Raw genomic sequence first — 144,179 nt, forward strand, 5'->3', positions numbered from 1 at the left:
TGTTCTTGTATTTGAAGATTTGAAGATCTGGACTTGACAGCAATAATAAGTCAATCTTTTTATAAATCACAAGAGAGTATTGTCCTAATTTTTTACAGACACAGCAGCTTGGCCGATCCATTGACACAATGCAAAGAAAGCCAAACAGCCGACTTTATTGGTATTTAGGGAGACTCCTCAGTTCATTCAAAGCTCAAAGGCACAAAGAGTAACTGAATTGTGTTTGATACAAAAACTGATATGACACATTTTGTTAGAGTTACTCTGCTCATGGGTGTTTTCAACATCACCGTCAACTCATATTGGTGTCTGAAATGGATCACATCCAGAAACTAAAGTCTGATTCGTGGAGCAAATACAAATTGAGCATAAAGCCTGCAGTGTGTAGGTATGCTGTATTGCCTTGCTGTCTTTGCAGGTTCAATTCCCAGATCCAGGTTCCCATCAGCCTCCTCTCAAGATATCCAATGAAAAGGTATTCTGTTATGTATTGAAATGTTATAGTATCGCATCAAATAATCAGCCCATGTGTTGAGAAAAACAGGACTTGCAAAACTAGAATGAAAGTAAACCCACAACAAAATTCAATTAACCAGTAAGATCTTCAAGTTAACAGCTCTGATTGTAAATATTATTGTGTCAAACCTCCAATCTGTTATACCGTCAGGTTTCTAGGCAGGATCAAGCTGAAAAACAGCAGATTAATGCCAGTTTTCTTGAGTTCTCCAGTGCAAATGGCACAATATAAGATTAGTCTCCTTGGCGAAGAAAAATGAGGTTAAATCACCTTGAAACAAGATCTTAAGACATAGCTGAATTTGTGCAATCCAGCCTTTTAACTGCCTGGATAAAGATATAAGGTGTGCACAGACTGAGCAGCTTTCTTATTAAAGGAAGGAAGGGAAGCACCAATGGCAATCGACTAGCAGCAACTGGAGATGGCGGGCTCTCATCCATCACTCTGCATGTTTGCGGACGCCATATGAAAACACAAACAAGCAATCAATTGTTTTGTGCACAGCTTGGGGCCTCCTAATAGAGCACATTTATCTGACGCCGCGGTGGTAGCCCCAGCAATACTTTAATTTGTGAGACATTATGTTGAGTTAATGCCTACCAGGTTGCCGTTCAACCGGGGGGACCTGGCACATTTGGCAGCGCTGTAAAGCCTGCATCGTACTGTATTGTACTGGGACACTGTGATGTAAATGATCTCACCCGCTGTATCTTTAATGGGTTGTGAAATGAATTTATGTGGGAATATTTGCAGCGGAATATTGCATTGTATCACAGCGTAATTAGAACCGCAATGTTCGTATGGAGGCTTCAGCATGGCGGACGGTTCTGTGTTTGTCCTTCGACCGCCGCTGTGATTGGACGGAGAGGGTCTGGCAGAGGGAGAGAGAGAAGGAGAGAGAGAGAGAAGGAGAGAGGAAGAGAGAGAGAAAGGGAGAGAGAGAGGAAGATGAAGCCAGGCTTTCTAATAATGATGCACCCTCAGGCCTAATGTGCTCTCTCACTCTTTCTCTCTCTCTCTCTCTCTCTCTCTCTCTCTCTCTCTTCCTCAATCCAGCCTCCTCGTTCTCTTTTTTTCTAAGCTCTAGCAAGCACACAAAAACTTCATTCTTTCATTTTCCACAGCACTCACAAGTGTATTGCATGTTATACCAAAAAAACGTGTTCCATGCTGTATAAGCCTGATATTCACACGGTTCAATTTCACATTAAATATCATTATCCCATCCTCACACAGCATTCAGGGTCTGAACAGATTATTTTGTTCAACCTACTTCCTTTGACATCCAGTATTAATGTTGAATGATTGTATAAGAGGATGTATCTGATCTAGAACATAACCAGTGATGTTTCTATATGACGAACCTGATGTATAGAGACTAACTTCTCCCTTTTGTATTTATGTCACTGTTTGATAGTAACATATGCATTTTACACAGCAGTTTAGCTTGATTGTTATGCTACTATTTCTGAATCTCTGCACTTTACAAATACAGAATGGATCTTGTCTTTGTTCTGTTTGTAATGGCAAACAAAATATTGAATGGAATTGTTCTTAAATCCGAAACATAAGAGGACAATGTTGAGGTTTTTCTCGTTTTTAATTGACTACTACATCTACTTCATATATGCTGTTGGTTTACTTTAAACAATAACTCTCCACTGTGCTGATTGAACCTATAGTGGTGTTTGCTGCATTACCAAAGAGCCATCTTTTCTTTTCCCTCATCCCACCTTTTCTCTGGACATTGGATCCTCTCGTGGCATAATAATTCTGTTGTTTTTTTGGACATAATCTGGTGTAAATGTAAATTTAGATAACTATATAACCTTGTTAATCCTTAAAGACAAATCCATGAATTAATCCTGCATTCCTGGATTGTTCCATCACGTTCATTGACTCAGTCTTCTCATGATGTTGCAGCATGAATATAATATTTCTACTAATTTAGTTTTTTAAGAGCCTTGGGAGGATGTCATCAGTCAGATGACAACCAGTAATAACCAAAACACACACTTAAGCCATAATCAGAAAAACATTCATTTATGCTCTTTCCCTCTCTTGGGATATGATGAAATCTGCTGGAACCCAAAACAACTATTAACAGACTCAACACTTATATGAAAGGCTCAAACAAGCAATAAAATAGGATAATTATTATCACAATATGTCATATTTAAGGATTAAATGAACAACACATCTGGGTAGGAATTGGTTTAATGTAAGATGAATATACACAGAATGTGATGCTGATGAGTTTATATGAAAACTAAGACGTGAATTTACAGAAAACACGTCCAAAGTGGCACCATTCTTATGTTTGGTGAGCAGGATAGAGTGACTTTATTGATTGTATGCCAGGCTGCTACTATTGCTTATTATGAAGAGAAATGAGTGGGTTTGTATTTTGGTGGCAGCTGCAAGAAAGCCCCCCCCCTCTCTCTCTCCCTCTCTCCAGCATCGCCCCGGGCCTCTCTCCTGTCCTCTGCCCGGGGTTGGGGAGGCTGTGCTCGGCCCCTGACAGGCGGCTGGTGGCTCCTCACATGCGGCGGAGGAAATTAAATTACGGCTCCATGTTGCCCGCTTTGTAAACAAGACAAAAGCCAATGATACGGCCAATTACACTTAGATGCGATGCATGTGTACGACGGGTTCCCACTGCAGCCGGTCGGAGCCTGTAACATCTTGCAGGGTAAACACGAATAGAGGCGCCATAACGATTTTCAAAATAAAATGGAGCGTTTAGGACATTGTAAACGTAAATGCACATGAAAATATGCTCTGATTTGCTCCTAGATAGTGAATAAAAGCAGTATTCTCTCATGGTGAAAATTATTAAATCAAAATCCCTCCTCATCTATACCAACCGGTGTAGCAAACATAACACACTGATCCCTCACTATAAGCCTGAAATAGCCGACATGTCCTGCGTGACTTCGTGCCACTGGATGATCTCAGCTTGTGGCTCCTGCAGACAAAAACATGAATGCATATTAAAATACACAAAAGTATGAAAAATGCATTAATTGGTTGTTGCAAAGTATTGATTTGGAAAATTGTCTGAAAATTGTTATAACTGAATTTGAATCCGTAGTAATAATAATAATAATAATAACAAAATGTTAGTATTTTCTGTGCAGCATGTGGATTCCCCTCCTCCACCCCAAATCAAATCCTCAACAAACTCAGCCTTTACTGTCTCACAATAAACCCCCTCAGAAAATCAGAGTAAATAAAATAGATGGTCTTTATCAAAGTAAATTAGATTCACCTAAATAGTTCACCGGAGGGGCAGAGCAGTTCCTGTAATTCACTTTAAGGTTCACCAACTTACTCAATAAAGCCCAGCTAGGAATCTAACTGATGTCTAATCGATAGGTTTATCTGAGGCAAACAGCTGGGAAGAGCAAAATGAATCGGTTTGCATTTAAAAGTGCAGGAAAGGATAAACTGGAGAAATCTGACGTGGATGTAATGAAATGGGAGGTTTTATTTTACCTTTGTGTGTCGATTTTCTGCACTCACAAGACAAACACATTCACCATAATACAAATAATAATAACATTGATCATAATAATAATAATGTTTTTTTTTACCTGAAATTTCTAGGTCTTGACATCCCTCCATCCTCCCCATCCTGCTTTTCAGCGGATTTTATCTCTCTTTTTTCACTGTTTTCACCCCCTTACCCTTCCTCTCCTCCTCCCTCCCTCCCTCCTCCTCTCCCCCTCCTTTCCTCTCCTCTCCTCCTCTCCACTCCGTCCAGTTCCGAGTCGTCTGATCCGGGCAGGAGGCGCCAGGTTTTCCCCTGAGGGAGGCGAAGAGTCAAGGACTGAACCCTCCAAATGCAGAATAATGTAATTCTACCCTCTCAGTAAGAGGGGTTCACGTGTGCAATATGGTTCTCTGGGGTTTGGAGCAGGTTTTCACACTCAGTCAAAACGGTTCTCCAGCAGGCTGCAGAGAGATTCTACACACACTCGCAACAAAAAAGGTTCCACACGCAGTATCAGAACGCCACGATGATGGTTCTCAATCTGCTGCTGGCTCCAACGTTTGATTCACCAAATGCAATTAATTGAATCTATAGGGACAACCTGCAGAGTACAGGTGAGACAGCGTGCAAAACCTATGAACATCACGATATGATCTCATTCAGTGGTTCTAACACTGGGATCAGTGTCATGATTGCTCTTCAATCCACAATGGAAATGTAAGGAAACAAATTTAAATAAAATAATTGATGAAGAATGAGGTGCTTGCTGTTTAGAACCCTTTAATACCGCAGTACATGTTGGTTCCATTAACCCTTTCTTTCACTATCAGTCACTTCAATCACCAACAGACCTCCTTCCACCTCAGAGAACCCTGTTTGTTCAGGGCGTATCTGCTCTGAAAGTCAACCTAATCGCAGCAGCAGCGCGCCAAGCAAGACCGAGGAGGAGGAAGAGGAGGAGGAGGATGACAGCCTCCGTCACACTAATCTCTGACATCCTTGATTGGCGCGGCAGTTTTTCCTCAGGTCTGGGATCATTTCAGCTGTCAACTTAAATGCGTCCGTTATCGGACAATTTAGCAGCAGCTAGACATCCATTATCGGACGCGTCTGCTGTCTGCCGGGCCACTTGCGCGTTTTAAACGCTAAGTTTGGACAAATATTCTACACAAACAACCAGCTGACAGCATGTAAACCAGTATAAGCTTGTGTGGGCCTTTTTTGTAAATAGCCCAACTTCAAATATAACAGCATTACGTCAGTTTCATCAGCTGGTGGTTTGTCCGGACCTCCGTTCTTGGCAATAAATGCTTTTTGTAGTAAAAACGTAAATATATTCATATTGTGACTAAATGAGATCCAATTAGGAAATATTCATGTGTTGTGACGTCAAATGTGAAGAGTCTAATAATATTACAGAAACATGTCCACCACCAAAGACTGATATGCAGAATAAGAATAAGAATTATGAAGGTTATTCTATTTATAAAAACAGAAAACATTTCATGCCAATTTTATCAATTCAGAAAAGTATGTTCTTATTGTGCAGGTAATAATAAATGTGCCAGTGCTTTGTTGACAAGGATTATTATGAATATTGTGATCATTGTTGATTCTATGATATTAGTATCGTTAGCAGTATAGCTCATAGTAGATCTATCTATTCATAATATTTATTGCGTAGCGTTCATAATATTTATTTAACCCAATCATAACTTATTTTTTACTCATAACCGATCAGAATGAATCATAAATCAGGGACTCATACTATTGCTAATTAATAAATAAATAATGTCTACTTATTTAGTCCTAGTTTGCTGTGTTCTGATTGGCTGAGGCGCCTCTTGTTGTGCGCGTGCACCTGTGCGCTTTAGCTAGCTTGTTAATTGGCCTTAGCTACTAGCGCCTCGACATGCATTTACTAACAGAACTGTCCTGATACCTGTGGTAAAGTAACAGTTGTGATTTATTTTCTTTCTGTTTCAATTTGTTTGTTCTTGTGGCTCATTGTTTAGCTGTGCGTAGTTCTCCGCGGTCGTATTTTTGGTGTTTTCAGGTGTTTAATTCGGCGTGGAGGCCTCTCGCCCCCGCATGAAAGCGGGAACAAAACGGAACCGGTGGGTCACTAATATGTAACGGGGAGCCAACTGTGACAGATTCCCTTTGTCTCCGCTCTGCTGCTACTTTATTACCCAGACGAGCAGCATGGCCTGGAGATAACGATTCATCACGCACAGCCGGCAACCATAGACAACGCCTCCGGGCAGAGAGAGAGAGAGAGAGAGAGGGGTTATAGAATGAGAGAGAGAAAGAGAGGATTGGAGAAAGAGGGAGAGAGGGGGAAGCTAAAGAGAGGGAAAGAGAGAGAGAGAGAATGAGAGAGATAGGGGAAAGCGAGAGAGGGAAAGAGAGAGAGGATTAGAGAAAGGGAGAGAGGGAGACAGGAAGGAGAGGGAGAGAGACGGGGTTGGAGAATGAGAGCGAGGGAGAGAGGGGTAGAGAATGAGAGCGAGAGAGAGAGACGAGAGAGAAAGAGAGGGAGAGATGAAAGAGAGAGAGGGAGAGCAATTCATGTACTCTAATTGCAAATGGGGTTTCATTGTACTAATAAATTTGTTGATTGCAATATTGCTCTGAATCTTGTCACCGTTGCTTAAAAACCTATAGATGATTAGATGTAACGCATAACAAGCATTGTTTTAGTCTTTGTTTAATACGTAAGAAGCTTTATTAAAATAAGAAAAAATCATTGAAATGCTTGTATGTTTGTGGAGCTGTAGCTCATTAGATTAAAATTGAATGATCCCTGTGGGGAGATAGTGTCATAGCAGGCAGAGGAGCGGGTGTATAGGTGCAGGAGTACGCGCGCGCGCACACACACAGACACACACAGACACACACACACACACACACACACACAAACACACACACACACACACACACACTAGGAAGAAGCTTTTCACTGTAAGAGAATATATGGAAACAGGACCTTTTATTAAGAATGATCTGAAAATGGAGCATCTCTGTCTCTGTCTCTCTCTCAGCAGCTTATCCATCAGGAGATGAAAGACATGCGAGATGTTTCAATGACGTTTTGACAGATGGGTTCTGTCTAATGGTGGAAAGGAGATATTTGCAAACACATCAAATAGAAAGAACACTTTTGAGAGCTTTTTTTTTCCAATGAAAACGTGTGCTTCATTTTTTGTTTTAATGAAAAGGGTTTCATGTGAGTCATTTTCTTCTTTTCTAATTGAGGATAATGCTGAATATGAGCAGTGAAAGTATAAACACGCTGACAGCTGTTTGCACATATAAAGGTGAAAGGTTGCAGATTACAGCCTCAAAACTGAATTATATGATCAGAAATCAGACAGCCTTCATAAAAAATATATTTTCTAATATTTATGCTTCATTATAAGTGCAGCTCGTGGGGACTAATTATGTTGAAGAGCCTAAAGTTGAGGATAATGAAACGAGACACTGCTTGATAAGCTCAGTCTGTCAGCTCCAATAAGCACAACTGTATTACTGCTGATGATTAGAGCTTTAAACCAATTACAGGTTTAGCATTTGCATCATCTTTGAATTGGATTTGTGTGCTGCATCAACCAAAGCACCTCATTCAGACTCACATACACCCTCCTTAAACACGAGATATTACACTGAAATCTAGGTAATTATTAGAGATATATTAATATTTGGGGTTTGGGCAAATGTACATCTATATTTATCAATATTTAATATCAAGAGAAGTAGAAATGTGGAAAACACTCAATAGGAATCAACTTTAATCCAGAAATACTGAGTGACTTGTTTTGGCCTTTTGAGCCCCACATGTGTGTGTATGGTTAAATATGCAAACAATAATATGAATTTAAAAAAATAACAATAGTATAATGAGCTGTTTTTGACAATACATTTAAATTGAAAGTATTTTGCATCTAAGCTCAGAATTATAAATTGCTGTCATATTAACGTTCTATATGTTTGCACAGAACAGCTTGAATAAGAGATGAATTTAATTTCAGTGTTATGAGAGATTAATGTTTGGATTTGTACCTCTACAATCACAGAACCTCAAACTACACCAACACAGATACAGACATATAGACTCAGTATCTGGCTCTCTGCTTCACTGTGAGCATTTGATGTTGTCAGACACTGAAACAGTTCGGGAATTTACCAGTTAATATGTTGAAGTTAAGTGTAAAAATCAACACGATGGTTATTAATGACCAATAAAGGCCACACACAAGATTTTATTATTTCAAATCTCGTCCAATTTCAGTCTCAAAAAGTAAAGTGAGACCTAGAAAAAGCAAAACCATTACAGCATAAATATAAACCTAAGTGTGCAGTGATTTATATGTGAATTATAACAGCATAATTATACTGTTTATTATCAGTATCTTCTTTAACCATTCATGTATCACAGCTTTAGTCAATGATTACTGCTGCTTTAGCCCAACTGCACTTCAACTACCTCAGTATATGTACATATATACACCTTGTATATCTTTAATTTTATAGCCAGCTTTAATGATTTCTGGTGATCTTATCTAAAAGTAGTTTATATGTCGAGTCAGCTGTTTGAATGGACAAGCAGCTCTGCATTTAAACTCAAATCCCCTCTCACACACTGCGCCTCTCTTACACTGCCCGGGCTGTCACAATAACAACAAGAGCTTATTATTTCCATCCAGATAAGTATCATTTCAAACGCATTCTTTGCTAAATCGGGCGCCTTAAGTCTCCTGTGTGTATTTCTGCAGATTCCTGACATGAAATTTGGCTTTATGGCGCACAGACAGGCATCATAAGACACCAGCAGCCAGCAGAGATGGCATTATATTTGCTATAAATCTTTTCGGATTTGCATAAATGACCAATTACCATGTCAATAAGCAGATCTGAGGCTCGGTGCGTCTTCATATTCATTTCATAAATACAAACAGGCCTAATAGCAGGATACACTCGCGCTGTTCGCTCTCATGCACCGTTATTGATATGCCTTTGAATTCACACAATTGATTTTTATGCTTCCCTCTAGCCACCTTGTGCAGTGGAGAGATATCTTTATTCGCACGGAAAGTGAAATAAGTGCGTAATAAAACGGTGATATATTAAATTCGTTTTTCCCCGTGTCGCGCTTTTATTATGAGCCATTTTTCATCTTTATTGAATTGAGACCCCGGCGATCGCGCGTCGTCGCTCCGGGCGGAGAAAGGTTAAATAATTTGTGCAAATCAGGGACAGCGAGTCTCACACGTGGATCCATGACTCCACCTGTTATGAATGTGTTTAATTATCTATCTATCTATCTATCTATCTATCTATCTATCTATCTATCTATCTATCTATCTATCTATCTATCTATCTATCTATCTATCCTTCTATCTATCTATCTATCTATCTATCTATCTATCTATCTATCTATCTATCTATCTATCTATCTATCTATCTGTTTTACTTGGCTCCTGGGTATTCCTCTCGTTTCCTGCTCAGGTCTAATAACGCTTAGTGTTGCTTTTATACATTTCATTACTTTGTGATAATGTACATTGGAATAGGCCAATCAGCGCCTTTAAAGCGGGCCTACTCTGCACATTTCCCGTCAATAATAGCGGATTTATGGCTTCATGATGCGCCACAGTCTTGCATCAGCACATAAACCCGCTCCAACGTCTGATACAGAGGTTCTCCAGGCCTGTATTGTGTTTTTAAAGCTCGTATATATGAGCAGTAGCTTCATTTCATTCCGTATCTGCGCCGCAGTGAAGACGCTGCGCCATCGGTGGAGAGTGGGACAACTATATGTGGTAAAACGGGGGGTCTTTGGGTGAGTTCCAGCAGGTCCAGGGCGCATATGGGTTAGACTGTTGGTTATATTGGCGCTGTCGCTTCATTTAAAGTGAGACTTTGAGCAGACATTGAACGCATCTCGCTTTCCCTCACTGCCTCCAAATCGCAGCTCTTACCTGTTGTATTAATAATTGTCAAGTTCTGTAGCGAATCACGTCCAACAGCAGAAACCAGGGACTCCTGGAACCAAGGTTTAGCTTCATGAGACACCGGAATCAAATAGAAGCTTCTCATGGGGCCTCACATGAATGCAATGGGAACTCTTAAACCTATAGCGTCACATTATACTACAAAGGCAATACGCTGCAAACATACATAAATAAACTCTGACACAGGCGTCAGCAAAACACAAACTACCTCCAGTTTGTGTTGATACTATTTTGCAATGTATATTATAGTGATTTCGGCGTGTATAGAAATATAGGAAACGCTGACTATCGCCTTAAATTTCGCCATATAAGCATGATCGTGACACAGTTTTCAACAAAACATAATATTTTAAAGGTAGGATTCGTTGAACGGCTGTTGTGGTTGATTAAAATAATGTGTCAGAAAAGTGTTAATAATTTTATTTTGCGGCCATATTGTAGAGTGAAGGCTGATTGGCGTAAATAAAGAGTTTTTGATTTTCTGTTATAGCTGTCTCACTTCATTTATGTATTTCACAAATTAAAAATTCTCTTGTAAATTCTTATAAGATCGTATAGTAGTAGCATTAAACCTCTTCATCTGGGCCATCGGATCATAAATAAGCTCCGAAACCTCCAATTTAATACATTTAAAAAGCTGCATAAAAAAGTGCTGCGGCTTCTTTAAGAGATTCAAGCAAAACAACTGCCCTAGGAGGGAGGGCGCGAGGGAGGGAGGAGAGGAGGAGAGGAGGGGAGGGGGGCTTGGCTGGATGACCGAATGGCAGCTCTTACGCAGAGGGTTGTCTCACCTGCTGAAACGCGCTTCACCATCCAGCACTTACACACACACATACACACACATACACACAGAGAGAGCGAGCCATCTTTCGCTCTCACCTCCAATTAATATCCACACGCGCAAGGTCAACACTTCATTTTCCTCCTCGTTGTTTGATTTTTTTGTTTTTTTTTGTTTTTTCTTTCTTTCTTTTGCGTAGTCGAGCTTGGGTATCCCGTCGTGCCCTCTGCGCATGGAGCGTCTCCGCGAGAGTAGGCGAACAAAAGCGCATCAAGCCTCTCCAGAGAACTCCTCTCCCCAAAACAGCACGGATGCCTCTCTGTAAGTAATCAGGATCATCGGGATTCTCTTGTTGTAAGGCTGCCTTGTGTCAGGTTCACCGGGAAAGAGGAGGTTTGAACGATGGATACCATTTCTCTTAGCCCGACGGATAGGCTTTTAATTTAGGGAACACCCGATCCCACTGCTGGACTAAGAGAATGGGAAGATTTTGGACAGCTCTGTACGCGTTGGTTTCCGGGGAGTAGATCGGGCCTGTGTCGATGCTTGAACGCCAAAGCAGTTCCGTACTGCAGCTTACAAACATTTCATCTCCCAAGGCGTGAATTATTATTTTACGATAAAGTCTGCTCATCGATCAAACTGACAACCGCATCCAACGACGTCAACTATGGAGCACACCGGGATCGAGGAGGTGAGCCAGACGCACCAGCAGCAGCATGAACCCATCAGCTTCGGGATCGACCAGATCCTTAACAGCTCGGATCAGTCCAGCGGCTGTATGCTGCCCAACCGGACCGGCGATCCGGATTACGCGCTGGCCCCAAACGTCTACGCCAATGGCTACAACAGCGTCTACAACCCGGCGTGTTCCATGGCGGCGGCGGCGGGTCTGGCTGGTTCCTACAACGTCAACATGAACATGAACGTCAGCATGAACATGAACATGAATGTTAACGTGAACTCGGGCGGCGCCGGCGGGGTGATCCGGGTGCCGGCGCACAGACCCATGCCGCCGCCGCCTCCCGCAGCCGCCGCCGCGCCTCATCCGCCCCCTTCGACGCATCCGCCGGGTATCGGCCCCGGAATCCCATCGGTACCCGGGATGGGCATGGGGAACGCGAACTTCACCTTCCCCTGGATGGAGAGCAGTAGGAGGTTTGCAAAGGACAGACTAACAGGTAAGAACATAGTTTGCATGTGATCTGCAGACCCCGCTGAGGCTTCAGAGGTCCCATACCTGCTACCCCAAACACCTCACCCCACTATAGACCAGACTCAAATCAAGTCAAGTCAAATGTTGCTTTAATTAACAAGTGTGAAGGGATTTTCTGATGTTCGTGGTACAGTAAGTCCAGAGTGTATAGGCCTGAAGTGGAGCTGCTTGCATGTTTGTTGACATGTATAAGGAACCGTGTGCACACACAGAGTCAATGTTATGAAGGTGGAAGGGCAGCCTGATGAACGAGGGGAGAAATTGACATGGACACGCTGATGAATCAGTATTGGACCATCACTCTCCATTTACAGCGCGTGACGGATAACAACCTTCATTTTTTTTCATGAGGATGAATGAGTTTTATTCTGCAGCCCACTGACAAAACATGAAGATGACTCATAATAATTATAATGATAGTTATAAGGATATACAGCCATCATTATTATTATTATTATTATTATTATTATTATTATTATTATTATTATTATTATTATTACATTGGAAGTAATTCCTATTCTATTTTTTGCATAAAATATCTTTATTAATTGCCTAAATAACATAAAAGCCTGACTCAATAAGAAAATAATAGTTTAATTGTTCTGATTGCGTCACTTTTATTGGACTTGTGATGTGTTGGGGACAGTCCAGATATTAATCTCATATGTCTAATGTGAATTCATGTCTGCCCCTGTTCTTGTTGAGATTTGAGAATAGCAAAACCAAGTTATTTGCTGGAGGTATTTTGCTACTTTAATTAGTGAATAATTGGGTCAAAAATGATAATGAGAAAATGAGAAACATGTAATAGAAACATCAGAATGAAGTAATGAGGGTGTATAACGATTTCCTCGATGGTTTTCTATGTACTGTAACAGGCATTCAGTCACACACACACACACACACACACACACACACACACACACACACACACACACACACTGTTAGAACATTTATATGCATTTATATGAACATTTATATGCACTCAAGCAATCCTCATGTTTTATTAGTATAGCAACATGCATCTGCTACGTTCAAGTTCCACATTTCTCTGCATCTTTACTGTAAATCCACCCACAAATTTAAAAAGATGCGTGGACGTCAACCAGAGGACAGTGAGATATAAACACACACACACACACACACACACACACACACACACACACACACACACACACACAGTGGTTTCATGAACATTTCTGGGAACCAATAACCCAGATGATACTTAAGTGACTAAAAATGGCACAAAAAAAGGAAAAATATATACATTTTATTCAACAACTCATGCCCTTAAATTCATTATGTGTATCCTTAACAATGACATCATACATTTAATCTATACTCCGTTTAACCAACCCTGAATGCTGATTTTTGAATATATGATGAATATCGTTTAAATTCCCCATTTCACAGCCAAAAATTAATAATGTTTGAAAGTATTTCATCACCCCTGAACCTGTTATAATATATTGTCAATCACATCGATGGATCAATATCCCGACAGACCCATTCTGATGTATCAATACTCGTAAGAGAAGAAGGTGAATTACACAAGTTAATGTTTCACACTCATCCACAACACATAATAAATAAATCAGATGTGTGTTTTCCTATCTCAGCCTGAATTTAGCTCGATTATACAACGCATTTAACGTAATATCGCGCTAATTCACAGAATGGACTCATTTTGCAGATTGCGGTGTAAACCTTTTAAACGCACTGCAGAAAAGGGCGCTGATTGGCTATTATCCACAGACATCAATCAACGGTACGAATATTTGGAACGAATTTGAGGGAATTATTTAGGGATAAGTGTCCTTTTATTTCACTGATCGATATGTACTGTAAACATGATTTATTCATATCGGGGGAGGGTTAGATATGATTGGTGTGTGTGTGTGTGTGTGTGTGTTGGTCTTTTTTTTTCTCACATGACCTCATCGTTATGAAGATGAAAATGAAGAACATCATGGATTTGCGCCTTACCCCCCCACCCCCCCTCCCGCCCCCCGCCCCCCCGCATTAAATATTGACTCTTCTTCGGTTCTTTCTGGCTGATGCATTATTAAATAGAGGGGGGCGATATGTCAGCTGCAAACAGATCCAGTGTAAATAGGCTTATCAATTTTACTCATAGGCACCGAGGGCCTCTCGTTTAATTTCTCTCAGCTTTGTGTCGCTGTAATTATTTCGCAGCCTATATCTTTCCACTGTATTGATCAGAGAGAGAGAGAGAGTCAAAACACACACACACACACACACACACACACACACTTACAGACACATAGCCTGTTTCCTACAAATGGCCATAAATCAAATGTTTCCCTCTTCACTCTTTCTTCTTCTGTCTCTCTTTGTAACCGGAGCAGAGAAACATCCCTCATGCACGTTTTTTTTTTGTTTCAGTTATTGCAGACATTTCATCTAAACCAAAACATTCTCATTTTCCCATTTTCCCCACACTGCGATTCCTTCATAAATCACAACAAATGGCATCAGTCTGAGGGAAGGTGCTCCAGTCGGTTCTGTTAATGGAGTAAATGAGACAGTGTCTGTGTGTGTGTGTGTGTGTGTGTGTGTGTGTGTGTGTGTGTGTGTGTGTGTATGTGTTGATGGTGATCATGCCCCCTCTGTGTTTACATGGAGCCTTCATCACTCTGCACAGGCGTTTGCTTCATTTACGATCATTTATTTCAGTGTGATTTTGAAAGAAATAATGTAATCAGCGACAGATTTGACTGATCGGCTCAGCAGATAACAAACAACTCATTATTAAATAATGATTTTATACACGTAATTATTGATAACGTGTATTGTAATGTAATTAAAGGAAATTGCAATTATTGTAAGGCGTAATTCCAAACACCATAATAATATAATAATAATAGTATCAATAAAAGGAAAATAATAAGAATCAATAAATCAAACAAACTTTTTTTTTTTGAATTAACAAAAATATTTATATTTTCCTCAAAATATTTTTTTCTTCATTTTAGTGGCAGTAGCGCAAGAAAACAAATCATATTTTATTTGTCATTTCCGTGACCTTCCTGTATGTGTGTGTGTGTGTAAGGCGCGTGATTCCCGCCGTGACACAACGCAGTGTCTCCGCTTTTTCCTCCCGTATTGCGTAATAAATAGCAATATATGTTCATGTTATATTTCAATATCCCCTTTAGAAACCTTCACGGATGTATTTATTAGATTGCTCCAAAGGTAATATCCGCAGTGGGGAAGGGAGGCGCTGTCACAGAGAAGTGTTATTAAGTATAAGTGGTTTTATTATGGGAAACATATTCTCCACGGTAGCATTTTATTTTTTGATATGCTTATGCTAAATTGTATTACCGAGCAGCAGATTTAGTATATCTCAGCCTTTGCACACACACGTTATTTTGCAGTGTTTTCTTCTCTTTCTTCACAATTTGACTTGGTAGTTTTCACTCAGTGTGACTCCAGCTGTTTTCCTTGCTTATCTTCGATTATTCCTATTTATTGTAAAAAGGGAAAGACATATTTTGATTGAATGGGTTAAGTGACAGAAATCTGATATATATTTTTCATAATTATCCTGGAAGTATGTGATTATGATCGTAAAATGACGTCACAGTGATGTTTATTAAGATTTATTATGTGTCTCTGGTGACCTATATAAGCACAATGTGTTTACTGTATTATTGTTATTATGAGTATCTCTAATTTCTGATATATACAATACAAGAGAAGATCAGAGTTCTTTAAAGAAAATCAAATTAATACAATTATTCCCAGAATTTTGCAAAAAATATCAACCTGTTGAGGTGAGAGAAAATTCAAATCTTGACTTTTTCCACAAAATTTTAATGTCATTAAATTTGTAAAATGATATTTGACTTCATACTCAGCATTTTGCACTTTTAACCCCTCTCAGAATTCCAAAACAAATCCCAAATGTGTTTCACGGCAGTATTCCTGTAACATTATAAAGCCATACTGTGCAGGCATAGGTACACTTTAAGATTACAGGCTAAAGCCCTGCGAAAATTGGGATAATATGAATAATCCTGGGATTTGATTTAGGCCCACATAGGTTCAAACACTATACAGACTTCCTCCTATCATTTACAATCTTAATAATAATAGTCAAAGATAAATCTAAAGGCGTGTGTGATTCCTGAGTGGTTATAGGTTTACATCCTCACTTAGATATTAAATGTTGACTGCTGCAGTATCCAGAGTATCACTGTATCATATTGGATCAGTATTTTTCCCGCTGTATGATGAAGCTTCCATGAAGTTGCCAGCTCCACGTGTCCGCCTCCTCCTCTTCCTCTTCCTCCTCCTACTCCTCTTCCTCGTCTCTTTGCCTCTGAGCGTGCTTGGATGTGCCTGGTTCATTAGTTAGCCCACAGATGGCCTGAAATAGCCATCTAATGCAACATTATTTAGCCAGACCTGCTGCTGGCAGCAACAACAGGCCTGCTGGCTCTCAGCATGTGACCCGGACGCGGCAGATAGTTTTGGGCAACGAGGCGCCAAGCGAACAGATCCACAGAAACCTTTCAACATGGACAGAAATATCACAACTACTTCGAGTCTCAGTGATATATAGCAAGATATTGATATTATTTATTTATTTATTTATTACTTTTCATTTAAAGAATAAGAATCGATGAATAAATGACAGAATGTAATAAAAAACACTTTAAATTATAAATTCTTGATTGATGAAAACAAATCTAACAATTTAAATGAAATTCATCGACAAAATAACACAATTAAGAACAAAGAAAAAAAATATTTATTTTCCTCTTAGAAAATTATAAATTTTTAATCTCTGTTCTGGAAATAAATTCCGGGTTATAAAGATATTATTCCAGAATTTCTTTCAATATTTTCGAGAATATATTCGAGGAACATCTGTATGCTTCTTTAGATTGAATCCTCACATTTCTAAACTCTGCTTGGAGATTAAAAGCCTTGGAAGAAATGTCACGATATTTGCAAGGAAGAAAATTCATATAATATAATAAATTATTGATTGGAGAAAAATCTAGATTTCCTACTTTGATTCAGGAAATGTCTGAAAGAAGAATGGCAAAAATATCTGTAATGTTCTCTTGAATCATCCATTTGCAGTTCTGCGAAGTTAACATGAATAAATAAATACCTTTTAATTTAGTGATACGATATTTTGTTGAAATAGATATAGAAACATTTTAGTAATGAGGTTACTAAACCCATATTTAAATCCTATACATGCACTGTAAATCATTGCAGGAATATTAGAAAGATTAAAATCCAAAAACCCTCGCAGTTTATAGTTCTTGAAACTGAATATACAGCATCACTGAGCCACTATACCATAAAATATAATGATAGTATTACAGGGATACCAGAGGAGATTAAAATAATAATAATAAACACAATATCAAGTACATGAGAGGATGTAAGTCTCCGCTGGGATCTGACAGGGAGATTAGCTGAGTGAGTTTTCATTTCAGACACTAAATCTGTGTTGCTAATTTGCACTCAGGTAATGTTAACTTTATGTGACCTACAGTAATTGCACATTGCAGCTATTCATCTTTACTTTACACATCGTTTGCTTGTGCACGCCTCAATTTGCCACTGGTGTTCAGCACTGTCAGGGGACGCCAGCACGTCCCTGGAAATGACTGCACAGTGCATAATAGCTTCATGTTCCATTTTCTATCCAAATTGTCATCGTCGGTGTGGCAAATGAATTTCCAGGTCGCTCAGACTGGAAGTGCTGCAGCTCTCAGTGCCCTCGGGGGGGACACCTATGCAGATGTTTTCATATTCATTTTGGCTCCTGGTGAGCTTTGTGACAAAATAACAAACAAATAAACAGCCTGTAAGACAGCGTGAAAACAGCATGCAGGGGAGGAATGACAGAAAGACAGAGAGAGGGAGAGGGAGAGAGAGAGAGTGAGAAAAAAGGGAGAAAGGGTTCTGCTGCCCCAAGAATGAGGAGGCAGCCCAGAGTGGATCTATGGCCAGAAACGATCCTGTTACATGTATCGATCTTCTGTTTACCCCCGGCTGACAAAATAGACAGGATTCATAGATATTTTATGATGCAGAAGATTAGTTGTTATTAATACCCAGATACAGTGATATGTGAAAGTGAAGCAGCAGCCACTGAGCTATAAGAAACACACAATCACAATGTAGGCAAATACAGTGACAGCATGCAATTTATATTTCTGAACACCGACCGGGCAAGAGCTCCTGAAATAACACAACAATGAATACACAGTATATCATGTGATTTTACAGACAACTAATAACCTCTAACTCATCATTCCATAGGCCTCCACCGCAAAACTGATGCTCATCCTTCATAGAGGTGACATCATCTTTTTCATAAGCTGCCACCAGGAGACATTTTAATAGTAAATATCTTTGAAATTGACCCTTTTGATGATAGCGAAAACAGCAACCCTTAAAATGACATAATGACAACAGAACTCAACTCACCATCGATGCAAACACACTCACAGCACACACTCTTTGTGAAAATGTGAAACTCAGCTATGCAAAATCTGACCACAGGTTTAAAATTACAAATTATTTCACCGTTTGTGTGCAGTTTATTGTTTACGTTTTTGTTGATTTTTCTGCTCTCTTCATTTCCATTTCAGAAGGAAATGTAATATTTTGTTATTGTTTTACTTGTGTGTATCTGATGGCTCTACTTCCTGTTTACTTACTGCACATTAAGACCTCATCATCATTCATCATAAGCTCATATGTTTGTACCTTGAATCTCTGTCTTATTTCGCTTGATGACATGAGTCTTTATCTCCATTTTGATTCACCTTCAATTGTCTCTTCCAAAAGCTCCAAATATGAGGCGCAGAACTTTCCCCTGTCTGTTGGATGAATGCTTTATATCTGTAATTCTGTTAAAGAAATTGGATTAATTAACACTAACACGCTTGAGTTCATTTTACTGCTTAAACTTTTGAATGCTGAACTTTGTGGACTTACTGTAATTGGAGTGTAGGATATAAATACATCTTCCAGTACTGCAGATTATCTCATTATAGAGCAAAACCTTTTCCAATGATACAGTAAATGATGTTACCATAGAGTCTCTGCAGCCTCCTTCATGTGATTAGCTTCTGTGCGTCGGAGCCCGGCCGGCTGCTGTGCTCCAGATGTGGGACCTTACTGTGTCTCCCTTTCCTTTAGGGGAGCAGGCAGAGGAGAGCCGAGCAGGAGAGGCCACAGTGGGGCCGGGGCCCGCCAGGTCCCTCTGTGCTCTCCCTAAGGGAGACATCGGCAGGGTCCCTGTCTGGAGCACTGTGGAGACTTTAGCCAAATGCTATTACCCCGAGCTCGCTCACCTGCGAGACGGCAATGGCCTCCTAGCAGACTATCCTTTTCCAAAGGGGGCTTGCCCAGGTGAGTCATCCTCGCTCCCTCCCTCCCCCTCCTCCCCCACCCCAGCACAACTGTGTCACAGCTGATTAGGGGAGAAAAACAAAGACACCAAATCAAACACCAACTGCACCACATGATGAAACTGATGTTGATTTGTTCAGATGTGTGAGATAATCAGTCTAATGTTGTGTTTAAGTACACCTGTAAGGACTCATTTATATGTTTTAATGTTCCAAATCGTGCTAAACTATAAGTCATTAAGATACAAGTAATCTAAATAATAGCCTTTAAATTGAAGTTGAATTGTTTAAATGAAGCCAAACAGACTTAGAACTACATTAGTATTATAATTTCACTTATTATAAATGACATAAAGTGTTTGTGCTGGTTAGTTTTCAATGTGTTTTAATGTTTCAAGCAATCATACATTTGCACACACTGGAATAAGTAATAAGTATTTTTCACTTGGTTACATAATATTTTGCATGTTTCCTGATAATGTTTGTCTTTTCCTGTTGAAACACAAGAGTAGGAATCTTGTTCTGAGCCAAGTCCGCTGAGGCCTGGATGTAATGATGTATTCCAGCTTTGAAAATGTCTCGGTGTGACTCTCTGACACTCATTTTCTGCAGTTTCCCAAAGCGGCTGGGGAATGGTAGTTGTAATTGCATTTATCTTCTTCAATTGGCAGCTTCTGGGTCTTTTCTTAGACTCCCCAAACACACAGGCTTTAGCGGAGTTAAGAAGAAAAACCCCCCACGATAAATGTATCTAACCAAGGACAGAGATATAAAATTGTTTTTCATGAGCAAATACAGACAAAACCTCGAGGGAAATAAGTTTATCCAAAACAAGCATCACTCCAATTTACGAATGGAAATAACTGATTATGATAACAACATTTATTCTGAATATTAGCCTTCCTGCTAATGCTAACCTCCCTCTCTCTCTCTCTCTCCATCTTTTCTGTTTGGTTCCAGCTGCTCTCTCGCCCTTCTCCGTGACCCGCCGCATCGGCCACCCGTACCAGAACCGGACCCCCCCCAAAAGGAAAAAACCCCGCACTTCTTTCAGCCGCGTGCAGATCTGCGAGCTGGAGAAACGCTTCCACCGGCAGAAGTACCTAGCATCCGCCGAGCGCGCCACTTTAGCCAAGGCCCTGAAGATGACAGACGCCCAAGTCAAGACCTGGTTCCAGAATAGACGGACAAAATGGCGGTAAGGTTGCACCTGGGTGGGTTTTGAATGAGTGAGTGCCTAGCAACAGAAAGAAAAAAATGCACTCAGGGATTTTATTCATCTATAAAAGTCACGTCAACGCTCAAAAAGAAGCTTCTTCCTGTTTTCCGGCGCTAAGTGAGATGCAGTGGCGCCATAAGTGGAAAATGCTTACGGACGTTTTACTTCAAATGCGAGTAAACGAGGCGGCGGCAAAGGCAGTGAAAGCGTGGTACAACACAACACCTATTCTGCTTAGCTTAGCGACCGGCCGAGGACAGTTCACTTGACCAAGCACATTTACTCAAGCCTCCTGAAAGGCTTTTTAGAAACATGCTGTCCAAAGCAATACTGAAACACTCACAAGAGGAATTGACTGCCGAGACAGACACACACACACACGCACACACACACACACACACACACACACACACACACACACACACACACACACACACATCACTTCATCCTAACGGCTGTTTACGGCCATTTGGAAGGTAATGAGAGGGAAATTAAATTATGGCGCTGATGCCTTCTTAAGAGGACAGTGGACGTAGTTGAAAGAATATTAACAGCTGAATTACCCTTTAAGGTTTGAACGTTTACATGATCCTAAGGCTTCTTTTTACATTTTAACAATATAAAATAGCTGTATTTGCACCTCAGTGGGTCATATTTACCATTGATTTTAGAGGATTTATCGAGAAAAGCCAGATCCTACTTACTTTAAAGCCTCAATCCTAACTAAAGACGCACCGTTCAGGACATTATGGCCGCTCCTCTCATTCTCTGTGATGAGTTGAATTAACAGACATACTTGCACATACATATGCTTGTGGATGCACAGACTCGCATATTCACACTTTGGAAGATAATAAAATAAAATAAATGAAGAAAGAAAGTTGAAAACAATTTTGAACCAGTTGGTCATTGATTAGAGCCCGTATACTTTAACTCAGGCCCAGCAAACGTTATAGACTATAGATAGACTAGACTTTAGACTATATAGTAGGAGCCTAAAGGCAGAAAGAGAGAGTTATGATAATCACAATACAAAAGTGGTTGTAGCCCAACAAACTGGGTCGAAAGCAGGTGACATCTGTGATAGTCTGGTTTGGTCCAGCACCATAATGATCTCTGGGCAGGGTTAGTAGGACTTTACTTACATATGGTGAGGATGTTATTCCGTTTACTAGGTGTTTGCCTCTGGCTTATTTGTTTCTGTGCACAAAGTATCAGTCTAAGCATCAATTTTACTCAGTTCTGGACCATATAAAGTCTAGCAAATAGTCTAAAATTGACAACCTGTGCCAGATTTATTGCAATCAGATTTAAAGAATCTGACATATTATGCTCCGTCTTGTTAAATTAAGGAATCTTATAAGGTTACTGCGTCTGGATTGGTAGTAATATCATCACATATCAACCAACTTTCATCAAAATCCATTCTTCGCCTTTTAGAGAAATTCCTGCTGACAAACACGCTAAAGTGAAACATATTCTGTTTTTCAGATCATCATAATTGAAAATCACAGCCTGTTTTACTGCTGTTTTATAGAACAATAAACATTTTAATACGCAATAATAGTGTGTTAACATACTGTGTGTTTCAATGAGTAATGGGTTGGAGAGACGCTTTTGTTTATATGTGGCTCATAGATTGTAACTTTAAAGAAACACATTTTTAAACACTAATTCTGCATGTATCACAGAGAACACGGCACTTTAGCTTGTAAGGATGAAACAGGAACAAAGCAGTAATAAATAAACATGCATTTTCTTAAAATAAACCCCAGTAAATTGCATAGAGGGCAGCGTGTCCGTGGTAACGAGGGAATTGGCTAACTGGTTTTTCTGATTTCCTCGTTTTGCTGAGATTTATGCCGTTTCCCTGTGGTGAGCACCTGATAGGGCGAGCATGAGGGATGTCTTTGCGTGACGGCTACGTTAGTAACAAGAGGATGATCGAATCAACAGCCAGCCAATCGGATTATGATAATGCTGTTAGCAATAATGTGTGGCTAATGGATGGAGGGCGGTGTGCATGAAAGAGTGTTTTAGTGGTGAGCTTCCGCTGATCATACATACCTGCCATGCACAGCTGTGTGTTCACTTTAAAAGACCACCATGTTTATGAGTCTTTATTCAGTACTATTAAGATATGATATCAGTAACACCAAGGTCATCAGGCTGTGTTGTTTGGTGATGAGAAAAGTTAAAAACTACACCAAACAAAAAAAGCACAAAATATGAGAAATTGTCCTAATTCCACCCAAATATCTATCAGGAGGAATTTGTACTTACTGACTTACTTTGTACTTACTTTGTACGATTTAGTTGAAAACAATTTTTCAACTGAATCTGCATCAACCTAAAACCCTGCAGACGTCCCAATCTGTAAGAATCTGATGTTTGACCTTTATGAGACTTACACTAGCTGGTCAAATAAAGCATGAACTTTGGATATGAATCAAATGTTTACTTATAAAGCATTCAGACTTTTGGGGGAATTATCAGCAACACAAACGTCCAGTCAGAAATGTATGCTACAGATGCTCAACCTATGAGCAACACTGCACACGAAGAAGCTAAATTTTGACTGACCTCCCACCTGGCTACTTTTAAAAGTGATACACTGCCTATTTTACACTTTGTGTTTTAGAGTAAATGTACTTGACATTAACTGACATTGTTTTAACGGGGGAGCATTTTGGACATATAAGCTCAGTATAGAATCCATAGAACAGCTACTCCACATTATAAGTATAAGTGAACGTTCTACCCTTAAACATTGGTCTTTACTAATTATTTTCAGGCATAGCTGCCCTTTAGTAAGTTCCTGGTGCCGTCTCACTTCAGGTGGTATAACAGTCACAATGGTGCCAAGAACATGAAGCAGCTGAGAGATAGTGGAGCTCTTCATGTAAGGCGTAGTAAGGAGAGGTAGAGCCCAAAGACTATCGATTGCAAAAGAATTAATGTCATTGTAGCATAACACAGTTGTATTTGGGAATGCGTTTATAGAGAGTGCTACAGACTACAGACCTGCTGAGTGAACACCAAAGAGCTCCAATACGGTTCAACTTACAAAAAACAATGTCAGTAACCTAGTTTGAAAGTAAAATTCCTGAGAAAAAAAGGCAAATATTTCAAATTATTCAATACCAAATTGTAGAAATGATCTAGAAAACTTCTTAGAGCTTCAAATTCCTTATCAGGTTGTTTAATTCCCAACATAAACACTGTCATGTATCATTGTCAGCAGATCCTGGCGTGTTTCAGGAAGACAGATGTGTTGATATCAGCACCTAGTGAGACGACAAACAGTGTGTGGGTGCGTGTTAACATATGCTGAGATTCAGAGAAACAAAAATGTGTTCATCAAACCACAAATCCTCACATTGTCTACAAGGTGAAAGTTTGGCCCCGAGGCAGTTAGTGTAAGTCTGTCCCTCTTCGTCCTCCTCCTCCTCAGTTAGTCACGTTCGCTCAACAGCAGCTGTCAGTCATCCTGATCAGCTGCCGTGTAGCTGGAAGCCATGGCAACTGGCACAGGTGTGAAGGAAACGTGCAGAGAATGGAGCTGAATAAGGAAATTATGTGTTTCTCTAATTTTGATCCTTCTTGTTATATTCTTTACATAAGGTCTTTGTTATTGTTGCCTTAACTTCCCCGTCCTGTGGCTGTGCTACAATTACTGTGGCACGCCAACCACACATCATAATACCTGCCTAAAGCCACAATCAGGGACATGACAGGACACAGACTCATAATGTGTCAGACTCACAAATTAATGATTGATTTGTAGTCATTTATCAATTCAATTTTCGAAATATTCCCTGCCGGTTTGAGTTTCAGTGTGAGAATGCATACGACAGTAAAGTGAATTCCTTTAGGTTGGGTGTTGTTGACATAAAACAGGCAGCTGGAATGCATCGCCTTGAGCTCTGGGAACCCGTGTGCCACAAAGATTCAGATTTTATACACTTAACTAAATAACAACCAGTGTTTTTTAATCATTTTATCAAAATACAGTTGATAAACTTTTCATTGATGAGAAAGCCCTGGTATGATTTATTCTAGTTTTTCATGTAGAACAAGATTGATCAATCATATATTTCTAAAGTTGCTACTTTAGTCAAGCTCCTCTACAGCTGAATCATGAATGTAGATCTCTAGTTTTGAGGTTCTTGTATTCTTATCTGTGTATGTTCATTTTGGCCTACTGCTCCACTACATTTACATGAACAATAATACTTTCATAATGATTAATTTTTGGTTCAACGGCACAATGAAGAGAATTTGCAGGCCATTCAACTGACTTCAAATACAAGTTTCATCATCTGTAAGAGTAAAAAGCTTTTTCTTCAGTCATTGAGTTAAACAAAATGTTAATTTTGATATTTTCCATTGTTTCATTACTTTTCTCCAAAATGTTAGATACAAGGTTGTTGGTTTCAATGTTTTGATGCCTCTGGTGTTGCATTAGTCATTTAGCAGGCATCATGCAATACTGCCTGTCTTACTGTTTTGAATTTGACTTGTAAGAAGAATTCTGAAGAAAGGAAAGGAAGCACTGCCTTTACACACCCATCCTGTGTATGAAAGAAGTTGCCTCACTGTGAAGCTAAGTGTTAAATGTGTCTCCTCTGTGCTGTGTGTCCCCTCAGGAGGCAGACTGCGGAGGAGAGAGAGGCTGAGAGGCAGCAGGCCAACCGGCTGATGCTGCAGCTTCAGCAGGAAGCTTTTCAGAAGACGTTGAGCCAGCCGCTACAGCCGGACCCACTCTGCCTGCACAACTCCTCCCTGTACGCGCTGCAGAACCTCCAGCCCTGGGCAGATGACAATAAGGTGACCTCCGTCACCTCTGTGGCATTTGTTGTGTGAGCATGTGTGTGTGTGTGTGTGTGTGTGTAGAGGACAGGGAGACAGAGAGAGAGTGGGAGGGATGGAGACAGAGGGAAGGAAGGAGCAGGGGATGAAATGTGTTAATCAAAGTGTCCTCAGTATGAATGGAGAAAAGGGAAGTGTGTCTTTCTTCAGTCTATTGTTGACATTATGACTATTATGGGATCTTCATAGATACAGGAAAATGATGCCTACTTTGGAAAAAATTTGAATGGACATTGTGTTTCCTCATTCATTGATCGTTACCAGCAGCGTGGTGGGGGAGCATGTGTAGCGACAGCTATCTGTTACTGCCCGGGCCCACAGAGTGCGGTACGGGACCAGCACAATGCACACACACACACACATACACACACACACACACACACACGTTTGGGCCTGCTCACATTGCCCAGTGCTGTTTGTGCGTATCCAAATTGAGCGATCAGTCTGCCAATGTTATCAGAAATATCTAAAGTCTGTCGAGTGATTTTCCTGCCTTACACAACATTTCCACTTTCCCTTCAGCTGGCGGTCTAAAAGAGAGGAGGGCACTTTATCCAGTGCCAGGAAACAAATGGACACCAACTATCAAGACTGCCCCCCCCCCCCCCCTCCCCTCTTGTCTCTGGGACCCTGACAAGGCGGCAGAGACTCTGACGCTAAGCCAAATGGCAAAAAAAGAGACCTCCTTTTTTCGCTTTTGACTTTGTACAATGTAGTAAATGCATGTTTCAAGCCTTTTCTGTGTGCACTTGGAAAAACCATTGAAGTCACCTGGCGTGGAGGCGGAGCTCCTCCTCACGCCGGCAGTCGATTGGCGGAATTCCTGATGGTGGATTCCTGATTATGGTCAATTTAAAGGTGTTTTATATTAAATGATATTGTGACTTTTTGAAAAGATGACAAATACGTCTTGCTTTTCTTGTTGTGTCCTGTGGATTCTTTCACACATTGACTGTTGTTGTTTCCATTTTGAAAACGTCATAGAGCAATAATGCTTTATGATTGTAGCCAGGTAGTTATCCTTGTGGGATTTAGATATGATTACACGTGAAAGTGTCAAAACCACCCAAAGGTAAGATACCATTGAAATGTATTGCAAAGACACTGCACTACCTTTTTCATCCGTAAAAACTGATGACTGCAGCTCCCGTGTGTGGATGCGAAGCAGGGCGTTGCTGAAAAAACAGCCAGCACACTCAGCAAAACCTTCCCAGGATGAAGAAAGGTTTGGAAAACCGATGCCAGCACAAATTTGGACAACAGAACGAGAGTGTGACGCAAAGTACAAGATGTCTTACTGCCATGTGAAGTATCAAATACCTGAAGGAAAACAAATGCAGCTCAGTGGAGTTCTGAGCACCATGAAATTCAAGATAGTCTCAAGATCTTGATTTATGATGATCTTAATTATATTTTTAATTGTATTCTTATTTGAACTGGATAATCAAGGTAACTAGTCTTGATTTGTCTCTGTAAAGTTTTTGGTAAGACTGAAAGTGGACTGAGTGGTTGACAATGTAAATTTCGAACACAAATCAGCTTGTGGGGGATTTTCTAGAAACAACTGTCAGTATACTTGAAACAACAAATAAGGCAGATTACTACACTCAAATCAAGAGAGTTAATTCTCGAACATTCTTGATTGTCATATGATCCATTATTGATTGAGTTCTTTGTAAAAGAAATGGCCAGATTTTCACACACCGTTTTGTATTCCTGTTTTCAGACCTTGTCTTTGCTGCAGTGTTTTCATATCCGCGCTGCATTGCTTCACGCCCCAGCAGAAGCCACATCTCCTCCTACAAGTAATTCTTTAAATACTTTAACTTTATCATCACATCTTTTTTTTTCTTTTTATAGCTCCTTCAAGCCAGAAGGATGAAACATGCACTTACTAAATATACTTTTGAGATAGTGCTACTGTACTGGAGTACTTGCATCATGGAATTCTTTCGTGTTTTCCTCTACAACCTTTCAGATGAATGGATGGTGGTGGTGTTATTAGTGTCTTTTGGTAAATGACACAATTGGAGGATTATTATTACATCTTTCAATAATTTCTGTTATTGTCTTTCTAAATATCCAAATTGGAGTTGTTATTTATTCCACCTTTGTATCTAAAAAAAAACACATGGTAACACATTGCATTTGTAATATTTATTTTTTAATATTTTTTAATTGTAATGCAGTGTTACTTCTGTGTTTGGTAGCTTCTACCGCAACCGAGCAAGGTGAGGTTAGTATTTAAATTTAAAGTTAATCCAAATATGATTTTTTGTGAAGCAACTTGCATTATAATGTCAATTGGAAAACAACAGAAGTAGGCACACATACAGTATAAATCAGAAATAAATGGCAGTTTTATTCATTACATAAACCTTTGTATTTTGGGACGTCAGTGTCAATGCCTTTTCTAACTGTTGTGAACCATGGTCACCTAGACACCAGACACCTGTAAACATCTGTTATCCTCACATCCAACGCTATCGTGTGAGTTCTTATCGGCGCAGTCAAAACAAAAACAGCTTATCTTCAGGTGCAGTAAACGCACCACGTCAGCCTTCAGCTTTAACACAGTTCACATGAAACGCAGTGCCTCCTCTCACACACAGGCACTGCATTTTAATGGATAAATATCTGTCATGCAAGTACACTTTGGAGGTACAGTCTGCTGTTCCACTAAACTTCTGGGGGAAATGTTGTACCTATTTCCACAAAATTTGACTGTACTTTAATGGATCATAAATAGATGTAAATTCGAGTTGCACTGTTGTTGATACCACCAAATGAAAAATTTAGCATCTTCACTTTGGGGGATTTCAATTGTAGATGCTTGTTAAAGGTACTTTCTCCCCTTCCTCTTATGGCAGAGCTACGTGATGTAAACATTGTGTACCTTTTTATGGGAATATCAACATAGCGTGTGCCTCTCTGAGCCTCCAGGATGTGGCACCAAGCAGTTTGATGATTTGGTTGGAAGCAGCTGTCTGCATCTTCAGCCACCCCCAACAACCCCTGTGCTCTCAGGAACAACACAGGCACTGTGTTTAGTCAGTTTTTAGGGCGTCTTGCCTGGTTGGGATCCTGTCAAGAACAGGCAGTTCTCCAGGTGACGCCTGCTCAACCCCCATTTCCTCCTCTCCCTGCTGCTTTCATCTCTCTGTCTCGGCTGCCATGAAGACATGACTTGGCCCGTTTGAGAAAAATTCCTCCCCATACTGTTTTGAAAACCGTGCATTGTGTTTTACTGCAGGTGCTTAAAGATTTTTTCTCCTCTCTTGTCATAGCTCTGTGTTTACCTCTCACCCCCCTTCTGTCGCCGCCAAAGATGACTGTCTTTATCCAACAAAATGTCACCACACAAGAAGAACAAGAGCAAGAGGCTGAACTTATATCAGACTTCCTATCAGCCTTTTTTTTGTTTCAACAGGGCTCCAAAATATGACACAGGGCAAAGTGCTGTTGTGCTCCCTGTCACGCTCTGTCCGCTCCTATCAGATGTTTCCATTTTTGTAAGACACTGTAAACATTTAAGATGCAGTCTGGCAGCTGTTATAGCTTCATCAGCTTCAAGGATTTGCACCGACAGAGTCAGCGACTCAGATCTGATACTATAGTGGTAAACACTGGCATAAATCTATTTGAATGAGTTCTTTCAATTGTTGAATTAGAGTTTGAATGAGTGTTTATACTCAGCTATGAGATGTTTTCATTTATTTAATCTCTGCAGTTTATTTAGTGTCACATAGATATGGCGGATATAAGGAGACGTATTCTTCTTCATTTCCATCTTGTAATATAGCTTCTATAAACTAAAGGCTGATGCAAATCCTGTCGTATCGCAGCATGTATAGAACATGCACTTTAATGCTTTGATTCTACCGTAATTAAGGCAATAAATAGATTTTTTAAAACATCTATACACTTCAGAGCTATTGAAATTGACACAAATAGCATGCTACTCTGAGTAACAGATCTAGATTATGTGATTGTAAATCAGTTGATTCAGGCATGTAAACATCTTTAGGGAGTGTGCCACTTCTGCCTGCACACTGGGAGAACAATGATATCTTATTGACTCTGTGCATGTGTAAGGCATAAATCACAGTAAGGAATATAATTTTATTATTATTTAGTACATGTAAACAGACAGTTTGCAGTTTGTGTATGCTGCAAGCTAATGCTTGATGCAGCCAACCAATCAGAACAGAGCAGACCGCCGACTTCCTGCCTTGTACGGCGATTAATGCCAAGGTGTGCGAAATGGATCAAACAGATGAAGTCTCACTTTAATGAGCCTATAATGAGGAGGGAAAAGGTCAGAGCCACATGCAGCAAATAGTTAATGTCAATGCCTCGCCACTATTTGTGTTGTGTTGTGATTCATTGAAGAATGAAAAGAATTTCAGACAAAAGACAACAAGTCAAATGTACTGAATGATGTTTATTTACAAAAAGTGATTTAACTGCTGGCTCCTGTTAAAAGTGGAAAATCCAGGAGAAACATGCCGCATCTAGAACCATGCGACGAGTGAAGGAATCTGTCTGTGATCTGACAGAATAATAGTCACGTCAGAGCGAGTCAACCTGCTGACAGGTCACGCTTTCATGATTCTCTCACACACTCGCATGCTTGCACGTAAAACGTACGTGCACGCCTGTGTGCTTACAAGAGTTCATGGATGGGTAAAAAGTGTACGTGCATGTTCTCACACAAAAATCAGGAATGTAGGGAGTTCAAAATGATGAATGAGCAAATTTAAGTTTTAACTTATGTTAGGATTTGAATACTACAGACACTGAACAGATACTTCATAAAGAACTGATTAAATTCATGTTCAACAACCTCATACAGCCGTGAGAAATGATCTGTATTCCTGTGCTGGCAGCCTGTGACACATTAAAGCCTGCTCAAGTTCTCAGACATGCGTGAAGAAAGGTCACTCCTTTTTGGAAATACCGGTATCTCAGTGACTCAACACAAGCGTGACGTGGGCCAGATACCTTCACTGTGAGATTCAGCTAGGAAGATGTTTCACAATTGAGCTATTTAGAGCTGACATGTATTACTACATGTGAGTTATTTACCTATCCTTGTAACCCTTTCACAGCTTTTTTCACCAATAATAGAAGACAACATTTTTTGTCCCACATATCTACATAGTATCTGCCCGGGCAAAGCTAAGTTTGGCTGACCCCGCTAGCTTGAATGAAAGCTGAGTTGAGTTGAATGTCAAGGGTTGCACACACTTTGCAACAGCTTAAATTTAATGGTAGTGATCTAATAATAAGAACGACACAGCACATGCAGTTAGTGGAAATAAGCTTTTACACCTCACCAGAGTCAGTGTCTACTGGGAGGGGATGAGGCTTCCAGCAGCAGGACTAAGGATAGTCATAACAGGATATAAAATAGGTTTTTGGATAAGCGTAAGACATAACCAATTGCTCAAAAAATAAGTGCAAGCACAGGGCAAGTTACAGATTATTGAGGTCTATAACTGTCAGCCAGTGGTAACATTCTTTACAGAAAAATTCTTGCAATATTTAGATTATCAAAAGCCAAAAAAGCACGATGTAAGGCAATGCACAAGTGCTATTAATCAGGATGACATACCATCAGAAATGTACACAAAGAAACCTCCTCAACACATTACATTTACATTACGATCATTTGGCAGACGCTTTTATCCAAAGCGACTTACATTACATTACATTACCACCCCTTGCAGAGGGGGGAGCAATTGAGGGTTCGGTGCCTTGCTCAGGGGCACCTCGGCAGGGGCTCAAACCGGCGACCCTCTGGTTCCCAAGTGGAAGCACTACCCACTGATCCACTGCCTCCACACAGACTCCTTCTGCTGAGTTGTGCATTTTCCTGTTAGATCTCTGTTAAATGGCAGGTGAACTATTTGCATCTTTTGTTCCTGAACTCAAATCCACCAAATTTTCATCTTGTTTCATTGCTTTTTGTAAAAACACAACATTGCACCTCTGGAGCTTGTATGCACTCCCCACATCTTCTTGGGTTTCTTGCCTGGATTGCTCCCAGTCCAAACACATGCATATTTGGTGAATTGGATACTCAAATTGTGCTGTAGTTGTGAACAACAGGGTGAATGACTTTGTCTCTGTATGACTGATGACCTCCTTAGGTTGTATGTTGCCTCTTACCCAGTGGATGCAGGGATAGGCTACATGACCCCACGACTGTGCACAGTATAAGAAGGTACAGAGAACTGAGCCTGCAGAGTTGCGTAGTGTGTAAAGCAGACCGAATCTACCATACTGCAGTGTAATCCTAAAACCTAAATCCATTTCTACAACTTGTTCAGGACTGACTGTCAGGAGTCTGACCTCTGACCCCTGACTGTGTGACCCCACACATTGACAGATATGCTACTGAAACTTGTGATTTTCTGTTTGAAGTTATCAGTGTTTGCTACCATTTTTGTTAGTCAGAAAAAAGTACAAGAAAACCAAATGTAATGTCATGTGCACAGTTAAAAGTATTGCAACTGCACCAACATGAACCATCTAATTTGTATCACAGCCTGACCTCAACTTTGAGAACAAATACTGTGTAGTCATGAATAAACCAAAAAGGAGAATGTATGTATGCACCCAAAGATGCCTTCAGAAATTGCCCAAAAGCAGTACATAGACAAATTATTCTACATAAAGCAGACAGTTTGCATAGTTTCGTAGTCGGTTCATTGTTTTCTTAATACTAACATATTCACGACTCTACATTTTATTATCAACATTTTTAACAGCCACAGAAGACTCTCACAGGATGTGTGAGCCCCAGGGCCGGACTTTTAATATCAGTGACCAAAGGCCTCTTTCATTTAGCCCAAACAACGCGTTTACTAGAGGACATGAGGGAGAATATCCTGATCTCAATGTAGAGCTGTGAAGCCAGCTGGGAACTCATTAAAATGCATGAAAATAGCAGCAAATTAATTGAGTTTGTATTTTGTCAGTAAATTCATACTATGAGCTTTCACAGAAGGGAAAAAAGGAATGAAAGTTCATTGAAATTCAGGGACAATTATATAACGTGTATTTACATATGTCAAGACTTCCTATGTTTTTTAATTTGTCTTGATTGGTAAGTTCTACACCTGACAAAAAGGAAGGCTTGATTGTTGAATCTCTGAGTCAGACATCACATTGCAAGAGTTGCAATATTTTTGTAATAGAATTTATTTGATATTTTTGCACATCAGTTGTATTTGATTTAGAGAGGTGATTATAACTTCTAAGTTTCTGAGGTACCCAGGGCTCTTTGAGTTATAGAAGATAGACATACAATGTAGCTGCACTCACATCTGCTGTTACCATGATGGCAACCCATGACTATGGCTTTGAAGTAGTTCTGCACCCACCCTGCTCATGTGATCTGGCCACCTCGGAACTTCACCTGTTCCCAAACATGTTAAAGTTTTTAGCTGGAAACCTATTTTGCCTCAGATTATCAGCCTTGTTATCACTTTTGTTTTTAATAATCCAGTGTCTTTTGGACTCTTTAAGTCTTACAAATACCTGCAAGAGCTCCTTAATATACACTGACTTAACCAAAGTAAACATTTCACTCCACACTCTAAATCCTTTAATTGGTGTTTCTTTTATTTGTATTTGCATGCTTGTTGTAGGTGAGTCATCTTTTTACGCAATAGTATTTCTTGAGTAGTTCTTACAGTCGAACTTGTGTTACTGGCTCAGAATTTAGAGGAAAGCTGATATAAAAATGAGTCAATCGACCGTTGTGGTCGCAGTAGGTCCAATCTACATTACGACACCTCTACCTAGTGGCCATTCATCGACACAACAGCCCAATGTGCTCTCCTCATTTGCCCTGCATCCATCTACAATCCCATTGGCCCAGAGAATGTTCAACACGCGCTTTACGCCATCCCATTGGCCCGCTGACATGTCCGTCACGCGAGTTTACGGAAGTTGTTACTACCCGCGTCAAAGATGGAGGACGACATCTCAAATTTAAGCAGACCTCAGATGTACTTGTTCGGTGAGCTCGTTTCTTTTGCCAAACTCCGAGTATCCGTTTGCAAAATCATTGTTATCGCCATGTTATCCCACACAGACGTGCACTTCAAACGTTTTAGCGACAGATAGCTTAATAACAAACGAACGCGCCTGCTCCCTCTCGCGCCAATTCAGCTCTTTTGTTAGCTAACAGCTAGCCGTGAACGACAGAACGCTACAGTTAGACTCAACCCCGATGTTGTGAGACTGTGTTGTGTTTGTTGGTATTATACAGAACAAAAACATACAGAAATACGAGTAACACGTTGCATGTGTCGCTTTCCACTTCAGGTTGCACACTGAAATCGGACAAAAGGGAGTTCAAAGTTGACATAGACGACGATGATACGGAACAACAACTGTCACTCAAAGCAGTAAGGAGGATGCTTCATAATGACCTTAAAGTGTACCACTGTTTAACCAGAATAAACGCAGGTTTCAGGCGCAAGGGTCATGTAGGTGAAGTCTTTCTAGCTGTTTGTGCATCTGTCCCTATATAACATTCCATCTAGCTGTCCACCTCACCCCATCCATCAATTGATTTATCTCTTTTTCACCATTTCCACTAAACAGATTGAATGACAGACAGACAGACAGACTTTCCGTACATTTCATTTGGACTTGTGTTTATGAAAATGTTGCAGCTATGTTAAAATGTCTTACTGTTGCGTATGACATTGTAAACCTTTCACTTTTAACTGACATTATCATTTCAGAGATTATGATAGAAAGCTGGAGTCTTATGTGCATGATCATAATATAAAACAAGTCTAACAATTTGTCTATCAATATAAGATTTAGTCCCATAGAGTAGATTTCAATGATCAACAGCAAATCTGAGGTGACGATACTGTCTACAACTGAATAAAGGAACGCATAAGAGACATAACGGGCCTATTTGATCAACCTAGTAAGGCTCCATCATACAGACTACAGTCTCTGGGGAGAAACTGTCTCGACAAACCTCTTTAGACAGAGGCATGTGGTTTATCAAATGAAACCTAGTGCATTAGGTCATTTCTTTAGAGGTGAAGGCATCGAGGGTACAGTTATCCTGTCGATGATCAGACTTGATGGGAGTGTTTGTGTGATGCATCCGCTGTGCCGCTGCTGCTGTAGGTGTGTCTGGGAGCTGAGGCTGAGGATAAGTTCCACATGGTGGAAGTCGAAGGCCTGACTTACGATGGAAAAACCACCAAAGTGCCACTGGTTGTGCTGAAGCCGTCTGTCCTGCCCTCGGTGAGTCAATGTGGCAGCGTTTTGCAAGGTTATGTTGGAGGGATGTTGAATGATTTATGAGATAAATGGAATCATGTTTCTCTCAGGATGTACAAATATATTATGCTTATTTTCGGAGACAAGGTCTGAAGAGATAGTAGCCAGTTGTTTTGTTGCTCTTTATCTATCTGAATAGTTTCTTGTGTTATCATAATGTAAAACTGCAATTAAAAATGATGCATTTACCAGTTTTTCTTGTTTTCCTTTGACCTAAACAGATGAGTTTAGGTGGATTTGAGATCACGCCTCCAGTTACTTTCCGTCTCCAGTCTGGCTCTGGACCTGTTCACATCAGTGGACAGCATTTTGTTAGTAAGTATTGGTACAACTGCTCTTACTGCTGCGGTTTCTATTTCTGCTACTGCACTTCTGCCATTATGATATGAGCATGAACTCACTGAACATAGAATCAGCACTAGTCATACCCAAAATATCATATATTTACCCTTTTCCCTCTGAAATCATGAAATAAGGATTTTTAAGTCAATTGTATCACAAATGCTATACTGTACTGAACATTGAACAAGGCCTCACTCAAAATAATGTACACTAGTGACCCCTAGTGGTAAAACATTACAAACAATGGCCAAATACTAAATATAATTGTGTTTATGACACACAGTGTTGCATTAGCAATGTTTCTCCTTTCCGGTGGTGAGTTTTAAGGAAAATATGACAGCGGAATAAATTTAATTTGTCTTTATTGCTAATGATTTTCTTTTCTTTTGCGATTAGATTTTCATCAGAGCAGTTACGCATCAGTAAATCATAAATTGGTTCCGAAATCACAACAGTTTAAATGATGTGTTGCTCTGTAGGCGTGAAGGATTCAGACGATGAAGAGGAGGAGAACAACTCGTCACCGGTGAAGCGGCCTGCAAGCCTGGCCCTGGGGAAGAAACCTGCACTGGTAGATGCATGTTGATTTCTTTCAGCTGCAGTGCAGTGCAACTCATGACACTCAATGTTTTTAACAATAACAAGTGCAAAATATACAAAACCTCTGAACGACACATCTTTTAGTTTGAAGTCACAGCGACATGTAGTGTAATGTGATGTTTTTTGTGGAGTGGTGTTAAATTAGTTTACTGCTCCACTGATGGGGAAACATAGGGGAACGCTGCTTGCTGTCACAGTGAGTTGTGAGGCCGAGGCTGAGTTGCCATCACAGCAAGAGCTTCTAACAATGTGCGAACACGTAATTATGAATCATTCCTTACAGAAAAAACTAAAGATGGATTCTGATGAGGACGATGACGACAGCGACGAGGATGATGATGAGTATGTTTTTCATGTTCGTATAATAATGTAAAAGTGAATTATGTAGCAGCTGTGTTGAAATAAGCACAGTTCGACTTTCTTTCTCATCATAACGTGCTACAAATCTGTAATATTGAGTTTAATAACCTGTGTCCAAAACTAATTTCTTTTTCATGTTTGTCTGCCTAACATGTTAAGAAATGACATTTATTATTCAAAATATTAGTAATGTAAATGACGCATTTCACACATATCTTATGTTGCATTTTCATGATTAATTTCACCGCTACTTTGCAGTGATGATGAAGATGAGGAGAGTGATGAAAATGATGTGAAGACGCCGAAGAATTCTATGAAAGATGCCAAAAAGGTCAGTCTGCTCTTTGCTGTGGGAAACATTAATATCGATGATGATATTTGATGACATCTACATATTGTATTTACGAAACACTGCAGTGCTAATTGTCAGGCATTTTGACACGAACACAGGTGAAACTGATTACATTAATGACGGCCTCGGGCACGTCTGACTCACGTTCCACCCACAATGCACTGTGCACTGATTGTACACAGTGTGGATAGGTGACACTAACTAATGCATTTACTGAGACTCAGTTACACAATATTTATTACTTTGACATCCACCTCAGCCGATTAAAGGTCTTCTCTCTTGCTTTGTCCACACAAAAACAAAAACAAACAAACAAAAAGTCTTCATACACTCACAGTTTCCCATTTCTCAGCCACTTAATCCAGTGAGACCTCTGTGATGATCCTGAAAAAGATCTGCTGTAGAGAAGCTGTTAGTACTATAAACACTTAATCTGGACCAAATGGGAAACGACTGCTAAATGGGACATGTGAGTGTATGAAGAGGTGCTGTGTAATGATAAGTGCTGCCGTCAAACCAAAACCTACACAGCTAAACACAAGCCGGTGACAGAAAGCCATTAACTCCACCTGCTTGAATACTTCTCATAATTGCAACTCGGATTACAATTGCAAAATGTGTGGCGGTAGCAGCAGCAGCAGAATTTTCTTTTTTCTAACAAATGGAGTGGCTGGTGTAAGGAGAGGTTTAAATGTGCCTGGCAACATTCTTTTCCTCAACCTACAGTTATTGAGTGTGACATAATCTTTTTTTCAGCTGTCTTGTTGAGCCTCTTTAGTACTATTAGTCCCCTTCATTGTCCACCAGGTGTCAGGGTAACCTAGGGCTCCTCGTGAGTTTAGCGTGTGAAAGTTTGTCCCCTGTGTTGCCGCAGCGTTGGAGCTCTGTGTCAGTCATTACGCGTCTCTTTTCATTTGTGCCGCGTCTCCTGAACGCACACAGGCTGCATGCGACTGAAACGTTTCGTCTCTCCAGGCCCTTCCCATTCCTGCACCCGCTGACCGTCCAGCCTTTTGTATGAGACGACATAGAACTTTTTCATCCTGTTGGCTCATGTACCCACCTGTTTTCCACGAGTAAAACACAGGGTCTGTGTGGCGTAATGATCGGATTTCTTCTCTGTAATCTGCTTGAATTCTCACCGTCTCTCCAGCATGAAGGCACTAGCAATAGGTTATGCTATACCTACCTACCTACCTACATCTATACATACATGAACGCTCACACAAATATGCAGATACGCTTAAGTACACATGTGTTAGCAGTGTGTACTCAATGAAAAGTAAAAGCATTGATAGTGAGGAATAGTCATTTCACTGCTGGGTGATCTATCTCCGGGGGATGTTCATGTTTTTCACATCAGCTGAAAATGAAACATAGGAAAGAAGGAAATAAAATGAAATGAAGTGAGGCAGAAGTAGGAGAGTTGGGCAGAGAGGCGAAAGAGAACAATCCTCAGTAAAGCACCTGTTCCTCACATTTGTACTAAAGTGCTTCAGTAAATGTACGCACACAAACTTCCACAGACACTTTCTCACACTCCCAACACGCTCCCCCGTTTTTCCTGTAACCGCTGCATATCTTTGTCCCTCTGTCATCTCACTGTTAATATGATTGCTGCTATTTTATCGTCTCTCGTGCCATTTCAGCTTTTGCACCTGGCCTTTCCCTTTGAACACTTGCTTTTGCGTGTTACCGCAATCACTTGCAAGTGTGTGGGTGCATGTGTGTATCTGCCTCATTTGTGCGGCAGTGTCTGTTTGTGATTTCTTCTCTTTTTTCTTTTTTTGTTGTAAGCGTGCTATCCAAGCGCAAACTGTGCCAGGGGGAAAGATCAAAGTGAGGCAGATGCACATACCTGCGACATGAGCGCCAATCTTTGCCTCAGGGTCAGATGACAGCTGAGCATTTCTGTCACCTGTTGATTTATTCTGTTGTCTTCTCTTCAAGCTCCTCCACCGCCCCCACTCCTCCCCTGCGTGACCTTAATCCCTTTCTTCACCCTTCTTCTCTTCTGCTCCATAGCAATCATCTCCTATTCTTTGTATTACAGACAGATGGGTGTGCGTTTGTTGTCAGTGTGTGTGATTGCTGAAACGGCTAGTCGGGAACATAATGGACTACAATTTTAAGAATTCATTACTCATTTTAGTCATTTGTCAGGTAAAAATATCACGTTTTTGCTAAATCGCTGTTTCTGATTGATGTAAAGTGTTTAAAGAGTTTTGTAACTTCTGACAAAATAAGTGTTAACGCGTCAACTTGAGCGTGAAGTTTTCACTGCTTTTGTTCACAATTTTGTCATTTTGGAGACTAAATCATAATCAGGTCATTCAGCTTGTGCAAACCCCACTGTAGACTCAGTTTACCATAGCTACCACAGAGGCACCTATCACACATTTACCTTTCTAACCAGGCACATGCTTCAGTTTTTAACTCCAGATTTCCACAACCAGCAATCAAAAAGTAAAAACAGCAAAAACATCAGCATTTGTAATTGAGTCTGTCTCTGCGTTTGGGCAATCGTCCTAGTTGGCCAATTAAATGTTTTGCACTCTTGCCTTTCAATGTGACCTGGCATACGAGAAGTCGCTCCCTTCAAAGAATAACTGGTGGTTATCTGTGTGGATATAAATCCAGGGTTGTAACTGAATCTACCTGTTCCCCTGAGCAGCAGCTCTTCCCCTCTAGTCACATTGGTACAATAATAAATCAGGAAAGAAACACACACTCACGCATCTTAAGTGTAGGAGGGATTTTTGTGTGTTGTTTTATATCGGACTTTTCGATTTACTGAACAGGTATGAGGCACAATATAGGATGAAGTGTCTTGGTGAGGACTTTCCATAATTTCTTATACAAATTGAGCTTGTCGGGCCAAGCAAAATGATTTCTCAACATCATTGAGACAATGATCCAAATGTTGGCATGAGAGCAGTTTGACTAAGAATTTGGCTTGAAGAACAGTAAACAATACCAATATACTGTATAATGAACAGCTTTCTTGTTTGGTATTTGAGAAGACGGCCTAGTTTAGCCAAAACCACGACAAATACTCCTCGGTGTATGAAGATTCTGAATCACAGAGATGCCACCTTGGAACAGCCTCCTGTCACCTGCCACTCAGGCACTGCTTTAGGAAATTGCAATGTGTAATTGCCTTGTACCAGTTATGTCAACACAAGCAATTACACTTCTTGCCCATTCCTAAGTGAATACCAGAGATTGCGAGGGAACGGTTTGGCGCTCGGGAAACGCAGCTACTTGCCTCGGCCTATTACAAGGTAATTACACAGGTGGCTGAGAGCCGTGGAAACCTGACGGGAAGGCTCGCAGTGAGGAGAAGAACAATGAGGGGTTATTGGGTGACTAAGTAACTGATCAGTGATTAAGTCAAGTACGGCTAGTGTTTCCTCTGATTTTTATGCTGTAGGGGTGCTCAGTGATGATTTCAGGTTTGTCTCTAAATCCTCCCTGATTGGGTTGCAGTATCAAATCTATTTACTTAAGATGCTTAATCAGAATAAACAGTTAAATCTTCACATTAGTGCTGTTTAACAAAGACATTATGCTGTCGGTGAGTGCAGAGATTTGTTCTTGCAGGTGCATCGTTTGCCTTTTGAGATTGTCTTAAAACAGAATGGAAGGGTCTGGTTGCACTTTGGTGAATTATAATGTGATTTACAAGCAATATAATTATGCGTAAAATGTCCTCGTGGGTTATAAATGTGCATTTGCTAACGTTGAATGCAGTATCTCATTTGTGAACTGGAGGTGTGGTAATCGGGAGGTTCATGTGTGGGTGCTCTCACATAATAATTTAATGTATCAAGGGGAAAAATCCAAAAGCCACGCGTGATGACCATCATTTAACCAATGTGTATATGGCAGATACAAACAGGATAGAGGGGACGGATTCATATTGTTAGCCCTTTTTAACAGATCTGTCTCCTCCCGGCTGTAACGCTGCCCTTTGAAACTACAGTGAAGTACCTGTCACCCCAAATTTGCATTTAATGTGATTCAGTGTTATGGGTTTTATTTATGTTCTTCGGTGTTGATTCATTGACCGGAGGCTTTTATTGTTTGACCTGTGTAAAGTGTTTGTTGCTTCAATTAAACAGATCAGTTGTGTAAATCAAAGCCCCACTTTTGTAATTGGTGAACAGATTGCCCCGTTCCAATGCAGATCTCAGTCTATTAAAGTTGGAACTCTCCTCAGCTTAGATTTATTTATCCATCTTTGTAAAAGAAAAACAACACAATGTTCAGAACTCTTGGTTGTGTTTGTTTTCTTATTCAGAACCCAGAATCTGCATTGAAGAAGCCCAACAAGAGTCCTGTGAAGCAAAACGGCCCTGCAGGAAAGTCAGCAGGCTCAGCGGTCAAACCACAGGCGAAGGTAGGTGGTAGACTATTTCACCTGCACAGCTTTGTTTACTTGGTACCCAAGTAAAACCTCCCGTGGTAAAAGTGGGACAACCATCATACTGTAGACTGCAGACCGAAACACTGAGTAAACTTCTCGGTCGAATCTAAAACAGCGTCTTAAAACCGGAGCTCCAGGCCTCAGCAGTGAGTCACAAGCGTTTCGGAGGGAGCATCGCAGACAGAGAGTTTCTTTGAGAGATGATATTGTGTTACGTGACGTTTAAAAAGGAAAAAAGAAAAGCTTCCACAGACAGAAGTCCAATTTAAAACATCGCTTCAGGAATGAGGTTCTTTGCCAGAGGGCGTGGACCTTTACAACAGCTTACAGTATGTGTGAAGTGTAAACCTCACGCAGCCCAGGGGCAAAACGCATCACACAGTCCTCGGCACGAACACACACACACACACACACACACACACACGATGAAACAGGAGTGATGGGAATAATTTGATCTCCATGGAAAATCATTTCTGTCCTGCCCAGTGCCTGAGAAGGTTTGGGGCATGTAGGACCATGGGTAAATCTGTTCACGCTCGCTGTTTAAAGACTCCTAATCTTACTATTCTACCACCAAAGAATGGGATAAACGCACGTTGCAATTAGCCCAAGCTGATAGGTAATTTCTCCAATGGAATGCCTTGGACGGCTGCCTCTCAAAACTCAAAAGCTTGAACTTTTAAGCAAACACGACTGACCTCTAAACAGGTTTCCCCGGGCAAGGTTTAAACCCGCGACCTCTTGGCCCGACCTTGCCGTCTTGAGTTGCAGCCAACCTTTGATGCCCTTAAGCCTGCAGCCTGCAGCACACACACACACACATACACACACACACACACACACTGATTTAATGATGTAAATGCAGTGAAAAGGGAAATTCTGCAGTGTTAATTGTATCAATTGAATGAAGTTGAGTAAATTTCACAAAACATGATGCTGTGATAAAATGAACTTGTACCGAGACACAGTTCAGATGAATGGGTTGTGTGCTGGCACGTTTTTTGATACAACACGGCTTTTGCTCAAAGGCACACTTTGTTTTGCTCCCAGCACGCACAAGCAAAGTGTAATATCTTTCATTGACATCCTGAAAGAGCGCTCGGTGAGTTTTGTCATGTTAAAGTCTAAGCCGCCGGATTGCCAAACACCTGAGGCGAGAAATCAATTCCCCCCCTGGGGGCCGTGTTCTCACTGTGTGGGAGAGTGCAGCTAATTCTGTAATGGCTGCTGTCCAGACATAACACAGTGGCTGTCGAAAACCTCCGGGGGATTAGCCAAGGGCAGCCGAAACCACCAACACCACCCCGCTTGTCAGAGATGGAAAGTAACTAAGTACAATTTGAGGACTTTACAAGTATTTCCAATTCTTACTCTACTGCATTGTAGTAGATTCCAGTACCGTTCCAGTTGTGAGTGTGTTTTGAACGCTATCACACGCACTTTAGCAAAGATAATCACTTAAACCAACGTGTGTTTGTATATTGTAGAAAGAGATAAAGAATTGACTTTGCAGGGCCGTGTTTATACGTGCAGCATGATAGATCCCTTATTTTGGGGAATTTGTTGTTTTTATTCCAAAAACTGCACATTTTGCTGATTGATGAATTGATATTTGTCAGACATGTTAACCTATCAGCACAGGAACCATCACTCACACCCAGTATGTTTACGTTTGATCTTTGAGTGCATTTTACCGCTAATGTTTACTTTGACTAAAGTATAATTTGGAAGCCAGGAGTTTGGCTTGTCGTTATATTGTTCATACTTTAATTTAAGTAAAGCAGTCGAGTGCTTCGCCCGCCTTTTCAGCCCAGATGAAGTACGGACCGCTACGGTTTCTTTCGCCACTTCTGCACAACAACTGTTCCCTCTCGACAACCTCTTTACACCCCTCACTTCCTGGACACACCTTCTCCCAATTGCTCTCATTACCCCGCGATTGATGTCTGGTGGAGCTCGCGCTTCCAGATGCCCCTAAGGAGCGAGGAAGCGGGCGTGGATGTGTGTTTTTTCTTTTTTCTCTCTCTCTTTCCTAAATGCAGGTGACTGGTCATTAGATCGCCTCGTCAGATCCGTTGCCAGTACCGAGTTTCTCACCTCTCACATCCCGGGCACATAGCTGCGCCTACTTGTGCAACAGACACGAGAATGAGCTAACTTGACTCGGTGCTGAAATAGCTTTATCTCGCAGCTGGTGTTTCCTGATTAATGGATCTGGAGCGATTGATAGCTCTGCGTAGACGTCACATTTGTAAACCTGTTAACGACTTTACTCCGGCCGATCCAAAAAGGTGTCTGTCAGGGCTTGACAATTTTTAGGTCACATAGTGATACGAGTGTGTGAAAATATAAACAATACCTCATCCAAGCTTTCCCTTCTGCTGCTCTAACAACTTTAGTGAGCACATTTGATGAGTTTTGCATATTTCCACTCAAATAGCAGGGTTAAACATGTACAACAGCAATGCAATAAGGCAAATCTTTTAGAATATTAAATGGCCACTTAACGTTGTGGCAGTGTGGTGTTGATTGAACTCTATGAGGAGGGTTTGAGCTGTACTTGGCGGTGTTGTATCGGACTGCTTTATTCTGAATAGCCTTTCTAATACCTGTAATACATAACGGAGCTATGCAGGTGAATCAGCACAACCCTGAGAGAAAGTGAACTTAATAAGCATTCACATTGGCAGGGTGTATTGTGTGGCCATTGTATTGTAAATGCTGTGGGCTTTATTGTAGATAAAGTAATAGGATTACAGTCATAGTTATCAGTGCGTTGACTTTTTCCTCTCGTTGGGCCCCGGAGCGCTCTCATTCCAATGAAGTGACAATTACTGTCCCTGGACCGACTCGGTGAGCAGAGGTGTCACAACCATGTGTTTGCCGCCGATCGGAGACGAGCGATTGCATCAAATGATAGCGTGCCAAGCGATTAAGTGTCATGTCCCGTGGCATCTGTAATCAGCGTCTGGCCCAGATGAAAAAGCTTGCCGGCGTTGTGTGTTTATCAGCTGTTTCAGGTCCACAGCTGTCCTTTGGAAGTGGAGAGCCGCCCCTAAATAATAAATACGTAGTGCGCTTGTCTGGCCGGGAGCCAGCGGCATATGTGCTCTTTTTATATTGTTGTGGGGTGTGTGTGCGAACCAAGGTTCTCCTTATTTTACACCTTTTGATCTGTGCTATAAAAGTGGGGGACGAGGACAGATGATTGCGTTCTTCCGACTAAGTAGGGGCTAAACAGCCTGCTTTAAAGTGCTGTCATACATGAACAAGTCAAGTTCTAACGAATGCCGTTTGATAAATGCTTTAATGTAGTGCTAAAGGGTTTAATTAGTAGATGATCAACAGAAATACTCAATCAGTGCTCAACTAGAATGTAATAATGGACTCACCATTCTTGGCATTTAGCAAGTAAAACATCCAAACACATGCTGGTCACAGATTCACCATTTAGAACACTCAAAGCCTTTCTCTACACTAACATCACACATCTAACCCCCTTTAGCATTTGTTCATCTGAAGACCAGATCACCTTTGGCTCCCAATTTCTGACATTTGAATCAATTAATACAACCTCTGATGATCAGATATGTGAGTGTGAAACAGTGTCACTCACAGTCCGGGTGATTTCTCCATTGAAAATCTGGAAAACAACTTCTCAAATATTAGGATTGTCTCATCATCTTATTGCACATTGATTTGTTAACTGTTGTGGTCATGAAAGCAAATTTAAAGATGTCACCTTGGGCTGTGAGAGCTTTTGATGGCTCTTTGTCTTTATACTTTATACATATTTACACATGCAATTAACTTTATCGCTCAATAAAGTGATCAATATGAATGTGATGATGGGAAAGGTTCCAGTTGGTCCCAGTTGGTCCCAGTTCTGTACAGCAACCTCTTTGCTCCTGAGGCTTCACAGTTAGTTTCTTTTTTGTCTGCCTGGGTAAAAAGTTCTCTGGAAGTCGGCCTCTGTGCTTTCAAATGTGTCTCTGGCTATCAATGAAACCCTGCAATTTCTCCGGATTCCACCCCGGCTTTGCATGTAGGGACAAGCTCCGGGGGCTTGTGTAACACGCATGTATAGCGTGTGTGTGTGTGTATGAGCTGTTGCGTCAAATTCAGACACTTCCTAATTGAGGACCTCTGGGGGCCTGACTGCCCGGGTCTGGACACACCTGTAGTCTTGCTGCTGCTGCTGCGGTGTTCCTGTTGCTCTTATCTTCACAAACACACGCCTGTTCTTGTGTTGTGTAACATATACTGTGTATTAGGTCACCGAAATGTGAGATAGAGGGATCCGTTTGACCTTCGGCTTGTTTTTACTCCTTTTGATTCAGAAACTTTTTAAACAATGTCTTTGTCCCACACTGGCAGCCTATACTGGATAAAGGGCATCAATATGGAGTAGAAGAAGTCATATTATCATAAATGAGTATTTTTCCCATAGTATTCATCGCGGAAAAAACAGCTCAGATTTTATTTTATCATGAGAAAATCCAGTTTAGTTGCGTCTCATGGCGGTTGTGTTCATTTGTACGGGCAAGTTTAATCCGTAAACGGACTGGGAAAGAACTTTAGACGGTCTGTATTGCTCAGCGAACAGTCTGGACTTGCCCTCTCCTGCTTGGAAACAATAAAAGGATAATTTGTACCTGATGTATTTGTAAAAAGGTGGTGTAATTAGGGTAGAATTTGTTGTCCTTTCTGATGCTTTTATCTGCTTCCAGCCGGTTGCCCATGCCAAGGCTGTTAACCCAGCCGCAGACTAAGGGGGGTCACCACAGCCTGCGCCGGCCTGTTGGTCAGCAAACTGATTCATCGACGTTTCATTAGAGTTAGTGATTAAAGACTCCGGTGCTGTTTCATCCAAACATGAAATGACATAGACCTTGATCTGTGGCATGTGTATGTGGCCAGAGGTTCTGTCGTCTTGTGGAGAGGGGGGCGCGGTGGGCGTACTGTTAAGTAGCGGGGGGTTAGGGATTCTTTGTCCACTTTGTGAAATAAGAATACTTAGATGAAACCCTCTGTGTGTTGCACATTGGTGTCTGTACATGTTTCACTTTTGCAGCAACATCTCCCAGCTGCATTGGTGAAGCCAGGCTTACACGGAATCTATTACCTATTTAATAAATAGGAATTTAATGATATTGCATTACAGCAAACAAAAAAACACATCATTAACTTAAACAAATAACAACAGATTGTATTGAGATACGTTTAGATGCATCACTTGCAAATCTCACCGCCAACTTGTGAACCCTTCCACTTCCTGCTGCTGTTGCTGTTGTAAAACCTTTAAAAACAGGTTGTGACTGTGGTTTAGTCTGTCAGTTGAGTCTCGACCTGAAAATGTAATTAAGATCCTCAGTTTGGGCGCTAAAACAGCAACAGGTTACACAATCAAGTGTTTTAAATAAGGAATGTTCTGACGATGTGAAATTGTGTATTATTGTCCAGATGCCTGTCTATCAGTGTTCTTAATCAGCTCATACACTTTTAAAGGCCCCTGCTCCAGGAAAAGACAAACCCCAGGCCGGCCCGTCCAAAAGTCCATCTTTGACTGAGGTGAAGAGCAAGTTGTCATCAGCAGCCAAAGAGGTAAGACTCTCACCCCCCCCCCCCCCACCCCCTGGTGCAAAATGCCACTTATGTCAACGTGTGCGTGGATGAGACGATGACGTAATGTTTCTTCTTCAGGGAAAACCCCTACCCAAGACGGAACAGAAGTTTGAAAATTTTGTGAAGAGTTCTTTCAAAATCTTAGACAAAAAAGTAAGTAACACAAATGACACCATGATAGAAGTTCACTCAGTATGTTTACATGCAGATTAAAACATGGCTTGCCCTCAGATTAAGTATATTTTCATGGGGACTTTGTTTCCTCACCTGGCATACTTACGTAGCTCATAATCTGATTACGCAACCAGGCATGTATCGAGCAATTTAGAATGATGTCACTCACATTTAGCCTGAATTGCAGTAAGAGACAAAATAGTATGTGAGTGTGCATGAATCACATTTTGCTCTTTAGATGTGTAAATCTGTGCTGATGGAGCCTCAATATTCCAGGTGTGACATGTCAGTAGCCATGGGCACGTTGATGATTAACCTTCATATTTAGCTTTAGGAGCTCTCTGCTATAGTAAATACCAGGAATGCGTTATGATTGCTCACGCTGTTGTTACATTGTCCAGTCTACCTCCAAAGTCCCTCTGCATAGTGAGAATGCACACTTTGAATTATACTCATGTTGCATCAGTTGGCTCTTTCTAGATGGAATGGGAGTAGAGCTGCCAAGGCAAACTGTTCTCCTGTGATTTACTGCTGCGTTTCTCTCACAAGTGTGTCTTTTGTAGTCTTAATGAAGGGACTGGAGGTATGTGGACGGTACCAGTCTCTTTCCCATTCAAGGCCCTTTGACCAGCTGAAAAGATTGGTCTAAACGCAGGATGTAAATCTTTTCTAATGCAGCCCTGCCATGTTAGTACAGCCACGGAGTTCCATGTTCATTCATCTGCTTAAACCTTTTGGATTCACCGGTAAATGATTTGAGAGTGTGTCAGAATGTAGCAAAGAGTTCACTAAGTACATTTACACGCCATTAAACTGTGATTATACTCAATTTACCCGACTTACTCAATCAAGAATCCAACACCGGCATGACATGGTGGACTCCATGAATACAGCTTTCTCAAATTGTTGTCATAATTCAGGTACAGACGCGCACAAGTAGCGTAGCATAGCATGCATATGGTGTGCAAGTAAATGTAGTGACAGTGAGCCAAAAGATTTACCACCGGCTCCCACTGACTGTGATTGACAGAGGGAACACTAAGGCATCATTACTACATACTTTGTAGGTTATCAGCTGCTACATGTTAATTTGCAGGCGTATGAACTTGTGTAACTTGACTAAAGGGTTTGAGTGCTTTTGCCACTGTGTGAGCGCAGGTGAAGCTCCTTTAATACTGCATGAGGACTGAGGAGAGGAGAGGAGTGGGGGGGCTGGGGTGTAAGTTGGGTGGAGCAGAGCTTGTTGATCCGTGTATAGAAACATCTGTGGAACTGCTTTGGTTTCATCAAGCCAAGGCTGAGATCTGTCAGACCCGGAGCACCTAGTCATATACTCTGGTATGTAAGCGCTGCCCCCGCCCCACCTAGCCCCTCTGCGTACCCCAAGCCCCCCCCTGCCCCCCATCCAAACTCAGCGTTCCCACAGGCGAGACGCATAAAAGCATGTTGTAGTAAAACTGAGTCATGTGTTTCATGGTGTACAGCACTCACACTTCACTTCATGTTTTAAAAGGAGTCTCTCTCGCTCTCTCTCTCTCTTGTCCTGTCCCTCTCCCTCTCTCTGTCCCTTCCTCAGGTGGTCAAAGACCTGTGGAGTTTTGTGCAGACACTGAAGAAATAACGCTCACTTGTACCTGGAATCGTCCCGTGACACATTTAAAGGCACAGTCTTCGGGTTTCCTACTCGGCCCGTCAGCGCTGCTTACACCGTTCGGGCGGTTCGAAGGGCTGCTCTGAAATTTGGTAATGTCATCAATCAAGGGTTCAAGGGTCAACATTTTCAGCAATGCAAAAAGGAGATATTGGAGGATGTGCCTTTAAATAGTTCTGTTGTAAACTGAGACAAATGGGAGTCCCATTTTTGTGTGAATTGGAACAGTACACAGAGTCGGTAAAGTATTGCAGCACCGTCACAAAACGGTTCAGACAGTTGAGGAAATAATGCAAACAGTTCATGAACGCGTGAAAGATGAAATTCTGTGTGGAATCTAATGGGAATGATTTGACAGTGTGAAGTGATCGACCAGTGATCGTGCACTTCTGCAAAATGTAATAATACATTGAGTCTGGCTTTACAGAACATTTTCAGCTTGTGAAATGTCCATAAGATTGTATCATTTTGTCCGCCCCAGCTACTCTGTTCATATTTAACAGTAATCTGGCAATGGAAGCAATGGTTACATTTTTAATGCATCAGTTTGATATTAACAAGTAAAACTCCTGAAATACACATAACTATATTATAAACATCAGAAATAACAGCGAAGCAAAGTGCTGAACTGCTTATAACAGCAGAAACGAAGCATCAAATATTGTTATCATCGGACACTGTTGCCCAGGCGACCCAGCCATGTTTAGTCAGACCACAGCTTTGTGTTCAGGTTGCCCCTCTTGATCCAGAGCCACATTGCAGCTTCCTCTGCTGTCTCTGTGGAGGTCCTGATGGTGTTCTCCGACTTCTTGATGTCCAGTGCGCTCAAATCTCTGTTGATTGTCCTGCAAAGCCTCTGCAGCCTCAGCGGGCACTTTTGCCTTCCAACCCTGCTTCCGACCGTTGTCGATGAGGTCTTCATACTTTACATTACATTACATCACATTACATTACATTACGGTCATTTAGCAGACGTTTTTATCCAAAGCGACTTCCAATAAGTGCGTTCAACTTAGGTAGGCAAAAGAACTTCAGGTCACAAGAAATCATACTTGGCCTCGCTCCTCTCGTGGGCTTTCCTGAACCGTCCCCCCCACAGCATCTTCTGAAACCAGAAGAATGTCCTGCCTCAGTGCAGCTGCGTTGACGTGCTGTGGGATCTTCAGCTGTGTCTTTAAGTCCACAGAGAGGTGCCGGTCATGGGCTGATACCGTCTTGGATCAGACGGTTTAAGCACACGGTTAAGACTTCAGGCATGCCGTCCCCGTCCAAGAGCTTCTGGACAGCTGCTCAGGATATCCTCTACTGTACCTCTGCTTGAGCATTGCAGGCAGTTGGGAGACTCCACTTTGCCCCCGCCACAGAGGATTGCTGAGATTCATGACCTCATACACTGCCTGAACCAGGAAGTTGATTCACTGAGGTCTCTCTTGCCATAGATCCGTCCATGTTCTTCATCCTCATTCACGTTAAGAGAAAGTACTGAATAGTCAACGCGTCAATGGAAATGAAAGCAGTCATCATTTGCAGTGCTAGTGTAAATAGAAAGAGCATGGGGGAAACCAGCAGAACACTGAGGTTCATAGATTTACTGCTGCAACTTTGCCACCGTTTGTTATCTTGAAATGCTCTGGGGGAACCAGAAAAGGTTCATCTTTTGCTTTTTAACAACACCGCAATCATTTTTCTATATTACAGCGCGACGACAGTGTCATTTATGTTATTTTCTATACAAACATATAGAGAAGCCGCAACACTACAGCCTGTTTGTTAGTAAATCAACCAAATCCAAATATTACAAACCTGCTGACTGGAGCCGTTTCACATGGAGCAGCATGTCTGACCTGACATTGATCCCATTTGTGACCCCCATTAGAAATTCCTCCTCGCTGCAACGAAAAAACCAGCACAGATGTTCTGACTGCAATATTTTCTCATAAAAAATAGACAGTAGTTTTGAAAAGAATAGTTAAAGATTACAAAGCAGTTCTGGCAACAGCACTGCTATCAATTTGCTCTGATGCATTAAAAACTTTATGAAAAACTCATATCATATACTGTACCTATACAGTTACTGTAACCATTCATTGTTAAACTCCATCATTATCTTCACTCATATCCATGCTCTGACATGTCCGTGACATATCCATACAATACACACGCTTTGTGTTTATGGTATGGGTCATGAATGGGAAATAGTTTGCAAACCCTGCATTAAGCTTTTAAAAGTGCTTACAGTATTCAAGAGTCGTTCATTCATGTTTCAGTTATTCTTTCTTCGTATCAAAGTCTATGAATAGTGAACTTTTAATGTGTAAATAGACTTGCTTTTATTTAGCATAATGGCAGCTGTACATTTATATTTTAACGGTGTGATTACTGCGCCCTGGCTAATGGCTGATTTTGCAGCTTAGATTTCTCGTTCTGGTTTCTTGTGTTATTGAGTTGCGTCTTGTAGATGTGTGTAAAATTTCCCTTTTTTTTGTTTGGTGTGAAACATTGTCCCATTTTTGTTACCTTCATAATTTTATTTCCATGTTGGAGCTGATATCTGAACATGTCACTGATCTTAGATGATCTATGTTTTTGGTTTCCTAGTGGTTTGCATAAAGCGAGTTGAGAGTCGGATTGATTTGTTTTTAATGATCGACTTTGTTGCTGCAATGATAAAACGTCCAATTTATTATTACTTTTATGGAAAGTTTCCAACAGCATTTTGAACTACAGTTGTCATTGTGTGTATTTCATTTTGACTTGCAGATTGTGGATATTCATTCTTTTTTTCTTTCTTTTTTTACCTGCCTGTAACATTTACCTGAATAAATCCAAGCTGGCTTTGACTCACACATCTGGTTTGATTAATCGTCTTTAAAGTTGTGTGGGAATTCTGTTTTTATAAGAGCTGTTTTTACTTGTTCTCCTCAAAAAGATTTCAAGGTTTTCGTTTACATTTTTTCCACAATGAGGAAAAATAATTAATTTTCTACATTTTATTTACCTTTTTTTTTTTAAACTGTATTTTCCACAAATTTGTTGGAAAATAAAGTTGGAAATTCTAAACCAAGAACTTAAAAGAATTAATTATTTTTTTGTCCTTTTTTTTCCTACATGTTTTGTACGGAGAAATTATTTGTAGAATTCCTGGTTTGATTTTAATTTTAATTTTTAATTTTATTTACAATTCATGACTTTTCGAGGAAGAATCGTAGCCTCCTGAATGTTAAACACTTTACACCTGAGGACATTGTGATTCGTGGTTGCTAATAACAAACTGTAGGAGCAAAAGCTGCTAATGCTGCAGCTGGTCAGTTATCATTTGATAATGAAGGATACAGTCACAGAGCAGAAGGCCTCTGTGTCTCATTACCACAATCGGACCTTCTTCAAAACCTTAATTTAAACAACTCTCAGTATCTTTTCACCACTAGGTGGCAGTGACATCCAGGTGTTCCCTTCAAAGCAAGCTTAACGACGTGAACTGATTAAGCGTTTACCTGAAGTGTGAGTCAGGCATTACTTCACTGCCCGCTGAACAGTCAGAGGAGTTTGTGCCCTGTAGCTACAAGGAAGTGAGGCGCACTGAGCGGATGCAGCTACGGGATGACGCACAGTTTTATGTTCCAAACAAGACGACTGAGAGGCACGTGGAAATCCCCCCTTTGTGGTTGACTTGAATTCCAGTCCAGGGTTTGACTTAAGCAGCCTGGAGATATTGACACAGACACAAACTTCGAAAATTTAATGAATACTGCGGTGCCGAGGCCACAGATCTATTGACACTTGGATTTTGTTGAAATCTAACAGTGGTCATCAGTAAAACAATTAATTATGTACTTTGAATAGAAGCTTCATCCAAGTTGCAGATGCCAAATAGAGACCATAGCCCTCATGTTTCTGCAGCTCAAATAAAAGTGCGAGTCAGCAGATGTTTCCTTACATATTAGTGAAAACAATTGGTTAAGCATCTGGGCTAGGTGTCTGTCGATTCATTTGTCTGCCCCTAGTGGTCAAATGTGTTTTCTAACTTCATTAACAAGTGGCCAGTGAAGAAAGTCAAGCATCTATAAAGTAAACGAATGAGAAGTTATCCTCAGGAGTTGGTGGAGACCTAAACAGAAATAAAATAGAACTAGGTGGTTGTAAAAATCTCAAGGGAGATAAAAATGTTGCTCAGTGAATGTTGAGTGTGAACATAGGCAATTATTTGCAAACACAGTTGCCATAATAACTTTATAACGTGATATGTCAGGGTTGTGTGTCAGTGAATTTCTTTTGTCATTCTTGTGGCAACACCGATTTCCAATTTTCCAATGAATTAATAAAAATATTGGAAAGAAATTATGAAAATGTCCCAAATACAAATGTCTTTCACTTCAAAATGATGTAAAACTGAATATTTTTTTGGTTAAAAGGTTACATAATGCATCATTTCCCTTCTGTAAAACACTCTGAGGTACAGACTTGAGTAGTGTAAGACAAATTTGCTGACATGAGATTTGATCAAATCACTCACTCAACATAATCACAAACCTGACAGACAGCTCAACTTTTACACCACAGACTAGTTACTTTTCTTGAGCTTTTTGGCACAGATAACACACACAGATAACTTCCCATATTGAAGAGAGCCTCTATCTGTACTTTCATCACCTTAGGACTTGAGTGTGACTTGTCTGTCTAGATTTGGACCATGTTGAATTTAAAGCTACTACAGTCATCATAGAGGCCTAGCGAAGTCGATGTACCAAGTAGCACAAAATAGAAACACTTAATTAAAGGACAAGATCCTTAAAAACTATACTTAAGAAGAGCTCCTGAGGAAATGTTCTTTGTTACTTTCCACCCCAGTCCTTAGTGTACTACTCACTCGGGCAGTGTACCACCAATTTAGCCACAGAGAAGCAAAGGAGGAGAATCACAGGGTGTCATTAGCCTGCATGTGTCAGCCAAACACAACATTACAGCCATTAGACAAATATCAGCCTTTCCTCTCATCCAGCAGTCACACGATATGGGACAAGACAGACAGGTCACAGTGACAGTCAGTATGTGTGTGTATTGCAGGTGTGTTTTGTTTGTGAGCGTGTCCGTTTCCCGCTAAGTGTGTGATCGAGAGGCATTTAGCCATCTGCCTATTAAGAGCCTCAAGTGTTAGTGGCTGTGTGTGCGTGCGTGTGTGTGTGTGTGTCTGTGTGTGTATGTGTGTGTGTGTTTCCTATAGTGTTTCAGCCCTCAAAATCCACACCAAATCAGTTGTTTAGTTATCCAGTTGTTATCCTATTTGCAGAGGCATTATGAGCAAACAGTCATATTAATCTGGCACGAGTTTTGTTATTAAGATTGAAGGTGAAGTTTTAGCTGCAGGGATGAAGGGACATGCTGCTGCAAACCAGACATGATCACACACAAATAAGCTGTTTATATAACACGCCGATCCACATAATCCTCCCCTTGCTCCCCTTGCATAATGGCTGAAGTCGCTTTAAATGATGAAATCAATGAGTTGTTATAGGTTTCAGGTGGAGTTGTCGGGGAAATGTCTTTGATGAGAGCAGCAGCTGCTTGTAATATTATGTACACCTGGTATGTGAAGCAAGAATTCAATTCTTGGGGAAACACTGACATGAAGTTTTAATGCATGAGAATGTTCAGTTATTACAAAAACTGATCTGAAGAGTTGATAGTGAGCAGGAGTTATTGTGTTGTTTTGTACATGTTAGCATAGATTTCTGTACAGGTATTGATTCTCTAAATCAATGACGTAGTTCAAATGTTTGACTTTAATACAGATGATTCATACAGATGTCCATGTTATTTTCCTTCAGGGTTTCATTCAAAACCCCTGCAATGCTTTTATTTGCAAAACACACTGCAGAACTGTGCTGCACAATGAGTGAAAACAGGCCAGTTTTTACCATCAATTGTAACTAACTAATATAACTAAAAGCTGATGTTCTCCACTAACTATTTGACTACAAACCTTCTCCAGCTAGACTACAGTGCAGAGTGCTTAATACATCAAATATATACTGAATATTTTACATTATATTGAATCTTCATATCCAAGTTAAGGCCATTAAAGTTTGCCCATCATTTGTGAAAAGTTCAAACATTCTGATTCACAGGTACATGCTTGAAGCAACAAATCCACATGAAATGATTTGGTGTGTGTTGTCATCAGGCCCTTTGTTACTTTGACTTGTATCAACTAGTATCAATTAAGCTACAAATTTCCATTCGATAACATCATGTCATGTAGCTGCCAACAGTGTAACTCTTTCTCTCCACAGCTTTAGAAGTGTCAGTATTTGCCTCCTCACAGGCCGGGCACTCTTTTCTATGCATCTGGGGCTCAGATTATGCAATCTGGTTGTGCACTTCTTTAAACTGCCTTGAGGGGATGTCAGACTGAATGCATCGCTCACTACAGCTCTGCTTCTTTGACAGTAGGGGTGTTTCAATGACAACTACAGTACTACTAGTTTATTCATATGTTTGGGAGTAAGTGGAGTATAAGTGTTATTAGTATTAGTATTTACTCCATCTTTAAATTTGCATGTAAATTGAGTTCCATTCCGATAGAAATGCATATTAGCAGACAAACCTATACTGGTCCAAAAGCTTTGTTTGTTATTGGTCTTTTATTTCTGTAACACAATGACATCAAGAGGTAAAACATGTGCAAGTGCAAGGCCAGTAAGTGAATGTTCAATGTTTTGCAGTCCAGTGATGTTGTCAGCTCAGCCAGGCACAGCTGGCTAATCAGAACTGAATTAGCCTCTAGGGAAAGGGGGGGCTTAAAAAGAAAGTCTACAACTAACCCATTTTCACTCACTGTGCATAGCAGGGCTGCAGCAAGGGACAGTATAAGTGGTTCAATGTGTTTTTGCACAGCTAACAACCATGGACATGTTAACCATTTGTGTGTAAAAGTCCCCTTAAATGTAAAAATGTGTAAAAAACAACTACAAATACAGTGAGTGCATTGAAATCTGTTATTGCAGTAAAAGTGTTTTTTGAGTTTGCCTGCCAAGAGTGAAGCAGCCGGACATTTAACTGAGGACAATACTTAAGTACTCTTTCCATCTCTGGTGGAAAGAAATGTAAAGTCGTGTCTCTGCAGGCACGTACACTGCCGCCCTCTTTTTTTTCTCACAGCTCAGAGAGTTGTGTGATTTTAAACACCTCTGTGCGTCTAGTCTGGAAAAATCTCTGTTCACATCAACACGTGTTGTTTGGTATTGCTATGCCTGGAGAAGTTATCAAATGCTTTCCTTTTGCAAAAGTACTCACACTACAAATAGAGAATAAGTGTAATATGTCCTACATCCAAAATTGTAAAGTAAAAAAGAAAGTCAATAGTGTTGTTGGATGAAATTCATTCATCAAGCAGAACCCTGTGAGTGCTGTATGTGAGTAAGTGCACTTCCATGCCTGTATTGTTATTTTATGTGGTTTCATTGTCCCTATAGTACAGTAGTAATAGTGTTCTTCCAAAATGAAGGGTGGAAAAAGAACTCTGTCTTTAACATTGCAGTTTGGCACCTCCATGTGGTCATCAAATATAACTTTAAAGGGGACTTTCTTTGCCCCCCACCCCCCACCATTTTGACTGTGAGAAAAGTAGGCAGTGTGTGTTCAAATGAGTTTGTTATTTGAAATGCACAGAGTTATTGCAGGGGGGTGCGGCGCAGGATCGGAAGAGGATTGACATGAATAAGTACCGCCTCAGGTACTTAAAGTCCCCCCCGTCAGACCGTTCAGCCGACCCGTATCGTTTTATATCATCTGAAAATGTGTTTAACATGTTCTTTTAAACTGTACAGGTCAGGTAAAGTTTGAACTTTGGTGCCCCCAAGAGGCCGTTTATCGCAATTTTAGTTGTTTATCATCAAAAATCACGCAATCTAACTTTTATCTGGTATTATTCCTTCTTGCAGATTGATTATTTGTTCTGTTTAGAAATCACTTTTTTTATTATACATTTCATTTAGCTTCTTTCTGTTTTTCGCAAAAATGGCAAAATACAGGCTTAGTTAGTCGGTGTTGCATGCAAAGTTTTTGATTTAGCAAGTAAACATTTCACACAAAGGTCAGGGATCTTGCAGAAAGTGCCTGGAGGTTAGGATCTCAGTGACAGGTGTGTGTGAGAGAGCATGTTTGTTAACCAGATATGTTTCTGTGGTTAGTTTGTACTTAACACGTCAAACTAAAACTACTGAGTGTGGTCTGTCAAACCCCCCACACGCCCATCCCTCCCATGACGATTGTTTTGACCTTTGGTCTGAGGAAATAAGAACGCCTGTGCTTGATGTGACAGGTTGGCACATCACCTGGATACAAGCAAATAAACGAGCGGAGGGGGAAAAAAATATCAAGGGAACATTTCAAGCATTCACAGAGAGCTTTCAGAATGGAACTGGAACAATGAATTCACCCCGGGGGGAAAAAGTGATCATGCTGGTATGTTTATATTAGACAGAAAGGAAGCCATCATTGTCATCGTCAGTGATTTTCTCTTTAACAGCACGGTTCTGACAGTCGACTATCTTAATAACAATTCCTTCTATCTCTCTTAGTCAATTGTCACAGACGATGCGCTTATATAAACATTTTTCTTGACAAAAAAAGCAGTCGACTCCTCTTCTGCTGTCAGCATGGGTGAACTCTGTGGCACCATCGGGAGTTGTGTGAACAGTGCACTTTTTTTTTGATGGGTTTCTCCACTTGTTACTATCAGAAATACAATGAACAAGAGCTATTTTTAACTGTTCCACTTGCATTCCAGATGTCAACTTTCTCATCTCCCAGTGGAATCCTTCCATTCTGTCATACAATTCTTAAACGTCTTATTCGCTTGTGTTTTGCGCTTGGCAATGGGAACATGAATACGTGTGTGTGTGTGTGTGGGGGGGCGGGGGGTGGCTGGTGGTGGAGGTTGCAGGCTGTTCATTCAGGGATTGGGAACAGTTCAGCGAAACAGACATCGGGGGAAGTAATTGTCTAAATTAGAGGAAGAGGTGGAGGAGTTCATCATCTATCTTCCCGTAAGCAAAGCCCAGTAAAACACAGCCCAGTTGGTACGGCAATAGCACATGCGGTTATTAATACAGAAGAGGGAGGCGCGTTCACCTCGACAAGCGCCAACACGCGAACGCATTACCTCTACGGCTGGCTATGGCAAAGATGTGAGCTTGCATTCCTCTGCCCACAAACTCTGAGCTTTTTTCCTCAAATGTAGAGGAGAGGCAGGAGAGAGGGAGAGTTACTCAGATCTGGGGGAGTTTGAGGCCTCAAGGTTTGCAAAATAGACCTCATCTAGGTTTTGTTCAGTGGCCTCATTTCTCATGTGCTCATCTCTGTGATACCGGTGTCAAGGTGTTGGAAAAGCATACCTTCATTTTTTATTTTTTATTAGTTTTTATTAAAAAGCTGGCAAAGCGATCTAATCTTTTGCCTTGGACAGATGTTGCACAACATGTTTTAGTTTCACAATATTGAGTCTTTGCATGAGGTTGATTCACAGTCCAGGAAAGGTAAGTTTACAGCTAATGAGTAAAGAATAAGAATCACATTCTGAAAGTCTCTTTCCTGACATCGTCAACATGTAACATAAAATAACATAAAATAACATGTATGACAGTGTCAGTCCAAACATTATATGCATAAATGGAAATTAGAAGGATGTTATGTATTGGAAAACCATCTCCCTATACAAAATCTGATCGTTTTCATTTGTAGAGAAAAACTATATGTCAAATTTGAACCCCAATTATACATACATGCATGTTTGTAGTAATTCCTCAATATATTGACCATGATTTTATTCTATATCTGTATCTTACATCATATATACCTGTATAGTATGTATACTCCATATGTGATATACTCTGTATATGTTATATAGATATAACATCTATATTTGTAATGCTCTGTATATGGGTATAGATCAACTTGTGTTTAATGATCAATATACTTTATCTTAATATTTTCCTAAGAACATATATTTGTTATACACATGTATTGGTTACATACTTTATACAGCATGTCACCATATGTCCAGAGGAGATGAACTGAATGATGTGGTTTGGATTGCATGTTGACACATCACCAGGCATCCCAGACATGTCCTGCTAATGCTGCTGAAATGCTTTGATGTTTGCTCTTACAACATACAGAATCTGTCTCACAGCTCACATGACCAGCATGATGTCACCTCATGTGGGTCACCTCAGTTTGCATAATAATGCTCTCTTCCAGGATGGCAATGTAACCATACATAGGGCATGAGGGAGTCTAGGATGAGCTTGAAAATGATGTAAATCGTATGCAGAGGTCACCAGATATTCAACAACTTGAACAATTACTGCAGATTTTGGACCACCATCATCATGACAAACATGGGGGATTCTCTTTCCTGCATTGGCGTTCACGGTGGCCCAACACCTAACACTTTCTGCTGTTGCCCCTATACATAGGTTGTGGATGCACCTTGGGTTGTTTTCTGACCACTGGGTGGCAGAAGCACTTTTAGGTGATTGATACAGAGACCTGACTCCTGCTGACACGATGCCACGTCTGGATTTGTTTTTCTGTTTTGCTGATAAATTTAAATGCAATATGAACTCTCCTTTTAACTCTGTCGTGGTCTTCATTAACTCCTAATTAATGTTGTCCGTTTGCTGTTTGGTGCTGAGTTGGTAGTGCTCAGTCAGCTTGTCAGTGGCTTTTTAATGGAAACAGCTGCTTTCTGCTGTTGGAAACGGGATTGGACTCAACTCCACAGTGAACTCTTGGCTGTTTACCAGTTACCATGTGGAGTTACTACTGCATGACTGTGGATGAGGTTAACACACTCATGTCTCATACATCAGTCCAAACCCGGCCTCAGGCAGCGTGTTGGCTGCTTGTTTGACAGACATGCCTCACTCAAACCTGTGGGCTTCGACAAGGCAATTTGTCAGTCCCACAAACTTCTACAGAATGAGATCTGTAATGACTTTAACCCCCCGAGCTCTGAGAAACACTTAAGCACTTTGCATGTTGTCTTACTTCACATCACCGCGCACACATTTACCATATACAACAAAGTGATTTAGGACAACTACTCTTTTTCACTTGCACTAAAAAGTTGAACCTTTTTATTTCCATTGGCGATTCCATTTCATCTTCATATTTAGTCCCTAAAATAAAAAATGTATGAAAACCAGAGCAGCATGGTTAAACAAAAAACGTCCAAGCTCTCAACACAAACTGTAACTACAACTGGATGAAGATTCTGTTCCGGTTGCTCCCATATGGTCTAGTTCTTGTTCCCTTGTTCCTAATACAATAAACATCTTTCTCTCCTGTCCCTGCAGATGTGATTGACTGTCTGCATCAACAGGTGGTGAAATATTGAAGGAAGTCTGTGTAGAGATCGAGTCAGGTCACATCTCTGTTCTCTCTATTGGCCCAAAGGTTTCTGTAGTTCGTGTTGGGTTCGTGGCTCTCATGCAGGGTCGCCATACAATGTATCACTTTGGTTTTGGACTGAGAGTCAAACTTGTTTTTCCTTCTTTTTGTTCTTTTGTCAGTGTTTAAAGTAAAAACTCGCCACAAGTGAGGTCTGGCTTGTGTAAGGTAATTTATACTGACTGTAGGTCCCTGTGACCTCCGCTGAACTCAAGCTACAGTATGACAGAATCCAAGATAACTCTTCCCTCTTTGCTCTCTCCTTATGTTCACACGCCTGTGAAACCTCAGTTATAAATGTATTATTTTCAAATGTCATGGTTGCAATGCGATGATTGTAAATCAACATATATTCTCCTCCACTTTATGTCATTGTAAATCAATGTACTAATAGACAAACGAGGGAAACCTATGAATTCCATCCATATATAAATCTTATATGCAGACTAACGTTTTGACTGACTGGAGCAACATGGGTTCTGTGCTCTCAGGTTGGCAGAAGCTACAGTGCAAATACTCCTGCAACAGTATCAGTGAACAGCACCAATTTAGATTAATACTGATTTAGTTTATTAAAAAGTTTAATGACAGACTTTATTTTAGTTTTGTACCAGCATACAGGATTCCTGCAATGAGATGTCCAACATATCAAACATTCCAGGATGATCTCACCATGACCTCACCATTAATCATGTTTCATTTGATCATTAATAATACTGTTAAAAATGGAAATAGAGTAAAGTGATGCAATGCATTACATATTTGTTTGAAGGACATAACGTATGCAGGAGCAGAAACACCATCCGCCGAGTCTAAGCTGGGCGGGTGTGGAAGGCTCCTGGCTTTTCCTGGTGGGTGGAGGTACCAGCCTGCCTTCCCTTTTGTACATCTTACATCTGGAACGGGCACATTTTTCCCTCTTTCCAAATAACATCTGCAGCTAAGAAGCCAGACAGGTAGTTAGAGTTGATTGGTCATGGATGGATTTTCTCTCTCTCCCTTTCTATGTAGCTCTCTCTCCCTTTTTTCTATTCTACAAAGCCCAGGGGCTAGTATTTCACTGATTACAGAGTCCCTCCATTTGAATGGTCGTTTGTGTATTGTCAGAACAAAGAGGCGAGCGGCCTCTGAAGAGGTGCTAGACAGGGGAATGGATTGGGCTTGGTTATTAGGATGAGTGGAAGTGCAGGTTCAGGCTAGCTTACAACAGCACAAGGAGGAACTCCACTCCAACGGCAGCGGGACTTAAGAGGACCTGTGCAGCAGCTCAATACAAGTTATTATTCTGACCTTTCAATGTAAAATATTATATGGAGTTATGTGGCTAATACAGAGGAGTGCCATGTTAACAAGCATCTTCCTGTAAGATCCTTGTCTCTTCTGCTGCTACCTTGTTTGAGTGTCTAACAACGACATCGTGCTCTTCAGTGACTACGTAAAAACATGTGCATCAGCTGGGAGAAACTCTGATGTAACTAGATTTCTCACCATCAGTGTACACACACACAGGGTACTCTGTAGTATGCAGCAAATGTTTGATGAAGCTGTATACATTCACAATTAGGATACCACCGTCTCTGAGTATAGATGATGTGTTGTATCACAGTATGAGGTGAGTTCTCCCATTGAGGACATGGATCTAGGTCTTATGGTCTACACATCTTTGTAAATAACAAAACTGCATCAATAGAGATATCAGATTCAACATGCATGTACACTTGAACGTATCACCAAAAACTACAATGAAAGCATCTTTGATTAGCCATGAAACCCCAAACATGCATTTCTTCTTTCGTTTGACATTTAGTGTGATTGCTTGACCATGAATACGTATAAGAAATTGTTATAGAACTGTCAATAACAGTTGTTGTGGCCGAGTGGTTAAGGCGATGGACTAGAAATCCATTGGGGTCTCCCCGCGCAGGTTCAAATCCTGCCAACAACGTGTTAATTACTTTAAGGCACCGAACCCACAATCTGTTCATTTCAAATGTATTGGGATTGCATTGAATTTGACAAATAAAGGAGCTAAAATCTTAAATAAAAAGAGGATCATTTGAAAGCCACATTAATACAGAATTACTCTGTTTAATATGTTGGGATACAATTGAAGCATTTGAAACATGCTTTTGTGAACGTACCAGTATTTACACAAAAGCATGGTGGTAATAAAAAAAAAAAGACATGACTCCCTCACTCTTTGACCCCATAGTAACTTGAGCCTTATCTGTATTAGTTGAGGAGATCTTAATAGAAATTGATCATTCCAAAGCTGAACTGAAGATAAAATACGTTTGTGCTTTACTGAATCAGATCAATCACAGCTAGGCAATGGTTGCAGCTGCACATTTGTTGCGTTGCTAGGCACCCAGGCTATGCCTGGATTAATGAAGGACCAATCTGAAAATGACTTTCTGAACACCAGATCCAGCACATATTAAAACCTTTCTAAGGTTATTGTTTTAAGTAAACAAATGTGGAAATAAAAAATAACTACATGTATTATATATTCAATATGACAAAACTGTTGCATGTGCTTCTGACCAATCAGAGCCGTTGCCATAACAAGGGGCACAACTGCTTGGCCGCGAGCACAGTAATCAGATCAATGTTACACTGACAGGTTTGGGCCTTTGAACACTCACTTAGTACTTCTCACCCCGAACATGAAGGCAATGACTTCAAATCAAAGTCCTCATCAAATTATGTGGGTGAGCCCGGGTCACACGCTTGGTGGGCCGCTGCACTCTTTTGATTCCACGACATCACCTTTTCAAAGCTGGCCTCAAGCTGAGTTCTAATGCACTTTGACTCTTTTGCTTATTCTCAACATCTGTACATTGCTATCCAAAAATGTATCCAGAACACGCTCGTATTTTCAGTTGTATCATACATTTTATCCATCTTGTGCAATTCAATGCAATTTTATACCATGTTACAACCAAGCAACCCCTTAATTTGGCAATTATGGACCATCCAGCAAACAATTATAGGGTCATTCCAATTCAGGGAGGGAAAAAAATGATAGAGCTGACAAAAAACACTTACATCATTTTACTTCCCAAAACTTTCAGCACCAGTCCACCCAGCTCTGATGGCTTATTATGTCATTAACTCACACTGCTCAGCACTGTCGGAGAGCAGAAAGGAGACTTTTAGAATACCTCTGCTCGTCCAAGGGAGTTGACATTTATCTGTCAAACACGGGCCAAAAGCTTAGAACACATGGGGTCTGTCCTCTTGTTGTTATTCGATTGTAGCGTCGTGACACATTTTGGCAGTTATATGGAGTAATGGCCAAAGAATTTTGTCCAAGCATGAGATCCAGTCACATGAAAATTATTGCATGTGTTAGCAACTAGCAACAAGAGATCCCATACTTTTGTTTATGTTTTTGGACAACTTAAAACTCCCAGATGGACCACGATGGAGCGAATCATCATTAATGTCAAACAGGCGACTGAAGTTAATGGAAACATTAATATGTTCTGTGTGTACAGCGGTGTTCAGAGATGATTTGTTGAAGAGCCACGCTTTAATTTTCACCCTTCACTCCCACGGCCTCTCCCCCAAAAGAGCACCCGCACCCACATTCTCTGGCCTCTTCCCTTCAAGGCAAAACCTAAATGGCCCCTAATGACTCCATGCAAACAACGTGTGACGGGGGACAAATTACTAAAACACTTCCCGCAAACTCCCCCCGCACACACACACACACACACACTCCCCCAGCCGCCTCCCTCAGGTGATACTTGAAAGGTCTCGGAGGTAGCGGGCGGCGAGTTGCACCCTTCCTCTGACTGGCTCCTCTCTCCGTCACCCTCCACAATGTCAAGGTGTCACGACCCCGTTACGACCTCGGGCCTCCGCCAGCCACTTTAGCTGTTGGACTTCAGTAGCCTGTGGAAGGGGACGGCCGACAGTGTGAAGCAGGAGGTGAGTGTGTGTGGAGAGGGTGGTGGGGGTCAGTGTATTTTAATGGGGTGAGGCTGACTTCACTGAGATGAGAGGAAGAGGGTTTTCCTATGACTGCAAACAAGGGAAAATGATTATAATGTAGTGAAAACCTGCTAATGGAGTTACAAAATGACTTCTTGTCACAACAAAACACGCAATTTTTCTTCCAGATCTAAGTTGGTGTGTTCACATGCACTGTAAAACTTGATTATATATAGACAATAAACCTTTATACAATTGAAAAGGGCACAAATCGAACATGTATTTCTTTAACAGGAGGCTTCATCCGGTCATTATGTCACACGGCTTCAATGCATTTGGACAAAAAGGACAAAAAAACATTGAGTGGATGTTAATGTACCACCAAGATGTACAGATTGTGTAGTATCTCACTCATAAATAGTGAACTGATTCATTCCATTGAGATTTTGATGCAAATCTTCTTTAAAAAAAAGTTGCTGAAGTCGCTCCAAAAAGGTCAGTTGGGTTAACATTTTACATTTCTTTCATGCATGGACCTTGTCAGACAAACTGAAAAACAGATACCAGCATTACTTGAGACAAATCGAGACCAATTGTTTTAAAATTAAGCCAAAAGGAGTCAAATAATGTCAAAATAAGATCTTGAGACTTTCTGAGGTTCCTGCGTCTTTAGGCGCTTGTTGACCTGTGACTTTGACTCTTATTGTGAAGGCTTCTGGGTGGCTTATATGAGTCAGTGGTCACCCTCCGCATCAGTCCCCTCACCTTGGGAAATCAATGAGACACATGCACCCCCGCTGACGACCCCCCATCGCCCCTCGCCCCAACACACCCCCACTTCCACCCTCTCCTCCCCGTCCTGGCACCCCTCCTTCTCTTTAAGTCAATATGTCCGTGTCAGAGATGAAAGTGCAAAGTGGGAGGGACGCAGAGGGGGTCCTGACACTAATGTAGTACATTGGGCTTCACTTACTGATCTGCCAAGTTCTTTTGTGGAGCCTTAAATGCCTGCTCGGCCCCTTTGAACCACCGGGCGCTCGCCCGCCCTCAGACGCCTCCCTCTGTGTCTTCAATGAGATATCCTCAGTGACATTCCCACAGTCCTGGACGGACACGCATAGCTGCACGGCCGCGGCGAGGTTCAAATTCAAAGGCCTGAAAAGAGTCTGGGAGTCCCTCAAATAACATCATTGGCCGCTTCACGCCTCTTGATTCGATTTTACTTGTTTTCATCGAGTAAAATTGAAATGAAGTAAACACGTTGCCATTATTGGATTGGATTATTTCAGACACCATTCAATTCAATGCTTTCAGAGAGTTACAAGGGGACTCCAGATGGCGCTGTTTCTTACATACAGTACCAGCGTTCAAACAACATCAACGCTAAGTTGCTACCATGCTAATATCTTGTGTTTGACTTCCGTAATGCTGCTGTCTTTGTCTAATACAGTGGAGTCAAAATTCCAAACAAATAGTTTTCCCAAAAATACAACCTTTGTGAGTTTAGAGCAAAACCTTAAGATAAACCTAAACCTAAAGCTAAACTTAAAGCTTAAGTTAAACCTAAACCTAACGCTAAACTTAGACCTAAAGCTAAACTTCAAACTAAAGCTAAACATAAACATAAAGCTAAAGCTAGCCCAGGCAGGATGCTCGACATAGCCTGTCTGTGTGTCTTTCTCTTTGAAATCTCAACACAACCGATCATACAAACAGGGAAAATGGCCCCAACATTAAGTGAAGGAAAGGGGAGGGTATGTTGGCAGTCACTCTGTGTGTCCTCCGTGTGTTTTCGAACCCTCCACACAATACTACACAAATACACTGACATAGTTTTGGAAAGAAAGCAAACAGCTAGAGAGAGAAACACAGCTCCTCCTGAATTTCACACCTCACCACAAGCGACCAATCACTGTGTGAAGTGTGTGTGAATGCTAGAGTAGCATTTACTAACTCTGCTCTGCTGCGTATTGGCCTCTGGTAAGGGGCTTTCCAGCTCCTTCCAACTTCCGCCGGGCGTGTTGGATGAATCTTAGTGGCTATAGAGCAGCCGGCAGAATACTTTGATAGTAGTAGCTTAGTCTCGATGTAGTGTAAAAAAGTTGTTTCACTACTACACGATTTAAGCTTTCACAGAAAAGACAAATTACACTCATAACAGAACAGAAGCAACGTGCAAGCCCACTAAAGCTTTGTTTTGGGGGGTAAAGGGCATTTTGGTAGAATTTCCCCATTAGCCCTTTACATTATAGGAAGACTAATTTTGTATCTTTCTAATTTTCTAATTTAAGAACAGCTACCATGTCCTATAAAACTAATCTGCCTACTAGGTCTTCCAATTCCCATCGCTGGGAATAGTATGTCAGAAACAGCACCATCTAGAGTCCATTTGGTGCTATTAAATGACCTAAAAACAGTCTGAGAGTCATCATCAGATGACATGTTACACCACTTCACCACTCCGGTTTTAATTTTAATTTGTTTTCGTCCAGTGAGTAGAAACAGAGTTGAGCAGAGTTTCTTCCTCAGGGATCATTTCAGGAGCTGTACAGATCTGTGGTTTGACGCTCTTTCATTAGCTGCCAAAGAGAGCCGGTCAGGTAAACCAAGAGTTTTAACTTGCTTGCTTGTTTTTCTGGCTCCCTCATTCTTGTCAGCTAATCTCTGTGGGTAACCTTATCCTAGATCTTGAGCACCTGCCCCCCTTGCTCCCCTCAGTCTAAGAACATGGACTGTGAGAGGGCTTTCCACATTGGTAATGCTCACCTTGTTAAGCTCAACCAGCAGAAGCCTGCTTTTGGTTGCTTTATGCTGTTTTATTGTGAAGGTTTTTGATGCTGTTTCACATAATATAACGGCCATTTGAAAATGTAAAGTAGGACCAACTCCTCTGACTTAATCACAAGTATATTCTGATAAGAAATTGAAATAGCTGCAAAACCTCCTTGTTTTAGATATGTGCTGTTTATAACCCCCTCCGTACTGATTTAGACTTCAACCCACTTTAACACTGTGATCAGATCTGCTTTCTGTGCTGAACTTTAACATTAACAAAGGGACACAAACTGTTCTTCATAGCAGTTTCTAAACTCTGTGTCAGTATAAAGTGGGATTAAATAGATTACAGCAGCCCTATACCCTTCTATATGCCCTCCCATGTAACATTTCTAGAGCAGATTTGACCCCATGACCCCTCCTTGGGTTGCATAGTGAGTCACAACCCCAACCATTTTTTTTTCTCATTTTCCCCATAGTGTGAAGATGAGCAAGGGATTAAAATTGACTAAAACAGGGCCTTTCTTTATTGCCACTCTCTCTCTCTCACACACACACACACACTCACACACTCCGCTCATTGTTGTTGCGAATCACAGGTTGCCACATCCAACAGGGCTGCACTCTCTTTTCTCGCCACAGTTGTGGGTTTATGGTCACGCTCTGCTAAGACTGTCACAAACATGTGCTTAGGAGGTGCTGAGTGACTCCACAGCGCTGCTCTATCACTGCACAGGCTGATAATTGCTGTTTATCCTCTTTACCTGCTTTAAAATCGCTTGTCAGGTGCTCTCATTTGGGATCTGCGGCGAAATCTTTACAGTTTGTTTGATCATTTAAATCCACAGCAGTGTCGGATGTAATATCTATTTTTATAATTACTTTTTGGTGTGACTTTGACTGCAGGGAGACAACCAGATTAAATGAAGTTTAATCAGCATCATTACTGTTTGTGGGTTTTAAAAATGCGCTGTGCCTCGTATTCAATTCATATATGACTTGATATCAATGCAATGTTGTACATATCCAGGTCATATACACACTTTTATCCCTTTATGATAACACTCCTCCATCAAGCACTCAATCCCTGCATGTAGCCCCTTGAAAATGTTCCAGCATGGGAAGTTATGTGTGTAATGATTCGGCACGAGATTGATTATAAATGAAGCAGGCAAACCTGTTTTAAAGGGACAACACAAAGGTTTCTTCCTTCTTTTGTATCTAAGCATCTGTAATGGCAGGGGGAACATCAGCTCGCTTTGACTCCTGCTTGCTCTGCTCTGAAGCCATCGTAAACACATTCGCACCTCACGTTTCATATTTAAATGCGGAGCTACGTTATAGCGCATTAATGCAGAGCACCGAGCAGCGACAACGAGCTGCATTTGAATGCTGTCTGGCCGAGGAGAATCCAATACACAAATACATGCAAATAAGAGAGACACGCACAGCACAGCAGAAGGAGAGAGGACACTTCTAGGAGTTGTTTAATGTTCCTCTACCCTGACGGTCACAACTGTAATCAATGTCAAAGTACAAAAAAAAATGTAAGACATTTTTTGGATGCGCAGGCCAACAGATAGATAGATAGATAGATAGATAGATAGATAGATAGATAGATAGATAGATAGATAGATAGATAGATAGATAGATAGATAGATAGATAGATAGATAGATAGATAGATAGATAGATAGATAGATAGATAGAAAGATAGATAGAACGATAGATAGATAGATCTCTTCCTTCCATCCCTCTCTAAGAATCAAATCTTATTCAATCCGAACCTATCAAGCGAGTTAATCGTATCCAGATAAACCTGCTCAGCCTCTCTGTTCCCCTCTGCTCTGCGCTTTGCCCACCGTGAGGAGGCAGCTCAGCTCTCTCTCTCTCTCTCTCTCTCTCTCCTCTCTCTCTCTCTCTCTCTCTCTCTCTCTCTCTCTCTCTCTCTCTCTCTCTCTCTCTCTCTCAGATTACCCTATCAGGTGCAAACCGCTGACATGTTTCCACCCACCAACAACAAGAAAGCCTCACTGTGCCCAAATCTCCAGCCGCAGACGCACAAACCCTACTGACAGGCTGTGCTGCGCCATCACCACCTCACCACCAGCACCTCTCCAAGGAGCCGCTGACACCGCTACCACTAAGACGCTACTTTTTTTTGCCTTACAAAAACGCTACTTTTTGTGTCTCTGGATAAGATTTTTTCCCACACTTTTCTCTGATCGGAGGGCGATTTACCCTCCACCGCTGCAGCACCTGGTAGAGTAAAATGACCTATGCAAGGTGTAGAAATGCACCGCAGGTAAACGGACGGAGCTGAGGAGTGTGTGAGGAAGGTGTGTGTGCGAGAGATCACTCTGGACAAGCAGGATTTTGGGGGAAAGCTGAAGGATATTTTTTGAAAGCAAGGATTTGCTCCACGATTTGGCACCGATTTGTTGCGAGATTCCGGAGGCGCGTTTGGAGACTTGAGACTTGAAACTATCTTCTGGATAATTCCCTCCAACAAGGAAGCAACCTCATGTTGCACTCCGTGACTGTGTCCCTCTCCAGTGATCGGTCCTCACACTGGGGTTCAGACTCCCGCTTACCACCGGAGTTGTGTGCGTAAAAAGGACGCGCTGTGGAGAGAAAGGGGGCCGGCGATTTCGCCAACCTTTCCCGGGGCTGTAAATCTGTGGAAACAGGTGTATTTCAGGTGTATTCCGCCCCAAGTCAAGATGTCTGTGCCGCCTTCGAGGTTCATATACCTGTAAGTGTATCTCCGCTCGCCTTTTGCACTTAATACACACATTCTTGCCAATAGAAGTCGCCAAAAGCTTCATATTTGCGCCTTGCTGTCACGCAGGTAAAGGCTGCGTGTAATTGCCAATGTGATTCACTCCCCTCCTCCCCCCTGTCTCCCCCCCCCCCCCCCCCCCCTCTCTCTCACTTAGGTGTTTACATTTTCTGGCGCTCTATTTCCAGCTACAGGTATGTTTACACTTACACTTACGTTCAATTCATGTGTGTGTGTCTGTGTGTGTCTGTGTGTAATGGTGATGGGCAGGCTCTTTGATGCGCAGACTGACCGCGTGTTAAACGTGCGGGTTGACCTGCTGTAATTTAATTTACAGTGATTAAATGTGTACGTATTGGGAGGATTGTTGTAATTTTACCTCTAATGTGAAAGTAAATGATGCAGTGATGTCATGGGTATAAAACTGAGACTAAGCTAAGTAAAGTCACCATCTCACTGAAAAGCAGAGCATTAAAGTGATGTAATCATATCAAAGTATACACTCATTAGACCTTAAAGTTTATATCACAGTGCAGCTTTATAGAGATTATAATATTAAGTGTGATTAGCTCCCAGTTAGGATAACTGGCAGACAGAATTTCTCCAAATCAATTCTCACGTTGAACTTTCGAAAATATTGATCAAAATGACAGAAAACATGCATGTGCGTGTGTGTCCTAAATCAAATTCGCTCGTTGCCTCCGACTTATTTGTTGAGCAATAATGTTTTTCAGAGCTCCACTAATGAACACACATACACACACACCGCGCTGTGATTCAGATAACATGCAGAGCGAGTGGTGTGTGTGTTGTGTTGAAATTCAATTCGCATTGTCATCACATTTCTTTTACACGGGCTGTCCCAATGTCCACTTTTTTTTCCCGCCAAACCCACATTACATCATTTTATGTAAACGTGTGTTTTTTTTCTTTGCTATATTTTGTAGATTGAACACAAAAAACTGCTGCTGCTTTTACAAAAACACAAATTTTCAGAGCAAATGAAATGAAACTTTTCTCCACAATACACAAAAAGTTGAAATATGATATAAAATACGTTTAATTAGCTGCATAACCAGATTCCTTCACTTTCCTCAAAGCATTAAAACATTAAAAACTTACTTATATGTTTTTAAAAAATCCAGAGATTCACCAGTCAGAACAACATATCATACATTGTGATATTATGTTAGTCTGTGTGGTTTGATTATTCTATAAGAGTTGTCACAAACAAAGCTAAAGCATCGTGGACAGTGTTGGTGTGTGTGTGACTACATTACAAATTTGCTCTGTAAATTTTCATCAGCAGTTTGCATCAAATGTGGTTCAAATGACTGATGGAGGCTTTTTATCAAACCAGTTTCTGTGCAGTGACTCCCTGACTCTCATTCCAAAGATCAACTTGTTAATATTGTGAAAAATGCAGGAATGGCCCTTTAATATGTCTCTGTCACATTGTGTCTCCATGTTCTCTCCTGCTCTGACTCACAGTGCTGCTTTGTGCAGATAATGGCTCTTACATGTCATGCTGTGGTTGTGATTTCACCAGGAAAAACAACAGAAGCAACCACAATTGGAAGTAAATGTTGAAGGAGCTGCCAACATGCGAGTGTGTGTGTGTATGTCTGTGTGTAAAGCACAGAGCAAGGTGTATCTCAGATGCGTAGAGGAAACTTTTTAAGCAAAGATGAGCTTTGGCATGCGACTTTTTGAAGTTTCAACCATATCCGTTTTCATCCCGTGTCTTTGAAGAAAGGAGACAGCTTGATAACAAAAAATGTTGTCGTTGTCGTTCACCTCAGCCATGTGCTTAGGCTTGTTTCCCCCCGGCCGCAAAATGTCCACCAAACACACCTTTGTGTTTGTTTAGAGATGGTAAGATTTGGGATGAATCCCTCAGCAGCCCAGCGGGGTTGTAGTTAAAGGCTGCAGTTGTGTGTTCCTTTAAAAGGCTTTTGAACTCATTTCTGTTGTGTTCAGGGTCAACACGGCTTGTTGCATGATGACTGAATTGAACCTCGTGGAGCATTTGTTCGGAAGTCACCTGGTGAGGCCATAGGGTGATGATTTTGATAGATTTTCTATGGCTGGTAGTTTCTTTTAGGGGTGGGGTGACGCGTCGACGCAAACCGACTACGTAAATACGTCGGTTTGCATAACCGTGCAGCGGCGCATCATAATGACGTAAGATGGCTACCGGAGAACAAGCTGCGGCAAATAAAAATCGCCCAGGTTTTAAGTGAAAGCATCGCGGTCTGGCTCTTTGCCGGCTGACATGCAGCTTTACTTGAATTGAATAGGCAATATGTTGGATTGTAAAACGGAGATGATCAGTCAAAAGGTGGCTATTTGTGGAATACAGTAATGCATCGCAAAATCTTTATTACATCTGTTTGTTTTCAAGAGAAGATGATGTAGAAGAAAATATTGAAATATTAATGAAATAAGTTAGATATTTATTTAAGGGGAAATAATTGCTATATTGCGTAATAAATGTAATCTATAGATAATTCGATTAATCGAAAAAATAATCTGTAGATTAATCGTTAAAAAAATAATCGTTAGGTGCAGCCCTAGTTTCTTTAGGTGGCGCATACTTCTGCCTCTTTTGTTCTGGCATCCATCACTGATCATATCTAAAGTAAAGTTCTTCATCAGTTTCTTTGTTTGTATAACATAGATTGCGGGTGGTGGAGCGATTTGATTTTTTTTGGGATGAAGTTGGCGTTTCAGCAGGTGGCGCTCTTTTCTTCATCATGTCTTAGTTCTGATGATCACTGCTCATGGATTTTATGCTAAGTTTTTTGTTCTGTGGTTGGGTGTAGCCTTACTTTACTAAGTAATTTCTGTAAAATATTTTCTGTAGTTGGTTGTCTTTTCTTCATATTGTTTTTTCCGCCACAAAAGACTATAACAAGTATCTTAACGCTGATATCTTAATACAAAGATTTCTTAGGGAATGTTTCCAAAAAGCCTCGGAGCTCAGTGTAATGATTGCATATTCATATCCAAGTAAATATTAAATCCAAAAGATTTCTAAAAAAAATGCTTTAAGTTTAGATATATTATCATTGTTGCCTTGGTTTTTGTTAACATGCTTGGCAGGAATGGTAAGATTTTAACTTTAACTTTAACTTTTTAAATCTTTATTAAAGACAAAAACTTTGATACTTTGATCTTTACATATACAGTTTCCATATGCAGCCAAACGTAACATCACAGGCGTTATGATAGCGTCTGACCCTCAGCTTAGTAGAGCAGCGACACCATCCGCACTCAGATCCACAAGAGCGGTTTGTTTTCCTCCCTGGGTTTAAGGATTTGTTCTCCCGTGGCTGTAATTTCCCATCGCGTTCGCTAAATGTCATTAATTTGCTGAGGTTAGAATAACAAGGACTCAGGGTATGTAATGTGTATATAATTAGCCACCTGAGAACAGCCACATAAAAAGCCATTACTGTGCAATTACCACACCGTACAGCTGGGGAAATGAGATCTTGGCGTGAACCGAGATTCCAGAGCTTCTGGAAGTTTCCTCCTCCGTGTTCCGCAGGCTGGGCTGACACAGTTGCGTTCAGACATGGAGTTGAAGTCCATGATTTCCTATACGAATTCTGAGAGACACGTTTGTACAGTTTGATGAAATTCCTCCGCTGGTCTTGTAGTGTTTTTGTGGTTGGAGGTGCCTCTTTGCCATCTCAGTCATGTCTTCCGCCCGCTGCATTTCCTAATTTATGGACACTACTTCGCCCGCAGGCAGATATTTGTTTGATGATAGTGCAACAGGTCTGGATGCTTCAGGTGTATAATTGCTAGTGGCTTGCTGGCTTGTAGAAATGGAATACTGGTTTCCTAATACCGCCGCAGGCACATAGTACACTGCTCTCTCAATACAAGGCAACAATAGTAATGGTGCAAGTCAAGTTACTTCAGAAAGAGCATTAATACCACAACTGCTAACATCCAGTACCATTCAAGTCCCTAAATAAAGACTGTGACTGACTTTGGAAGGACCATATCCATAAATTTGGAGACACATGGGGACACATTGGAGACATGATTTGAAGACTGTTGAGTTTTTTTCAGCCGATAGCGTATAAAAATCAGTAAGAGTCATACAAATAATTTCAGAGTAAATGCAGCTCTCAGATAAATGTGTGGAGTAAAAAGCACTATATGTCTCTGGAAATAATATCATATATTTTAACTCAAGTAAGGCACAAGTAGTTCTAGATGTAGCTATAGTTAATATTCTCTATTCACAGTGCTCCTTCTGGAATTTAGTGAAATAAAAGTTGAAAGTAGCAAACAATGCAAGTATTCACGCCAACTAAACTACAGTTTGACTCCTACTTCATTAACACTGTGTTGGAGCGTAATTAGCAGCTTGTAAATGTTTAAAACACGCAGTTATAAAAGGAGATAGCACAGTTTACAATTTCCATGTTTTTATCAGAGTTTCAAAGCCCTGGAGCGTCTTGACACAGAGCCTGTAAAAGCAGCAGCGCACGTTACTATCAACACCTGTACCGTGACGACCTCTCTCTCTCTCTCTCTCTCTCTCTCTCTCTCTCTATCAACCTGTCTCTCTCTCTCTCCTGTCTGTGTGTCTTCATTTTCCGCCTCCCTCTACTTCCTCCGCACAGGAATGCCAGCAAAGCTCTGCTGATTTTAGGTTTTACATCGAGAACCACACAAGGAATCCGGACGACCTGAGCCGGAAGCAGGTTCGGATCTACCAGCTGTACAGCAGAACCACTGGGAAACACGTCCAGATCGTGGACAAGAAGGTCAACGCGAATGGAGATGATGGGGGCAAGTATGGTATGAGAGAACACTTCTTTGTAGAATTTGCTGAAATCCTCATTACATCCTGACAGGACTTTATAAACTGCGTGCTCAGTGAAAAACATAATGTCTCTGTAGCGCCCCCTAATGATGGGACCTGATTTGGGAAACTGAGCCCAAAAAATACAACAAATCACCACAGGGGGCATCATTACCTCAACTGTCAATCATGTTTCTCAAATTTTTTTAAGCATTCTATTCGATTTTTTTCTTTATTATTATTTTGTCAGTAATGACTACTGAGCTTGATGACAGATGGGTCATCCGGGCAACTGGATTGTTTCCTGCTGTTTCACAGAACTGAGCTACTTTGTATCACTACAGTGCGAGCAGCTAGCCTGCAGTTCTAGCTTCCTACAAACTCGCATCGCCTTCTTGTTACCAAACACAAAGACGTGTCAGGTTTTCAAACCCTACAGTGAAAAGTCATCAACATCAAAATCCTGAATTGATAAAGGCATCTTTCACAATCCATGTAAATGTGCAATTTAAATGAACTCTGAATAAGCTGCTGATAAGTTGCTAGCTAGCAGGTTTGACTGGACTCAGCGTTTATGTAGCAATGGAAATGCTAGGTTAGCTCTCTCTCCTGTTTTTTATTTCTGTGGTCTATTCGTTCTCTCATTTCCCTCTTTAAGCACCAATATCGACAAACGTAGATATAAAAGCATTTAACCAAACAGTGAACCCAAACCCTGATTACTTTTACATTTCATACTTGTGTACATTTCACTGCAAATACAGAACTACGTTTGAGTGCAGGACTTTTGCTTGTAATGGAGCAGTTTTTCCTTGTGTTATTTTGCTACTGAAGTAGCTGTAGTGCTACTGGTGCTTTCACGTGCAAGTAATCTGATGTAGTTAGCCAAATCTTGTTCCATGCCACTGACCAGCACAAACTGTTCTCTGTGCAGTGATTTGGTTGAACAGAGACACAGGTGAATCTATCATCAGAAAAGTATTGACAAGTATTGATCATTTCTACAGACCACACAAACCTAAAGTGACGATATGTGTTATTGTGTGTTCCTGGAGCATTGTTTTGCTCCAGCTGACTCACAGCTCTGAAACTGCTCTTTGGAAGTTCTCTGAGTGAGTGTCTTCGCTCGCAGATGCGCCGAGGCGAAGTGTCCTCGCTGCTTGTTAGAGCTTGAGTTGAAGCAGATCCAATATTTCCCATGAGGCCTTGCCAACTCTACTACCCCTGCCCCCCTCCTCAACCTCCTCCTCCCCATCCCCATCCAGCTGCAGTACCTGGCACCTGTGAACTCCTTTGCACTCTCTAATAACGCTCAGGAAGTTACTCCACTTGCACTAATCCACTCCGTCAATGTACTGCAGCCTTACAGCAAAGAGCCACAAACCAGAAGAAGTATATCTGTGTGGAGTGGAGCTGCCTACACTGCAAAAACAGCAACTCAGGAAAGTCTCCAGATCTTGTTTTAAGACAATTTTTCCCAGTATTTCTCAAATCCGTCTTATCAGACACCACGCCCGATTCACTCCTCAGAATTGGTCTTGAATTGTCTTTGTGAGTTATTCAGTGTGCTTTTCCACTAGATCTGGCAAGAAACAAGTCTGCGTGTTTCAGTACATAACAATTTAACAATCTTGACATCATAGGTAGGTCTGTTTCTGACTACTGAAAGTTTTTACTTTACTTAATTAAACACAAACATGAATCAAGAAAATAGGAGTCCTTCAAATCCTGCAAACAAATGCAATTCCTGTTTACAGGCTTGGTGGAAATGTCAATCTAATGAGCCGAATCATTAATGTTTCATCGAAGTGAAAATATAAAAACGTTTAAACCAAATTCTTAACTGCACGTCTAAAAGTTGCATAGTGTGTTGTGCTGCATATTTTAGTAGTTTGAAGGAATTCAAAGTATCTGTTGCTTTTGCAGTTTTTTGCTCTATACTATACAATCATAATGGAGTGTTTTGCTGGGGTGTAGTTGTGGATTTTTGCAGTGTAAGGTCAGGCCCTCCATATCTATGCAGCTAAAGTGGGGTGAGTTATTCTCCTCCTTAGGTATTAGTATATTCATTGCCTTAAAGAGAGTACTGAAAAATCCCTTGTAATTTATGCCTTTTGTCCAGCAGCAGCAGATGGTGGGCCATCACAGAGGCTTTTAAAATGATAAAAGCACTAATCTGGAATTAAAGGAGTAGTTTCCAATGTTTTTGACAGGTGACCCCACGTTGGGGTCGATAAATGTCTGTGGCCCCACGTTGTTCATGCTACACTTAGGCTCCCTGCACGGGAGGGAACACTTTAAGAGCAGAAATAAGGCGGCTGATGTGAGCGCTGTACATGCTGGATGACTCATTTGGGCTTTTGTGGTTATTGATCAGATACTGGAAAAACTCTCTTCATTGCTCATTTTTGTAGCAAGAAGTTATCTTGACTCTAAGGTCAGATGGTGGAAGAAGTGCATAAAAGTCCTGCATTCAAAATTGTTAAGTGTTATCAAAAGTAAACATACTCATTGAGACAACAATTTGGCAAAACCCTTGTATCTCTGAAGATACTTTTGTCTCTTTTACATAAGGACTTGAATCAAAATTTGAATCATCTGAAAATGTTCATCCAAACCTTCAATCTTGGGGGTTAATGTGATCATGTAGTCTAGTATCTGGTCCGCCTGCACCTAAAAGGTTACACATTGTTCTTTGTACATTGGACGGTCTGCATGCTTTCAGATGAGTTGATTTGTTACATCTCTCCATACCTCGCTCAATAAGTCATCAAGCGAAAACAAGGCTGACTAATGTTTTTTTCCCCCTGACAAGGATAACAATTTATGATCTCATATTGAATTAAGTATTAATTGCCAAAGTGACTACCACAACTGCCAGATAAATGCGGAGGAGTAGAAAGTACACCATGTAATTCAAACTTGTACTTGTAAATGCTCTTATTTTCTTTCCACTGCTGCCAAAGCAAAGCAAAGGCTGAGCAGTTTGACACAACCCCATAAAGTTAATCCAGTCAACAGTAGCTAGAGGCTCTTCTGATAAAAACAAAGTCACTTAAAGACTATTTTAATGGGTTTCAAAGAGTCAATTTATCTCCCCTCTAAACACTCTTGTAGTCAGAGGGCTGACGAAAGATTATCAAAGTGTACTGTTCATACATTTACAGATTTTTTAAAGGTTGTGGATTATGGTTGGATTATGGTTTTGAAGTGCTTACACTGTAAATAAAAGCACTGCATTCCCTCCTTTGTAAACCAAATGCCACTTGTTAGTGGTATTGATGACAGAACGATTCCGCCGCCTGTTTGTGTTTCAGTGGAACTATGACTCAGGGATCTAATTAATTCCACTGAAGCCTGCAGCTGGCCGGAGCTCGTTTTTAAAGATCAAGCTGTAGTTTATTTCAGGAGAGTACAGATTAAGTTTAGACCAGGTCACATGAGAATAGCTCCTGTAAGGAAATATTGTTTTATTTGATGTTCCTGTCTGAATTTTGGCTCTTGGTGCAAACCGGCTCAGAGTGACAGCAAATGACTTGATTTGACTCACAAAACTGAAATGTCAACTGAATACTTGTTACAATGTTACATTATACTGCATGTACATCACCACGTACATTCGGTGATTGTAGCAGATAATAGATATATGTTGGGAACTTGTAAACATTCTGAATTGCAGTTCACAGAAAGCAACACTCCACATTCCACTTTGTTGCATAGGAATACCATTATGGAGGTCATTATGTGACCAATCTGCACAAGTCCTCTAATCCTTCACTTCCACCTTAAAAAAATTATATCATTTTGGACCTTTAAATTAAGCTACAGCTTGCATTAGTGTTTGCTACAAATTGACAACATGCAGGTTGATGTATAGAATACAATGTGCACAAAATGACAATAAAGTGCTACACATATTTAAAGAAACACGGATACACAGTAAGACAAAATAACCATTTCAATCAAACTGCTTCCTTCTGTTTCCCTCTGAAGTCAGGGTTCCTAGCTCCCAGTTTCCTCTCATGGTTGAATTTAATGGGTGGGTGGGGGGGGGTGTCCGCCCTCAGACCTGGCCTGTCCCCTTGCTCTATTCTTCTTCTGCTCCCTTGAGCGCTACTGAAAAGCCCTGTGTGTTAAACAAATGGATCATCTTAACTTTTTGATTGAGTGAGCACAGACTAAAGGGAACTTGAAACCAAATCCTGAGGGGCTCGTAACTGCTGCACAAATGTTTGGCAGATCTCTGTGTGCTGGTGAGGGCCGAGCAGAAACAAAGGTGACCTGCAGAGGTTAAGGTTACGACGGGGGGGGCGGGGGTGGGGGGTGCTCCAGGATAAATAAAGGAGCTGCTGGGATGCGTCTTTAGAGTGGATTAGGGCCGTGTCAGTTTGAAGTTGTTTTGGTGTGGTGTCAATGTGTCGTGTTACATGAGGGGAGTTAAAGTGATAGTGCACTTTGATTTAAGTGATTTATTTGCCGCCCACCAGAATGACTCGATCTGGAATACAGACTGATCGATGTATCAGTAAGCCATTGTCATCACAAATCAGTATCTGTGTATTCTGTTAGAACAGACACTTTGATAATTTATCTCATTGACAAACAGACTGTGGATAAACGTGAATTCCCAGTTACATCATCCTTAATAGCTGCTTTAATGAATGTACAGGCTTTATATTTGCTCCATAAGTGAGTCTGTTTCTGTATGAGACTCAAGTCTGTCGGTGCCAAGCCTCCAGTTTGACCTTTAAAACAAGAAAGAATCATTCTGTAGGATTCCTATCCAGGTCTGGAAGTTTCATTTGATAGTTTCCAGGTCTTCAGTAGCTTGGGGGTTGCATTAAAAAAACAGAACCGCTGTAAAATGTAGCCTGAATTGTATTATATATAACATTCTTTAAACCTGATATCTATCTGACCAGAATTTAATGGATTCTACTTTTCTTTCACTTTTCAGCTCTACTTGTTGTGGAGACAGAAACGTTTGGAAGCCACATTCGAATAAAAGGGAAAGAGAGTGAACATTACATCTGCATGAACGAGAAGGGCAAAATAGTTGGACGGGTAAGTGAACATTATCTCCTTATATTAAAATGAATATTTCTCTAAAGGAAACTCTGGGAGTGGACGTGGCGTCCGGTCGGCTCTGGCCTGCTGTTTGTGTGTACACCCTAACAAAACCCCTTTGATAACTCACAGCCATTCTTCCATTACGTAATCAGCCTACTCCTTTGACACTCGATCAGTCAATTATGGACTGCAATCACCACAATGCATTGAGAGACTAATGGTCACTTAGGAGAAATGCCATTGCAATTATATCACTTAGTTACACCAGGTGGCCGCAAGTGCAGGATGACCGCATGTGACTGCTCCGATATGGAAAAGAAGTTAATATCAGAGAGTGAACGCTGCAGAGGCACACGTGTGATTTTTGTTGCATTAATAAGTCATGCTGTCAACGTGAGTGGGCTGGCTGTTATTCACACACGTTTCCGCTCTCTCATCACAGTCATCTGTCAGGAACGTGCATTTTCACTTTAAGTTGCAGGGGCCTCATTTGTAAAAAGTCCTGGGACTCCAATACAATAAGGTGTGATTGTTTAAAAGACAAGGACAAAGTCATGTTGAGTTTAACATCTTGAGACATGATTTACCCCCTTGAAGTCTAATTGTATTACCTTATTCATACAGTTGAATGAATCATGAGACAACAATGTAGGAACAGTGCCTCTCATGAGCTCACAATAAGTTAACTACTATATTTCAGATCGCACATTCACTTATTTCATGAAATTTAGTAAGAAAAGTTAGAAAAAGAGCTGCACAAAAACTACCTTTAGACTGTAAACTTGGGGTTTCTCAAGCTGTGGACAAAGGTCCAGATTTAGACTGAACTAAGAGAAAATGATGTCATACAGTAAACGAAGGACCAAGAAAGTATAAATCACAGGAAACTGGACAAAATCAATGAATGCGTCAGGCTTTGTCATTGTGTTTAAACTCTGATTTGGCTTCCTGTCATAATGGCAACCAGTCAGGGACTAGTTTCATGATGAAGAGGGCAGCAGTTAGTACAGGTGATCAGATTACGGTGCCGAGCGCGTAGCTACATTGACCAAACGTAAAGAGGTGATGCAGATCGGTAGACAGATCACTAACACAATATTATTTGACTGTTTGCAGCCTGATGGAAGGAAGCAGGAGTGCGTCTTTGTGGAGGAATTCTTGGAGAACAACTACACCGCCCTCGTGTCGGCCAAGTACAAAGGATGGTACCTGGGGTTCAACCGGAAGGGGCGGCCCAAGAAAGGCTCGAAGACCACGCAGAGGCAACAGGAGGTCCATTTCATGAAGCGCCACCCGAGGGGCCGGGTGGACCCTCTTGAGGAATTTCGATTCACCACAGTAACTAAGCGGACACGAAGGGCTCGTCGATTAAAACCCAAGAGGAACTGACGGGCACCTATGGGACGGCACTATTTTCCTTGGGAGAAAGAAACAGTGAGAAAAAGGAGAAAATCTCTAGCTTCTTGTCTTAAAGAATCACCTTTCAGACTTCACCTCTGTAAAGGAAAGACTACGCGAAAAAAGAACAAAATAGTCAAAGTTTTATTTTTGTATTTCAGGATGACTGAATATTTCCTAACTCTTGGATTCTTCTGGGTTAATGTTGTGCTAACGTGTCTGCCGTGTTATTTATACTGGATAAACTAAAGGACCTCTGAGGGAACTCTGGTCGCCGTCGCTCTCAGCTACGTTTGAACTGCAGGCTGAAGGCGTGCTTTTGTTTTTTTTGACAATGGGGACTGAGGCAGGAGCTGACGCAATGTTATAAAAATCAGCCAACTAGAGATTTATTGGAATACCTGTCCGGTTTTGTTTGTGTTGCCCCTGACAACGTGGCTCCCATACTTTCCACTGGAATCAGACACCATGGAGATGGAGCGGAGAGGTGGCAGTCGCAGGTGACACTGCCCCACCAAGATAACTGTGTAGCTTTGAGTGCAATATTGGACAGGTCTCTCTCTCTCTCTCTCTCTCTCTCTCTCTCTCTCTCTTCCTCTCTTCGTATGTCTCTCACCCTCAGCCTTACTCATGGATGGAATGCGCTGAACCCTCTGAGTACTGTGTGATTTCCTTGACGTTGTGATTCACGACATGCTTCGACTCGTTGGGCAACAGCCGAGGTTGTAGTCTTGTTTAAGCACTCTGAAAAAATAACAAAACAAAAATGGAAAAAAAAACAGCAGCGTTTGATGATGTGATTCATAATTCCACTCTGTCTTCCAACTTCATCACACCAGGAGATGGATGTTAATCCCTTTTCGTCTCCCCTTCAGCGGATAGATCTCGACTGGATGTGTTTTCCTCCTTGCGATTGTTAACTTTTGTTCCAGAAAAGGACACCTTGATTCTTTTGAGTGTGAGCTAGCTAATATGTTGGGGTTGGTGATGAAGACCTCCTCTACCTCTTTGTTCTTTTGTTTATCCTTAACCTAGTCCGGCCGTCCATGCACGCGTTCATCTGGAGAAACCTTTGAGTCAGCGCTGAGCTGGGCTACTTTTCCAAAATCAGCTCCGTTTACATGCACAGCAATGGTGGGACTTGAGTCTGACTAAGACCAAGATATGATCATGTAAATGCATGCAGTAGTCTGACTAAAACCTTAATCAGACTAAGCAAGCCTAAACAAGCTTAGTTCTGCTAAAACAGCTGATCCAGGCCGATATTAGCTGGACTATTCAAGCTGTAAATGAACATGTAAATACAGAATTTTGCTGCTTCACTCACAATCTGAGTTTTCACATTGCGGCACCATGTGATACCTTACATGAGCTGACGATGTCCAGCATAGAACTGTCGGCAGACTTGTGAGGTAGCTAAAGCTGTAGTAGCGAGCTAAACCTGTGAATGTGAGTGAACTCAGAGACAAAGGTTCTGTCTTTTAGAGAGGAGGATTAAGATCTGGGACTATATGGATACCACAAAGTATTTAGATTGCTTCAAAACACTGAAATGTAAAGAATTCAGGTTCTGACTGCATGGGAGAGGAATGGGTGAGTCATGCCTGTAGGTAAACGGATTATAAATGGACTACTTTACACACATGTAAACATCATGGTTGGGTCTACTGTGTGCATTTAAACGTAGCTAATGCGTTCATCCGTACCGGACAGAAAGTCTCAGGATGCTTTTGGGAAAGCAGTCGCGTGCTGTTTGTAATCCATGGACGGTAAACATCTCACCAACCCCCCTAATCTCTGAGTGAACACATATGACAATTAAGACTTTGCCTCATAAACCCAGATGAGCAACTTATCCAGGCTGCAGGGAGCGTTTGAGCGAGATAAGCGTGTGTGAATCCTAAAGGGAAAGTCTTTGCTTCTGCCATTCCTTCTCTCACTGATGACAAACTCCAGCCTCCTCTCACCAGTAGTGTATATTCACCTGTCTGACGGCAGGTTTTTGTATGAGTTGCTACTAACAACATGACACATTTATGATTTTTTTTAAAACAAATGTAAGCAAAAATAATTTTATGACTATTATTAAGATATTTATTGCCTCCCTTTGTAAATACAATGTGCTGAGTTTTATTTGGCCTCTGTTAATAAAATGAGGAGTATATTTAAAAAAAGAAGGTATTTTCATGTCTTTACTTGTACACTGGAGAACAGAAAAAGTGCCTTTATCTCCCAATTTAGTCTGGAATTTTAGGATGTGCAGTATTAATGGCAGGTTGGATATCATACTGCCTAAAAGAGTAATGTTGCAGGTAGTGAATGGTTGGACATAGAGTACATTCCCTTCTCTGCATACTGCCAAGGTATGCATTTTTATATACAAACCCAAAGTGTGAGCACAGATTTTAAGGTCAGTTGGTTTTAAATGGAGAAAGCCACACTGGGACGTCTGAAGCCTCTTAATATCACTTCCAAAGTCAATGATAAGTCACTTGTTTTAGTCATTATTTTAATACTAATACAAGTACATGCTTGCACTGTTAATGTGTACTTTTCATAGTCCAAAAATAAAATTTCCACATAATCATGGAATGTGGGAATCATAACATCTTACGACTTTTGAACTTGATTTTTGGTTGCACATTATAGCTCATGTAGTGAAAATGAATTACTACTATCACTTATTCCCAGCAAAGAGGCTCAGAGAGGAAGATTGGCTCATCTCTGAGCACTTAAAAACAAATGACTTTGAGGTAAATGTTCCTTTCCTCCAACTGGTAAACACACAATATATTAGACATCTTTCCACCTTTAAAAAAGGCTGAAGGAATGTGGAGTAGCATGTCTTATAATGCTGTGTGCTGGAATGATGTTTACAGTAACCGTCAGACTGAAAGATGGTGGCTTTGAGGGGAAAAAATACTTTTGTTTAAATTCCTAGCGATGCTATCAGCCCCCCTCAACCTCCCACCCTAGTTGTTACCTACAACAGACCCAGAAGTCCCTATTCCGTCATGGGATTTGGATGTCTCGTCTGCTTTTAAAGGTGGAAACACACTGCTTGATGTGTGACCCACTGATTCACCATTAACATAATGGATCAATGCTGAAGCTCCTGCCTGTCTGGGCAGAGAGCAGCGCAGGACGGAGCTGAGATGACGGCAGGATTTCAAGGAATGTTTTATGCTTCTTCAGCCCCTCTTCAACTCTTCATCACTGCCACTTTATGTTATACTTCAACTGACCTGAAAGCGCGGACACCCCCAAAATCGAAGATAGAAGGTGTTTTTTGTCATTTTGAATCTTGAATTTTCACATATTCAGTTTAGTAGAGCTTTATTATATAATTTAAGAATTTAAATCACGTCATCCCCAAATTGAAGGCCAAACATGAGGTTCACTCCGTCTCCAATATCACTAATTTGGAGTTTCATCAGTCCAGTCAATCTAGCACCAATCCACTACATACTTTTCTTTTCCTCCTGCATAGAATGCTGAACATTTACTTAGAGATATTAGTACATTTACCTAAGTCGCGTATGTCCTCCAGCAGTGCATGTTAACTTTCCTGAATACTTGTCATGTACATCATTTCTCTAATAAGCTGAATAAAGACTTGGCTCGGCACATGGGAGCTGAACGCAGCCTTGTACATGTTAGAGGAATTCAATCAATGCAACTTTCAGAACCTCTAAATTCTATTTAAGCTTTTCTCTTTTTTCCACGCACATACTTCAAACTTGACCAAGCACAGCCAAACTGCATCTGGGCATATTGACATTTAAACAAGCGCCAATGGTTTCCAATGTGTCGGCTGATTTGCAATAAGGAGAAGACATTTTTGCATAAGCCTCCCGCTAGGCTTTTCTCTGACTCAACCTTTGATCATTGGAGGCTAGATGGTCTTGGAACTGGACCAATAACTTCAAAATGAAACATAGAATTCCCTTTAGCAAAGCCCAGCCTCTTTTCAAAGGAGGTGGAATCTTTAAATGCAGTCCTGCTTGCCAAGTAGTTTATATTCTATTATTAGAAAACGTAGCACACTGAGACTGAACAGTGGATACAGTATGACCTGAATGCAGTGTCAGGGTAGAGAATAACTCTGTGGTTCTGCATAAGTTATACAAATTTTAGTGGAACAACCAAAAGTGCTCCATTGGCCTTGAGAGCAGCGACCACACACTTAACAATTAGCCCTGTCAACACAAATTTGTACTGTTCGAGACATAAAACAACTTTTGTCTCTCTGAATATTACATAAAATTGTCCCTTGGGTCAGTGAAAAACAAAAGTCTAAAGCCAAACAAAATACAGTTCAAGCTATAATATAGCTTCTTCCATTAAATGCAGTTTCACATCACGTCACTTACTGTCAAAACACAGAGCTACCGCCCATCTAACTACGGCAAAATGCTCAACCACACTCGACTGGTCGCCTTTTCTGACTGAAATCCACAGGGAGACACTGTGATTCCCAATGTGTGTTTGAAGACGAGGCTGGGCAGTCGTGTTTTTACAGGATTACAAATGTGCTTACTGTATCTACAGCTTCTCCACAGTCAGACCTTAGCTCATGAGCCATTCTAGTGTGGTCAACGTATATTATACAACCGCAGGGTCAATTAGTGTGGAACAGAAAATAATTTGTAATGTAATTCTGACATGATATCTGTGTATTTGGTTTAAATTTACGTGGTCAGAAAATTGAACTGACCTGAATCTAGAATTAGGTAAAACCATCTTATTGCTGTACTACAGATGTTTATGATATAAATTCGACAACCATCAAATCCGCTTTGATGAATTTTCAGCCTCGACTCAAGCTGATAAACAGACTAAACAACAGCAATAGACTGCATACGTCACCCACCCCTCCTTATCAGTACTTCATTTCATCAAAAGTACAAAATATAGTTGTATAACAATTATAGCTATAATTCAATTTGATTGACATTTTCCCCCATACTTTGAAAACAGTTTTTACCATTGAAACAACGGCAAAAGTATAAATGGAAGGTACCAAACAAAATCTACAAGTCAATTAAGAATATTGTATTGTTTAGTTGAGGCATAAACATTAATACAAACCTTGAAAACTTGATGAACCACAAAAGGATCTATGTTTTTTTTTTGAGCACAGGACTTCAAATTGTACAAAAATGATCGGTGAAGCTGGTAAAAAATACAACCAACTGTTTTAGGGGTCGCAACCAGGCATCATGATCTAAAGTCTGGCAGGGGGCAGGTTTTTCTTGGTGCTCATTCATACTTATTTACATTGCCTAGTTATAGCTACTAGGCAATTTCTACCAAATTTCTACCAAAATGGTAGAAACAGCCCCATTTCATTATGGTGAATCATTTAAAACAAATTCTGGATTCCACATGCAGATGCAGAACAGGTTCACATTCAAGGGGGACCAAGCCATGAATGTTCCCCTGCTACATCACAGCAAAACTTGTGAGACATGATGTGGTCGTTAAGCGGTAAAAACATTGGAGGTTTACTGCCTCAAAGCAAAAAACAAAGACTTGAATAATAGCGGATGTTTACAAGCTTGTAGGACTTTTTTAAATCAAAGCATTAAGAGCACACGTGTAACAAATATCTTTAACAACTGCATGTGAGCCTGCATGAGCAACACTTAATTAGTTGCACCTTATCACCTTAGCTGTGTCCTGGAGACACCTTAATTGACAGCAAAAGGTGAAGATTGTTGAAAAATAAAAGACTCTGCTCAATTTTCGATGGGATATGTTATTATTATTATTATTATTATTATTATTATTAGTAGTAGTAGTAGTAGTAGTAGTAGAAGTAGAAGTAGTAGTATTAGTATTAGTATTAGTATTAGTAGTAGAAGTAGAAGTAGTAGTATTAGTATTAGTAGTAGTGGTAGTAGTAGTAGTAGTAGTAGTATTATTATTATTATTATTATTATTATTATTATATGTATCAGAATTAGGCCTAGTTTGTAACCAAATAATAAAATCAGTATAATGTATCCATTTATTGGTTGTTCCTAAACTGTAACTATATGTATCTAAAATAATTTTGTGTCCTAATGTTTTTGTCACAACCAAAAAATGTAGTCTTCATAGAATCGAGAGGCTTTTACGCATTGGTGGGAAAGTGCTGATTAATTGTGTCATAGCCCTGTGAGAAAGTACGCCCAGCGCAAAACACTAATTATGGGTCCTGCCTGCCTGAGAGAAAAAGGGGGCAAAACTCTCAACAAAGGCTCATCTCATATCTCAAGACAATGAGGAGCCAAAAGAATAGGAGAAAGGAGATGTTAATGAGCTGTGTCACCTGACATCTGTTGATGCTGGGACCAGGCCTGCCTGGTGTGTGTGTTTGTGTGTGTGTGTGTGTGCGAGAGAATGAGGTAATTGTCATCCTACAAAAGATGCCAAATTAAGAGAACAGTAGAGCAGGTAAAGGTGCAAAGGGCAGACAATTTTATTTGATTGACAGTTCGTTTTTACATGTTTCTTTGTTCGTTTCAGGAAATAGGATCAGACAGACAGACAGACAGACAGATGGACAGACAGACGGACGGACGTGCGGATGAGAGAGAGAGAGAGAGAGAGAGAGAGAGAGAGAGAATGTTCATTAAACCCAATAGAATAAATTATTAATCGACCTGAAGGACATAAGAAAATCTGAATCCGAATAAGCAAAATGTATGAAAGTAACCCTGGTGAATCATATTGAGTACTGACCCCTCTGTGGAGCACAAACACTGCCATTCTTTATGATTGGGGGCTCTCCAGTTTACAATGTGACACAGCCATTAACCAAGCTAATCCTGCATGTAAACACACAGGAGAAAGACCCAAACATTCAAGAGAGAATGTGAGCAGACTGTAAAACATTATTATGATAAGAATTCTGAAATGAAAAGCCAAAAAATTGGGTAGACAGATACTCAGAAGAACGCTAATTAGCCATGTTAGCGATTAACAGCGTCCATCAATTACAGTAGCTATCGGCTAATATGGAGCAGGTTTGCTGCCAGCTACATCAAAAGTGCATAGACTGTCTTAAATCTAGCCAAATGTCACTTTTATGTGTCAGTACAACATTTTCTTGTTAGCTCCTCCACCTGTGACCTGTGGCTTCAATTCCAAGCTAACAATGAATCCTCATGTTGTTAGCTGTTTTTCATTAAGCATACACCTGTTCCAGGCGTTTGGTGCATTTACCGAAATGCTGTGCGCGTGTTACATCACGTCACAGATTGACTGGTACAGATTGTGATGCCATTTTGCTGCCTAAAGGTTTGTATAAGCTTCAACAGTACAAACGAGGTGTTAACGTTTTTTCCCCCCCAAGTTCAGATAGCAGTACAGTCCAGGTGTGCACAGGTGTGACTACTGCCTCCTAATACCATACATGAATCATCAGCTCTAAAAATAGACTGAAAACCTAACTAAAATTGTGTAAAAATATGACATATTGTGTAGTATGCTGTATCCTGTGTGGTGAGAAAAGAGAGCTGGAGCGGGGTTGTATTCTTGTTTTAACTGTATCTTACTTCTCCTGGTTTCAGAGAGGAAGACAGGAAGAGAAAAAGAACAGCAGCCACTGAAACAAATGCACAAAGACGAACTGGAGACCTTTCACCTGAGGTCGGAACCCGGGCCTTCTGCTGCTGATCTGACACATGTTTTCATAAGCCAAGACAAGCAACTCTGCCATGGTGGCCACTCTCCAAAACTAATGATGTCAAGTAATTCCCTCTAACAAAATCCCCTTTTAAAGCAGAATGAATGAGACAGAGTGAGTGGGCTTTAGGGATCCAGCAAAGGGGATGGAGCTGAAGGGGAGGGGGACAGGTTGGGCAAAGAGGAGGAGGAGGAGGCACAACACTGAATCAAACCCCTCTGTCAAAAAAATAAATGTGGTGCAACTCAAAGACCCTAGCAGCTATTTCCTCTGCCAAATCTTACCCCTCGCCACTATCATATCAATGTACACAGAGACAAGGGCTCACTTTTTATTTACGCCGTGGTTATTGTCAGAATATTGCCTTTAATTGCTGTCCTGGATTCCCTGCTGCTGTATAGGATGAGTCTGAGACGATTACTCAAAGTAATGGAGCATAATGATGTCTCCAAATGGCCCCTGAATCTCAGGTCAGGGGTTGGACAATGTGAACATTCAGCTACTTAGCTTCCTTTGCAACTTTGTGACAAAATCTGTTTGCCCAACACCAATTAAGATGCCTCTCTGTGTGCCCTGGTCAATGGGTTTGACGGAGGGGGTTGTCCAACGAGTTGACATGTCCCTGAGCACGAACAAGCTGGCCTGTGTCCTCGCCTCAATAATTGGTGTCCCTTGCAAAGTGCCGCTTCCCAGGGCTGTCCTTTATGTCCTCATGGCAGTCCTAAATGAGGGGAGTCAGGGCTTTAATGGGACTCCTGTTAGTTTTAAACAAACACAGGGTGACCCCCTACTGTTTAGCATGTTGCATAGAACAGCTGGGAGTCCACAGGGCTCTTGCTCTGAGCCCACAGCCCCCTCGGGGGCCCAAGGGCCCGATGCCCACCGCCCATTGTGCACTGGATTGCGGCCTCTCAAGAGGTCAACACTAATTCAGACTGTTGGCAATCACATCGCTGTTCTACTTTGCAGTGGCCTGATTGCAAGGTGTGGTGCCAATGGTGATGGGAGGAAGAGGCAGAACAAGAAGCAGGACTGATACGTGATTGGCTGCTCGAGGTAAATGTCTTCCAAAATGATCTTAAGTCGTTCCAATCAGGCCCTCCAGCTTTCTCTGCCTCCACTTATTTACTGCATCATTGCTCCATTTTACCAAAATTGTGTGAGAGGAAGTGTAGAGACACATTCCTCATGAGACAGACGGGTGATGACCTAAAGTGCATTCAGGTCATCAAGTCACCTGAGGACACCTACACAAACTGTCTACATCTGAGTAATGTGAAAGTGGGGATGTGTTGATAGCAAACTAAAACTAAAGCAAAGAAATTGTGACGTTGTTTAGTTTAATTTCACTTAATTTTAAAGTTGGTAACAGAAATATTTGTACAAACAATGAATATGAAACATGTAAAAGGGTGCACACTCATCTCTGGGGGCACCCATAAAGTAACAGGTGCAATGTTTACATCCGGCTGGATTTTGTAAACATTGATCTAGCTCAATTTGTTTGTCTAGGTAATGTTAACGTGAAATGATGATAACAATGTTGATGTGTCAGAAATTGTAAAGCATATTGTTGGGTTTGTTCGTCATGCAGATGTATTTAAACTTTGTGAATATAAATTAAAATTGTAGAAGTTGTAATTAATGTGGAAAGAAATCACAAAATTTAGGAAATTGCCACTGTTAAATCTGTGATTGTGATTACAAAATCCTGGGATTACTGTCGAATATCTATTTTCAGATTGCAGAAAGCACCATTACAGCTACATTACATTACATTACGATCATTTGGCAGACGCTTTTATCCAAAGCGACTTACATTACATTACCACCCTTTGCAGAGGGGACCGATTGAGGGTTCGGTGCCTTGCTCAGGGGCTCCTCGGCAGGGGCTCCAACCGATGACCCTCCGGTTCCCAAGCGGAAGCTCTACCCACTGAGCCACTGCCTCCCAGCTACACCACACAGTCTTTGGCCTTGAGGCAGGATGTTTATCGTTAACTCCATCCTTCTTCAGCTCAGTCAGTCAAGTTTCTGCCCCAAACCTGTCAGTCACCTGATCAGGCCGTCCTGCCCCAGGCACAGGAAACACGAAGTACAGCAGCCGGAAATGCAGTGCATGAGAAAAGCAAACAGAAAGCATTTTCAAAAAGCGCTCAAGTGAAACCTCTACCTCACTGGATAAATGCTCCATAAAACTAGAGCTTATACTGTTTATACTTTGTACCACATTTAGTTGTGAGATATACTGAGGTATCAAGTGCTCATAAAGGAAGAGTAGAGGTCAGTGTCAGTGGTGTCAATAGTTTGGCAATTGTAATGATCAGATCAATCACAGCAGGAAAGTCATCTAAGAGGAATGGAAAAAAATAACGATAGAAAACAAGGAAGAAGACAAATAAGTGGAGGAAGTAGTCAGAAAATGAATAAAATTGCTATTTTTTAAATAACATTTTCATTAATATAAAATGAGAATTCGACTTCTGGTTGCATTTTGTCTTTTCTAATACTGAAATGTTTAATATTGTAGCTTGAATGATTCTTTACAGCTTGACCTCTGAGCTGCAGTGGTAAATGCAGTGTGTAGAGAGTGTAAATCTGTTTAGTGCCTGTCCCTGACTGTCGCCTGCATGGACGGAGATCGTTTTCACACCTAAACAGAGTTTTCAAAAGCATCGGCACGAGTCTGGATGAAGCGTGAGTTTCAATGAGAAAGCTGTGAGGATTTGTCAATGGGGCTCTTAAATGCAGTGTTGATGTTGTGTGGTTAATGTGTTTGCGCTGGCTGTGATAGAGGGGATTAGCTCCTTTGTGGTGGTCTGCTGGGACGGCAGACTACTGGACTTTGAAAGCATACTTGCCAACTTACTCACAGGCAAATCAAATGAAAAATGGTTCCCTCAGCACCTAGTTGACTGCTTGACCTCTGTGTCGGGGAAAAGGTATACACACACACACACACACACACACACAGAGACAGAGAGAGAGAGAGAGATAGAGAGAGAGAGAGAGAGAGAGAGCAAGTGAGGAACTGAGGGTCAAGGTGACTAATAGCAGCCAACTACAAACCAAACCTCCTCTCTCAATATATTTTAGTAACACTGCAACAATGAAATGATTATTACAAAGGGGTTTTACACCTGCATTACAAGGTTAAATTGAAAAAGAGAAACACATTGTAGTTTCAAAGATATTGTAGAATGTGAATACTGTGATATCAAAATGGATGTATGAGCATTTGTTACAAATTTAAGATGAAACAGAAGGTTTGTTTGATTCGATCAAAGACATTTGGCTCTATGCACATAAATCTGGGGTGTTTGATGATGTCATAGGTAATTATTATATTATATAAGCATTTATAAGGCCAAAGTGTCACTTGCTTCATTACATTAGTCATTATTTCAGATAGAATAGAATAGAATAGAATAGAATAGCTTTTATTGTCATTGTATATGATAATACAACGAAATGCATTTGTGCTGTGTAGATTGAATGACTGATGGTGAATCAGAGGGCTAATCAGGAGTGATGCAACTCTAAGGGATTTCTAATAACCCTAGAGGAATTCTGTAAAAACCTGAAAAAGTGGTCCATCTTAAGAAATATGAAAAATACAAATACTTACACACCACCACCGTCATGCCCTAAGAATTGAATTGCTGAGGAGGAGCTTTCTGCTCCTCTTCTACTTTTTCAGTTTCATAAAGGGAAGAGTTATCTCCATCATTACTGTCTCCATCGTTGACTGCAACTCAATGCCATGAAAGGGCCTTTACAAAAGTCTCCACACAAACACACGCACACACACGTGACCTCTGTGATGGCCCCGCCAATGTGTTTACAGTAAACTGAAGTAGTCCTAAGTGTACCCCACAAAGGAGCCTGCAGCCTTTGTTTTCTTGCACAACTCCAGGAGACTTTGCAAGGATGAAACAGCGATATGAGAAGCTAGAATTACCTCTTAACATATCAACACCACCAATCACAGCGACAGACCACTAACAGCGCCTCTCGTCAAGTGGACCAACTCTGGTATGAACAGAGCAGAGTCCAAACTGATCTGATTAAAAAAAACAGAACTGTTGTCTTTTTTAGAGAAAATGTCCTGCATGTTGATTATCACTAATGAAGCCTTCACTACCTGAATTTGTGGCTTTAAAAGTCCACACTTTTTGTACCTGTTGATATTCCATCATAGTATTCAATCTCTTGAATTGTTGTCTTAGTTTATGTCTGTTAAAGAAAGTAACTCTTTCCAAAGTTTTATCTCTACAAAATTTCACTGAAATATACATACAAAATTATATACAATATCACTCAGCCTCCTTGGTGAAGGTCATTTTTTTTGTGTCTTTCATTTTAACTCTGATATTGATGTAAAGATCCATTCAAAATTGGGGGATGTTATTTACTTCAATTTCAACTTCTGAACACTACACATTCATCTTCATCTTCCTCTTAATCTTAACACACTAAAATCAGATACTTCAATTACAAAACACAGTAAAACAGTGGAAGTATAATTTTGGATAACAGTGGCCATTATGCATTTTTTTCCAAATCAGTATAACTCACAATGCCATCTATAAGTAGGTGTTTTAGATGAATGTAATTTCATGGAAATAAATCAAGGTAAATCCTAATTTGGAGTTGCTTTCGAGTGCTGCCATGTTGACTCATGCCAAAGACATTTGGACTGTGACAAGTGTCATTCCATCATGCTTTGTTAAGTAGATGAGAGTATGAGAAAGACTATTCATCTAAGTGTAAAACTGAAAAAATAGATATATCTAGAAATAATGTTGCTCGATGGGTAAAAGATTACAAATAAGAAGCAGCAGCCCCCCAGACAAGAGAGCTAACAAATATTCATGCGAATAATCATATATATCACCGTAAGAAAACACACACCTTCATCATTTTGGCAGGACATCTGAAACTCTAGATATGAAGATAAAGAAAGGAATGTCAGTGTTTATTATTGTAGCAGCTGAATCATCTGAAAAATGCCTCTAAGTATTCCAAAGTCTTCCATACAATCCTGTGGCTTAATAATATTTTGCGCTATTAAGGCTCTCCGGGGAAATTCCCAAACAATGCTACTGCAATACTGCAATCACACAGTCTGTTGTAATGGTGCAGCAGTTATTACAGCTATTTGCAACTGTGGGACCAAAACCACAAAGAAATGAAAAGAATGGAAGAAAAAAAAGCTTATTTTCTTATTGACACCCACAAGTTTTTGGAATGATTACGACAGGATTTGACAAGCTTCAAGGGCTGGAGGATACACAACTCACAGCTGATCAGAACTTTCACCATTACAAAAGACAAAAACACTGAAAATTATGTTGCATTTTGCTGTGATGAATCATTCTGCTTCTGATGCATATCAAACTTTACTTCCTTTTTTTCTTACACCCACGCATGAGTGGGTGTGTGATGACTGTGTGTCACACTGATAACCTGCACAGATTTAATTTGATCTGGATCACATTTGGCAGGTTGAAAGGGTTTAATGTCAGCACCTCGACGTCCGTTCTTTTTTGCTCAGCCTGATGGTGGCGCTGTAATATCCATTTTGACATTTAAAGTTGATAACGTTTGAACCAGAAGTCAAAGAATCAAAAATATTTTCCCATGAATTTGTTGAGTCTGCACCCATTCATATAGGCCACGCCCATTTCTGCATCTCCTGCAATTTTTGCTCAGTTGTCACAATTGTTACATCTACAATATTTAAGCTAAAGGGACAAAAAGCTGGATACAAGTTCAGTCTTTGTTTTTTGATATTCCTTACTGTTTGACATTATGTGCTGCCAAAGTTGAGCAGGCTTGGCTCATTCTTAGAAAGTTCTACCATAACCACATTTTGTGCACATGAACACTCACTTCATACACAAAAACAGAAACATCAGTCAATCCAGTGGTGGCGCTATAACAATTATAGTTGCATTTAGTTGACATTGTAGAATAATAATGGCTTTTCCTCTTTATGTTTGTAACTATTTGCATCTGGTCATGTGGACCACACCCACTTGCACCTGGCAGATATTCCACCTTTTACACTTTTATTTGATATGGTTCACTTGTCACAACAATTTACATGTAGAATAATCTGGTCCGAGTTGGAAAAACAGTTATTAATTTAAGACAATGTCATAATCCTTTAACATGATAAACAGACAGTACCAAGTAATGGCTGAGAAAATGAATATTTGTTCCATTGCTGGCATTGTTTAATGGCTGTAAAATACATGCATGTCTGCTGCATGATTGGTCCAGCTGTTGTTTATCCATGGACATGTGTGTGTGTGTGTGTGTGTGTGTGTGTGTGTGTGTGTGTGTGTGTGTTTGTGGGGTTTCAGTACGAATACTGTTCGTGTGGGTGGGCGGGGCTACAGCAGATGTAGTTGGCTGAGTTGCGTCTGTGTATTTTAAGAATGTGAGACTTAAATTTGGCTGGCAGCCTACTCTGTGACCAAGGATGTCCTCTCTTTAGCCACAGCCGACCTAGATGCTCTCTTTGCTGCCTTGTGTGTGTCTCAAAGCCCAAATGAGTGAAGGCTCTGGAGTTTGATCATTTGACATACACCTTGCTTTCCATATGGCTTGCCCACAATTCAAGCTATTGGGTGAACTCAGACAGGAGACCAAGGTCTGGTGCTTGTGGTGTTGCTACGGAACTTCAGTGACTTCCTCGATAGCCCAAAAGACTTGACTGTGCCTTAATCAGCTTTAATTCTTAGAAGCATGTCATCCACTGCCAGGGTGAGATGCATCCAGTATTTGTCCTGATCTGCCCTCACTGCTTTATTCTTGGTCAGTCCTTCTATAACATGTCATTGTTGCATCGTTCCTTCATACTTTATAGACAAAAAAGTGAAATCAAAGTGTAAGGTCTTGGCAGGAACACACTCTCACGGTTAACATAAATGTTCTGAGACTTACACTTTCATTCTTCATCTCATATTATTTTAATGTTAGTATCAAAAATATTTGCCGGAGATTTAAAATCACAGAACATATATTTTACCACAGCAAATGAGAAAATATGTTCCACCACGATTATGCAACACTTATGCACCCAGGTGTGTTTTCTTAAGAGTGTTATGTTTTCGGCTGACTTTTACCTTGTTGCCATCAGTAACCCTAGCAACCAGTTCCATTTTTGATGAAACACAGCGAGCCAGTGGATTGTGGGAATTACAGGCATGGCTGGAACGCATCATTGACCAATTGCTTTGCTGAGTTGTTGTATAATAAGCTGTGTGGTCTCATCCTGAGAATGCGACTGAGCATATTAGGCTTCATAAGGGAGGGAAATGGCTCTGAAAGTATGACAGGTATGATAAACCTTTCCTCTAAATGTAGTCCAGTTGGAATGCACGTCTAAATAAAACACAGACGAGCGTGTTGCTACAGGTGAAAAATAAAATAAACTGGTGAGGGTTTAGAGAATATGAGGAGAATGTTCTAAACAGCTCTGCATGAAGTCATGGTTACTATCACAGGTACCAACATCAGAAATACCAGAGTGTTTACACTTGAAGTTGATGATTTCATATTAAACTGGCTTTGCTGTGACTCCTCGTCTATTCAACATCTACACAGAATGAAAGGCTTGTTTCATCTGTGTGCGGTGAAACGCTGAAATAACACAGTGAACTCAACTTCTCTCTATCACTACAACTTAGCACCACTGCAGTAATATAAATACCACAGTTTTAAAAGTTTGCTTTTACTTCTGCCTGATTGTAATTTTTTACATTTCTTAAATTTAAATTGTCATGTTTTAGATGGATTTTAGTTGTAGAAGTAGTAGTAGTTTAAATCATATATGTGTGTACATATGTATAACGTTACGTTATTGGATGTTTTTAGGTGGTAGTAATTTTCGTGGTAGGAACAGTAGCAAAGTATTAGTTGTAGTAGTAATAGTAGTAGTAGTAGCAGTAAAACTACTCACCACCACCACCACTAATGCTACATACATGACTGCTACTGTTACTCTTATTACCGTTACCACGATTCCTATTACTCCTCATATCTATACTATTTGTCAGTACTTCTACCAAAACCTCCACTATTTTTGCTTCTTCCACTGCTATAACCAATCCTAAAGCATGCAGTGTTTTTACTTTTGGTGTTGCACAGCTACCATGTCTGTTTCCAACACTATTGGTACTTTGTCACTGTGGGTGGTTGCAGATAAATGATTCATTGGGCAATATGTTGACACAAGATGCAGAAATTTGAAGCAGGAGGGAATCTTAAGGTTCACGTCAGGGCATCAGCCTGATTGCACGTCGCTTAGCCAACCTGTATTCAACAGCAGAACACACTTCAACAGGCTTATCTTTACTGCTACGGTGCTAAACAGAAATCTGCAAACCAGCCTGTGTGGGACTTTCCAGCACAACTAAAACTACACTCATTAATCAGCCCCAATGTCAAACCACATTTGTCACATTTTTATGATTCATTGCTTTGGGAGAGAAAGAGACAGAGCGGGAGAAAAACTCTCGCCTGAAGCTGGGATTTCACCCACAACAGACAATTCAAAGGCAATTTGTTGCGTTGTCATGTATAGGTTGCATAGAAAGTGACGGATTGCTCCACAGAAGAGTTCTGTCCGCACAGGGTTTGCTGATTGAACAACTGAAACTGTACAGTTAACAGTTTTAATTTAAAAATGTTATTCTCTGATTATCAATGATCATAGTACAGGAGCTCCTACTGATCAAACTGTTATAGCCCAAAATCAGACATCATTCGAGATGTTCTGACACAACTATGACAAAAGCCATGAATGATGCCACAACAAATCACAATCAAGACCATCAAGAATTATATAGAATTTATTTAGCTTCATAATAGCGATGATACTTCAGAAATTCCAGTTGTGCTTGAAACTGCACTATATGTCTTTTAATGTGTGTTGTTTTAAGAGGTCTTAAAACAGGATTAAATAATTTGATTTGTTTGTTCCTCATCAGATCTCAACTGGAAGAAGATTTTCTATTTAACTTCTAAATATCTGCTTATTAATACGGTAAAGTCACATTTAGAATTATTCATCATCATTATTTACAAAGCCTTAAAAAGGACATTGATGTAAAGAGCTAATTCTGTCAATGGTTCCGGCAGATTTATGTAATCTAGTTTGCTCTAAACCTTCTATTCTGATTTCTGGGGAATGCAAAGATATACCAGTCGTGCACTAAGAAGTCATTCAAACAAAGGACACATTTCTCAACTGCATTCCAAAGATCCTTGGAAGTGTAGCAGCCCAGTAGAGGAACGATATCACAAGTCTCAAAATGAAAGTTTCCAAAGATGCGTCCCACGTCTACACTTGTGTTTTCAGAGCGTTTTAAAGGGGAACAGCGTACATTTCGTCCAGCTGTTGCTTTCTTGCTTCATTAAACACCAGGACACATTTTGTTTCTTCCTCGTGCTTCAGTAATGATTGCATAGCGGAACTGTCCTCATAGTGGGACAGGACACCCGTGCACAGAAGGCTCACACTGTCCAAACCCATGCAGTTTAGGGAAAGTGTAAACTCTTAATTGCCTGAATGAGGTTGTTCCTGCTCATGCTGTTGTGGCTATAAAAGTGACTCCTACTGGTTGGCCATAGCATAACATTATCTGTCGATTATGTAAAGCCCTCCTTGTAAAGCTTGTACATTTCATAAGATTTAGAACTTTCAGCCCAAAATGTTGACTCAGGCTTATTGGTTTTGTTTGTATAGGGTCTCCAAGAAATGTTTTGGAATTTTCTAGTTCTGTGATTGGTCCAAATATGACATAGCTTGTTGTCCCTCCCTTGTGCACAAGAAATCATGTCGTTTGATATATCCACGAATAAGAGCCAGGGTATGTCCCACTAATAGAAAAGACAGAAGACAGTTCTTAAGGACAAGACCAGGCAAGGCGTTCAAGGCTGTGTTCACCAGCCTGTTCTGTGGTCCCTTCGTCTTGGTGCATAAAAGGGTACAATTAATAGTAAAACACACTGTCAGGACTCAGATGTTCAAATATTGAATATTTCTGCCCTACATTAAATAGAGGGATTCATAGAAAGATATATATTTACATACCCCGCTCTTGAAATTCAACACATGGGTTTGATGTACCACATTCACATTACATTGTACCCCACATGAACTATTTGTCTGTACATACAAAACGTAAATCCAGCTTTCATGAGAATGTGTGTTGAAATCTTTTCTCACAGATTCCTTAACAAAAATACAAGTCTAACTCTAACAGAGCTGAAAGTATCACTTGACAGTGTCAGACAAGCATTGCAGATGTGTGTCTGTGTCAACTCCTTCCATCTGGGGAGGGAGAACATATTGTATTAACATCTTTGTCTTGCATTGCTGTATCATTGGTGCCAGAGACACGATAAGAGATTTGAGACCCTTTGTTTTGCATGTGCTCCTCTGCTGTGTCGCGCCTTTCCTCGCAGAATTTCTCAATCTAATAAAAGTCTGGTTTACACTCAGCAGCCCTCCACAAGAACTCTGTGACTTTCCCAAAAGAAGACATGCTGTATATCCAGCTGCTCCCAGACTGTTTAAAACTGGGGATTTTATCTAATTTTTTATGGATGAGTAGAGGACAGACAAAATATGTGGAATGATTTCAGAATGCCAAGAGGTCGTAAAATGTCAGTCTTCAAGAGAGTTTATCCTCTATGTGTTAATACTTGCCTTTGATTGGCCTAAACAACCTGACTAGGTGCTGAATATCTGTTTGCAGTGCATCTCTCTTAAATATACAGAAGAGGGCAATACAAAGGCTACATACTGCACATTTACTTAGGAGCAACGGACTTGGTTTTGACACAGTTACAGTCAGTTTCCCCAAATGCATCATAGAAATAAAGAAAGTAATAGTGTTTTTACAGTTCTAACTATCTGGCTATAACCAATGGAAAGTTTGACCTCTGAATGCAGCTTAAGATACAGAGAGATGAAGACTGAGACCCCCGAGTGTTCAGCAGAAGGCTCCTTCATTGAAAAGGGGGCTAATCACTTGTGGACAATTGCCAGTTAGAGCTTATAGGGAAGATGATGTAATGTTTATACAATATAGGGAATAATTCACTTCCTTGTCAAAGCAGTAACTCACCTGCGTTTATTCAATCGCCAAAGAATCCTCGGCTGTTACAGAGGCAGAGAGAGACAATGATTGGTCTGTCACTGTGTGGGCGGTGGGCAGGGACGATTGCCGGGCCCAGGCCTTGATCTGATGTGAGATGATTCTTCAATCACTGTTTGGGAGGGGCTAAGGCCTCATTTAACCCTGCTCAAATGAACCCAGCCTGAACAGATATGAACCAAACCCTAACACACTGTGCTGAGCTCAGCCTCAGGCATGGGGAAAGTACCAAACTATACTATACTGTTCTGTAATCCTCAGGTAGAAATCCAATTTATTTAGCATTGAAGTCCACCCACTTTCTTCCTTAGAATCTGTACCATTAATTTAGGCTTACTGATTTCCTACATTTTCCAGTTTTTCTACCTACCTACCTACCTACCTACCTACCTACCTACCTACCTGTAGACCTACCTACCTACCTGTAGACCTACCTACCTACCTACCTACCTACCTACCTACCTACCTACCTACCTACCTACCTACCTACCTGTAGATCTACCTACCTACCTACCTACCTACTTACCTACCTACCTACCTACCTACCTACCTACCTACCTATCCAAAGATGGGACTACATTTCAGAGAGGGTGATGGCGGGTCACAAGTTTAGTGTTCAGTCCATGCTAACTCTTTATGTAATGCCTAAGAGGTGGAGCCCTGTTTAGAATCAAACTAACCTTTATTTAACAAAACACTCTCTAATCTGTGACTTTGGAATATTCTTGACATCTACTACTTTGATGAAATCAGCTGCCATCATGTAAACTCGATACACCCCAAATGTTTTGACAGATTCCAAGGTTACTGAAGTATTTTGAAGAAAGTAAGAAGAAAATATTTTGATAAGGAGAACACTGTGATACTAAATTAACAGCACATTGTTGAGCTGATCTTCAACTTTCTGTTGCTCAATTGGTATGTGAAGAAGTCATGGTTAAACATTGTGGAATTAGATCCAGCACTGTTTCAATGACACAAAGATGACATCAAAAGCCTTTATGTATTAGGCGACTTTTAGAAACCAGACTGCGGTGAAGGTGTTAAAAAATTTCATTGTGATGTCAGAGCCGACACAGCCAAGAGTTGTACCCTTTGGTTTCTCGTGGAATTTGGATCTATGGGACAGTACATGCACTGCCACTAAACTTTAATAGCTTAGCTATGATCATGAACATGGCGAGTTTAAATTAGCATCCATCAAAACACCAAAATCAATATGACTGTGGACCATGTGAGCCGTGATTCAGGAGATGCTGCTGTATTTTCACAACTAGAGAGCAATTAAAGCTACGGCATATGTGGCACAGTGATACCAGTAGGAGTCAGCATAAGTCACTCCTCACACTCGCTGGACAGGAAAACAAAGACATTAGATATTATTAAATAGGTTAGGGTAGGGTTAGTTTTTATGTGTTTGCCAAATAATATGTGGTGTAGACAAGAAAGTTGGACAAAATGTGATTTCGGTCAATTTCACCTTAAGGACACAACACTTTGATAAACTAATACAAAACAAATCTTGAGTAATAAAAGCTATTTAAGGGAGGGATTCCGTGAGTAGTTGTCTCCTGCAGTAACGCAGGCCTCTCCCTCATACCGCTCACACAGCTTCTTGCTCCAGCTCTACCTCAGCTTGGAGGGAAAACTGTATCAACCTTCAGTGAAACACACGGCAACGATATGGGAGCATTCGGGACTTGGCTTGCACGATATGTAAAATATGCACCAGTATTTCTCACACCACCACCACATTGTTGTCGATCTTTGTAGTACTCATGTGTAGTTTCCTGATGACAACCAGTTACCAGCACACAGGCGGTATTGTATACTTTTACTGTATCCCAACTACATCCAACCATAAATAATATAAACATGCTGTACACATTTGTCCAGTGGAAAATTATAATTAGTGAGTGTTGAAATGTGTCCGCAGTGAAATTTGAGAATACGTACTTTATTAGAGCAATAAAATGCAGTACAACATTCCTTAACATACTTTTATGTACAATAGTGACATGACTATTCCCCCCCAAAACAGTACACATGAAACATACATATATGAGACTGATATAGTGGAGAAATCGAGACAGACTGTGGATTATTCCATTCATCACAAAGAGCGTCGAGCCAGTGCATTGTGGGAATTACCGGCATGGCTGGAACGCATCACATCTGTTGTATAATAAGCTGTGTGGTCTCATCCTGAGAATGTGACTGAGCATATTAGGCTTCATAAGGGAGGGAAATGGCTCTGAAAGTATGACAGGTATGATAAACCTTTCCTCTAAATGTAGTCCACTGGGAATGCAAGCCTAAATAAAACACACGAGACAGTTGCTACAGGTGAAAAAAAACAAAGAACAAACTCTTGACATCAACAGAAACAGCACTTTTTTTCACTTTTAAATCACAGAAGATCTAACGTGTGAATCGAAGGATATAAGTCCCATACTCATTACTTATGCATTCGTGCCTGTGAAAGTCCATTTTCTGGTCTTAATTAGATTTGTGGGTCGTTGTCACTTACCTATACTAACCTACTATTTAAAGTAAGTGTATTGTAACATGTAGCCTGATACACTCTGTGCCAGGGATCTATGTAATGTAATCATATGTCATCGTCATCGTTTTATTCTCACTGGTTTCTGCTTTTTCCCTTAAGATTTTTAAAAGGCCCATAGCTGTAGAGAGATTTGCCTCTGATGAAGATAAATGTCATCCTCTACTCCTATGTGAAAATTGTTGAGCAAGGATGTGTTCCCAGGATAAACACTGGGTGATAAAAACACCGGCCGGCAAGAATTATGCTCCTCTAAAAGCAGCATAAAGCATCCAGGACTTAAAATGGATTGCGTGTGGTTCGCAACAGGCGCTAAGACCTCTAGAAGGATATCTGGGCTGGATTGACGTTATTTGCTCATCCAAAAAGAAACATTTTTACGGTTCAGAACCTTTACATTTTCAAGAAACATTAACATGTCAGACAGTGTGGAAATTTTACAGAACATGAAGTGACTGCCAACAAAACTCACTGTTGAAAACAAGTCGGGATAGCCAATATGTTTTGATGTCAAAGTGTTTAAGTATTTCTGTTGTGTCATGGTTTCTGTATGAGTGGTCTCTTTCTATTGAGCCTGTGGAATTTCACATCACAAGCACTGATTCCTCACTGGGCCCACACACAAACACACAGGACAATAAAACTAATTCTGAACACTGATTTAATGTTACTGCCTTTGTATGAAGCTTTGATGATCGGTAATTTACTGTGTCCTGACAAAGAGATGAGATTCTCAGTGAAAATGCCTGGAATTTCACAAAATTCGATGTTTTCTGAGATAAATTAAGTCGAAACTCTGCCACTTAAAAAGTTTTTTCTACAGTGGCGTTCACTCTTTATGTCTGTAACCTTTCTGACTACTTCTGCAACAGTGCAAAGTTAGAAGTTTCTTCTTCTCTTCTGGATTCCCAAATAGAAGTGTTTTCGGCTATAATAACGGTATTTTCATAATGTACTATTTTTCCTTACAACTCCCTGCTAAGCTACCAATTTATAAGAAGGCACACGGAAATCATTATAGAATAGCAATCTATAAACAGAATTCCGATTTTTCATTGCCAAATGTCATGTCAAGGCTCATCCTTTAAGTAAAAACGTTAACAAAAGCTCCTCAGTCAAGAGTTTCAGCAAAAAGCAGCAGTACATGTTTCATATTATATGCCCATTTCATAAAATTAGTCTTTGTTTGTTCTTCAAATGGTAGACGTCTTACTTTGCCAAGCGACATGTTTTGCAGATTTCTAATCCAATATGTTGTTTACAGGTCCATGTTTTCTATTAGAGGCACTTTTCAGGCTTTTTTCCTCATTGAGGCTGCTCAGATTCCTCAGTAAACCAGCAAACAGGAGCTTTTGTGCTCACCGTGCTGGATCAGTGAGCAGGGAGAGGGAGGGAGAGAGTGTATTCTCTCCTCTCCCCAGTTCGTCTCTTTAGTCTGTGTGGCATTCTCCTCGCTACCTCATGTATGGAAGCTTTTCAGTGGAACGACGGTGCCTTTGCTTTGGGAAAGACGCAAACAAAAACGCGACACAGACACATTGCATATTTCACAGCTTTAACAGAGAGAAACTTGTCTCACAGTCTTTTGGTGCTTTTGTTGTATGCGGGATGTCGGACAGTTTTCCATGACACCTTCTATCCAAACAATGCAATATCTGGCTCATCCTTTTTTAAAAGGTTACAACCCCTTCCACATGACTGTTGTGGGATAAGAGAAGTATATGCAGAGCTTTTGTAGTGTTACTTCTGATCAAACTACAGTAACTGTAATGATTTATAAATTGGGTTTGAAAATGTTTTATTTCAGGGAGCCACAAAAGAGATTCATCAAACTTGGGATCAGATATCTTTCTGAGGGTAAATGTCTTTATAGCTAACTGAATGTCAGGCAGAGTAGCCTTTTCTACATGTTCCATGGATCCATAAGGGTCCATTCAAAGACTCATGGACCTGGTAAGTGAAGGACTCGTACACTAGTTTGGACGAACATTTGCTGTAGTAGAGTTACTTGGGAAACATTTGACTATTTCTGTTTATTCTGATGCTTCTCTGAGATTTCTTTATGTAACAGTCAGTCTCACCCTTTTTAAAGCTTGTTATGTGTCACGACAGTTCACGAGTGATTCCCTTACTGGACACCTCATGTGCTCTAATCATGTTGGACATGGATTAGAAAATGTCTGAGATTCTGGATTGCAGCTTTACTTTAGTTTGTGACTTTATCATTGCATGCTGTTATTTAGTGGACGCTGCGCCTGTGCTTCTCCCAGCAGGGCAGTTCCTGATTAGCTGAGAATGTGTGGAACACGGTGGTGAACGCCCTCTTGTTTTGCTCTACAGTATCTTCCACCTCCCTCCCCTGTTTAGAACGAACATGGTTCGACGGCAAGTGGAGCACATGTGTCGGCTGTCAGTGATGTCAAATGTCAAAATACGTATGTGCAATGTCACTGTCAAAGAGCAGGGCGCTACCCAGCACCTCAGCGCGCACACACACACACACACACACACACACACACACACACACACACAAAGAGAGCATGAAATCTAGGTCCACTAAGGTTTCTCACATCCTTTATTTCCCTTTGAAGAAGCTTGCCAGTGTCTGTCTTTTTTTGGAGGGATATCACGTTTAGGCAATCGATCTTAAGGCAACCCAGGACTCAGCCCGAGTCCCAGATTATGTCATTGTTTTCACACTCTTGTCTTTTTCATTGATGACATGCATAACTTCTAAGCTAAATTTACTCTTCACTCCACTGCAATTGAGCAGGAGATTAACTCATAAAATGTTGTCATGGTCACGTCAAACCTGGTGAAAACAAACATGCTAACTTTACCTACAACTTTGATGTATTCTCTGCACAAGGTAATGGCATTAAAGTTGGTTGAAAAACTTTTATCTCTAAGTTTGGGGACTTTTCATTATTGTTGTGCTGGATGCATGTGCTGTGGATTGTAAATTATATTTAAAAAAATACTATTTTTGTTTTGGTGCAAAAAGTTGTCAGAAGAACTATGGTCTAAGGTAGAAAGCATGAATATGGAAAGTTTGAACGCAGGACTTTTGAAACATTGTGGTACTTCTCCTACAACTGTAAGATTCTAAAAATCTGTAAATAGATATTTTGTTGGCATCTTAATTGTTGAATTGTCACAATCTGGTTTCTCTAATTCTGCAAACATCCACAGGAACACACACTATATACATAAGATCACACAATCACACACTTGCTCACACTCAGAGACTGTTTCGGCCTCTTCTTACTCTTCCTCCTCCTCCTCCTGTTGCAAACTGACCATGATTGAACGTTGGCAAATCGTGGTAATGTTGCTTGGCTTGGAATGCCCATTACAGCGAAATTCTCGCACCCCTACGAAATTCCACCATGCCGGTGAGTCGAGGCGTCAGAGACAGAGTGAAAATACGCCTGGAATTTACATTAATTCATGTTTAAAAGCACTGGGAGGACTTGTTGTTCACTGTTTAGAGAATGATCTTCCACGAATCTGTTGAAACTATTTTTGCCCTCTTGTTTTCCTTTTCTCCACAGCTCTGAGTCCATTTAAAGGCACTAAAGCAAACAGTGTCTTTCATGTACAAGCTTTTAGGCCTCTATTCTGCGCCTGTCTCTCTCATAAAGGTTGATGACACTTCACGGACCACTGGGTCACATGAGAGAAGGGCTGGAGGGTGGTGCTGCAGTGTAATCAGCTGAGGAGACTGAGGCTGGGATGCTACAATGGAGCAGACGGCAAACCCTATGACACCCCATTTACTCAACATTTCATTTGTTCATTTCTAAGGCCCTGAGGGTTTCTCTTCTCTATTATTGCCAGAAACAAGAAAAATCCTTTTTTATCTGGTGACATTTTCTAGCGTTGAGTTTAACTAGATGAGATAAGAAAAACTCACAGCATGGGATGTCTCGACACAGGGAGTATAGAATTAGATTTTAACCTATTTAACCTCTTATTAGCATTCAGGCTTTAGAAAACTCAACTGAAAGGTGCTTGAAACTACATTATTTGTCTTCTGATTCAGTTGAACATATGCCTCTGAAAATCTGTGTTGTTTACATTTGTGAGTCCATGCTGCTGGTTCAGGGCAAATGAAGAAGGACTCACTCACACATGTAGTCTTTCCCTGAAATGTCCAGTTCCACTTCCTGCATGGGGTCATGTGTGAATGGGAGCAGGAATCGATATTCTGTGATTAGTCTGTGCCTCCAATTTCCCACCTCAAGATCATGTATCATTCCAGGGAAAATGCCTATAAGTCTGTGTGGTGAATGAAAGCAGTAACTTTGCAGGGAATGTGGCCTGTGTGAAAAGGCTGAAGGCAGCAATGTTCCTGAATGAAGCTGCATGTTTGAAGGTCTTAAAATTTGAGTACTGAGTTAATTTGAATCACACTCAAATTGTACTGGCTGATTTGTTTTCTCTTGTTTTAAAATCAGACTCTCAGAGCTCAATAACAGACAAAGCGCCTTGTTTAGAGTTTGTAATACTGGTCCGATTCGTGAAGTAAGCAAAGCCATGTTGCTTTCTCCAAATAGATGTCTCATAATGAACTGACTGGATGCCTTACTAAAACAAATTAGGACCACTTATCTTGAAAAGAGTCCTAATGAAATGCAGATGGTGCCTGATAAGACTTTTTTTCTTCTGTAAGGAAATCTTAATAATCTGGAAACAAGATTGCAACTTTCTTGAATTCCACTTTTTGCAAGGAATTTGCATGAAATGTGCTGATTGTCTCATTTCTTTTGGTTTTTACATCTGTGTATAAACAAACTAAGCTGCACAGTGATGAATGATAATGCACTGAGCTTTGTCCATGATCCCCCCTGTCTGGTGTTAATTAGCACAAAGGGGCTGACCATGACGTGATACTGGGCCTGATGTCATGGAGTCCAACAACCTTACAGGTCAGCCACCACATTGAGCACCGTTCTCTTTGATGCTCAGAACTATTGAGTCATTTCTTACAGACCTTGGGTGGCATTGGATATCATCTTTCTGATTGTTCGTTCTCTGGAACGGCGATGGAGACGTTAGACCATTACCCTCCATTTGACTCTGCCAGGATGCAGCAGCCTGATTCCCTCAAGAAAGACATCTGAGCAGAGAACAACAGGGCTACAGTTGTCACAACAGAGCTGGAAACTGTTTGCACATTAGTTTCCAGACCAAAATCATAATTTGTGCGAGAAGAAAACAGCGCCACCTACAGAAACTCACTGAATAGCATTGCACCTGTATTGAAGTCAAGTCTAAAAAATCACAGTAATGAGACAAACAAAGTCCATCAATCCATATGTCCGATAATAACACAGAATCAAATGACTATTTCATGTGAGGGGGTTGCTCATTGCCACATTTTCCATACTCGTGGCAAATTCCTGCGTAACACAAGTGTTGTAAAATAGCCATTCATCTGTCAGTAATTGTATTTAACAACCACAGTATAGGTTTTAATAGATATATGCAGCATTTAAATGTTTAGTGCAACTTGATTTAGCAGGCAAAACTCGGTTCATGCCTATTGTGAAGTGCTATATGTGGGGAAGGGCCGCTTGATAATCTCCTGAAATGTATGGAGGTGCAGCAGCCACCCGTGACTGCAGAGCTTAGTACTGACAAAAGCAGGCAGCACAATTCAAAGTATAGTTGTAGAGAAATTAAAGTATGGCTGCATTTTCAGCAAATACTGGAGCTATTTCATTAAAAAGCTGCGATAAGACAACTGTGCACTACCTGTCTAACACCAAACACACAGAAAAAGTTTATGTATAGTTAGTGAAAACAAAGTAAATCATCAAGCCAGATAAGACCCAGACACTAACAGGACTTGGTTGAAACCAAACACAGAGTATGAATATGAGACTTATATTCATAAAGTAGACAGAAACTGAAATGGGTAGCTAGTGCTGCTCTGTGTCTCCTGAATGTGCACGTGCTTACTAACACGTCAGTCATAACAACTTTACAAGGCAACAATATCATTCCAGGACTGTGAATCAGACGTAATTACACAGCCAACCTGCTTTTAAATGCCAGATTAAAAGTTGTCATGTGTGCTAATTGGAATGTAGGACCTGTGCTGCTATTGAGATGATACGGACGTGTTGTTTGCGCATGTACGTGCATGTACACATTTGCACACGAGCGTATATGCGTGCACGAGTGTTTGCTTATTTTTCTCTCTCGCCTTTTGTCTCTCCCAACTGTCTCCACACTGACTGCATTCAGACGCCTCTCTGTGAACCACGGACGCCCTGCGACTCTGCCTACGAGCCAGCACATATCTGCCTGCAAACTATTTGCAACATTTTTTATTCAGGTGTCTGCAGTGACAGCACCACAGTCTTTGCTGGCAACGCAGCTTCCAATGGGTGTCAGGGAGCAAGCACGAGCATGTGCGAGGCTCCTGATCAACGTGGCAGTCAATTGATGTGTCAGTCGCACAGAAAGGGTGAAAAAAGTTTGTCGGAGAGGTATCGGCTTGCCATGTAGGACTAAGGTTACATGTGGGACAACATGACTGACGAAAACATGGCATATGCATTTGATTATGACAGCTCATTTGGTTATTTGTATCGTTCAAGCTCTTCGACCATTTGTACTGTCATAAAGAAGGGCAGGAACAGACAACGTGCTGTGAGCTGTCAAACGTTTGCCAGCATAGTTTAGAGGGTAGCAGCCAGGTATGTTTCACCTGGGAGAAGTGCTTACAAAAACACTGAGTGGGTGAGTAATACAAGAGGTAAGAGAGTGTGTTGGTAGAAAAAAAAATCAGGTTTATACTAATTATGTAGAGCTTGTGCATCTTATTCACCACAAAGAGATTCGGACAAGACGGGTCAGACAGTCAGTTTCAAGGTCAGAGAGGCTTTTAAAGAAACATCCTGCAGCTTCAAAACCTCCTTTTATTGTTGGTTCATCACTACGAGCAACACTGGTTCAATTCAACATGAATACATTGATCTTAATCTAATCTAAAGCACATCAGCATGTAAGGAAATATGACCAGAACCTCATTGATGTTACTGATGTAGCAGTTTGTTCCTCAGTCTCTGCAGAGTGATGGAGTCCAGAAATGTAAAGGTGGACCCGCCCCAACTCACAAGAGTGTATCTGTCTTCTATAATGTCCCATATGATGAGTTCTGTCTGGACATTAAGCATCTCCAGCATGTTTTGTCATTCAGGTACAGCTCAGGTATGGGCTGCATTAGCTGTGCCTACACTTTAACACAAACATTGGACTTCACATCAAAGAACACTGTGAGGACATTAAATCCAGCATCAGCCAAACAAGCGGCGAGAGTTTCTATTTCCCCCTGATGAGCGTGGCAGCCAGCGCAGGATCATCACTGAAATATGTTAATATTTTCTTTAGCAAAGGTCAAATATTTATTCCATTCCCACCCAGTTTTTTTGTTTGATATGACAGTTGAGGTATGGCGTCAAGGTTGCACAGTAAAGATAAATGAAAGCGTACTGTGTTTGACAGGTTTTCACATTTTTGGGTCATATTCTGTCATAGTACAGCCTCTATACAGTGACGCTATATGAGACGAACAATGAGGCAGTAATTTGGAGGGCAAAACATTTTGAAAGTACGAAACCTGTCAGGGGTGTGGTATTATGGGATGGATGAGGATTTTGCGAAGAAGAATATCGACGCTGCAGATGAAGAGGAGAAGAGACGCAAAGAATGAATCATCTAAATCTGTCCTAAGCACACACTCACACCGTCGTGTTTGTCTTATATGTGTGAGTACAGGAACACAGAAGCTCAGCAGTTTGTTTTGGTTTGCTTTAGGGCACTTCTGTCACTTTTGATCAGTAGACAATGTTTGTTTTTATTATTCAATTCACTACTTTTTATTGCCACCTGCTGGTTAACAAACCCATCCGTGGTGCATTGCATAATCACTTGTATGATGAAATGTGTGGCTGTGTTGAGGAAGGCAGAGGCTCTGACTGAGACCGTCACAAGCCAGAATACATCCACTTACTCTCACATGGTTTGAAACCCGATTTGTTGTGATTTGATGAACATTTGATGTGTTGTTATCAGAGTGGGAGAGGCATTTCTCCCAAAATGTTTCCTCACATTTACTTTGTTGCAATGTTATTGCTTCTCTTATGGCATTACAATCTGTTGATGATCATACAGCAAATTAATGGACATCATAATATCATATAACATCATTTTATGGGCACTTTAAACATAATGCAGGACTGTTCCAGGGTTCTCTGATATCATTTCTTGCTGATTCTTTGCCTGTCCATTTGTCCACATTTTTTGCATTCATTCCAGTTGTTTCTTAATGTTATCAGCCCATATTTCCAGTAGACATAGAGATTGTACAGGTGTCGCCCACCCTGGAGGGGAAAACATTCCATTGCCTTCTATTGACTTGTATTGTGTGATGGTACTTCCTTGTCTTTTTGGTCTATTAGCTCAGAGGATAGAAATGCTGAAAAGTTGCTGTGTGTGGTCTGATGCACTAACAACAAGGAAAAACCGCCAGAACTGAGTTTTCCTGAATCCTAAAAGGGAGCCAACAGCCAACAGAGAGAGGAGTGGATCCAAATAGGGAGGAAAGACAGACAAAGCTGTGCAGTCTGACACTTCAGAAGCTCACGTGTGCAAAGGGCATTCTGTCCATGTTCAGCCAAATGTGTTCCCAAATTGCCTCAGGATAACCGTGTCTCTGTAAGTAATACTCATTTTGACAGTATGCACTTCTGTATAGTCACAGTTGTCACTTCTAACCATTCAGTCTAATAATATTAAGCTCCTCCTATTGATTCATTACAAAGTCCCCTACCTGTGTCTGTGACTGTATATGTCCTGTTTACACTACACATGATTCATAGTGTAGTTTGGTTGATCGGGGTCTCCGGGTATCACATTGATCTGCACTATGGTAAAAATGTGTTCTTACCTGAAATGAACTCTGCCAGGGTTCACTTGGGAGAAACACCACCAAATTTCATTGGACAAGGGTTCGCTTGTTTGCTATGTGCCAGAGTGTGAGTGAGTGTTCATACCTGCCAAAGTGACCCAAGCTATCGTTAAAGTTTGGTTGGTGTAAGTGCTCGGTGTGAAAGTGCCCGTAACTCGACTGTGATTTTGTACATGAATGAACTGCAAGTAGATCTGTGGGACTCCTGAATAAAAGTCAATACAAAGAAAACACTAATTCACTGCATTACCAAAGGGAGGATGTTGGTTGTAGCAGCTCTTCAAAGGACAAACTCCATTCAGGACACAGAGTGAAATGGCTGAGAACACAAGCAGAGAAAATGGAAATAAATTCTAAAATGAATCTAAAAAGGTGTTTCTCTTCTCCCCTCCCCATGTTTGAAGCATCAGGTGATATAAGCAGAGGTTTCAAACCCCCAACTGTTATAGCACCAATTAGTTTGGTGTACGTTTACATGCGTCTGGGGCTCATGGACACTCGTATATCATACTGACTCAAGTGGGAGCTGTTTGGCCTGGAGCAGTATGAATGAATTATAGCGGTTCCCGGTCCTTACTTGGAGGGCCCCCATGTTTTGGGGGATGAATCAAGTTCCTACATTGCCAAACTGTCTATGCTAACAAGTCTTTTCACCTAGTGCTCAGCAATAAAATCAGATATTTCATCCAAAAATGGGATGAAGGGAATCAAATTATTTCTTTCCACTAACAGGTATTTTCACTAACTTTTAAGATAGAATTACATGGCAACCAGCATTTGCAGTGAATCCATCCTATGAATTGAAGGTATTTTAAAATGCTAAATACTGTTAATACTCAAATTTTGACCCTAGGAAGAAGGCCACAGATCCCTCACCAGCATCACTCAGCAAAGAAAGAAGAGAGGAAATAATAAACACATGGTGCCATATTTGTACGGGATCTGACCTCCAAGACACCAGGTGCATACTGTCTGTGTGTGTGTGTGTGTGTGTGTGTGTGTGTGTGTGTGTGTGTGTGCACGTGTGTGGGTGTGACATGTTATGGAAAACATAAAAATGAATACACAAGTTGTGTAGCCTGTTTTAATGAGTCACATTTCGAGAAAGAAAGAAAGAAAGAAAGAAAGAAAGAAGGAAGGAAAGAAAGAAAGAAAGAAAGAAAGAAAGAAAGAAAGAACATCAAAATCTCTTTGTTAAAGGGTAAAGCTGGCAGCTGATGAGGGCCAACGTGACACCCTGACCCCCACATCACTGTAAGCTCTCACATCTTCAGACCAGCACAGAGCAGATCCAGGCCCGAGGAGTCCACTAATCAAAAGGTGATGTCGAGGAGAAGCCTCAAGACATGATGGGAGATAAAAAGGAGGGAGAACCTCTCTGAATTAAACATCCTGCCTCCCACAAACCAAGTGGTCTTTGTCTTTTTTTCCCCCCTCCACACTATTTGCTAATGAGGACTTGGGGTCAGTGTAATTGTTGCAGGAAACACCGCCCTGATCAGAGCTGCAATTTGAGGGAAAATGAGGTTCTGTTGGATGACCTCATCTCTTTGGTCAGGCATGCCGAGCCCTGAGGCTTTTCTGATTTGTCTTCTTAGGTCAGCAGCACCACATGTGGGTTCTGTGTCTGTGTGTGTGTGTGTGTGTGTGTTGGTGTGTGTGGGTGTGTTTATTTGTGTGTGCGCACGTGCATGCAGTCGTACATGAATGTGCATTCTTGTGTGTTTGTGTATTTGCATCTGTGCATGAGGACCTACACTATGTCCACTTTCAACTTCATTTGATGAGTTTAGAGAACGTGCAGTAGGGAAAAGGACAAAGGGCTTCAGATCATGACTCTATGATCTGAGCAGGTCATGAGGTTTCTAGATGTTTCAAGTTGACCTCATACAAAAACGTGGCATTTACATCCACACATATCAGATTTAGTTCCATATGTATCCAGATTGGATCTAATAATAAACATTTATTTGTATGGTGTAAAAGTTCACACCACATAATCAACAGTATGAGCAAAAGCACAGAATTGCATCGCTTCTGTCTGATTGTGTGTATGTATCCTAAACGTCTTGTCTATCTCTCTTAGTGGATGTCAGTGCAGGGGTGTGTGTGTGTGTGTGTGTGTGTGTGTGTGTGTGTGCGTGTGTGTGTGTGTGTGTGTGTGTGTTTGTGTGAATGTGTGTGCGTCACAGACTCGAGTGAAGTCGCCATGAGGCAAAATGGCCATGTGGGTGAGTCTGGGAGGCAGGAAGGAGGACCTGAGCTGATTAGACCACCTACAGATGTGTCGGGCAGATTTATTTGCCGCTCGGCAGAGCAGCGCCTCTATCTTATCGAAGATCACACGGCAGGAGAGATATAAAATGGTATGCAGGTTGATTTAAGCTTCAACGTATATATCATCCGACCCATATGTCATGCTTATGGTTTGTAAAGACCCGTTGTTTGGCACGTGACCAGCTCCTACATGAAGCTGGAAATGGAGAGCTCAAAGCAGAGCTCTTCATCAAGACATCTAGGAGCTATCCCTTACCCCTTGTGATGTCATCAATATGTAAATGATGAGGCCCCACCCACACAGAATATGTGCGGACGTACTGTGAGTTCACATTTGGCTACATGATGTCAAATTTCAGTCCATTAATTATGATGAATGATGAAGCATATGTGCACGCTATGACTGATCTGAGGAAATAATGGCCAACATAAAGCAAGACTTCAGTCATCCTGTCAGTGATTCTGTCATAGAAAGAACTGGTATAATGTTTTGATGTTTTAGGCCCAAACAGAAACCTTTCTGCAAACAGAAAGCCCAATCCATCTATTTGTGGAAAAAGGTCTTTTGTTCACTCATTGCTTATGGAGAAATGTTTAGAGGGGGAAAAGCTTGTTGACATTGTAACTATAAAATCTTCAATATGGCCCAGTGACTCAAGGAGGGCTGATTAAATACAAAAGAACTAATGGAATCTTCTGAAACAAATGCCTGGTCTGACTGTTTAACACGGACCGTCGTGCTCTGGCTCTCCTTTAATCATATCATATCTTTGATCCACCCCCCTATCACAAAATTAAAGGCTCTCCGCTCACAAATTCTCCATTAGCTCAGAAATGTGAGCACCGGCGTGGGCTGGTGATCCTCGCCAAACCTCCACCAGCTGTGGCCCGAGCACAGAGACACGACACCCACACACACACACACACACACACACACACACACACACACACACACTCACACACTCACACTCACACACACACATGCACGACAGATAGACAGAGTTACGACAGGTTAGAGGTTACAGCTTGGCATCTTTTGATATCTGTTGCTTGTAAATGTCAGATGTAACTTTAAAAACTATTTCAACTCCTCATTATGATGATATGGAAGACTAAACTGACCAAGAGGTCCCCATATGCATTCTTGTTCAGACTATTTTGATAAACTTTACTGTATAATGATCCTTCAGTCAGACACACAGCTTTCACTAGATATCATTCGTAGAAAATATTGGATTGATAATGGAATTACTTCATTTTTAGCACTTATCTCCCCATCATGATTAACTCTGCTTCATACGCATTGCTCCATCGGTAATTCCAGTGGTAACTCCAATAGTAATTAACTTTGCGAGTGTGAAACCCCGCAGCCAGTCGTCAGGCGGAGAGATGTCAGTTTCCACATCTCAACGCTGAACAAACACTCAAAACCTGCGAGCCGCCAAATCTCTATCCCCCTTAATCTCTCAGCCTACATGACAGACCAGGAAACATCCAGTCAACCCCTTCCTCCCCCCGGCCCACCAACCCAAAGCCAAGGGCAAGCAAAGCAGCACACCTTCCAAGGCAAAGAGCAAACAGGGGGAGAGGGGAGATCTATATTTCACAAAGCGAGCCCCGGCACTCAGGGCTTGGCAAAAGTAAACAACGGCACTAGCAGGCCGGTAATTGATGGCACCGTTCCTTTTTATACAGTAAATAGATGTCAAACAGTGGAGGAACGCAGCGGCCAGATTACAAAAGATTTGCAACACCCCAGGATTACAGAAGAATGCTTTCCTTTGATCTTGCACTACTTGGTCTTTGATTCCCTGTAATTACTCCACGCAGCCGCTTTTCCTGACGGGCCAGACGAATGATGAACGGCCTTTACCGGTTTCTTAATTTTGAGAGGAATTGCGGACTGGAACTATGTGTGCTTGCATAGCGGTGACCGAGTAAAGTGGAGGAGATTATGAGGTTGCACTGTATATTTGTTTGCAACCTGCGTGACAGCACATGAGCGATTAAGTTTGTGTATAACAACAAAGAGGAAGAATGGTAGGAACTACAAAAAACAAACTCTAGATCGGGATAAAGCTCAGTGAACGCTCTCGGTTGAGCGGTGATGAATCATATGCGTGTTTGTGAACGTGTTACATAAACACTCAGCGGCTTATCCCAACCGTCTCGGCGAGAGTGAAAGGCATCGGGCAGACGGCTGCAGATAACTCCGCTTCCTCCATGAGGAAGAAGTGGCGGCACGGGTTTGGCGATCTCAGCAGTTGCACGCTACGGTGGAAGATAGCAAAGGCAGATGAAAGACTTGCCTGCATGTCAGGCTGGAAGAGATGAAGATGAGACGATGATGGAATCTCCAAAACAACTCCATTATTGATACAGTAAGTGCAGACGGTAAGGGTCCCCTCTTTTTTGGTTGTTACAGGAGCCCAAACTGGAAATAATGTGCCAAGCTTGGACCAAATCGCTCTTGGACATCAAAGGATCCTGATTATCTCACACATACAAACACACACATACACGCACACGCTGTTCATAAGGCACAAAACATTCGTGGGGGCACTGTCAGGCTTTGATGTGCATTTATCTGGATGGGGCACGCTGGTGTAATTGGGCCACATGATCCACTGTAGCAGCAGTTCTGTCTAAGTACTGGACCAACTTCCATAAAGTTTCTAAAGACAGACATCACCATAATTGTGTAACTGCTGCTTATGCTTGATGGCATTGTTTTGTCTAGTCTCAATGTCCCCAAAATGTCGATGAGAGCTCAGAGCTACAGAACCACGAGCCCAACTGTCCACAGAGAAGCATCAGATCAGTTATTATGACATAATGCTGCACTCAGTTACTTATTTCCCCTTGGGGATCAATAAAAAACATTTCTATTTATGCAGGTGACATCAGTTAGAGTTCATAAAGGTGCAGTGCTTAGAGTGGAGAGTTGGACTGGACCATCATGTTCTATGTCGCCACTATAAAAACATCCTCTGAAACTGCTGAACTTGGGGTAAGAATTTAGTAAGCGTAGATTTTCTGCTTCTTAAACGAAGCATTTATTGGCGTTATCCTAATATAGATTCATTAGATTTGGAAACAAAATGTACAAAAGAATACAAACTCATTTGGGAGACTTTTCCCTAATTACAGTACAGTACAGTACATATTATACTTGTTAAGTTATAAGATGAAAATCGAACTCTGGTGTCTCAGCTCTTTATATCACAATGAGTCCTTTTATGAGTCATAATAGAGGATCTCTCCACTGTGGGGTAATTCTAAGGTAAAAGGATGTAACTTGTTATGTGGCTTTAAGTGCATGAAGTACTTCTGTCATCAAGCCATTCAGACACAAGTATTAAAAATGTATGTGTTGAGTCCAGTGCCAACAAAGCCCATCTATCAGTCTAACCTCGGTGGCGACGGCGTGTACAGTGGCGGCACTCAATCAGCCTGCATGCTCCTCAGGGATTTGGTCGTTTCCTTTCTGCTGCATTTGTTATCACTTTGCCCTTATTCTCTTAAATGCCCATGAAGATAAGATGGCTGCAGGATAAGCGAGCGGTGCGCCTCCCTGCACAGAGACACAGACACAGTGGATGCAAGGAGCAAGTGCTCCTTGCATCACTGTGCTTTACTTCTTTGTGGGTCTGAGTTTTCAAAGAGATCGGTGGGAAGTCTGGAATCTCAAATTGTTTGACAGTAAACTGCATGACAAGAAACAAGAGAATGAGAATTACAAGTTACTTCAAATTGAAATCTGGGAGGAAAAAAAAGGGTTACGTGATCTAGCCTGTTCCATAAATCACAACTTTGCTCTTGTTATGAGTAGATGGAGTACATGCAACAAATCACCTTATCTTGGCATGACTGTGTGTGTGTGTGTGTATGCGTGAGTGAGACGGAGAGGGAGAGAGAGAGAGCGAGAGAGAGAGCGAGAGAGAGAGCCTACAGCCACCATTTTTAGGGAGGTTAAGAGATGTACTCATACCTTGGAGGCGTGTTTCTAGGTTTCTAAGCTTCAGACTCTTGCTCAATGGTATTTCCACAACACTTTGCTATTTCTGCTGTCAAATCTTAAGCAAATCAACAGGATCTCGCGCCGCTTCAGCCCTCACAGTGAGAAAAAGCCACAGATTCATCAGATTTATAGGATTTCATAACTTAAGGGCATTAGGTTAATGTTTGCCTCTCTGACACTCTCTTACTGACAGACTCTTCTTATCATCTTCCAATCATGTCAGTCATTATTTGGCCTCTAGCTTATCTAAACTAAGGGCCTACACACTATGAAATTCTTGCTTCTACAGGCAGTAACTTCAAGTTCAGTGGAAGGGGTTTTTGTTACATGTACAGAGAGATATGATGAACATGAACACACACCGGGGTCTGAATTGGTCCAGACATTTTACCTTTGTGATAATTGATGCCAATTCGTGGGAGAAGATACTAAAATGTGTAAATGCCTGAGGAACCCAGGATAAAAACAATTTTGATTCTGGGCCTTGCGGTTCAAAGGTTACAGGCCAAAACATAAAGGTGGTTGTCTTGGTGCCTCTGTTAAGTGAATGGCTTCTTCCCTGGATTGCGTCCAACCTGCCCATCAAGTTTCAAGGAAAATCGACTCTTAACTGAGTAAAGCTGCTAACAAACGGACAGACAAACCAACACGGAAACTACAACAACAACTAACAAAGACATTTACCTCAGTGTTGATAAGTGCACTGCTCCTTTGCACTGCATGAGTTCTGTGTTCTATCTTTCATTACGAGCTGTGAAACTCTTCGAAACTCTGTCACCAATGTCCTGGCATTTGAAGTGATTCTGTGATATTAGAGAGTGGGTTTGGTGCCAGAGAGAGGCCTAAGGCCTTGCTCTACATCATCCATTGTGCCCCTGCACATCAAGCAGCACAAGCTGTACTGCTCTGGAGTCAGTCCAAGAGGGCTCTCATCATTAGCTTGCCACTTGGCGGCCAATTGCTGGAGCAAAGGAGACAAAAGCTGCAGTCCACCCCTGCATGCTCTGATTGCTCTGGGAGGGAAAGAGAGAGAGAGAGAGAGAGAGAGAGAGAGAGAGAGAGAGAGAGAGAGAGAGAGAGAGAGAGAGAGAGAGAGAGAGAGAGATGGGGGCCTCCTTTTTGGCACGGTGGAAGGCAGCACTGTCGTTGTTTGGTTGGTTTTGGCACAGGATGTCCAGGACGGAGATAAACTGTGAGTTTAGGTTGTTTCAGATCTCTGTGGCTGAAAGGAATTTGGTCATGTAGGGTTTCATTAGCAAGGTAACATCAAACAAAGAACACACTCTACACGTTTGTCATCCACTCCTCCTTTTTTCCCCCTTTGTTGTCGCCTTTATTCAGTGGGAAAACACACACAGAGGAAGACGATAACTGCTCCTTTATATGACTGTTGACATTTCTGTCTTTCCTCCTCTAAACATTGTAGGTTTTAGCTGTTGTTACTTGTAACTGTAGACATGAAATAAACACAGAATATCACTAACATTTCGTCTTTACTTCCCTCCATCCCAATAAATGTCCCCCTGTCCCCTTTGCTTCTGTCATTTAATTGCTTTCGTTCTTCTTTAAAAGCAATGAAACTAAACTCTCTTCAATGTGTGTATTTACTTTTGATGTTGCTGATACTTTTACCTAATTTAATATTTAAATGTAGGACCTTTATATCCCAGTGTAATACTCCTAATTTTACTTACAGTAAGCAAAGACTTTGAATGCTGTTGAACTCTTCTTCTTACAGGATGGCTCTTGTAGTCCTGGCAGGTGTTTGATCCACCTGATAAAGCCGTCGTCATTTTCAAGAAACCTAAAGGAAAGAAGAAAAACTCACGGATTTACCGACAGACCAAGAAAATAGGGGTTCTATTGTCAAGCATCTTGACATGAAGTAATGATAATAAAAGGAAAGCTTGTATCCGTCTTGATCCTCTCCTTTCTCATCAGCCCTTTTTCTTCTTCCTCACACACACACTCTCTCTCTCTCTCTCTCTGTCTTCCGACCACTGGATTTTGCCGCGCTGTGATCCTCCTGCGCCTCCAGGCCCGCGGGTTATTTGGATATTTTGCGTGGAGTCAAAGCCCTGTCAATCAGATAAGCAGTGACCTTGCAGACCCGGCAGATAAGACGTGACATGGCAAGAGGAAATGGCAGACAGCGAGGGACACAGGCCCAACTATGAAGGCTCGGTGAAGCGAGACTGATCACAACGGCTCTTGAACCTCAAACACGCTGCCAAGAATTATAGCGCTTGTGCTTCTTTCTGTCTCTCAGATTATATTGGGAGAATTTGATTTGAACATTGGCTACAAGTGCTTCCCTTTTCTGTAGACATGGAATCAAATACTGTATTTTCATTTTGTACATTATTAAGCAATTGCATGGTCGTTAGATTGATTATTAGAAGTCTACATTTAGATTATATTTGAGGTGTTAATGATAAGTAATGTGGCCTTCATGTGGGTGTACTGGTGACACACGCACACAGTCGCCATGGTTTGGCTTGGACATGCACCCTACGGACCAAACCGGCTGTGTACATGGGCGGGAAGCTTGCAGATGAAAAAGTTTTAAAGGTACGACCGATAAGTTAAAGTAATACACAGCCAGTACGGTAATAAGTGTGTTTCTGAACATTTTCTGGCAGTTAGCTGTGTTGCTTTAAGATCAGCACCAGGAACTACGTCCGCACGCATCTTTATCCAGTTGCTACATAGCAGGAAGCATGTCTAATTTTTGCACAATATTAATTAGAAGACAACACTATTTAGATTACTGCACAGCATAAACTATATAATATAATTTTACAGTATAGTTTTGGTCACAGCTCTATAGTCTTTGTTGCTGTACCAGCGACTCCAAAAGGTCAGCTGTGACAGGAACCACGCAGGGCAGCATCTGAAGGGGCAACCACCAGACAGTGGAGGCGAACTGAGAGAAAAATGGGGGGAATCTATAAAAAGAATCAAAAATAAAGCATATAAAACAAAGCCTGGTCTAAATAAATGACTGGCTCACAGTCATTTTGACTGCTGCGCTCTCAGCGAGATGGTGGGAATAAGGCAAAGTTGCCAGTCATTCCATTGCACTGGGAAATTACAAAGGCATGAATGAAGGGCAAGTCTTTGTTAGGACGGCAGCTTTTGGGTGGTCCACAGGTTGGAAGCCCTCTGGGAGGGATCAAGGAGACCTCCACATGTAATACTGATTCAACGACCTGTTGAAACACGGTGGATTCAACTTCAGATGCAACTCGCCGACATCCAAGTATTTCTTTCCCATTTGAAAAATTCATTTTCAAATGCAAGTATTGTTGAACCCTTACCATAATTAAATAATTGCATGTAATTTTGGGGAAAATAAGATGGCTTTTTGCTTGAGTCAGAGTAAAAAACCACAGAAACATATAAGAGTTGTGAAAACCTAAGTAAATACCAAGATTACAGCACAATACAATACAAATGGTTAGGTTAAATAACTTTGTTCCAAATAAATAAACCACAGCATTAACCAGGGAAATGTTTGCTGAACCCACACATGCTTTTACAACAACACCCCACTTCATCTTCACACACACATCTACACATATTTAGGTCTGGGAGCTGCCAAGGACAACCACAGCCAATGGTTCAGTGCTTTTCTCAAGAGCCCCTTGGTGGTCTTTGAAGGAGGGCAGGATTTACTCATTCAACCCCCCTGAAACAGGCTAAGGACTGAGACACTTCAGTCACAGGCTTTCCTCTAACTTAAAGAGTTTCCCTGCAAAGATCACGTGCATAAAGCTCATCAAACTGTATCTTTTAATGTATCTTATTTATTTATCCATATATTTTGACTGATAGTGTGCATTCTGATTCTTCTCCATACTCTCCAAAGTCCCCTTTGTATTGTAATGCATCAATATTACAAATCCGTAATATTACATCCAACTAACAGAGGAGTATCTGAAAACTTTTTATTATTTCAGAAATGTTTTCTTGTGTTGGAATGGAGACACTAAGCCTATCAATAAAACAAAAGTTGAGCTATATTTTGGGTTGTATCTCCAATTGTTCCAGAGATTTTGCTGCTTTTTTAGCCATTAGCACAAGTTGAAATAAAAACAACCCGATGAATGCTGAAAATAGGAGTAAAGACACAGAAAGGAACGCAGAACAACCTCAAACACTGTACTTAAGCAAAACAAACACCTGACTACTGTCTGCCATGCTGCTCTCCACAATGCCAGTGTTGTACTCTGAGTAGATTGTATTCAGTTTACCAGCTTGACCAATTTGTGTGTGTTGCTCTTAGTTCATTCTCACATCTTCTCATTTCTCATCCTTCTATCTATCTATCTATCTATCTATCTATCTATCTATCTATCTATCTATCTATCTATCTATCTATCTATCTATCTATCTATCTATCTATCTATCTATCTATCTATCTGAAAACTGAAATCATACACATAAGAACATATAGCCTGGCAGTTTAAATGTCATACATTACATTGATAGCGCCACCATAACTTAAATAACTAAGTGTATAAATGACTGAGTGAAATGTCTTTATCTGATGCTAAGTAAACACTGCAGATGCCAAAAGCTGTGGACCACTGACCGGAGTGTGTGCTTACAGTGCCCCCTATTGTCAAGAGAATAGATTAAACAGTTGAAGAACGACCTAAACTCAGTTTCCCTGACTGACTGACTGACTGACTGACTGACTGAAAGATTAATTCGACTTTAGAATCTCTAAAGTCACAGCTATTGAGGAACACAATCATTTAAAAAAAATGATATTCGTTCATTTGACACAAAATACGTTGAAAGCGTAAGAACAGGTACCTATGTACACTGTATACAGAAATGTTGTCTATTTTTCATAAAGCAAATGAAAACGAAAACCTGCTCATAAAGGAGATAATTTCAACCTAATTCATATAAAAATTATCTTTTCAGGGAATTTCCAGAAAATAAAGTCAGTATCGGCACATAAGAGAAGTAATGCATGGCTGCGTTAAAGTAATAAAAAGTAAAAGTAGAAAATGCGTTTTACTTTAGAAAGTTTGGAAGGGGAAATATTTTTTAGAGAATTTAAGCGACCAATTGATAGTTATGTGTACTTGTGTGTAAATAAGAGCCTCATATGAACCTATAAACATAAATGTATATATACACATGTGTATTCAAGCAGCACGACACTTTAGTTTCAATATTCAATATTTTTACTGAATTAAATTAGTAAGCATATTAATCACGGAATAGAATTACTATGAAATTATATTTCCAGGTGTCAGACTTCTTCTCCTTTATATTGTTAACTCTTACTGTATTTCCCGCCTCCTCCGATCGCGCAAACTGCTTACTTCCGGATTACCCGGAAGTAAGCATAATTCCCAAAGATGGCGGAGCAAGGTCCGATGGCCATAGCGATGCGGCTACGAAACCAGCTACAGTCCGTCTACAAACTGGACCCGCTGAGGAACGAGGTGAGTGGACGCGGTATCGGGGACCGTAGCCGCCGGGGTTGAACTTACCGGGAAGCGAAGCCGGTGCGGAGAGGAGTTAAAGCGCTGACTCGGGATCGTTGTCGTCTGTGATGGAGAGAGGGAGCGCTGTGAAACGAGCCGTGTGTGCGCATGCGCAGAGGCACAGTGTTGTTCTGTTCGAGTAGCGGAGCAACGTGCAGAAAAACACACCGACAAACTGTTATTCTCCTCATTTAACGCCGAGCTTTTCTATCACTTCAACCGTGACTTCACTTACACTTTAACCAACATGAGCTCCATCTGGGTCGGTTACAGCTACTACGCTCCTCCGGTCGTCTCTCGGCGCGTTGTCTGATAAGTAAAGACAATCTTGTTTCAGCGAACCAGTGTGTTTGTGTGTGTAAGAGAAAGAGTGTGTGTGTGGCGGGGATACTCCTAGCGTGTGTTTTCTCATATCGTTGTATTAGCTGGCAGGTTTCACTTTGTTTCCTCTGACATTCGACCTTCCAACACCCACACGCCCGCGTGTTGTTAAAGCACCGCTGGCCTTCAACCGTTAGGGAAACCGGAACGACAATTTCACCGATTAACCGATTTCACCGACACATCTAATTAGTTTGGTTATATGTGGAACACAATTCGGCATGTGGGAACAGTTTCCGAATCGTGAGCCTCAAGTTCTGTATCAGATTCAGAAGTTATTGACAGAATTCAGTGTTGTTGTCCATGCGAGTGCACATCCGCTCAGAATTCTGTCACAATAAAAGCACTCAATCATGAGATATGACACTTTTTGTAACACTCACTCAACTTCATCGACAATTGAGCCAAAAAAGTAGAAGGAGATGCGATTTAAAAACAGTTGGGGGAGAAATAAAAAGCGACTGAAACGAATTCTACAGTGCCAACACAAAAAAACTGAATGGTACACATACAACAATCACAAAGTTCCTGACCTATCAACCTGCAGACTTGAGTTTGCAGGGTTGCTGGTTCACTCTTTGGACTTCTTTTGGCCATAGGAATTAAACTTGGAAGAAGTGAATGAGCTGTCCTTGCCCCTCATTGAGGTGCCCTTGAGCAAGGTCTGGATGCAACATCGCCTCTACTGTGACGGAGCAGCATCACAGTTCTTGGCCCAACTCTCTGGCCGGCGTCAAACACGTTCTTACATCACAACCCCCCCTGTCACAGCTCGTGTATGAGTGCTGACATCATGACTAAAAAGTGTTTACAGCAAAGTCTCACATCTTGGTTTTTCTTCTTAGGAGGAGGTGAAGTTAAAAATCAAGGACCTGAACGAACACATCGTCTGCTACCTGTGTGCAGGTTACTTCATAGATGCCACAACCATTACAGAGTGCTTACACACCTGTGAGTATGATCAGGAGAGATGGAGCTCCTGATGGCTTATGTTCAGTTGGATGTAAGGGTATTAAGAATGTAACATCTTTCTTTCTGCTCCTTTTTTATAGTTTGTAAAAGCTGTATAGTGAAATACTTGCAAACGAGCAAGTACTGTCCGATGTGCAACATCAAAATCCACGAAACGCAACCTTTACTCAACCTCAAACTGGACCGAGTGATGCAAGACATCGTTTACAAGCTGGTGCCTGGACTGCAAGAAAGTAAGTAGCCAACAAGGGTAACTGTCTTAAAATACAGGTCTCCATGGTGACCATATCGTGTGAGTTGTATGAAGACAGTGTAATAAGCCATTGTTATCTGTTGCCTGTCACTAATGATTATGATTATGATCGATTAATCTACTCATTTCTATGATTATTATTTGAGTAAGCATGATTTGCACATGTATATACCGGGTGTGCGTCCATCAGTCTGTTTCTTAGTGTAAGAGAGACAGGAATGGGACGTGTTGAGAGTAAATCACCATTATTCCACCAGACTGATATGGATTTGTTCATCCTTTGGGATGAACAAAGTGTTGGTGATAGTGTGCAAGACATAATCTGGATCATGTCTTCATAGTATTATACTGTATACTGTCATGTATGTTGTCTGATGATGCCTATGTTCATGTTTTCATAGGTGAAGACAAAAGAATAAAGGAATTTTACCAGTCACGAGGGTTAGAGCGAATTATCCAACCTGCTGGAGACGGTAAGATCACTTCTACAAACAAGACATGATCTGTGAGTTAGTTTGTGCCTTTTTAAAACAGGTCGTTCTGTTTTGTATTTGGGCCACTCTTTTTTATCAAGTCATCAGTAAGCCGGCTGTACAAATGAAAATGCTGCTTAACCGCGTAGTACACAGGAAGCAGCATTCCCTGTGTCACCGCTGTGATTCACACACACGGTGCTGTAGTGCGGTCCGTTTTTTGGCTCGTATCCACCCCCCCCCCCAGCAGCTGTTCAGACACCCAGTCCAATTTGGCCCGCCACCTCCTCCGCTGCCAGCTCGTCTGAGATCACTCCAGTTCAGCGGCGAGCACTGAGGCCGAAGAGGAAACGGGAATGTGAGGAGAATACAATTTGCCCCAGCACTTGGAGCGCTCCCCGCTTTCACGTCTGTGCACATCTGGCCAGTCGTTTCTGAAAGCCAGTATAAATGTCAGATTGGCAGTTTTGGAAGGTTACAAAAATGGGCAAAAACAAACGGCCCAAACGGCGTGTCTGATGGAGCTCCAGTGATGTAATCCCGTCAGGAACACAGCGACTCCTGCGTCATCTCAGTTGCGATTTGTCAACCTTACTTGTGTGTCTCCACCAGATGCGATGCCCGACTCCACAGGCTTACCCTACACCAGCTTTGACCACTCTAAAGCCCACTTCTACAGATACGACGAGCAGGTTTCGCTGTGTTTAGAAAGGCTAAGGTAAGGCTGCGCCGCAACGTCATACACACATGTCTACTACTGACGCACCGGTAGAATGTCAACATGAGCCCAACGTGCCGGTGGATCCATTTCTCACTGTGGTGTTTTTGTCTGCACAGTTCGTCTCTGGCGGGAAAAGACAAGACAAAGCTCACTCTGCAGGTGAGCTATGAGCAAAGACAAACACTAAATGCTTATCCTGGTTCTTTTAGACTTGTTTTATAGCAGTCTGCAAGTACGCACTATGTGGAGGCGGTTGAGAGATTTTCACAACAATTCCTAATTCAATAAACCTTACTGTGTTGTTTACTACTCTTAAATTGTTGAACAAAGAGCTCATTCTTCAGCTCATAGTAACTCCAGCCAATACTGAATCCTCATATAGAGTTGAGAAGTGGGACAGATGCCCCACTGTGGCACATTGATTCCAATTTCCCTGATGAAAGCACACATTTCTATATAACGGTAGAGATTATTGTCTGAGAGTGTTGTGGTGATGAAACCATCGCGAAGCTCAAGAGCAAAGATTTCTGTCTTTGAAGTGATGAGCACTGACATTTAAGACATAAGTTGCCCCTAACATAGAGACTCATGTTTCTATCTAAAGCAGATTTGGGTTAAATAGTAGCCACATATACTTCAGTCTTGGGTTTTAAATTGTTTGTGAGCACCAGATAATTAAAGTAAGGCGAGCTGAAGTGTCACTTTAAATGCATGAACACATTTGAATTGCAGATGTTGTAACTTTCACACGTCATTTCCAACGTGGTAGATAGGCACCATCTGGCTAATGGAGACAATAAAGACGCTGTAAGCATCTTACACATAACTACAACTAATTGGCATCTATCAGAACTGAAGATCTGTGAGTGAGTCAAGTGTGTGTGTGTGCTGATTCAGGGGATTGCACACTCACAGCGTAGTAAAGCAGCAGGATTACTGAATCATCTGTTATAGTGAGGTCACACACAATGCTCAGAATGACTCATTCAACCAAATGTAAATAAACAAGAATCACATTTCCTTAACACCTTTCAGCCATCGTGACTGCATCTGCTGCATGGGCTTTGGTCGGCCAGCAGAGGGCGCCCTTACTCTGCAGTTGTGTCATCAGTGTTTAGAGTTCCTTACTTATACATGTTTTGACTCTTGTGAGGAGTTTCATGTGTGGCCTCATCGTTATATCCATCTATTATAGCTCTATTAAGAGTGTGTCTGTGTCACTTTAACATGCTTTTGGAACGCCTCGTTATAGATTTGATTGAGAGTTGGCATGGTGATTTGGTCTTATGAGAAACCTCTGGAACAGTAAAGACACTTGGATCATTAATGAGGGAGTTAGCCTCTTAAGAAGCCTGGACAAATTGGCTAATTAGCATGGATTTGACTTCTCCATCTCCTCATTGCTATAGTGCAGCTAATGCCAGTGTAAAGGTCTTTTCTACATTTTACATTCTACAAGGGAATAGGAGTTAGCAGTGATTATAATCTTGACATTAGATCTGCAAAGAAACTTATTTTAAAATGGATTGCGTTAGACTTAAAGCTCAGATAGAATGTAGTCAACACCTCCAGAAGATTCGGTCTTGGCTCATTGAGTTGTTGCCCAGATATCATTGCTAAGGCTACTATCTGATTCTGGATCAGTGCTGTGGCGCTGTTAAGAGGGCCAGCAACAGGGCGCGCCCCTGCACAGCTCCAGTTGCACTATCCTCCACACTATCACCCCATAGCTGCATTACATTACATTACATTACGGTCATTTGGCAGACGCTTTTATCCAAAGCTCCAGCAATTGAGGGTTCGGTGCCTTGCTCAGGGGCACCTCGGCAGGGACTCGAACCGGCGACCCCCCCAGTTCACAAGCGGAAGCTCTACCCACTGAGCTACTGCCTCCCTACATGACAATAATAACAATGAACACCAGAGAGATGAGTGCGTCCTGTATTCTACATGGGTCCTGCAAAGTCTTTATGAGAATGTGTGCTGATGAAAATGGAATTACCAAATCCACATAAATACAAGATTCATGCGATTCATTAGAATGACCTGCATGTGTTGACCAATCAGATTGCTCGGTGTCTCTTAACATGTGGCCTTGTCTCTGCAGCAGAAGTTTGTACGCTGTTCAGTTCGAGCGGAGGTGAGACACCTACGGAAAGTGCTTTGTCATCGGCTGAACGTGGAAAAACACCAGGTCAGTCACTTATCCTCCACGACCGTCCCTCTGCACACATCTGGGCACACGTCGCACCGCATTAAACGCCCGTCAGTGTGTTCCTGACTTGTGCCAAAGGAGACAAATCTATGTGTTTATGTGCAAAGTGGCTGTTGAGTTGTGTAATCCGCTCTCGTCAAAAGAAAAGACACGTCTGTCTGCCCTCAAATGACAAGCAGATGCCCCGCAGAGCCTTTTTGGACGGAGGATTTTATGAGCTCTGCCAGGGTTTTGGGTTCGATTCCCACCGGGCCCAAAAACACCACACACACTCTTCATTGGAGTTCTTCACATCTGTCGACGTCTGTCAGAAAACTCGTGTTAGGTGTTGTGCTGATTTTGTTTTTTTCTGTACGCTAGATTGTTGATTCTTTGACATTGACATTTAAACACAGGAGTGCACATACATTGGTTTGTTTTCTTTGCCAAATAACACGGCTGATTTTCCATTTTTATTCTACAAAAAGAGAACAGTCGATTCCAGAATTGTTATGTGTTTATTTTAAATATTACAAATCAAGTCAAAGTCAAAGGGGGTAATCAATAGGGGAGATCTGATTTACATTTTCTACTAATTGTGAGGAATAATGGGACATAATGAGCAACTCATTTGCATCTTTCTCTTCAGTTTGACTCATTGGAAGGTCAATGTGAGCTGCACTTCTGAAGCTGAGCTGAATTTCACAACATGTGGGTGCATCAGGAAGCAAAATCCAGCTGAAAATGGCTTTACACTTTCTTTCAATTCTTAAGAGAAAGCTGCCTTTCTAAAAAAAAAACTATTTTTTTCGGGGTAAAACAACCTAAAGACTATGAACAATTGGCCTCTCTGATAACACGGCATTATTCTGCAATGGCTGTGAAATGTCCGTCTAGAAAATCCTCCAGAATTTGACACAATGGTTTCATAAATACAAGTTTGATATTTATGAAGAAAGTGTTCAGCGAGGTTCCTGCCTTCACATCTGTTTGTATGTGCTCTGTCTTGCTCTAATAGGTCCAGATGTTGTTTAATAACGAGTCGTTGCCCGATCACATGACCATGAAGCGGTTATGGCTCTCGCACTGGTTTGGCAAGGTAAGGCACAGGCACCGCCACAGGGCGCCAGCACATTTCACACATTCCTCCACACATGCAGGTCTGTCTCATTCAGTTAATTTGGACGATGTGTCACTGCACAGAGAAAGCCTCACTCAGATTTAGAACTAAAAGTAGCTTCAATCGTTATATTCTGTAATAGTCATTGTAACGTCACATAAAGTAAAGCCAGTGTCTGTGTGAGCAGGTGTAGCACCATATGCTGCACAATGGTGCATTAAAAAAACAAAGATTGATCTTTTATTAACCGACAGTGAGGATGTCAAACTTCTTCATTTCTATTTTTTTCCCCCTTTCCCCCAGGCTCAACCGTTAGTCCTTCACTACACCATCAAGGACAAAAGGACCAGATAGTTCAGTCTGAGGACAGCTGTACATATTTTGTACAATATATATTCTATTTTAATAGTGTTTGTGTACATATACTTATTTTCCTTGTTTTGTATTTTTGAAAATAAATTTGAAATGGGGAAAAAGTATGTTGTGTGTGTGTGTGCCTGTGCTTTCTTCCACAAATATATTACATGATATACTGGGTGGAGTCTTTCTGAATTGTTTTGTAATTGTACCTATATTTGTATTTATTGGAGTCTTATATTGCAGGTCTTTTTTTAATAAGCCCATTCTTATGTTTAGTACTATTTTAATAAAAATGGGGTGGAAACAGTTAAATATGTTTTCATGAATAAAATAAAATAAATCTTGCACATTTTAATTCAAAATTAAGAATATATGCACATTTAGCAGTGTGTTTATATGGATTATGATCAAATATGTTTACATTTGATGATCCTGAGATGACTCAGTGATTGTGGTTTTAATTCAAATGCAATTAGCTTTTTTTTAATCAAATTTAAAATCAAACTACGTACTTTTTGGAGTATTTATTGTTTTGTTGGTTATGTATGCTTAAACTTTCCAGAAGCTTGAGCAATGGACAATCTGACCATTTCCTCATCCACTCACTCGCTCACGCTGTATGGCAAGGAACGGAGACACCACATGAACACTAGATGGCGCCCTTGTCTTTCTTAAGGCTCACAGTGAGAGGCAGGCGAGCTCTGATGTGTGATCGTGTCCAAAGTGAGAGGATAGACTGTGATAACCTGACACTGGCTGATAATACACACAAGCTGTGTATCTACTGTCTCTGCTCTGTCTAAGTGGGACATTTCAGCAGCAACTTTCCTAAATTACACTCAAGCAAAGAAGCGAGACGCACATGGAGAAGAAGGGACACTGAAATGGTAAGTGTATAACAAAACAAATCCATATACAGCACTACCTACTGTTTGTGTGACTTAAAGGTGAAAGGTTTAGAGATATGGCTCAATCACGGCTCATCTGTCTTCATCAGGTTTTCACTTTTGGTACCAAAAATTGCAGGCTGGAATAATGACGTTTTTATGTGTTACTGTCAAACAATAATTTCTTCTTTAACCCCCAATAACCTGAATACTGAGTTATTTCTCCTCTGAATCACACCCCTGGGGCTTTGTCTCCAAATGAAGAATAAAATTAAACCACCAGCAACATGCACACACACACACACACAGACAGACATTTTGTTTTCCCTTGGGCCGCCCTAATAAAGCCTAACATTTCCTCTTCTGGGTGCTCTTATTTTGAAAACAGAAACAAGCAACAATCCCCTGAAGCTGTGACCTTTAAGGCCAAATTAAGGCCTCAGGTTTCTCATATATTAAAGCTCGTCTCTCCTGACACCTCTGGGCTTAAATTTACAATCATTTGTAATATGCATGTAAAACTGCATTGGGAATGTGACTGAAAAAAAGGAATTTTGACTTTAGATTTTAGATTTAATTTATCAGGTCAAGCAAAATGACAATTATAATTATTAAAATATATTTCTAAATGACTTGAACCACAAAACAGCCCTCTATTTTAGAATATATTTTTTCATTTATTTTATATTGACTGTGCAGTTTAATGTGGGTACAATCTTATAAATCCTACAATGAAAAGCATAAAACTGCTCATATTAAACTGAAGTCCTACTATATTTTTAAATTGCAGGGATACTGGATAAGATGATCATTTGAATTACATCTGAAGTTATTTTGGAGACTCACACACGCACACGCACACACACACACACACACACACACACACACACACACACACACACACACACACACACACACACACACACAGCAGGTCTCTGGTGCAGTATGATAGTGTTGTCTCACTGCATCTGTATCCAAACACACACTGCAGTGGGATTAGGGGGATGATCCAGACTGGTGATTTTGCCTCGTTTAACTTTTACTTAAAGCTCCGTCCACATGTTCTTCCTCCTGCCAGCTCTCAGTGCCTCCACAATAAAAGGCCCTACTTGACTTTTCAACCTCCACGATTCCAGGCCATTACTTCTATTGTGCGTGCCAGCCTGCTCTGCTCCTTTATACGCTCCCACACACACACACACACACATACACACACCCCAAAAAGCTCCTGAATGTCCTAACAAGCTGTTTGCTCTCACTCTCTGTAGTTGAGCATTGCACGTTCATTTTTCTTTTTAAAATGGAGTGAAGCTTGCTGACAATGGGAGGAGATGATGAGGCTTATGTGCTTGATGCAGTTGTGAATTTTTAAAAATGCTTCTGCGCTGTGAAGAATGCAGCAAAAGTAACAAACAACTCACCATATGAAGTTATTTTGGATGCTTGTGAAGGAGGAATCAGAAATTGGATGTGCACTTTTGTTGAACTGTTTCAACACACAGCAAACAATTAAGTGCTTCACTTTACTGAAGTGACCATAATGAAAAATAAGAAAAACTAGAAATTGTTATTGTTGTAATCCCAATAATACTGTGGGATAGAAAGACATTCCAAATAATAACAGTCAGCCAGTGTGTGTTTCTGAGTCAACACATAACTGATCATCAGGAAAGTGAGTATTATGAGGAGACTAATAGAACAAATAAATGTAAAAATAAGTGATACTATGAATAATAATAAGAAATATTTTAGCAATGTGCAAAGTAAATATATAAAAGTTGGTGTTAGATTGGCATTGAAAGGGAGGCGCATCATGAATGTTTACAGACTTTTACACCTTTTTACGACGAACACACACGCACAAACGCACACACACGCACACACACTTCCAAACTGACTTGATCCCGTTACAAAAACTGTTGCAAATGGTCGACAGCAGCGGCACGTCTCATTTCCCCAGCCTCCCATTGGGCCTCATTCATTAGGATCCTCACACTCACCCATTTGCTATTCATGGGACACCTCTCTCTCTCTCTCTCTCTCTCTCTCTCTCTCTCTCTCTCTCTAAACAAACCCGTGGTCCGGAGTGGCAGATGCGTGCCATTATTACTCGGCGGAGCTGTGTTTTTATGTGAGGCAAAGGCGGGTTAACCTAATCAATCACGTCGACCAGTTGCGTTAAAGACGATGCGTTAAAGAAGAACAAAACCATATGGTGCAGGGGCGAGAACCAGACCCCGGACCTTCTTGTGACAAGATGCATTCAAAGCCCGGTCGAAGAAAGGAAACAAAAGCAGCGGACGGCCGCTAATTGAAGTCAAAGCACTTGTGGGGTGAAAGAAGAGGTCGAATATTCCAGAAGTCACAATTTGTTACCAAGCAGAGCAGATTTTACCTTGTTGTTTTTCCTTCTGTCTCACATCAAAACAAAAATGTTAATATAAGTCTCAAAGACGTAGAGTGTGAATTTATGATCATATTCTCAAAGGAATTTATTGAATTAGAATATTTATTGCAATTGTTCAAAATTCCAATAGACACATTGCACCTTCTGGTTGTTCGTTCTGCATAAAAACCGCGCCGAAAGCTTTCTTGAAATATCATATAACCTTTATTTACATAGATGCTGATTAAATAGAATGTTACAATAAAATTATCGCATAGGATGTTTGATCTATATACATAAGTCAGAGCGTGTAAAAGTTTGCAGTGGGTTAAGTGGGTGACACCTTCCGGCCTGCACAACCAAAATACATAACATTTCATATGAAGGTGGGATGGATCCAGATCTCACTCACACAAACACACACACACACGCACACACTGATCCCGGGGATTCAATCTGACTGTGCATGTATTCAAATAAAGGTTTAAATATATTGGCAGGGTCTCAATATCCTGAATGGCAAAAATAAAAAAATAATAATTGCACAACTTTCCCTCTCCAAAACCTTTCAAAACGGAAGTGAGATATGACAATGACGACACAGTTTTCAATTTTCCGCTGTACCGTAAACAGTTTGAGGTCTGTGAGCAAAGATAAATCCCCGGATGTTGCGATGAGACTGACTGAAGAGGCTTTACAAGTCCGACTAATAAATTAAAAATGGGAGAAAAGGAGGAGGAAGAGGAGAGAAAAAACTTTCCTTAAACGTTTATATATGTATAGATTCTCCTTCTTCTTCTTGTCAATATCCGTGCAAAAGTTTGGGAAGTAAAAATGCCCCCTTTTTTCAATTTTCTTTTTCTTTATGAAAACCGCAGGCCGCCATTTACTGTCAATCGTCCACTTCGATCTCTTCGTCGTCCTCCGAGAACTCATCCGTGGTTTGGTCTCTAGAGGAGGACGGGGACTGAGGGAAGGCCCGGTGTCCTTGAGACGTCGGGGAGATGCTGGGCGACCTGGCCTCGGTCCCCCCACCCTGGGTCTCCTCAATGTTCTCCATGGTGACCAGCTTCTGCAGGGTCTGCGGGGTGATCTTCTTCAGCGACTCCACATCCGCTTTCATCTCCTCCAGGTCTCGCTTGAGTTTGGCCCTGCGGTTCTGGAACCAGGTGATGACCTGAGCGTTGGAGAGGCCCAGCTGCTGCGCGATCTGGTCGCGGTCTGCCGGGGAGAGGTACTTCTGGTACAGGAATCGCTTCTCTAGCTCGTAGATCTGGTGGTTCGTGAAAGCCGTCCGGGACTTCCGCCTCTTCTTCGACGTCTGTCTCTGCCCAAAGGCGTTCACGTGCTCACGACCTTGAAGAGGTGAAGAAGAAGAAAAAATAATAAACATGAGCAATTAAATGCACCAGAGGCCTCTTCCTCTTCTTCGTTTTCTTTTAAGATGAATTTCGGGGCAGTTTTGTTATTTTTTTTCCGGAAGCTGTCAGCAAATACTCAAAGTAAATAAGAGAAATTATCCCTTATATGCTGACAGTTTTACCAACGGCAGTTCCAAGAAATTATGCATTTGTTAAGCTTTTTTAAGAAACATGGAGAAAGTTTACAACATTCTAAATACAATTGTATATTTTCTCAAAATTTGGAGCCCTGCGTGTTAAAGGCCATGATGACGGACTTTCTGACAGCGTGCAACATGATGAATATGAACCATATTAATCACTTACAAAACATATAATCGGATAAATTATTTTTTCCTCTATATTCGCATATCTTCTACGGCAGAAACCCCACATTTAACACTAAAATAAACCCCAAAACATCACTGTACTCCTCTTAACTTTAACATTGATGCGTTCAGGCTCCTTTGAGAGTCATAATAGTGTCTGTTTGCAGTAAAAACAGCGTAAATATCCGCCTTGTGTACCTTCTGCTGCCTGGATGACGCTGACCTCCAGCCCTTTAAACGTTTTGCTGGCCAGCTCCTCCAGCGCGCACAGCGGAGAGGAGGGAGTGCTGATCCCGTTCCTCGCCGCGTTCGAGCCGGTCACTTTCTCCAGCACCCTCGGCGGACAGATACTCGCCACCGACTTCTTCACCGACGGTTTGTTGAGGATATCCTCGATACTGAACGGCGTCAGCGGCTTGTTGGAGTTGGCCGGCGGCGGCAGCTGATCCAGGGGAGCTCGTCTCCTCTCCTCGCCGCTGGACTGCAGCACGGAGCCCGTCTTCATGTCTTTACCGGAGGTCATGGCAGTCCCAAAGAAGAATCAGTGCAGGCTTCTTTAAAACAAAAAGTTGATTATTTCATTCAAATGGCCGTTTTTAGCGTCCACAAGTGTTTCCTCTGCTGTTCCTGTCGACCCACTCGTATGTTTTGACACTCTTTAAGCCGTAACTTCTCTCGCCTGTGAGGCTCCCTGCGTTCTAACCATGCTCCGGGCGTAGCTGTGTAAAGAGCAGCCGGACCGTATTCCCCTCAGAGAGCCGCGGTTCCTCTGTAGCCAAACTCCATGGAAGATCTTTAGGAAGTGTACAGCGAGACTGGAGGAGGGTGAATCCCTGTAAGGCTGTCTGAGGCAGCGAGGAGAAGAAAGCGAGTGCTAACGAGTTATTGTTGATTGGGCGAAGTTCAATTAGAGAAACTCTACACTACTTGCTGACCCGCTGCTGCGTCTTAAAGGGCCGGACCATAATAACTAATTGGACGTGGGGAAAAGGAGGAGTCAACGTGTGTGTGTGTGTGTGTGTGTGTATGTGTGTATGTGTGTGTGTGTGTGTGTGTGTGTGTGTGTGTGTGTGTGTGTGTGTGTGTGTGTGTGTGTGTGTGTGTAGAGGAGGGAGATGCCCGGAGATGTTTGTGCATCTGTTTCCCTCTGCTGGTGTGTTCTGCTGCTAGAAAGGGAGAGTTGCTATGCTGCCACCAGTTTGCTTTCATTATGGAAAAAAGTTTAGAGGGACACTGAGCCAAAAAAAAAAAAAAATCCAATCTCCAGCCGTGATATTAATTTTGTCATTTTTGTGCGTAATTACGCATAGCGCGTCATGCGTAATATGCGCATTAGGCACACGACTCTGGCTTTGAAAGAAGCACGACGAGCATCAATCGGACTCACTTTTTATTTACATTTTTTTATTAACTATCATTCATTCAGTTTTCCTCCAGCATGATATGATATGTGATTTTTTTTTCTCCTTGTGGTAGATTCTAATGTAAAATAATCCTTGAAAAAGGCAAAAATATTAAAGTGACATTTTTCAAATATTTCAACAAATAGCTGCATATCAAAAAAAGGTCTTTGCTGAATCAAAACAACCTTAAATCACCGAGATTTGAAGTCCAAAATAAAAGTCAATCAGAACAAAGATGTAATGTATTTATTTACGCTGATTCCTGCCGTAAATCACCCGTCTGCGGCAAAGCAGACTGTCTTCCAGTGTAATGTAATGCGGTACCGTGAACGCACCGCTTGATAAAGGTGACGCCGTGACGCGGCTCAGAGTCTGAGGAGTCGGGCGGCATGTGAGTGTTACTGATGGGGGAGACTGGGACCAGCTGGACGCCGAGGAGAGTCGCAGGTAAACACACCTCCCGTTATTTAAGGCTTTATAACAATAGAACACATTTAGCTGTTTGATATTATTTCCGTTTTAAAGATTGTATTCGAGTTAATATAAAATAAAAGTGTGGAATATCCTGTGTGTATACAAGAAGAAGAATCAGGACGACAGTTGCCTACAGAAAACTGAGCATCAGTGTCTTTTAAAGCATAAAAGTATTTATATTTATATTTTGGCAGCTGTTTCACTTCAATTAAACGACCTTACATAGGCGACGTGCCAAATGCTGATATAAGCCCGAGGCTGAAGAACACAAAGGCCTGGATATTATAAGTATTTCTTCCCCATACAATCAGATTATTCTTGGTGCTTTGGATAAAGGCTGCATGCCGCCCAGCAAGCCAGCGCGCACAGAGGCTTGTGCCAACAGCAGCATATGGTGACATTGGTTTAGGGACAGAGTTATAAAACAGCAGGAGATTCTATTAGCCGCCTTGGAGGTCCACCCTTTGAATATATATGTCCCTCCATAACAAGCTGGATGCGGGGGGATTGATTTAGTTTAGGTAGAAAATGGGGGAAAAGGAGAGGAAGAAAGTGGAGCTGCATGCTGGCCTGAGTAGATCTGAATATCACTGTGGATGTGATGTAACCTGACACTTATCAGGGTCTCATTCAAAATAAGTATCTTAACATCCAGATTGGCCTTATTTTGGGCGAATGAGGATTTATTTTGTATTTTTATATTTGCATCAATTAGAACACAAGACCGGTTGTTCATAGAAAGTCGTTATTATATTCACTTAAACTGGATTCTTTCGTTAGAATTAATATGTGACTAATATTTCATCTTTAATCTCACTGAAGCGTCTTACTTTGGACATGTTAGGTCTGAAGTGGCTGGTCCGAAACTTTTTTTCTCTCCTTATGGCTTCATCTAAACGTTAATTAGAAGCAGAGCATCTGACATCATCAATCACCCGCTTTTGAAGGATTTTAATTGGATGATTCGCTTCGCTTTCACCTCTTATCCCCCCACCCCCCTCCCCCCAAGTAACACCAGGCTCGTTACTTTAACAGGTATTAGATTACACCAAGATACCCGGATGCTTGAATATCACTGAACCAGCATCTTCTTTGATTAATCAGACATATTTAGTCAGGTTAAAAATGCAGTATTACTGTCGTTTCAGCTACTGTCGTTTCAGCTATATCATTAACACATTATCACCTAATGAATCCATACGAAACTGAATTCTCAAAGAATCCTTATATATCTAATTCAGCTTTTGTTTGATGCTCAGTGGAGGTGATGACAAATGCAACAACTGCAATAAAATTCCCGAAAATGAATTTCGGTACAGAATCTTTTTTCCCGGAGGCCAGTGAAACATGTCAGCATCCACCTGTGTTCACCCCCTTTGTGTGTGTGTGTGTGTTTTGGTGTGTTTGTGTGTGTGTGTGTGTGTGTGTGTGTGTGTGTTTGAGCAGGACAATTGGCATTTGTGATTTCGTTTCCAAAACTCGCACCTTAATTTCACAGATGATTTATAAGTCCAAAGTAAAAATGAAAACGAATATACAGGTATGATTGATGTATTACACGATTTAAAAAAATCAGATAATACAACATCATCACTACAGTCCCTAGAACGCTGAAAGAGTTTATAGAACACAATAAAATAGCCTCTAAGGTTAATTATCTAGCACATATGCACTATAGATACACTGTAATGACCAATAAGAATATTATGAAGGAACACAGAGGATAAATATAAGCATGATAAGAACTAGAATTAAGATGCGAATTTCAAAATCACAGAATACGAACTAAAAATTGCAAACTGCACCAGAGGAAAATATATACGTACATATATATACACTGTGATCACTGTGATACATCAGATACACATTAATCCCTCAAGGAATATTTTGAATCCTTTAGGGATCTGATGGAAAAAATGATAATAAATTGAAAGTGAGGAAGATATAAATGTCCTGGAGTAGGATAAGATAAATGTCAAAGCACTAATGTCCCCACGACGCCTAAATAAATATTATAAAGTGCTATACGAATATTAAAGCAGATTATAAATGCAGTAAATGATCCATGGGCCACACAGATATAATGTAAACATATAGTGTGATATTATAGACCTTTAGAACAATATGATACCGTTAAATGAGTGATTCCATGTAGAACAGTCAGGAAGAAAACAAGTGGTTGAATGTGGGGTTAATTATTATTTAGGATCAGTGTGTGTGTGTGTTTTCGTCTAGCAGCGCAGCTCTCACAGCGCAGCATGTCGCCCTGTATTATGAGAGAAAACAGCTGTAAACGCTTCACACTATAACATGATATAGGAGGGCGCTGTGTGTGTGTGTGTGTGTGTGTGTGTGTGTGTGTGTGTGTGTGTGTGTGTGTGTGTGTGTTTGTGTGTTTCCATTATTACCCGGGTTGTTTCCACTGTAAAACACACCGCGTGATTGATTGAGATTGTAGAGGAAGGTGCCTGTGATGATGACGATGATGGTCCATATTGCATCTGCTGCCTGTATAGGCCATGTAGACAAACAACATATATGTTTAGTTCCAATGTATGTGCTGTTTTCTATTTAGCATAACATAAACAGATATGTACTTTCCAGGTCGTCATCCGCATCATCATTATTAATGAAAATAATACAAAGAAAAAACAGACAGAAGTAATTCTCGTAATAATGAAACTAAATCGTGTGTGTGTGTGTGTGTGTGTGTGTGTGTGTGTATGTGTGTGTGTGTGTGTGTGTGTGTGTGTGTGTGTCAATTAGGCCAATATCACTTTACAGCACTGTGCCAAGGTTCGGCTGTTCATAGTAGATGTGTTTCTTTCCGAGCTGCCCTTGAACGCGCAGTTTCATGTCGGCGGCCACGCGCAGGCACAGGTGTTCATCCTCACTACACCCATGACGTCACACCTTCACCGAGGTTTTCCCGTTTACTGATTGAAGAGTCAGCTGCATTTCCTTACGTCACAGTCTTGTTGATTAGATTTATGAAGACAAAATCATTTACGGAGGATTGATAGGATGTTAGATAAGACAATAAGGGGAATGTTTTTATAACGATGATGATGAGGAGGAGGATGTCATTCTGAGATTGAATACTAATATTTTTCTCTAATCCTTGCCCTCTGATTAAACAATGTTCACTGTAAGTCTTTAAATTTGGACTGACCCATAATAACATCACACACACACACACATACACACTCATGCTGTGTTTATAGTATTTTCAAAATGTAAGTACTAAAGTAACTCTTTTTATTGTCAAGTGATGCAAAGCACAGCAGAAATAATAGATGGAGTGACAGCTAAATAAACTACATCCCTTTATATCATCTGCCACAATAGCGCACTGTCAGCATTATGGAACCAGTGTGTGTGTCGATACATGAGCAGAGATGGAGAGTAGATACATTTACTCAGGTAGAAGTAAGCAGGTCTATATGTATATGCTGCTATAGATCATGCAGTGCACGCTGTTTGTCCTCATACAGCACACACAGGCCGTGAATACATCACATAACACAGATGAGCACCACCCATCAGCACTGAGGGCAAACACCTTACAGAGCACAATCTATACACCTTCACATCCATGCACCCCCACCCCTCTACTCTCTCCAGGGAGGGGACCAGAGTTCTACTCTCTGCTCTCTAATGGCCCACCAGGGTTCGTTTAATAATACAGAGAAGGAAACTGAGCAGCTCTGGCTGAATTACAGCATTAAGGCTGGATGTTTCCCCGGTTTGACTCTTGATTAGCTTCATTAATGGCTCATTAGTCCACTGGCTGAAATAGCATACATGAAATATAAGACAGAGGATTCATAGTGTTTCTATGAGTGTGTGTATGTGTGTGTAAAGTCAACTGCCCAAGGCTAATAATAATCACTAATAATAATAGTAACTATTATTATTATTACTATGATTATTGTGTTGAAACTGACAATGAAGTAGTGATCACCATATAGTGCTGACTAAATTAATAGACGATATAATTCTAGTAATTTAGTATAGGTGAAAACATTTCCTGGTTCTATAGCTTCTCAAATATGGCATGTTAGTACCTCTGTCTGTTTCATACTGCAAAACTGTGTAAAATGTGTTTATTTCACTGGTTCTGTCACACACAAATGATTTATAATTAGGGATTTGTCACTAAGTAAGTCACACCCACAGCCACAAATGTCCAGATGTATCCAGAGTGGAGCGATGGCCTCTGACGATGAGATCACAACAAACCACCTACAGCCACTACAACACTAACTTTCAACAGGCCAGAATGCTGGAGATCAGAGCGAAGACCATCACCAGCACTGATGAAGACGAAAACAAAAACCCCATCTGCTCACAAACAATCTACTGTTGTAAACACTAATACACACACACATCCTCTCATATGATGCAACAGCCTGCCAAGATTTACTTTGATGTTTTCTCCAAACTCACCTTATAGATTCCTACCTGCTGAGGGTGGTAAACTAAGTTTAGGTGGATGGGACCCACTAAACTCTGATGCTTATTAGACTGGAGTCAGATAGATTAATATTCTTAGTGTTTGTTTTAATCTACATGACACACCAGATGGGAGGTGTTTACAGCATCAGCACATTTCAGAGAGTATCAGAGAAGTTTTCAGTCAAGGTAAAGGAACAGGCCTAAGCTGGTAACGGATCCTATTATAGTAGCTTATGTTATTGTATATGCCAACTCCTATCTGATACTCCAAAGAGAACAAACAAATGAGCCTAATTGAACACAGTATAGATTGTTTTATGTGTTATTATTATCTTAATTTATGATTTCAATAGCATGTTTATTATCACCCAGGAGTCAACATTTTACATCCAGGCTTTGTATTGTCTCTGAGGGAAAGACATCAACATTTTTTAAAGAATGGATCATCTGAAATATCTTGTCCACACAAACACACACGTGCACACACACACACACTCTCTTTGATTTTCTCTCTCCAGCACAATTTATGTTTTGCAATTACAGCAGTGAAAAACAGCGATGACATTTAATTTGCCTCCGTAGAGGAAACACCACAAAATGTATGTAGCAGCATTATGACAGTCATCATTTGTCCATTAGTTCTACACTTTTAGCTGTTAAATGAACCGAGAATTTTATTTTTTTTCATAACACACAAAGAGTAAGACAACATAAGAGCAACAAACACACCACAACATTTTACAAAAGCTGAAGAATTGGGTTCTGGGATGTGATAAAGAAGCCTGTGTTTAGGCTCCTAAGGCCTATCTGCTAGTGTCACTGTACATATCTTGGCAAATGAAGATAAATGCTTGTGTGAGTGCACCACATTCCCAGGGAGCCTTCCACAAATTAATCACTTGCAATTCTATCCTTGTCCACTTGGGTGCCCTGAGGGTCCCCTCGATGCAGCGGCAAAGAGGTAATGAGGGCCACTGCGTCATCGGCTAAACGAGGCTGTACGTTGCCTCTATAAACGAGAAAAAATAAATGAGTGGGTGAAGCCTCTCACCTCTCTGGAGGAGCATTTTGTGGAGATGGTGTGGCGCCTCCACCTCCAACATCAGCGCCCCCCTACACACACACACACACACACACACACACACACAAACACACTCTCCACACACCCCCCACCCCAAGTCTGCCAAGTCTTCCTCTTCCTCTTCACATCAGGATTTCATTAAGCGGTGAGCAGCAGTGCCCCCCCCCCCCCCCCCCCCCCCCCCCCCCCCCACCCCTTCCACCTTCACTCCACTCCATCACCAGCTTCACCCTCTACCCCCCCTCCCCTTTCCCCCCTTTGCACTCTCCAGCGCCACTTTGCTCCCCAAACCAAATGAGGAAATAGCTCGTCTGGTCGCTGACAGGGCCGGGGTTCGGCCGTAAAGATAAATGACCCAAAGTATTAAAGTTTAACACGTTGACAAAACCCACCTGATCTGTGGGATTAATGCAAAAAAAAAATCCATAGGTGGAAAAAAAAAACAGGGGTTTGCTGAGGACGGGGTTGGGGGATTGGGGGGGGGTGGGGGTTAGGACACACAGGAGAGTAATAACCGGGCACTGGGAAGGTCAAACAATATTCAGGATAAGTAGTTATCCTGTGCTGAGAGGCCAAACTCTCCCCAGACACACACTGTACATGTCTTCCTCTGTGATGCATTTAAGGACGTGGACAAACACAAACAAGCACACATTCAAAGTGCAAGCAGCAATGCAATGACCCAAAGAGGTGATTTCAAGTTTTCACAATTTTTTCAGGATTCAGTCACTATGTTTACATGCACTAAGACCTCTGATCATTTGTCTGTACTGAAATTTTACTCACAAAATGATTTTGGAGGACATTACAACCGAATAGGTGAATGCATCCTTTCAGTGCAGCGTTCTATTCCTTCAACAGCACAAAGTTAAAGATTATAAATGCAGAAGTAAAAGCTTAAGAGATCTTGTGGATTCCCAAATGCAACTGTGTTATTCTATGAGGACACAAATGCCTTGCAAAAATCAATTTCAACAAAAGCACTTTTTTCCAAATATAACCCTGTGTGTATATCTCTACAACATTCTTTATACTCTACCTCACATTATGGGCCACATCGCACAAGCTGTGAAGCTGTGAGACGGCAATAGGAAGTTACGATAAGATAGCAATGCATTAATAAAATACAGACTGCTCAGGGTCAAAGGTCATAGAAAGACAACAGTGAGACAACAGTGAGGATATTTGTAAGCCTCATGCAGAGGAGCTTTCAGAGCCTTTTCCTCATGTTCCATGAATCATATCTGTATCGTTTAAAATGCAGCAACTTACAAAAACACTATGTCAGTGACCATTTTCCATCATTTCACTGAAAATTATTATGTTTGGTTAAATCTCTGCTGTATTACAGATAAATGAGTGAAATCACAGGATGATTGAGAGTGAACGCTGAGACTATTTACCTTCATATTAAGTATTTATCCACTTTATACATTTGTTTGTTACATCCTGATTGGAATCCATAAAGTGAGCATTCTGTGAGAAATATGATGACCCTGTAGCGCCTCCTACAGATGGAATCGGAGTACCACCTTTCACCACAAGGGGCATCACTACCTCAGTTGTCAATCATGTCTCATGTTCTCAGGTGGGAGGAGTTATGGAGGCGGGACTGGAGAGCAGCAGGTAGGAAGGAGGGGAAGGAATTGATCAACGTTTCTCTGTGATTCCACCTACTTCAAAATTCTTACACACTGATGAATAAAAGTTTAAAATATAAAATTGATTATGTTCATGCTATAGCAGCTCAAATCAAACACTAAGAGTTCTGTCATACAGATAATATGACAGAACTTATATTCATTTATAATATGAATGAGGAGAAAGAGCCCATGTTTTGTTTTTGTGCATGTTTAGATTATATTAATGTATGTTTACATTATATTCTTCACTTCAGTCAGCTTCCCCCTGTAATAGATATGGATGAAGCTCTTGATGAATCATTTTAATTAGTCAGGATTTATTGTTCCTGATGTGTCTGGATGCTGCTTTGGTCACATCTCTGATCCTGGCAAGAGTAAAAGTCTTGGGAAATGCAGAATTCTTGTTTTATTTCCAAATAACTTGTCAGAACACACAGTTTTAAGATAATAGATTGTGGCACATACAGGAAAAGTATGATTTAATTACGAAGATACACACTCATACAACAATACAACAGTTTTCCCTAACCTGAATATGAGCTCATGTCCCAAGAATCAGGTCAATGTAAATGCACTCATGTTGTTCTGGAATAAATTACTGATGCCCATGGAGAAGTGGGGTGGCTGAGTTTGTGTAGATTTATACAACGTGTAAACATTTATTATATCATATTTATAGAAATCAATATTATAAAAATAACCAAGCATGATGCGATGAGGAATATTCGTGAACATGCTTAAATGATGAAGATTAGGTGTACTGCCGTCTCATCAGCAGACAAAGGCTATTCTTCATCATGTGCATCATGG

General features: G+C 41.0%; 5 protein-coding genes, 2 long non-coding RNA genes and 1 other non-coding gene across 11 annotated transcripts; 5 read left to right on the forward strand and 3 right to left on the reverse strand.

Annotated features, from left to right (window-relative positions):
* Positions 1-10,789: 10,789 nt before the first annotated feature.
* On the forward strand, positions 10,790-26,695 carry tlx2 (T cell leukemia homeobox 2). 3 transcript variants are annotated; one of them, XM_076148854.1, is made up of 6 exons: positions 10,791-11,989; positions 19,225-19,437; positions 20,397-20,634; positions 25,305-25,485; positions 25,792-25,854; positions 26,050-26,695. In XM_076148854.1, exons 1-6 carry the CDS (start codon positions 11,479-11,481, stop codon positions 26,059-26,061), a joined length of 1,218 nt encoding a protein of 405 aa, XP_076004969.1. In that variant the 5' UTR covers positions 10,791-11,478; the 3' UTR covers positions 26,062-26,695. The 3 variants fall into 3 exon arrangements, with proteins under 3 accessions (XP_076004971.1, XP_076004969.1, XP_076004970.1); XM_076148856.1 differs by lacking the exon at positions 19,225-19,437 and having other exon boundaries at positions 10,790-11,989; XM_076148855.1 differs by lacking the exon at positions 25,792-25,854 and having other exon boundaries at positions 10,794-11,989.
* A 6,795-nt stretch (positions 26,696-33,490) lies between these two features.
* On the forward strand, positions 33,491-51,230 carry npm1b (nucleophosmin 1b). The gene is made up of 11 exons (XM_076149110.1): positions 33,491-33,559; positions 33,868-33,950; positions 34,696-34,815; positions 35,073-35,166; positions 35,673-35,764; positions 36,077-36,135; positions 36,412-36,484; positions 40,809-40,907; positions 46,443-46,538; positions 46,638-46,712; positions 48,310-51,230. Exons 1-11 carry the CDS (start codon positions 33,511-33,513, stop codon positions 48,352-48,354), a joined length of 885 nt encoding a protein of 294 aa, XP_076005225.1. The 5' UTR covers positions 33,491-33,510; the 3' UTR covers positions 48,355-51,230.
* On the reverse strand, positions 50,997-51,361 carry LOC142999513 (uncharacterized). The gene is made up of 2 exons (XR_012963321.1): positions 51,107-51,361; positions 50,997-51,073 (listed from the first exon to the last, which is right to left on the reverse strand). It is a non-coding gene; the product is annotated as an uncharacterized LOC142999513 (long non-coding RNA).
* Positions 51,362-61,701: 10,340 nt separating this feature from the next.
* On the forward strand, positions 61,702-61,783 carry trnas-aga (transfer RNA serine (anticodon AGA)). The gene has a single exon. It is a non-coding gene; the product is annotated as a tRNA-Ser (tRNA).
* A 6,818-nt stretch (positions 61,784-68,601) lies between these two features.
* On the forward strand, positions 68,602-82,163 carry fgf24 (fibroblast growth factor 24). Its single transcript, XM_076148851.1, has 5 exons — positions 68,602-69,305; positions 69,490-69,526; positions 73,979-74,156; positions 79,118-79,224; positions 80,347-82,163. Exons 1-5 carry the CDS (start codon positions 69,274-69,276, stop codon positions 80,617-80,619), a joined length of 627 nt encoding a protein of 208 aa, XP_076004966.1. The 5' UTR covers positions 68,602-69,273; the 3' UTR covers positions 80,620-82,163.
* A 34,309-nt stretch (positions 82,164-116,472) lies between these two features.
* Positions 116,473-122,714, reverse strand: LOC142999579 (uncharacterized). Its single transcript, XR_012963329.1, has 3 exons — positions 122,632-122,714; positions 119,019-119,128; positions 116,473-116,877 (listed from the first exon to the last, which is right to left on the reverse strand). It is a non-coding gene; the product is annotated as an uncharacterized LOC142999579 (long non-coding RNA).
* Positions 122,680-129,427, forward strand: pcgf1 (polycomb group ring finger 1). 2 transcript variants are annotated; one of them, XM_076149183.1, is made up of 9 exons: positions 122,680-122,792; positions 124,061-124,166; positions 124,268-124,420; positions 124,842-124,913; positions 125,526-125,631; positions 125,751-125,793; positions 127,742-127,828; positions 128,847-128,927; positions 129,252-129,427. In XM_076149183.1, the coding sequence occupies exons 1-9, from the start codon at positions 122,706-122,708 to the stop codon at positions 129,300-129,302; spliced, it is 786 nt and encodes a 261-aa protein (XP_076005298.1). In that variant the 5' UTR covers positions 122,680-122,705; the 3' UTR covers positions 129,303-129,427. The 2 variants fall into 2 exon arrangements, with proteins under 2 accessions (XP_076005298.1, XP_076005299.1); XM_076149184.1 differs by having other exon boundaries at positions 127,745-127,828.
* Positions 129,428-133,014: 3,587 nt separating this feature from the next.
* lbx2 (ladybird homeobox 2) lies at positions 133,015-134,833 on the reverse strand. Its single transcript, XM_076149167.1, has 2 exons — positions 134,509-134,833; positions 133,015-133,937 (listed from the first exon to the last, which is right to left on the reverse strand). The coding sequence occupies exons 1-2, from the start codon at positions 134,831-134,833 to the stop codon at positions 133,474-133,476; spliced, it is 789 nt and encodes a 262-aa protein (XP_076005282.1). The 3' UTR covers positions 133,015-133,473.
* Between the last annotated feature and the right edge of the window lie 9,346 nt (positions 134,834-144,179).

Source organism: Genypterus blacodes, unplaced genomic scaffold (genome assembly GCF_046128005.1).
Source record: "Genypterus blacodes isolate CSIRO-AG114 ecotype Tasmania unplaced genomic scaffold, CSIRO-AGI_Gbla_v1 ptg000044l_1, whole genome shotgun sequence".
Classification (NCBI taxonomy): Eukaryota; Metazoa; Chordata; class Actinopteri; order Ophidiiformes; family Ophidiidae; genus Genypterus; species Genypterus blacodes.

Coding starts and splice junctions, on each gene's coding strand:
- tlx2 (XM_076148854.1), top strand. CDS start 11,479: ATGGAGCACACCGGGATCGAGGAGGTGAGCCAGACGCACCAGCAGCAG. Junction 20,635..25,304: donor AATAGACGGACAAAATGGCG/GTAAGGTTGCAC, acceptor GTGTCCCCTCAG/GAGGCAGACTGCGGAGGAGA. Junction 25,486..25,791: donor CCTGGGCAGATGACAATAAG/GTGACCTCCGTC, acceptor GATCGTTACCAG/CAGCGTGGTGGGGGAGCATG.
- npm1b (XM_076149110.1), top strand. CDS start 33,511: ATGGAGGACGACATCTCAAATTTAAGCAGACCTCAGATGTACTTGTTC. Junction 33,560..33,867: donor ACCTCAGATGTACTTGTTCG/GTGAGCTCGTTT, acceptor TTTCCACTTCAG/GTTGCACACTGAAATCGGAC. Junction 33,951..34,695: donor AACAACTGTCACTCAAAGCA/GTAAGGAGGATG, acceptor CTGCTGCTGTAG/GTGTGTCTGGGAGCTGAGGC.
- fgf24 (XM_076148851.1), top strand. CDS start 69,274: ATGTCTGTGCCGCCTTCGAGGTTCATATACCT. Junction 69,306..69,489: donor CCTTCGAGGTTCATATACCT/GTAAGTGTATCT, acceptor TCTCTCACTTAG/GTGTTTACATTTTCTGGCGC. Junction 79,225..80,346: donor AGGGCAAAATAGTTGGACGG/GTAAGTGAACAT, acceptor GACTGTTTGCAG/CCTGATGGAAGGAAGCAGGA.
- pcgf1 (XM_076149183.1), top strand. CDS start 122,706: ATGGCGGAGCAAGGTCCGATGGCCATAGCGATGCGGCTACGAAACCAG. Junction 122,793..124,060: donor TGGACCCGCTGAGGAACGAG/GTGAGTGGACGC, acceptor TTTTCTTCTTAG/GAGGAGGTGAAGTTAAAAAT. Junction 128,928..129,251: donor TCTCGCACTGGTTTGGCAAG/GTAAGGCACAGG, acceptor CCTTTCCCCCAG/GCTCAACCGTTAGTCCTTCA.
- lbx2 (XM_076149167.1), bottom strand. CDS start 134,833: ATGACCTCCGGTAAAGACATGAAGACGGGCTCCGTGCTGCAGTCCAGC. Junction 133,938..134,508: donor CGTCATCCAGGCAGCAGAAG/GTACACAAGGCG, acceptor CACCTCTTCAAG/GTCGTGAGCACGTGAACGCC.